The sequence below is a fragment of the Dipteris shenzhenensis genome, chromosome 28 (assembly GCF_047967505.1).
Source record: "Dipteris shenzhenensis isolate YYH24624 ecotype China chromosome 28, Dip_SZ_1.0, whole genome shotgun sequence".
Lineage (NCBI taxonomy): Eukaryota > Viridiplantae > Streptophyta > Polypodiopsida > Gleicheniales > Dipteridaceae > Dipteris > Dipteris shenzhenensis.
The window spans coordinates 49,690,695-49,798,214 of NC_141623.1; the positions used below are offsets into that span (position 1 = coordinate 49,690,695).

The 107,520-nt window shown below is 45.5% G+C and overlaps 1 protein-coding gene across 1 annotated transcript; it reads left to right on the forward strand.

Annotated features, from left to right (window-relative positions):
* Positions 1-22,946: 22,946 nt before the first annotated feature.
* LOC147883677 (Mo25 family protein) lies at positions 22,947-102,048 on the forward strand. The gene is made up of 11 exons (XM_087399858.1): positions 22,947-23,225; positions 23,807-23,968; positions 24,337-24,455; positions 26,305-26,379; positions 26,899-26,992; positions 57,047-57,106; positions 83,018-83,086; positions 99,512-99,610; positions 99,727-99,771; positions 100,064-100,166; positions 101,566-102,048. The coding sequence occupies exons 1-11, from the start codon at positions 23,106-23,108 to the stop codon at positions 101,640-101,642; spliced, it is 1,023 nt and encodes a 340-aa protein (XP_087255984.1). The 5' UTR covers positions 22,947-23,105; the 3' UTR covers positions 101,643-102,048.
* Positions 102,049-107,520: the final 5,472 nt, after the last annotated feature.

Consider the following 107,520-nt stretch of genomic DNA (forward strand, 5'->3'; position numbering starts at 1 on the left):
CGAGCCACTTTTCACACCATCCGAGGGTTAGTCAGTCTCCAAATTTTGGAAATTAACCTTCAAACTTTGGAAATAGAAGGTTTTAAAACTTGCAACTTATAAGGCAAATGTACTCCTTAAATCCTTAAAATTTTCAAAAAAAAAGGCCTTTAAATTTTCTAACTCAAGGTTTTTGCATATGTTAAGGAAATGGTCTTTGTGAAAACACTCGTTGGGTCAATCATATTTCCCTTTTTTTAACTATACGCGTGCTTCATTTCTCCCACCTCATCTATACCCAATCATTACGTCTTATCCATCAATGTCACTTCTTTACAGCATATCCTACTTGCTTTATGTACATTGGAACTCTTAGAGCCTAATGGAGCCCCATCCCTGCCTTATGATTGCTATTCTATGCCATTTAATGAAAGGGGGATTTTGCTTTAACTAAAAATAGTCTCATGAGATTGATGGGGTGTACAATCTTGCTCGGGCAATGCTTTCACTATATCTAAACACCGATATATATCGGATACTATACTCTATTCTATCATACGTTAAGCTAATATCACTTTTTATGGTACCACGACAAAATAGTTTTATGTATAGCATTGGTGTTTCAACTCACATGGTTCTCCAAAATTTCACAACATGTTTTCAAAGTGCCATAATTTTCTATAATGTCAAAATTAAGAAATCATCATACTTTCTCCCAAACGACAGAAATCAATATGTTATCAAGGTGGTACAACCAAAGCATATAACCATACAACGTGCATTCAAAAGGAGAGCATTTTAATCTATTAAGTTGACATCTATCACTAAATTAAAGTTCAAAATTGAATAAGAAGACAGGAATATAAGAAGTACGTTTTTGTTATTACCCCTTGAATGGACATACGAAAGTTATGTGTAGTAAAATCCTTGGTATGTGAGTCCATTAAGAAGTTTGATAGAGGAAAATGGCTACTCTTAAATCCCTACCATTTACTGGTGCTAAGGGGGGTTTTTTAATACCCCTGGGCCCTTGGATATGCAGATTCTATAGGGACAGATTCTATAGCGATTTTCATTTGTTATTAAATCCCACAATAGTTTTGTTTACTTACTTGTGGAACATTATGCTTTGGCATGGATTATCATGATAATATTTGTACTATAAGAAATACCTAAAGCATAGATGATAAAAGAATTATGCATATACATATTATTAATTAGAACTTGTATAGATTCAAGAAAATATACAATATTTTGGCACATGTCACATATGCAACTATCACACGTACAAGGCATGAAAGGAGTATCCCACTCAAATATCATAAAATATGGGTTTCACTATAGCCTTTAGTTGGTTCATCTTTGGAATGGGTGATTCTAATAATTGCAACAATGGCTACTGTACAAACATTGACAATAGCGTAATAGTTATATAATTTTTGTATGTCTTCACACTCTTAAGATGTATCTCTTAAGAAGCATGGACAAATCATGCTACAAATGAAGATCCATCCATTGGAAATGGCTTGAAGTATTATGCAATACTAATAATAGAATCATAGCGATATCTCTCACTACGAGAGTACCACTTATGTTTATCATTGAATTTTTTAACAAAACAAAAAATTCTAGTCATCTAGTGAGGTTCCTATTCTGTGCTACCTTTTAAACTTGTGAGAACGAATAACATGTGGACTATGTTGTACTTCAACACATGAATTGATATGACTTTTAAGTTCTCTTTCTACATAAACCCCTTCTTTCATACATTACAAAAGTGTTCTTTTGGGAAAATGCTCTCAAAATTCTAAGAGTATTCTATACGTACAAAAAATACTTTCCCCATCACTTCATTGACTTTAAGATGTTCTAATATCATGAAAGGCCCTCTTAATGCTTAGGGCATTAGGGAAGGGACAACACATGTCTTTAATGACTAGAAATATAATGTCCCCTTGAGATCTTCACTTTATCCTCTCATTACCTTTAACAACATGCCTTGTTTTCTTTAGCACAAGCGTACTAAGATTGCATGGCTACGATCTCTTATCTTAAACATTTAATCAGCATCTACTTGTCGCATTGTCCCTCCTTGCTTCATTGATGTGCCTAGAGGAATATATTCAACTCAGGTTGTTTATGGCCACTCACATTTAAGCATGCACTTTTCTCTTTTGTAATACAATTGCATGGTGGATCTATAGGATTATGCATTTTAACTATGAGTAAATATGCTTACGTTCTTTGTTATTTTTAATGTAGATTCATGTTGAAAATCATTAATGTATGTAGCTAGATATGTTCATCACTTGTACATATAAAAAATCTATTGCTCTAACTCTATACCAAGCTCAATTATCTTTCTTGGTATTTGTGTAATGCTACAACCTTGTGATAACTATGATGTGCTTTTTATTATAGAATTATCTTTTTGTGAGCTTCGTTTTATTAACAAGTTAACTACTATGTGCTTCAACCCCGAGGGATCCACTATGTGAAAACCCGATATAGCACGTGCATCCAAGGTTGACCAATATAAATACTCTTATCTTATTATCCTTTACAAACTTTTATTATTGTTCTAGAACCCAATTCTAAATTATCTTTTATAAGCATAATTATGTAAAAAATGTGTAAATTACATAATTGAAAGTACTCTTCTAATGTTTGCAAATGTTATCTTACATATTCCTTAGTAGACCCTTCAACTACTCATTCATGGAATTGTTTTAATTCACTTTGCATGCCTTATTCATTAATGGATCATTTAATAGCTATTTTCTTAATCAATTCTTAATATTATCAAATTTCTTTTATTTTTTACCAACATATAGTTATTGGTTTGGATTCTATGTCATCATTCCTCATAGTTTAATGAACATTTTTCAAGTGCTTGAAAAGTTTCATGTGAGTTAGATGTCATTTGTATGGGTGGTTGGGTGGTCATGCATATTTCTTATTTTATCCATGCATTATGTGTAAGTGAAGGGAAATATGCATACAGTAGGCCTCTAGCACATGCAATCAAAATGTTGGATGGGTATGATATTTTGTAGAGAATATATAATTTGCTACACGGGGGGGGGGGGGGCCTTCCACCCATCAATTGATGCCTCGAACATAAGAAAGCTTGTAAAGTTACATGCATGATTCGAAGCATATATGAAAGTATCGGATGAACATGATACTTTGCAAATGCATTAACCTGAGTATGTTTCACATTATTGAAAATTCATGTGTATTTGTATATGATACTCTGTAGAGGCATTAATTTGAGTATGTTTCACATGTTTGAAAAGTTTCATGTGATTTGTATGTTATTTGTATGGGTATTCGTGTATATTTCCTTATTTTTTCCCATGTGTGATCTGCAAGTGTAAAGAAATATGCATCAATGGGTTTCTAGCATATGTCAAGCTATCAAATGGGTATGATACTTTGCGAAGACTTTTGTGAGAGTAATTTGCATGCACTTGTAAAGATTCATGTGGGTCAAATATTGTTTGTATGGATGAGCATGCATATTTGCTTATTTTTCCTCAGTCAAGCACATACTACTACAACATGTCGTTCTATTTTTTATGCTTATACCCCAATGGGCCTTAGAATGTTTTTACCACTACAATTGGCAACCTGTCAATAGGATTTACAGGCGTAGAGTCCATCAATATGGGCATCAGTATCGATGGGGTTTCGACAATTAGGGACCGACACCCATATCGATGCTCATAGCAACATTCTAGATATCGATGGACATACTAACGCCCATACCAAGTTTGGAATTCCCTGACAAAATTCAAAAAGTACTTTGTGATAGGAACCAAAATCATTTTGACCTGCAAGTTTGATCATTTTAAAGATAAAAAAATCATTTTGACCTACAAGTTTGGCCATACTCATATATTTATGATGAACTTAATATACAAATCAACAGAATGCAAGCATAAAAGTGAAAGGTCCAAGGATAAGAAGCCCTCTTAATGGTAAAAGACTAACATAGTAGCATTTACATCAAAGACATCAAAGGTTGTGTCCTCTCAGTCCATCATGCCAAATAATTCTATGGCCAACTCACATATATCATCAGGGTCTATACTACCTAAGACTTGATCCTCTAATTCACCCTCTTAAATAATATTAGGTGATACATGATCCCCATCTTCTTCCCCAATGTTGTGATCATTGCCTTCCTCTATTAGGAATATATCATTATTTCCAACTTCTTCCCCTATATCATGATCTTCATCTTCTTCCCTAGATCCATCAACATCAACTGGATCCATTTGAATCTCCATATCCACATCCCTATCTTCAAAAGCCAGTTTACTTTAAGGAGTAGCTTGGACCACATACCACCATCTTGGATCAGAATGATCAAGATGAAAGACCACCTCTGTTCAAGATGGAAATGCCATTAATTATATTCAAGGATTTGGGAGGGAATTAAAATGGGCATTTTAAATCGGTGAATCAAAACATTTTAAACTTTTTTTGATCCGCCCTGAAACGATTTAAACCAACCTTGCCATGTTTTTTTACAGGGACCAGTTGCAACTAGTTACCATGTGGTAAAACCACTTATCGTGTGATACAAAGGCAGGTATACTGCCTGGTGTTTATCTATACTATGCGGTGATGTATATACTGCATGGTCTATTTCATGTATTGCGTAGGTTTTTTGTACATATCGAGCAGTATTGTGAACATACCGTGCAGTGTAATTTCTTATATATACTTTGGGCCGACCTCGTACTGTTTGCATTCCCAAGAATCTAGCTCTGCTTGGAGTCTCGAAAAAAACAAAGAAGGACAAGGAAAAAGGGATAAAGAAAGCTTCCAAATTAATTTGTGAGTTTTTATATCCTTTCAAAATGTGTCCAATGTCGGTGGTGGGCTCGCTTAGGCCAGCTGATATCTACCCAGACTAGGATGCAAAATGGATAAATGCAAAGCTCTCAGTTTATGGTTTATCGTTTGTGATTTAAAAGGATTATTTTTTAAAGAATGTTTTTTTTTTGAAGTTATTTTCACAAAAATATAAGAAAGAATGTTATTTTTCGTAGACATTAGCTTTTGGCTCTTTCCCATGGCTTTCGTAGGAAGAGCACGGTATTCTCAGTTTGTAGGGTTCCGATGCTTTTTGTCACCTACAAATACATCGGGGTTGTTGTTTGTAGTATACGTGTAGCTTAGGACCTCGAGTCATATTCCGATGAGAGAAATAGGCTTAAGTGTGGTAAGCAAACATAGTGCATGCATGTATGAAAAGAACGTGCATCATCATGGTTAAGGTAATGAAGTCTTTCACCTTCATTGGGGGTTGCAAGGTTTAGGAGGAGTTTAAGGGTTAGAGGGAGGTTCAGGGTTTAGAAGGAGGTTCCAAGGTTTAGAAAGAGGTTTCAGAGTTTAGAAGAGGTTCCAGAGTTTAGAAGAGGTTCCAGAGTTTAGAATAGGTTCTAGGGTTAGAAGGAGGATCCAAGGTTCAGGGTAGAGTACATGGTGGAGAACTCGTCTCCCTCGTAGTTCATAGAGGTTAAGGGTTTAGGGGGAGCATAGGAGTGGGAGAGGAAGAAGATGTAAGAGCATGGGGGGGAAGGAGATAGAGAAGAGGGAGGAAGAGGAGGGAGGAGGAGGAGGGAGGAGGAGGAGGAGGAGGAGGGGGGGAGGAGGAGAGGGAGAAGATGAGTTGCAAGGTTGGGGGAGAGGGGAGGAGGAGTTGCAAGGTTAGGACATGCTTTTGGATGTGGAGTCCAAGGAAGAATGGACACTTGAGACAATTGCTTGAAATACCAAAGTAGAACTCAACACAATGCCCCAAAGAGTGTGGGCTTCATTCCATTATGGGGTATTTATACAAGTTGGAGAGCTTCTCTCTCTGCATGTAGGAAGTGTAAGACATTCTCTTTCTACATGTAGAACTTGCATATAGAAGTTGCATGTAGGAGTTGCAAGTTGCATGTAGGAGTTGCATGTAGAACTCACATGTTGGATGTTGCATGTTGGAGTTGCATGTAGAACATGCATGTAGGAATCATATGTAGGACTTGCATGTAGGAGTTGCAAGTAGAAGTTGCAAGTAGAACATGCATGTAGGAATTGCATGTAGGACTTGCATGTAGGAGTTGCATGTAGAACTCGCATGTAGGAATCGCATGTAGAACATGCATGTAGGAGTTGCAAGTAGAACTTGCATGTTGAGGATTCCTAAGAGCGATTATTCCTAGCCTTATGCAAGTACAAGTGGAGATTTGCAGCTACTCTACACACACATTTTGTACTACCTAAGTCCATGTTGGCATAGAGACAACATACTCCCGGATCCATTTTATTACCCATCCTCGGGTTATGGCTTAATGTGAGCACATAGCTGGGTTGCCATGCATGTAATCAAGTGGCCGTGGAACTTGTTTCCTACTATAAAGCCTTGGCACCATACAATTTTTGCTCAGTTTCTAGGTAGCCTGTATCCACCATTTGTTCGGACAGAGATATGGGGCATGCTTCTAAGAAGATGACTCTTTGATAGAGTCAGCTTGTAATTTGAGCATCAATCCGTTCATTGGGATTGAAACTGAGTGGAGGCAAATGGCTATCAAGGTAACATGGGACCTCCAAAATGTATTCCAATGTTTTGCATAAGATAGCACTTAGGCGAAGGAAGCGATTAATGTTGCCGTGCATTATTTGCTCATGCTACTGCTGAAGTGCTTGGATCATTGTGCCTTGGATATTCCATTCTACACTAGAGGATGGTGCGATCTTCATCCAAAGTGTGTATGTTGGCTTCCCATCTTTGACGTCGTGGAATTGCATAGAACTTGGGATGGGTTCTGAGACATGGAGGTGCATGTAGGTACTCTTTCAAGAAGATTACATCAAAGAGCTTGGTACAGCGCCAATCAGGTTGTGGATCCAACTTGCTTATCCAATCTTCACTAATTTGACACTAACGAAGGTTGGCAGGGAAGTTGTCCAGGGTCCATCCACCTCAAGTTTTCATATCATGATATTTGCTCTAAAATTCCTTGACGGGGTTACTAGGAAGTGGTATCTCATCAAAATCATACCCATCATTGGAACTTGGCATGGGAGTACGAATTGGATTATCCAGATCCTGATATTCAAAATCACATACTGTGTCATTTTCTGTTGATGGTAGCACAAGTAGTGTCAGAGGTGATGATGGGGCAAGGAGAGAATCTGGAGACATAAGGGAGAAATATGGAAGATTGTTAGTTGTGGAAGGGGGAGCAGAGGGGAGGGGGGGAAGAACTGGGCAAATGGTTTGAGCAGTTTGGTAATTCTCGAGGGTAGGATTAGCAAGGGAAGGGAAGAAGCTAGGTGTGAGGGGCTCATAAGTTTGTGACTGTTGGGTTTGTTGAAAATGGTAAGAGGCATGAGCAAAGAGACGATGAAGGGAATAGATGTTAGGATGGAGCTCAGGGAAGGTTAAGAGCAGGTAGCAGCAAGGGTAAATGAGGTTATGAGGTTGGCAGAGAGAGTGGTTAGATATGGGAAGTTGAATGTGAGATATGTCCTATCATCTTCCGACACTTCTTTTTGCTAGTGTGATGGGATCATCAACTACATGGGTGGGATGTCGGTTACATCATGCCTTGCAAATAATAGTGATGGCCTTTGTAGCAATGGCAACAAACCAGCAATAACCCTGAGGGGAGGACTACCCATGAGGCATACATATGAAAGCATCTATCCTGAGTGCTATAAACCTGGCATGTATAGACAGGCAGAAGATATTTTTCTCATCTTCGGACAAGTTGGAAAATTATGTGCAAAGTTTTGGTCCCTATGGAACGTTCCCATTTGATTGTTGGATGAGCGGATATGATCTGATTTGGAGTTGCTTCCATTGGATAAGCACTCATGCGTTGAGGTGATCTTCCACTTGTAGAGCAACCACAAGCTCTCGGTACACCACCATTGTGCATTGTAGTGGGGCTTCATTGGTGGTGTCTTCCATTACCTCATTGTTGTGCACTAGCCATTGGAGTTCAAGCTTGGAGATGATTATCTTTTGGGATTGCATCTCATCCATTTTTTCTTTGTATTTATGGTAGATGGGTCCATGTATATGCCTCCTTAAGCTTTCTGATTTGCAAGGTAACCTTCGCTTGTTGAGGAATGTCTTTAGTGTTATTGGACCATTGGTCCAAGACATGTGCTTGTGAAGTGCTGGCCTCTTGAGCGGTAGCAAGTTGGTCCTTTAAGATTATGCATCCCTTGTAAGCTCTTCAATGCTGAACGTGCGTATTGCCAAAGACTGTTGCATGTCTTCAAGCTTGTCTTGGCAATCTTGGAGCTCTTCTTCTTTGTGAATTAGAGTGAGTCGAGCTTGTGCCAGTGCCTCCATTTGCTAAGCATGTGCGGAGGTCAAGGAGTTATAGTAGGTCTGTATGATTGCCGTGCTTGTAGTGCTGCTGTCAACTATGTTTGGCTTTGGTGGAGGTTAGAGGTCACATCCCTCACCGCCTTCTCTTGAGCTTGGAGAGCTTGGTTCATGCGCACTTCTTCTACCTCCTTCTCATCTATTTGTGCCCTAAGTGCCTTGACCTCTATGGCGATTGTCTAGAATTGGTCTTCAATTTTTGTTGCTGTCTGTCTATCCAATTCGCTTGCATATTCTTCCTTGGCCAAACTAGTGAATAGTTTGGATATTTGGATCATTTGGCTAGCTTGATGTTGGAGAATGAGAGACGGTGATGAGGACTAGCGATATTGCTAATACAAGTGGTGCCCATGTAGCCATCCTGATGATTATGTAGTACTTGTGGGGGGTTGTTCCAATGGTATTTCAGTCACTTGGGTACAATAGTCATACTATTGATCTGGCACTAGCTCCCCTCGTGGCTCATGGATTGGCATTATATCAATGGGCGGTGCTGGTGCTGATGTAGGCTCAGGCTCTGGTGCCGATCTTGCCTTAGGCTTTGGTTGCTGCTGTTGTTGGAGAGATATTGGTTGCAGTTGTGCACCGAGCTGTAGCATCTTGTGGGGCAATTCCTCAATTTCGACCACCAGAATAGACATTTCTTCTAAGGTATCTGCATTTGCCAATGTGTCACCCTTAGAATACAAGGTTAGCAGTGAAGAAGAGCTAGCTAGGAAGCTTGAAAGCCGTGCAAACTCTAAGAATCAGATGGCTAGTCAAAATTAGTGCAAAGGGAGCTAAGGAGTGTCATCGACAAAACCACCAGCCACCAGTCTTGACAATCAAACATAGTGAAAACCACTTGAACTACAAGGATAGGTGAGGATCAAGGGCCCTGGACTCCCCAACAGGAAGAGAGAACTCAATCAAGGAGAGAGAAATCAATCAAGGAGAGAGAACTCAACAGGAAGAGAGAACTCAATCAAGGAGAGAGAAGGAGATCTTCCAAAAACAACCATCACTCCTTGCTTCACTAATAAAGAACAGACAATACTCAAGATGACCAAATGAGTAAAGGATAGGGTAGTCGATAAAAGAGAGTGGCATGGTAGCTGAAGTAATAATCCTTGGCAAAAAACATCAAACACTCCTAACTCCCTCTAGACTGCAATACTTGAAAATCTCATCGAAAAGAGCTATAGAGCACGTAAACCCAATTGAAATGAAAATTTAAAAAATAAAGCAAGGGAGAACATCCATTACACCACTCTAAGGAAAACAAGCTACAACCAAAAAGCATCAAATGTATCTTCTTAGGCTATTGGATGAGAAGAGCACCTATAAGTTATATGACCGAGAGGCAAAGAAGATCATAGTAGCGAGCCGCGATGTGTTGTTCAAGGAGCAGCCACATGTAGTGGAGGCAGAGAAGAGCTCTTCCACTTTATCATCAAGCGAAGAGGTAATTCACTATGGACCTCTATCCCAGGAGCTATAAAGGAGGAGGATATATCAGAAGATGAAGGTATAAGTCACCAACCTGTTGTTACACCACCGGAAAAGCCATTGTCGTGATGGGTAAGGCGGCTCTACAACCATGATAACCAAATGCCTATGTCTGTTGAGCAGCATGCAGATGGACCAAGGCAGTCTCAGAGAATCGAGGAGCAAAGAAGCACTTCTGCCCACATAGTCAATATGGCCTTGATGGCTGAGATCATTGCAGAAGTTAAGAAACCTGCGAGTTTGGAGGAAGCACTTGTAGACCGAGATTGGAAAAATGCTATGCAAGTAGAATATGACAACATCATGAAGAATGAAACTTGCGAGCTGGTAGATTGACCACCTAACAGAAGGGTTATTGGCACTAAGTGGGTTTGGAAGGTAAAGTACAAGGCCGATGGGACTTTGGAAAAGTACAAAGCTAGATTGGTTGCACAAGGATTTTCGCAGGTTGAAGGGTTTGATTTTCAAGAATCTTTCGCTCCAACTACCAGAATGACCACTATTCGCACAATACTATCGGTGGCTACTCATAAAAAGTAGCCAATTTATCAAATGGATGTTAAATCAACATTCTTGAATGGTGACCTCAAGGAGGAGGTGTACGTGGCCCAGCCACCACGGTTTGAGGCCCCCCATTCTAAGAACAAGGTATGTAAGCTGAAGAAGGCTCTGTACAGAGGCTGAAACAGGCTCCAAGAGATGGTACCAATGGATAGACAAATTCTTTCATAAATTAAACTTCAAAAGATGTGCCTCAAATGCTAACTTGTATGTGTACAGGAAAGGTGGAAAATCTGCTATTATTGTTCTATACGTGGATAATCTCCTTATTATAGGTGACTATGAAGACATGATCTAGTAGACTAGAAAGGCGTTGAGCACAGAGTTTGAGATGACAGACTTAGGCTTGATACACTACTGTTTGGGGGTGGAAGTCAAGCAAGATCTTCATCTTTGAGCAAAAATATGCAAGGGAGATCTTGAAGGCATTTGGTATGTCCGAGTGCAAGGAGATAGCTACACCTATGGAGGTAAATGTGAGGTTGTCTATGGAGGATGCCTCACCACCAGCATACGGAGGTACAGGAAGTTGGTCGGCAGTCTCATCTATATGTGCAACACCAGACCGGACATCAGTTTTGATGTTGGCATTTTGAGCAGGTTCTCTAATAAGCCCTGGGAGAATCATTGGAATGCAAGGATGCAGGTGCTTAGGTATGTGAAGGGCACTCTTGATTATGGCATCACCTATGGTACAGGCACTTCCTTGGCTGGTCATTGTGACTCAGATTGGGCTAGAGATGTTGATTCCAGGAAATCAGTTTCTGGATATTGTTTTTCTCTAGGTTCAGATATCTTCTCTTGGATCAGTAAGAAACAACCAACACTGGCATTGTCTTCTACCGAGGCTGAGTATAAGGCAGCATGTTTTACTACATGTGAAGCAGTGTGGTTGAGGAGGATCTTATGGCACATGGGAGTGCAAGAGGATAAGGCAATTGTGCTGAGGTGCGACAATCAAAGTTGCATGGCCATCGCTAAAAATCCAATGTTTCATGCGCGCACAAAACATATAGAGATTCAGTATCACTATGTGCATGATTTGATCGAGGACGGGATAGTGGAATTGGTCTACTATCCAACAGAGCAAAATGGAGTAGATATCTTCACCAAGGCACTCGGGAAGGATCAGCTTCAGGGTCATCTTCAGAGACTCGGCATTGGGCCGAGAAGGTAGTTCACCTACTATGGGTGGACATTGGGGGGGGTGTTAGATATGCTCAATGCCCCACCCTCTTGGTAACCAGTGGTCCAAGGTGCTCAAATTGTAAGGCCCCCATATGAGGAGAAGCCATATGTGAGCCCGGGACACTGAATGGATCCTGAAAATGAGACCATTGATGGTAGAAAGGTGATTGTGTGGGAGCCCCTTATTCTTGCTGGGGCCTGTGGGGGGTCCCAGTGGGGCCAGCGGCCCCCTTAGTGGGGATTCGGGGGCGAGATCCCCCGAGGCGATGGTATAGGAAATATTCCTTGAATATTCCATGGATGACTAGTCGATTCCACCGACTAGGTTGACTGGTCAGTTCCACCGACTACGTTGATCCGACTATCACCCTCACAGCTATAAAGAGGCGACCTCCCCAGTCCATTGTACTAGATCAGATCTTTCAGCAGAGATCTTCCAGCTAGTAGCTCTTCACCTAGTATTTGTCTAGATTGCTATATAAGCTCCACTGTGGGAGCGCACAGGTGGACGGAGCCATCATCTATACTACATCAGTATTGAAGGAAAATTTTGTTCATCATCTCCATTTTGCTATGTACTCTCTATTCTTTGTTTAGTTTCTGTTCTGTTGCGCCATCTAATTTAATAGAGAAGCTTTTCAATGCAAAATAAAAATGGTTTATTAAGTTAGGGATGTTATCTATTTGATCTAAATTGTGGGATCATGTAAACGGCAATTTATGTGGACCCACTTCTACTAGACATGAACACAAAATGGATTCTTGCAAACTCCAAATGGTGCTATGACATCATCCTTTTTCTCATATCAAAAGTACAATTTGGTCCAGGCTATCCACTTCCAAGAGAATCTTGGACAAATTAAAGGCCACATATGATCATGTTAACATCACAACTCAAGTCAATGTCCATTGATAGATGTTGAAACTCCAAATCTAGGAGAATAAATGCAAAGACCATGCTTGATCTCACAATTATGCCGATATTGCCATATCACCTTTGTAATAGGGCCCCTAAGTGAGAAGAAACTGGCTATAAATTAATTTGTTGATATTGGGGGGGGGGGGACCGGGGTTGATTAACCTAAGCACAACAGGAAATATTAAGGTGCAGGGTGTTGGAGAAGTGACTAGAATTCACCATTCCATAGTCTTTTGCCACCACACAACGGGTACAAGAGGGGGAGTGGGGGGGGGAAGAGGAATGCAAAGAGGGGAAGGGACAGGGGGAGACAAAGGGAGAGAGGGGGACAGAGAGGTAGAGGGGAGAGAGAGGAAGAAAGAGACAGAGAGAGGGGGGGAAGGAGACGGAGACAAAGGGAGAGGGAGAGGGGAGGGTTGAGTGGAAGGAGAGGTAGGAGAGGGAGAGGGTAGGGCTGAGTGGAAGGAGAGGCGGGAGAGGGGAGGTGTGAGCAGAGGGAGAGGGAGAGGGAGAGGGAGAGGGAGAGGAGAGGAGAGGAGCAGAGGGAGAGGAAGTCGTGGAGAGGGAAAGGAAGCGATTATTTGCAACAAAACCTTAGTAGCATGCATTTGTCACAACATAGAGTAGTTTGGCTCAACTTAATCTGCTAGTTCTCATTGGCAAAAAGATTCTATGTGCAGAAACACAAAATGATAGTTGGAGAAAATGATATGCTCTGATATCAACCAACCTCCCTTGAACAACGTACAATGGATGCTATTGCCTAAATTACCTTCATCCTAGCCCTATCCTAGCATGCATTTGTGATGCTATTGCCTAAATTACCTTCATCCTAGCATGCTACACCTTTGTAATAGGTGTGTGATGCTATTGCCTAAATTACCTTCATTCTAGCATGCATTTGTCACAACATAGAGTAGTTTGGCTCAACTTAATATGTCAATTCTAATTGGCAAAAAGATTATATGTACAAAAACACAAAACAACAGTTGGAAAACATGATATGCTTTGATATTAACCAGCCTCCCTTGAACGATGCACAATAGAAACTCATTATCAAATTGAGGGATGACTTGTAGGATGCAAGCTTCTCAAATTATCATCTTACCTTGATGAGTTATCAACTACAATAAAAGAATGACATGATGCACACGAATTCAAATTATACAAAAAGGCTTCTTGATTACACATAGCTACCAGGGGGCTTCAATCCTTTCTACTTCTATTGGGCTTGTTACAATAGCAATTTGGCTATGACAATGAAGAGATGGGGTGGATTTTGTGTGCCTCAAATGAGGACTTAAATGGGACCCTTGTACTCTATCATCTTGCAGCTCACATCTACTACAAATCACCTCGCTAGAGATGCTTTTCTTCACCATGTCCATCCAATTATGACTTCTAAGGAGACGGATTCATTGGAATTGCAATTCAGAGATAAAGAGTTGAAAGGGGCATTGACTAAATTGGGACGTTCTAAATCCCCAGGTTGGGATGGCCTCATAGTGGAATTTTTTGCTAAATTTTGGGATCAACTAAGCCCTATTCCTTTAAACATGATCAATGATGCTTGGCGTTCTCGTTCTTTATTAGCACTTCCTCCTTAGAGGTAACACTTCCTCTTTATTAGCACTTCCTCCTTAGAGGTAGTGGAGGATTAAAACTCCTTTTGTAAATTTCCAAGTGTAAATTTTTTAAAAATTATTTAAGTTGTGTTTCAAATTTCCATTTATGGAGATCATCCTATAAAAGTTGCCATTTTTAGTTTAAAAAGTTGCTTTCTCTTTTGCATCCAAAAGTACTTACTTTACCACTACACTAGGAGGCAGTGCCTAAGTGCACTTGCGCACTCTCATTTAGGTGGTTGGAGAGGTCTATAAGGTTGTGGGAAGGTTTGCGTTGTGGTTTGTTCGTTGTAAGGTTCGGTGGCTCTCCTTTGTTGGTATTTTTTGGCCTACCATATGTTCTACTTTGAGATGCCAAAAATAATTTCGAGCAAATTCTTGATGTGTTTTTTTTGCAAATTCCTTGATTGGTTGGTGTGTTGGCTTTAGAGCATTTCTTTCAAATTTGGGTCTGTTTTTTTGGACTTGCATTTATTCCAATTGTTTTTAAATATTTGTTTCCTTCCTCTTCCATTTCTCTCTCTCTCTCTCACTTTAGGAAGGCCCATTCAATACGATTCACCTTTTTCTCCCTTCCCCCTTGTGTGTGTGGGGGGGGGGATTTATCTTGTTACCAATGTTTGGCATTGCAAGCATTTTGCATTCACATCATAACTTCTTTTTATTTTACATTGATGCCTAGAGTTCTGCGACGAGAAACGCTCGCGGAACTTGCAAATCCTTGAAAAACATAGCAACACTCTTCGAAAATACGCACAAACTCTCAAAACTCACAAATGGAAGAGACAGAACAAGCGTGTTGGGTACAATCTCCCCCCATAGGAGTGGTGCTCTCCTTCCACCTCCTATGTATTTATGTATATTCCCCAAAAAGCTTCCGAGCAAAAATCATACAAAAGCCTCTGTGCTTTCCTCCATGCACCCTTTTACAAAAAGCCCCCACCTTCTAGAATAGCTGGCTTTTTCTAAAAATAAAGCTTTTTCTAACTTTAGTTTATACACTTAGCTAAGCCACTAATATTCCAAAATTCAAATATGGACATCAACTTTTGTAAAAAAATTAGGCATAAGCCTTATTCATCCCCGCATCACTGGAGTTGTGCCTACGCACCCAAAATATGGCGGATCATGCTTGCCAGACGCCATCGCCCGATCAATTACTCTTCCCCTGGATTCACACGATCAATAGTAATGAAATATTTCAAGCATAAGATAACCTCGAAATTAATCACCACAATCAATCAACCTTTCAGTATTATAGCAACGCGAAATCAATAAATCACAGATGAATGGTGCACACATGCAACACATACCATCTCATGGTGCACCTGATGCTACACATGAATAAAATCGTACAGATGGTGCACACATGCTACACATACTATCATCGCGTAAGTGGTGCACACAATGCTACACACTCATACAGCTGTAGCCGCTATATCCAGCGAGCACACATGCATCATCTGCACGACAAAAATGTTGGATCTCACTAAACTAAATACTGAAGGATTCAATTAATGGGATAATTCCAATTCTCGTAACATCCCTCTTGCTTGAAATCACAATTGCCCTCAATTGCGTGACAAAAAAGTAGTCAATAAATTAAGGTATTGGCGAAAATATCGCTTGGGCATCCACTTAGCATCCTCAATGGGGTGGTTCTTAAATGTAAGAAGATAAGTAGGATACGAGTTTCCACATCGCGTTTGAGTGATTTGTTGATCAATGATCTGGTATGGCTCTAAGAGCTGGGTCTCTCCTTGAAGCAACGGTGCATCGTCTAAAATAGGTCGAACTAGTGGGTCTCCATGGAAAGGTTTTAGGACGTGCACATGAAAAGAATTATGAATTTTCCAATCGGGTGGTAATTCGAGCCAATAGGCATTGTCATTAATGTGCTCCAAAACTTTAAAGGGACCATAGGATTTAGGGGCAAACTTAACTACATGGTGTGTCTCAATACTCTTAAGTCTGTGCTTCTCAATATGTAACATGACTAGGTCACCTTCAACAAATACAACTTTCTTTCTACCCTTGTTAGCACGTGCAGTATACACAACTTGAGCATGCTCGATATTCTTTTTGACAGTAGCCAAAATGCTAGAGAAATCTTCGATAAATCAATCAGCAGTCTCTACCTGGTGCTTAAGGCGGGTCAATGGAGTAGGAATGGTCTTTCCATAGATAATTTGGAATGGAGATTTGCCAGTAGCAGAGTGCTTAGTGTTGTTGTAGGCAAATTGTAATATGTGTATAAATTTGTCCCATTTGCCTGGCTGACTAGACACGTAAGCATGTAACATGTCACAAATAGTATTTTGTGTGACCTCATTTGGCCATTAGACTCGAAATGAAAAGCAGTGGAAAAATCTAACTTGGTACCAAGATTGTTAAAAAGTGCGGTCCAGAAGTTACTACAAAATTTACTATCCCAATCTGACATGATTACTTTTGGAAGGCCATGCTGTATAAAGATGTGCTTGATGAACAAATGAGCAACCTGAACTGCAGTCAAGGTCTTTTTACAAGGAATAAAGTAAGCCTGCTTGCTAAATCTATCAATGATAGTCCAAATCATATCAAAACCTGAGCTAGTCGTAGGAAATCCAGTAATAAAATCCATAGAACTCTGCTCCCATGGGCCATCAGGAATTGGTAAAGGCATAAGTAAACCTTGATATTTGACCTTGTAGCTCTTGACTTTTTGACAAATAAGACATTGTGCAACAAAAGTTGCAACATCAACTTTAAGCTTAGGCCAAAAAAAATCTTGAATTACAGTCTAATACGTAGCAGGGATGCCTCTATGTCCCATGTAGGGTGGTTGATGTACCTCTTCTAGTACCAAGCGTCGAAATGGTGCAGTGACACACAAGCGCTTTTTGTAGAATAGATAGTCATTATGAATGGAATACGAGGCCATAGGGGTACTATTAGCTTGCTTAATCTTATGCCAAAATTTTAAAAAGTCTCAATCAGTAGGATAGTCTGCCTTCATAGGCTCGAAATGGTCTCCCTCGATGACTGAGATATTATTTATGCTAGGTCGATGGCTCAATGCATTGGCAACTACATTGTCTTTGCCTGGTTGATATTGGATCATCGGTTTAAAGATGTCAATAAAGCCTAATGTGCCGATCTGAGATCATCGGCTGAGTAAGAAGACTCTGGTAATCAGTCTTAATGAGTAACTCGGAACCCATAAGATAGTGTTTCCAGAGTTTAAGGGCATGCACCATGGCGGCTAATTCTTTATCATACATGGAATAGTTTAGCTCTGCTGGTTTTAATTTACGTGACTCGAATGCAATTGGATGGTTATCTTGCATGAGCACAGTCCCAAAACCTTGTCCACTAGCATCAGTAACCATGATAAAGAAGGGTCTCATAAAGTCCGGCATGGTCAAAATTGGTGTGTGCGTCATTGCACCCTTAAGTCATTGAAAAGCTAAAGTGCGCTGCTCACCCCAAGAGAAAGCACGAGTCTTTCGCAGTAGTTCGGTCAATGGATGTGCCTTGTGTGCAAAATTTCTAACAAATCTGCGATAGAAACTACACATACCTAGAAAAGATCATAACTCATGGATATCTTTAGGCTGTGGCCTGTTTACTATCACTTCTACCTTCTTGGGATCTACTCGAACGCCTTCAGTTGAAACAATGTGTCCAAGATATTCAATTTCAGGCTGGAAAAAAGAACTTTTCTTCGGGTTGGCATACAGTTGGTTTTCACGTAAGAGAGAGAAAACAAGATCCAAGTGTTTCTCATGTTCCTCTCGACTCTTGCTATAAATCATGATATCATCAAAGGAAACTACCACAAAGTCTTGATAGGGTAGGAAGATACGATTCATCATCCGACTAAATGTGGCAAGTGCATTGGTCAATCCAAAAGGCATAACAAGAAATTCATAGTGACCAGTTTGGGTTCTAAAAGCAATCTTGAAAATATCGGGCTCGATCACTCTCACTTGATGATATCCTGACTTAAGATCGATCTTACTAAAGATTGTGGATCCTTTCAACTTGTTGAGTAGATCATCAACTCTCGGAATGGGGTATCAATTTTTCACTGTGATTTTATTTAGGGCACGATAATCGATGCACATTCGGAAAGTTTCATTTTTCTTCTTGACAAGAAGAACGGGTGCCCCAAATGGTGAGCTACTAGGTCGAATTAGGCCTCTAGCCAAAAGATCTTCTATTTGCGATTGAATCTCTTGCTGCTCAGTAGGATTGTGTCTATATGGTGATTTACATGATGGTGCGCTACCTGGAATAAGGTCAATCTTATGATCCTCAGGTCTAGATTGAGGTAGGCCAAGGGGTAAGTCTTCCATAAAGCAGTCGTCATAGGTAGCTAGAAAAGGATCTAAAGGCTCTTGCTTAGTTTTCTTAGTCTAAGGACTAGCCTCAATCTTATTGACCATAACAAGATATGTCTTCTCACATTTGCGCAAAGCTCTTTTAGCTTGGGTATGTGACAATATAGGCCAAGAGGGAAGATTCTTGTTGCATTCTAGAGTCATAGTTTCAGTGCCTTGAGTCATAGTAATGGTGCGTTCAAGATAATCAGGTTTGGCATTATGATCGACGTGCCTGGGCATCCCTAGAACGAGATCTTGCTCACGCAAAGGAGCGACTAAGAAATCACGGCTCTCAACTAATGGCCCTAAAGTCACCTCAAGATCCTTAACCATTTGCAAATAATTATAATTCGATCCTTGAAAAGCTGATTTGACTTTATATTTTGTTTTGATGGTTGCGAGCCCTAACTTTTCAACTAAATGTTGCGAAAGGAAATCATGGGTGCTTCCATCATCAAATAAGACACTATGTTCTTTTTCGTGTAATAGTGCAGTCATATGTAACAAAGAAGTATGAAAATAAGATGCACTTTTACCTGAATAACACTTACCTGAACGGGTGTAGTCGGCATCTTCAGTGTCGTTGTCCTCATCCTCGCCCTCTTGCTTGAAAGATTTATCATGGGATCCATCATCAATGTAGTTGATCCGTGCGGAGTTGTTGCGCTAACTATTACCGTTGGTACGTCCATTGGTTTTCCCTCCATTGCCTCTATTGTTGTTGGTAGCATTCTTTGCTTGGGTACCTGTCTTGTGTGTAGCAAGTGGATTCTTTGGACATTCATAAGAGTAGTGTCCCTTCTCTTTGCATTCGTAACATGTGACAAGTTCTTTGGTTCTTCGATTAATACGTGACTTAGCAGGTTTCCAATTAGACTTACCATCATATCTACCAACTTTACCTCTTACACCCTCCTGCTTGAAGTATGAAGTATGCTTCTTTGCTCGAGGGGTGCGAGTAGCAAAGCTTCTTCCCTGCTTTCTTTCTGACTCTAATGCCAAATCCATAGCATCAGAAGCTGTAGATGGTCGAAGCATACGTACATCAGCACGAATAGTAGGGCATAAACCCTCGACAAAGGTATGACATTGCTCCTTTTGGGACACTTTCTCAATAGTTTACAATTGAAGTAGAGAGGAAAGATATTTCTTAGTGTATGTGTCCACACTCTCATTATCCAACTGCCTCAATCTTCGCCATTGCCTGCGAGTATCCTCTTTAAACTGTGTAGGTAGGAAGCGCTTCTTGATTTTATCTTTGAATGCTTCCCATGCCTTTGGAACATGAGTGCTTTCGGCAACCACACTCCACCATAATTGTGCACTGCTTGTCATGTGACTCGCAGCAAGTTTTACCTTCTCGATCGCTTCATACCGTTTTCCCAAAAAGTATTGATTGAAAAAACTAATCCATGCAAGTAGAGCTTGTCCATCTCTTTTACCATCATATTTTGAAAAAGAAAAAGTTTTGCGATTAATCTTACCAGACTTCTTCTTATCATGAAGCTTGAGTGCTTTCAAGATGGCCTTTCCCACGTTGTCTTCATCGGTGGACTCATGTGAAGGAGTAGTGTCATGATGTCATCGTAGTGAAGTCTTCACATGTTGCTTCTTCTTCCTTTGATGTCTCGCCTTGCTTCTTCCACGCTCACTATCACTGGTGTCTAATGATTTGTTGCTTTCACTTTTTGCATCATCTCTGTCCTTCATATGCTTCTTTGTGACTTCAGTCATCTCTTTTAACACTTGATTTGCATGTTCTTCGTTGGCTTTATACGTGTCACACATGTTGCGCATGTACTCAAGTTCCTATTGAAGGTCCCATGCATGATGTTTCCATGCATCCAGTGAATCTAATGCATGCATAGGTTCTTCCTCATTAATCAATATAGGTGAATTCCAAGTTGTCGTCACTTGGCGTAGAGCATCTTCAATCTCTTGACATTGTTGCTTCTTATGCTGATAGCGTTCTCGCCATTCTTCCTCAGTAAGTGTCATCGGTGTTAAACTTCTTCTTGACCGATGGTGATCGTTTTCCACATCCTCATCATGATGTAGATGTTCAGGATAACCTATCTCTGATGGAATACGCCTTCCAGACATAGTTAAGTATGTGCATGGTACAAAGAAGAAATCACTATAAAAGGAAATACACACAAATACAAGACTTATCTCAATTCGGTTTCCAAGCTTTGAAAGTGGCTATTTGTCGAATAATACCTCTGTGGGCTCTCGAACTCACACGATTCCAACAAGTGAATCCACGTTGCAAGTTACAAAGCAAAGCTCCCGTCCGATAGCACTTGTAGACTGCCTCCTGCTCTTGTGAACACTTGCTTTTGAGATTCTCCTCTTTCAAAATCCGTTGGGTTGCTCCCTTGTTTGCACTTTTGGCTTGAAGGATATCTTTATGACTAGGAACTTCAAAGAATAGAGTGACAAAGTGACTTGATCTAGTGGATAGTCACCAATTGTTAAGGGGACTTGAGCTAGAACAGTACCAGGATGGGGGACCTCCCGAGAAGTTTTAAGAGCAATCTCCCAAGGCTTCCTTGCGCGCAGCCAAGGGTGCCTTCAGTGCCAGGTATGCCAAGGACTATGCCTTGGTCGCCACCTTTGTCGTACACTTGGAGGAGCTAAGGCGCGCATGTGTATTCACAAGCTTCGGTCTGTCTACGTACAACTGACTTCTTTTGCTGTGACTTTTTTTTCACCGCACGTTTTCCTACCTACGAGCCGTTCTGCGCTGTTCGCTTCTGTTGCTTTGAACTTCGTTGCGCTCTTGTGCGCAGTGTCCGCAATTTGATCCGTACTGTGGTTTCTTATTCGAGGATGCGGGTTGTGTGTGCTTCCCGTGCTATGGACGATGAACCCTGGCTCTGATACCACTGCGACGAAAAACGCTCGCGGAACCTGCAAATCCTTGAAAAACACAGCAACACTCTTCGAAAATACACACATACTCTTGAAACTCATAAATGGAAGAGACAGAACAAGCGTGCTGGGTACAATCTCCCCCCATAGGAGTGGTGCTCTCCGTCCACCTCCTATGTATTTATGTATATTCCCCAAAAAGCTTCTAAGCAAAAATCATACAAAAGTCTCTGTGCTTTCCTCCATGCACCCTTTTACAAAAAGCCCCCACCTTCTAGAATAGCTGGCTTTTTCTAACTTTAGTTTATACACTTAGCCAAGCCACTAATATTCCAAAATTCAAATATGTACATAAGCTTTTGTAATATAAAAAATTAGGCATAAGCCTTATTCATCCCCACATCACTGGAGTTGCGCCTACGCGCCCAAAATATGGTGGATCATGCTTGCCAGATGCCATCACCCAATCAAATACTCTTCCCCTGGATTCACACGATCAATAGTAATGAAATATTTCAAGCATAAGATAACCTTGGAATTAATCACCACAATCAATCAACCTTTCAGTATTATAGCAACGCGAAATCAATAAATCACAGATGAATGGTGCACACATGCGACACATACCATCTCATGGTGCACCTGATGCTACACATGAATAAAATCGTACGGATGGTGCACGCATGCTACACATACCGTTATTGCGTAAGTGGTGCACACAATGCTACACACTCATATAGCCGCAGCTGTATATCCAGCCATGTAGGAGCACACATGCATCACTACGGAACAGCGAGCACACATGCATCAGCTGCGCAACAACAATGCTGGATCTCACTAAACTAAATACTGAAGGATTAAATTAATGGGATAATTCAAATTCTCGTAACAAGTTTGTACGTCTAGCTTATTGCTTTGATCCACTTGATCTTGTGGGTGCCTACATTGCATTTGTGATGGTGGGTGCCTTTTGTGTTTGGTCACTTCATTGTCAATGTCTTATTTTAAGTTTGGTTATATAAGGTAGTCCCCATTGGTTGCCCACTACATCCTTTCCCAATGGGAAGTTAGGCCCTGAAAGCAGGGTTTAACCATCTAACATACCATCTATGGAAAACGACAACTTCACAGTGCGTATAGTGCAAAGCACCCCTCCTCGAGGAAGGTCCATCATGTATAGAGGATGGCGCAAGTGATGAGAGTAGACATGATGTGAATGCGGCATGTTGTTCCAGGAGGGAGACGGCGAGAGATGGTGATGTTTCTAGACTCTGTAGGCATATCCACGTTAGGTGAAGATGTGAAGTCGAGAGTGCAGGTAGAGAGAATGTGATGGGGGGACCACAAAGTAGTAGTGATCGTGGTAAGGTTGTCCACGTCGGATGAGGGCAAGGGACACGTGGCGGGGTAAGAGTGGGCAGAAGGGGAGACAAGGGGAGGGGTCGGGCGGAAGATTCTGCCAGCAGGCGCCACGTCATCATCATGTTCAATACAGTCACTGGAATGGACTTTCAGTGGCTTTTTCTGTTCATCATCATTATCATCTCCGCTTTCCCTGTTCTCTTCGATTGAGCTCGTCCCATCAGCCTCGCCATCGCTGATTCTTGCTGCTCTGCTCTTCTCATCATCCCCTTTCTGGCTTTGATCCGCTCTCACACCTTTTCTGCCAGCCAGTTTCCTCCTTAGCTCTGTTCCCGATGAAGGGGATATTCAAATCGAAGCCCCGCACTCCCGCAGAGATCGTTCGCTCCGCGCGGGAGCTTCTTTCCTATGTCGAAGCTTCCTCCGTCTCTCGTGACCCCAAAAGGGAAGAGAAGGTAAGGTAAATTTAGCTTTTTGTACGCTTTTCCATCGTCGGCCGTACGCATGCACGTCAGAATTGTGGTTCTTATGCACCGGATCGTATGTAACAACATGATGGTCACCGTTTGTATTACATCTTACTTACGGGGGTTCCCACTTGTTTGCGCCGGTTAGCCGCTGCGAACTAGGCACGAATGGGAGATTTTTGTAATTTGAGTTCCTCTTCTTGATCCTCTTCAGAATTCACTATTTCGATTTGGCAGGGCCTTTTCAATTATTTCATATGATTCTGTGGTCTGCTTTTTGAAAAATTTGTTCAATTGTCAGTAAATTCCGACAGTGGGCAATGTTCCCTTACGAAGTATTAGCATTGATCCTCCGCAAAATGCAATCTTTTACTATTCTACACTCGTAGTGTGTTTCATGCTTATGCCTTCTCATTGTTAAGTCCCTTTCCCTGCACCATATTTATCAATTCCCAATTGGATTCTTTGTCATGTACCAAAGCTTTTCCGCTGGAGCAGTGTTGTTAGGGATCCCTTTGATTCATATTTGGGGCGCTGATGGAAGTTGTGTGTTTCGAGTGTCGTCCCAGATGGCAGAGTTGGGGAGAAGTATCAGGGATATGAAGGTTATACTGTATGGCAACAATGAGAGTGAACCTGTTCCCGAGGCGTGTGCACAGTTAACTCAGGAGTTCTTCCGTGATAACACAATGAGACTTCTTGTTGTGTGTCTGCCAAAGCTTGATCTGGAGGTAAGAGGGTTTGCCGAGTATCCCAGGTGATCGTTCACTGTACTTTGTGTTGCTTAGAGTAAACTGTTGTTCCCTTTCTGGTCTATTTGGGCCCGGATTCTGAATAGTCTCCTTTCCTTTCTCATCGTGACAAGCTGTCAGGCACTCCTTGTTGCAGCTCTTCTCAGTAGTCCCCTTTTCTTTCTCATCGTTAGAAGCTGACCACGTTCTTGTCAGCCTTTCTTTAGGGTCGGTGTGCTTTTGATGCTTCAGTCATTCGTTTTCTATTTTCTCTGTGACAACTTTTCAGGTCATACTTGTAGCAGCTCATGTTCTGTTTGTTCAGGAGTTTGGACTATGTTTGATGTAACATGTGATCTGTTCTGCAGGCAAGAAAAGATACTACTCAGGTTGTTGCAAATTTACAACGTCAGCAAGTTCATTCACGCTTGATTGCTAGCGATTACCTGGAAGCAAATAAAGATCTGCTGGATATTCTTGTGACAGGGTCTGTAAAACACCATTTCAATGCGTTTTGTATGCGATTCAGTGAATTGAAATTGAATTCTTTGAAAACGCCTGGCAGACCACCATACGTGAGAACATTGTCTGAAAACTGGTAGAACTGACTATGCTGTGCTAGAAAGCTAAAATTGGCAAAGATTGAACGGGTGCTTGGAAACACACTGCACTTAACTTTATAACTGAAGGACAGGAAGTCTACTTATCCTGGAGATTTTTCAGATGTATTTGGAGGTTTTACGCACGCAAAATTTGGAAGTTTTATGACCTTAATTGTTTTAAAAACCAGGTCAGAGTTTGACAAGTTACCTGACAATAAACCAAGGTTTTGTGTGAACATTGGTTGGGTTTCAACCAGAGTAGCGGCAAAGAGGGTGAATAACCAATCTTTTGTATGAAACAAGGCTTATGTGAGTTCAAGGTGGTGCCATCAGGATTAAGTAATGCATGGAGCACCTTTGGGATATTGATGAACTTGATATTGCAAACAGTTTGTCCAAGGAAGGAGATGTGCAGGATAGCTATTTTGAGGCTAGATCTTGAGATTGGGACAAAGTGAGAGGCAGTAGAATGGAATGTTACTTCTGGGGATCACACCCATTTTGCAGGAAATTGACTCGAACATGCCATGCCCTGCGATTGAAACCATCTGGATACTCGTGTGTACCAGTGCTGCTCGTCCCTACGCTGCGAGTTGCATAGATGTGTGAGAGGTCCCTCCATGGTGGTCTCCGCTGGACTTGCATCTGTCCAGCAAAATTGTCTGACTCAGTTCAGATCCATAATGACGTGGAATGAGGCACTATGAAGAGAAATCGGTGGTAGAGATTGATTTCGTTTCTTAGCTAGATCAAATTTGAATAAACCTCATGATTTTGTGCAAGGTTCTATTAGATTGTCTAATTTTAGGTCGATATTGGCTAGTACACATCATACAAATAACAATAGAAATATCCTTAATAAATTAAGACGCCTTAGAAGTAAACATCTTGGCGGCCCGCAACCTCTCCAGCCACCCAAGTACTATATTCTATCTACAATATTCATAGTAGTAGCATGCTTTAAGTAGGTCAGGAAGCAGACTTATCGTACTGCTTTCATATATTGTCAAGAGCTTACTGGGAATCTTGTTGTATTGTTTCCGCTGTCTTGTGATGATCTGGAGTTAAAGCTTGGCATTCTCACAGAATCAGTGTTTCCTCCGAATCCAGTTATAAGAATTCCCTCATTCCCCAAGTCCTTACATGCATTCCAGTATCGTTCTTTCAAATTCGAAACTTCAGTATTTGTATTATGAAACTACCACATCCTTCGCTTCAAAGGTGAAGCAGATATGGATCTTTTCTAGTGTCTTGATGACTTTAATTGTGTCCAGAACATATTCAGGTGTTTAGAGTTGTTTAAGGTAAAGACAGCTAGCTTACTTCAATGTAAGAAAGAGTTGTTGCAATTGTGTTGAACCTTAATGTGCCCGTGTTTTTTGTAAGCGTAATGAAAAGTATGTTTTTATTTGGGGGTTTTTGGGAGGACCATCTTGGTTTATTGAGTTGCAGTTTAAGACTGCCTAAAGTCATTTGAAGTTTCTATGAACCTGAAAGCAGTCATATTGTTTTCTGTGAGCCTGAAACCAGTCAAATTGTGTCTGACGTTTATATAAGAGAAATATTAGAAAACTGTCATATATTGTCTGACATTTTTGTGAACCTGAAGCCAGTCAAATCGTGTCTGACATTTATATGAGAGAGATATTTTATTGAATCAGTGGAGCTATTTTGAAGGCGAGGAAGTGCATCATCTGTTTCTGAATTTAAGGAAATATTGTTTTGTGATGGCAGCTATGAGGACACGGACATGGCACTGCACTATGGTACAATGCTTCGAGAGTGCATAAGACATCAAAGTGCTGCAAGGTGAATCTTTGGATTGTAGTATATATTGCTTTCATACTCTTTGAAACGTTCAAACATGCTTTGCTACAACATACATTGATCTTTGTCTTGCACAATGGTGACAGTGGGTTTCGACACACTCTGACATGCTAGGAAGCTAATGTTGTACCACTTTATGGTTGCTTGCTTTTGATTTTCTGTGTTCTTTTTTTTGGGGGTTTGGGGGGGGGGGGACGTATCAAAGGGTAGATCACAAATTCCATCAATTTGTGGTGACAAATACCCCTTCTGGAAGAGTGGTAATTACTTGGGTTTATGTCGTACCGAAGAATATGTTGGAAGTGCTGTGTATTTCTATCTTACAATGTCATCTATGTGCATAATATGGAGTATAACTTTGTATGGTCACACTGTTAAAAGCCTCTTCTGAAGAGGCAAATTCCTGCATAACGGTTTAAATTGTTATTAAGATGTTGCAACTTGATTCTCCTAGTGTCCATGCTAAGGCTTAGTGTCCAAGATCTACTTCTATGGTTGCAGGTATGTTCTGGAATCAGATAATTTAAGGAAGTTTTTTGGCTACATGGAGCTTCCAAACTTCGATGTTCAGTCTGATGCAGCAGCAACGTTCAAGGTGAGTACCATTTAAGCTGTTAACTATTCATGATTATATACTTGCAGGCTTGCATCCTCTTGTTTCATTTTGCATATGTATGATCCAAAGGTCTAACCATGTTCTTTTTTGTAAAAGATCTTACACATCACCTGCACAATTTTTGGTTATGTTTATTATTCGAATGTGTGATAGATGTGATGTGTATTTCCTGTATTAGGGGCATCCGGCATTCAAGGTGAGTAACATCTAAGCTGACAAAAGGTCTCTAACATTTTCTTCTCTAAAAGTTCGATATTGTTTGTTCAAGATTATGACTGAATTTGGGATGAACTGGAGTGTACCTTTCTGTCCTACTAAGGGCATACTACTGAAACCGGCCTTCAGTTAACTAAAGAGCAGTAAACTGTAACTAACTTTGCATACACTTAATTCACAGCCACATTGCAACATTTCCAGCCACTTCCATTAGTTAAATTCCACTTAGAAACAACTTTGAAAACACTGAAAGGGAGGCTAGAGTGCCCCTATCAGGAACCAAACATCAAGGACACCGATTGGTCCCAAACACTTTGGCGCATTTATTTAATTCTTCAGGCAATGGCAATTGTGTAATTACAATAAGGGCTCACCCTTGCACTCTGCTACACTAGTAGTCCACTGCCCAAGCCAATACTTGGCATTAGAATGCATCCACTTCCTAGGTGTCACTAGAACCCAACTGTCAAGGCATAGCTAGGGCATTCCATACTGACCGTGCCCCACTGAAAGTGGCAATGCATTCCTCAAGTCCCAGAAAGTGTTCAAATAGCCTCAAGGCATAAGAACTGCAATACACTGTCCCTCTAGCACCTTTCCAGGCACACCCTCTGTGGCTGGGTGTCTGTTTACAACCTAAATGGCCTAGAGAGGGCCCAAAAGCAATAACAACTTCAAAAATGACAAATGCAATCCAAAAGGAAGTCAGAATATCCATACCCGCTGTCCATGGAAGAGGGGCAAGCTCTTTTCCTGCATGTATCCTCTGCCTAGGCCCTCAGGGGTGTAGAAATGACTCCCAGCCAATGGAAAAGAGAGAAAAAGAGAGAGAGAGAGATTCTGGGAGCTGAGAACAGAAAGGAGAGCAAAGCTCACGGGTGTAGAGGCCAGAAACAAGAGAAAAAGGCTAGAACATCAGCAACTGGGCCTCAGGAGGTGCACCCACAGCCCGTACAGCTTCCAGAAGAAACCTTGGGGTGCGTGCCAGCTGGAACAATTCACAGCAAGTTTTGGAGCACTGGGGGATGCAGGAAACCCTAATCGCAGCAGCTTGTCAGCCCTCTGATGGCTGAAATACTAATCGCAACAAGTTCTCTCTTTCTAGACAGCTCACACGTGCAAATAGAAGAGGAATCTTATGCTAAAATCATCGCATCACAGTGGGAGGGCATGGAGGAATAGAAAGAATGATTCACATCAGGAGAAGGCGAGAGGGAGAGAGAGAAGAAGATAGTACATCTCCTTAGGGCCCAGAAATAAGGGCTGGGCCCTCCCCCCGAAGGTCTTTATTGCAGTAGAAATAAGCTTTGTACAATTGGCTCGTGAAGAGCATTATAACTCTTGAATGAATCTAGAAGCTTTGAGGCCCTTTCTTTTATAGACTTGGCCTAAAAAAAGCTAGACCTACTTTAAACTGAGCTTTCCTGCTTTTGCCTGCTTTGGGGTAGCTTTTAAGTCCTTTTTAGAACCCTGTGGGGCCTTCTTTAATCCCGCCATCTTTCCTGGCGCTTTTTGCCTTGTAGGACTTGCTTTTTTGCCAGTTGCTCCATCATTTTTGAGCCTTTAGCATCTTCCAAGTCCTATACAAATACCAACACTTTAACCCATTAAAGGCTAGCGAAATACATGCATTCCTAGTCCTTGGACTAATCCTAGTCCCTTGTGGGCGTCCCACAGTTCTCTTTTACCCAATGCAAAGCAAAAGTAAGACAGTTAAACTTATTCTTAGTTAACGAAAGGCAACATTTTTGACCAAAGTCAACTCTAATAAAGATTATACTTTATTTCTTGAGAGTAGTACCAAATGGTGACAAGGGCTATCCGTTGAGGTGTCAAAACCCACTTAGGCAACGCACTGTCTGGCCTTGGGGTATCCATTTGCAGCCAAGATCAACCTCCCATCGGAGCGCTACCTCCGATACTATGACGATTGTATTGATTTACTCTAGTTGATCTTGGCTCCTGACGTCGTGCAATACACCTCTAGGAGGTGTCTCACCCTCTCTAGGCTGGCAGCGGCGCCCTCCATATAAAGGGCCGTGTCATCGGCAAACTTTGAGTCCACGAGCTCATCATCTTGTTGCATTAGTAGGTGTATCCCCCACTAGGCCGGACAGTGGGGTCGGCCTTTGGGGAGGAAATATCCAATGCCTTTGCCACAAACGAGAACAAGAAAGGGCCAAGGGGTAACCTTTCCTTATTGAGCATAGGAGAGAAAATGGCTCCCCCATGACACCTAAAATCAACACTTGGTTGGAGCGACATGCCCACTTGGTGGCTTCTCAGAAAGTGAAGATGATGTTTGAGATGCTGCTCTGTTGGACAAAACTTGTCTGTGTCATGAATGATGCCTGGGAGCTGCGGGTGCAAATTTCAAGCTCAAGCCCTTGTCCAAGGTTTTGTACGAGGTGTCTAAGGGAGTGATTGGGGTTGCCATTGAGGGATTAGACAGCTGTCATGAGTTGAAAATCTCTTGAAAGGCCAAGCGTGGTGGGGTGGCTTCCTATTGCTAGCCAAGCCTTGTGATTGTGTCAGCAGCAGCCGCAACGGTCTGATTATGAGATAGGAGTTGCAACAAGGCACTATTAGGTGTTTTGTAGATGTTTTGATTCGGGAGCATATGTTCTTAGCAACGAACCTTAGGAAACATGGATGTGTCACGTGTGCTCCTAGGTTGAGGTCTCGAGGTTTGGTCCTTGGTGGTAGGCCATTGCAACGGAGACTGTGTTTCTTTTGGGCAAGCCTTGGTCGGGACAAGGAGAGTTGATACGGTGCCGATCAGTGTGGATGGCCATCCAACTACGAGATGACGGTATTGGGATCCTCAATATTTATGCACCAGCATGTTGCCGAGAGAGGGGCCCTTCTAGTGACAACTCATAGAACAATGTGGACTCTTGGATTGCTAGAGGTGATTCAACAATCTAGAGTTTGAGGAGTACAAGCAAGGAGGTGCTTTGTTCCTAGTCATGCCAACGATAGAGTGAGGCACTTGGGAGCAGCTTATTTTCACCATTCGGGGTCGTGAATCTTGGTGGGAGCCAGAGCTCATCCGGCTTCTAAGAAACCTTTCTGTCTACGTTGGCTAGTGATCCCATGATTGTTTGGAGATTTTCAACAGGTTCTATGTTAGGGATTGGGCTGTATAGAGGAGTGTCCAAAGGCATCGTGATGAGGCATGATGACCCCCCCATTGTCCTACACTTGGAGAAGCCACAAAGGGCTTCCCTAGTGAGGAGTGAGGATTCAAGACAAGCTCTATGAGGAGGAGGAGGTCCATCATGCTGTAGCTCCGATTAACCTTGTAGAGCATACCCCCGCAAGATGGGTGGGCTCTTCGGGCAGCAGAGGACTCGACATGGAAGAAGTATGTCTCAGATAAATTTGGCCCCCAAAAAGGACTACCATATATCCCAATTGTCAAACAAGAGAGGCTTGGTCCTAGTGTCTTGAGTATGAGAAAGAAAGAAAGAAATTTTATTAGAGTCTTCGGAAGACCGATGGGTCTATGAAACTGAAAGAAAACCTGATACAAGTCATAGTAAGGATGGAGCTATGAAACGAGCATCATCACCCATGCTGAATCCTAAGTCTAATCATACATAATCAAATCAAATACATCTGGATGTAACAATGAAAAGAAAAGGACTGGAGCGGAGCGGAATCCTCCGTATGTCATGTCGCCTTAGCTGGTGCATAGCCAGTGATGGGACGCTGGTGCCCGTCAAGGGGTGCTCTACGTCTCGGTCTCCTGGACGAGAGGCTCGACGCAAGACTAGAGCCACCGTGACTCCCGTGGGACGTATCCCAGGTCTAAACAATGATGGGAGGTCTCCGAGAGTGATCTGTGTGTCCCCTTGATGTCTCGTGTGTCGTGCTGTGGTCGTTGGGTCAGGGTCTCTGTCACGTCTGCGGCTAGAGACTGGACGATCAATGTCACTCGATGGGAAGAACTCTGTGATCCTGCTCTAAGAGGTGTCTGATGATGTGGCCAAGCCCTGTCGCCTAAGTAAGTACTCTTTGTATCGGACCTTCTCGTGAATGAAGGCCGCGAGGCATCTCTGATCTGGGTAGGCAAGGAATTTGGAAAGGAGCCCGGAGCTGTCTCTGAAGAGGCAGTGGTAGCGACCTCGGATCTTGTAGTACACTGGGCACCCAAAAATAAAATGCTCCTCCCACTTGACCTCTCGACAGTCGCGCAATACGCATAAGCGATGCTCCCTAGGAATCCCCTCTGCTCTGCCACTCTCTATGCGGAGGTGGTGTGATGATACCCGAAATTGTTCGATGGAGATCCGTAGTGAGTGAGACATATGAAGCTCAGCGTATCCCGGTGGTGTGATGAATCCCTCCTCCGAAATACGAAGACAATAATATCTGTAGAAACTCAGCTTCACTGGAAGCTCCCTCGGCTCCAACCAGGTCCTAAAGGTGTGTAGCTGCAGGAGATCCTCACGAATGACCTAGTTGGTGTGTGGCCCGATCGGGATGGTGGGTGGGAGTACCGGAGGGGCATCTAAACTGTACTGAAAAGGAGGTATCCTATCGATGTGGAACCCCAGTCTCACAAACCATCTGTGAGTCCGTGCATACCAACATCGCTCGTCTCCCTCTGCTGCCAACCTCCATGAGCCAACCATGGCAACCTCTGTCTCCCTGATGTGCAGTCCCTATATGATCTAACCCGGTGTAGATATATAATGGTTTGAAAGGCTGCATCTAGCTGGAGTGGAGAAGCACCAAACTCGGCCTGAATGATGTGATGTGGTACAGATGGTTTCCCTCGGATCATTCGTGAGAGCATGAGGATTTGTAGGCGCTCCACCCATGTCCACTCTATCTCTGACATGTCAGGCCCCCAACAAGGGCTGCCATACATACCGGCTGGTCTGACCAAGGAGTCGAAGAGAAGAGCCTTGGTCCGAGGGTCATGGAAGTGGGAGTGGAAGCATTGTCTCTCTAGTCGAGCCAGTGAGGCGTATCCCCTGCTCAATCTGCCTGCATCGCTGGTCCCATCGTGAAGATCGGGTCGGAGAAGATGACCCCAAAGTAAGTGTATGAGAATACGATCGCAACTGGTGACCCACCGAAAGTAAAAGTAATGTGCTTCCGTTGCATGTTTGCTCGAGAGGTGTTAAAGATCATGACCTTGGTCTTGCCAAGGTTGACCTCCAAATCATGGGATAAACAAAAAGCCTGCAGTGCATCCAGGTGTCGCTGGAGCCCCTCGGGTGTGGACGACAAGAGTGCCGCGTCATCTGCATAAAGAAGAATCCTGATGATGATCTCAGCAAGTGAGCAACCGGTCCCTGCAAACACCCCCATGAAAGTCTCAAGCTCATCGATGTAGAGGCCAAACAGGGTCGGTGATAAGGGACAACCCTGTTTGACTCCTATGGTACTCAAGATCTCATCTGTCCAACCTGTGCCTGTCTGAACTCGGCCTGAGACTCTCATACAGTGCCATGACTGCCCAGATGATCTCCTGATCAAATCCCAGTGTCTGTAGGCGTGTGATGAGACGAGCTCGAGGTATATGGTCTCGCCTGAAACCGGCCTGACCCTCTGCTTTGAGCCCTCTCATCTCTGTGAACAAGCTGACCGACGCATCCAATACAGTTGCATAGATTTTGGACATCACATGTCCAATCTTGATAGTCCTGTAGTTACTCGGGTCCATGGGATCCCTTGCCTTGTGGATGGGGGTGATGGTGTTGAGTGTCCAGGTGCGGGGGAAGCCAAGGCAAACAGCGTCATTGAATAGCTTTGCTAGGATCGGGGCTAACGTGTCGATCCCAATGAGATCATGCATCTTGCCGAGATTAAGGAGCGTGTGTCCATATGGTGTAACAGGCCCGTGTTGATCCGATAAGGTCCTGGTCATACGTGCTCAGCATGATAGTCGTCTCGAAATGCCCGACGCGTGCTCGTCCTGGCGTTGAAGTCCCCAACAAGGAGAACTTTCCCGCGGGCTGAAATGTCTGGGATATCCTGAGGTAAGGGTGCATATGATGTCTCACCCTCCTCTCGTGCCACTCTGGCGAAGTGGGATGTGTTTGGCGGGAAGTAGCATATTGCTAGGAAAAGGTCACGGGTGTTTGTACGTCGGATCCGGATCCACATGAATCGAGAGTGTGCGTCCTTCCTCTCAATGGAGATGGCTCCAGCGAGGGAAGACCTGTTCAATACTGCGACCCCGCCTGATCCTCGAACTCCTCTTGTATCCCTTGAAGGCTGACTCCCATGTGTAGCGACTGACTATCGGTAGTGGACGCTCTGGGTTGGTGTGTCTCCGTGTAAAAGACTCCGAGAAGTTCCCTAGGTCCGACCATAAGGTACCATTACAGTTCCAAATGGTGCAATCTAGGGTCTCAGAAATGTGAGTCTCATAGGTCCCATCTCCCTAAGGGGTACGTGTGGGAGCCCGACGGGTGCCAGTCAACAACCTACCAACTCGGAGCACGGCCCATTTTCCCTCCTTGCGGGCAACATCCCTCTGCTGCAAAAGAACTCGTCACTCCTCAGTCTGCAGTGGAGTCAAATCCTCGTCCATGGACAGGGTGGGATGCTCTCGTAGAGTGGCTCGATGTCGGAGTGTCGCTAGTCGAGCATGTGAGTCTTTGAAGCGAATGACTAGGGGCTGCTCTCGGTTGGGATCTCTCCGAACACGCCATGCTCCCTCTATGCCATGGTCGGGGACCCCCATGGTAGTGGTCACAAAGGTGATCGCCTGCTCCATGGGCGTCGTAGTGGTGCTGGTGCTGTCTTGCGTGATCCCTCGTATCCGGACGTGACTGAAGGTGGTAGTGCTAGGAGGTGCTACCAGAGATGGACCTTGTTGGATAAATTGATGTTTAGGGGACACACTTATGGACATGGTCATGTGGTGTGTGTGTGCCAGTGTGCTAGTACTTGTGTAGGACATGGTGTGAGTGCTAGTGAGCACCATGGTAGGTGTGTCAGGTGACTCATCAGTTAGGTGTCACCCATCTAGGTGTGATTGAGATAAGTTAGGGACTTTGGTGGCCAGTTTGATGGAGGACTTGGGAGTGTTACTGATGGAGACAATCTGGGAGATAATCATGGATCTAGAGCCACCTACTCAGGGGGGGCAAATCTCTTCCACTCAAAAGCCCTCTGAATAATGCACCATACCTCGGGGCGTAGCAGGCTACCATGGATAGCTTTATCCTCTTCTATGGCACTTGCAACAGGAGGAGATCAGAGGTGCTGGTATGCACGTACAGAGAGATGGTTTGAGCGACTGGGACTCCACATGGATAGACTACCTCCCTTCCAGTATAGCATGGATGCTCCGTTCTCTCCCCTCTTATCACACGAGGTAAACCAGGTTATCCATGAGGATCTACTATAGCTACACACTTTTCGGACCCGGTTGGAACCGAGTGAACTCCGAGTGAAGCTTAGCTTCTACAGAGATCACTTCTTACATATCACAGCGGAGGGTTTCATTGACCCACCTGGATACACACAGATTCACCTACCCCACTCGATGAGGATCTCTCTTGGGCAGTTCCGGGTCTCTTCACACAGACTTCGCATCGAGAGCGGCAGATTAGAGCGACTACCCAGGGAGCGGCGCATATGCACACTATGTGACATACAGGAGGTTGAGACAGAGGAGCATTTCATCTTCAGGTGTCCTGTGTACTATGAGATCCGAGGACGTTTCCACTGCCTCTTCAGAGATAGTTATGGGATTTTAGCCCATTTCCTCTCCTACCCAGACCAGCGGTGTTTGGCAGGTTTCATTCATGAGGCACTTAGACACCACGAGGGGATACTTCGAGCACGGAGACAGGAGCAGACTTCTTCCTCGGTTGATCCCTCTCAGAGCTCTATCACGGAGTTCTTTCAGCTAGATCACATGGACCCCAACGAGACGAGGCCTCGACATGACCATGACCCGGAGCCTGTGACCTGACAGCTTAGACAGAGGGTCCACACACAGATCACACTTGGAGACATCCCCTCCTTGTTTAGAGTTGGAGCCCGACCAACGGGGGTCACAGTAGCCTTGGTTAGACGTAGAGCTACGACCAAGAGACGTGCCAGGACCGCACCTCTGAGTGGCCGACATCACTCTATTGCCGACTTCATGCCTCCACTGCCTCATCCATCTTGATATCTTGCTGTTGCTGGGGATGATGATGATATTGATGATGATGCTGAGATTGATATATAGTCGACCACCGACATGACTATGTTGTACTTAGGACTTAGTACTGCGATTCTGCATTTTTGGCATTTTGCATTTTGCATTATTATGGACGCTCGTTTAGTAGCTCCACTACCACAGCTCGTTGTATCAGGATTTTCACAGTCTCATAGACCCATCGGTCTTCCGAAGACTTTAATAAACTTTCTTTCTTTCTCCAATTTCAGCCTCTACTCTCTGATTTCTCAGTTTGGGGAAATTTGGGGGGTAATGGTCAAAGTTTGACTATTTCCTACAATTGACCATCCAAAAGTTTGCTCATATATGTGTTTTAGCTCCCTAAACTCTGATTTCCAGAAATGCATTGAGTATCTACCTCGCATTTGATGTTATGATTGTTTTGGTTTGATTCTCCAAACTCCTAAAAAAGATAATCAAATCTTGTAAGAGTTTAGACACTACTTTTTATTGAAAGTAAGACCTACTCATTATGGATCCCTTAAAGGTGAAGGGGGAATAGCCCAAGTACAAGGTCATCAAGAAGACACCACTGAAGCGGGTGTGGGAGAAACCCACTAGTTATTATTATGCTAAGCAATTAGGTTTCTCTGAATTTATGGCAAGCAATCTACACACGTATGGAGAAGGAGATTTCTTCTGTCCTAAAGAAGAGCAAGAAGATGTCATGAAAGACAAGGTCTTATGGGAAAAGGATCCAAGCAACAAGAAGTATGAAGTCTACTGTGATGATATGATTGTCATCAATAAGGGAGATTTCATCCAGGGGGCCTATCACCTAGTTTTATATTGTGTGATTGAGTCAATAAGGTGCTTTGCCATGGATAGTCCATCCTAAAATGATATGTTATTTCCATCATGTTTGCTTGCTTTGAGTCATATGTCCTATGGTGACACCTAAAGACACATGTACTGGTTGGACTCTCTTATTGTAAACCGAGGTAACTTGATTTGGAGTGAGATCATGGTGGAGCTAGGGTGTCCACATGAGTCTACTGCCGATGCAACTGGAGTGAGAACAAGGTCAGGAGCATGAAAACCATGTAGTATCCCATTGTCTACTGCCAGGGTAGAAGGTCATCAATTTAAGGGGGGGTATGTTGGATAAAGTGATGTTTAGGGGACACTTATGGACATGGCCATGTGGTGTGTGTGTGCCAGTGTGCTAGTGCTTGTGTAGGACATGGTGTGAGTGCTAGTGAGCACCATGGTAGGTGTGTCAGGTGACTCATCAATTAGGTGTCACCCATCTAGGTGTGTTTGAGATAAGTTAGGGACTTGGTGGCCAGTTTGATGGAGGACTTGGGGGTGTTACTGATGGAGACAATCAGGGAGATAATCATGGATCTAGAGCCACCTACTCAGGGGCATTACACTATATGTAACTCTACTCATGAATGAAATCATACTTGCTATTGCTCCCATTTGCTCACTTGCTCTTGCTCATGCTACCTTTCTAACAGACTTGTGTGCCAGGATGGTGTGCATAAGCGGAACGGGACTTGGTGGAGCAGGAGCCACTCGATGAAAAGCGAGTAAAAGATTCCAGAGGACTACGACCAGGGAGTTATTGGAGCATCGTCATCGACGTGTTGGCATGGAGCCAAGGTGTGTCGGTGAGAGGGGGTGTTGGAAAGGTCACCTCTCCATCTGTAAGCCCCCATCTGAGGAGAGCATGAGGGAGGGAGACCTAGGGCATTTGCCCAGAGGGAAAAGCCTGGAGAGGGGGTTGCCACATGGGCAACACCTCACATCAAAGAAAAGAGAGGTAGAAAGGCTGCCACATGGGCAGCATATCCATGGACTTACTTGGCCAAGAGTGGAGCCTCTGGTGGAGTAATCCTGTACGAGGTGGCCACATGGCTGGAGCTGACAGGTCGCAGCAGTTCTGGGCTGGTTTGGGGCTGTTTGGAGCTCTGCTGCTCCAGACAGAGGCGGACAGAAGCGAGCAGGTACATCTGCAATACGACAGCAAGGCAAGGGCTATGGCCAGGGTCGGGGCCTGCATCAGACCCTGGAAACAGGCCGTACAGAGACACAAGCAGAGGTGGCACATGGTGCAGCATGGCAGGGCAAAAGGCGTCTGCATAGGGCAGGCTTTGGGCCTGCATATAGGCCTTATAGGCAGCCAACCAGGCAGACCACAAGTCGGCTGGTTAGGGCTGCAGGTTGGCCACTGAAGTAAGGGCTTTTGTCCCGGTTTTGAGAGCCCTTAAGGGCGGGACCTGCAGTAGACTGGTCGGCCAGAATGAGGCTGACTGGTCGGTATTTTGGCAGTCCCTTGGGGGCCTATAAAGGGAGGGCCTTAGTGCCCTCATAACTCATCTTCTGGAGCAGCCTTCACACAAGCAGCAAGGAGCAGACTTCCACCCATCTTGGAGCTTATACCCTGGAGGACCAAGAGACCTAGAGAAGCTGCAGACTAAGCTAGAAGGGTTGCCCACCTAGGCTGATGTAGGCCATCTTCTCCCGGTCGTATTGATGCCCTCTGGGCCCTAGTACGTGCCATGTAGCTTTAGTTATTGGCACTTAGGTCACCTAGTACTTTGAGTGTCTTATGACACCTAGTACTAGTGGTACCACTAGGACACTAGGTCCTAGGGTTCTCTTTTATAGTACTTTGTACTTTCATTTTCATTCTACTAGTTGATGTGATGGCTTCCACTTCTTGCTCCACTCTTGTGCATCCTTTTGCTTCCGTGAGCCTACAGTGGTATCAGAGCACTTCCTTCCCGGACCTGCTCTCTACTCCTAGCTTCCTGCTTCTAGCTCCAGCTCCCACACTTCAGCTCCATCATCAAGCTCAGCTACCAGACGTCCCGCACAGCTCCGACGCGACCCCGTGACCTGCTGTCCGTCCGTACGATTCCGTACAATCTGTAATGTCGTATAGATTCCCGTACGGTGCGGTGCGTCAACTGACCAAATTTGTTTCTCTCCTGTCCGTATGATTGCGTACGTCTGTCTGTACAGCATGTCAGAACCTGTCCGTACAATTGTACGGATTTTCGTACTTTTTTCCGCACTTCGGCGTCTGTACAGTTCCGTACATTCCGTACATTCCATACCGTCCGGGAGCAGACATTGCAGCAGATCTGTAAATTTTTTGGTGACATTTGGGGCTTTTGCATTTGGGCTACGATTTTCTAGGTAAATTGCAGATTTGCAAACAATTTGGGGCTTTCCTGAATTTGCCATTTTTGGCTCAGTTTTACTCTACAAATTGGGGCTTTTGGGTCTATTGCAGGTAGATTGCACAATACTTTCAGATTTGCAGTGAATTTGGCAAGAAATTACAGGCCATTTGATCATATGTGCAAATTACAGCTTATTTTGGGATTTTTTTAAGATTTGGACAGCAAGTCCTATTTTTTCGCAATTGCTAGCCTTGAGGCTATCTTTTGGGTCACTTTGTCAGTGTTTATGCAAATGCACATTCCTGTATTGCTTTATCATGCAAGAGAATCATTATTCCACACATCCGGTCATGTAGGACAGCAAAGGATGCTTGGGACAAATTGGCTTCTCTTTATCAGATTCGCAATGAGGCACGTGTTGCATATTTAAGAAGGCAATTGCAAGAAGTCAGCATGAATGAAGGTGACTCTATGGATGCATACATGACAAAGGTCAAGGACCTCATGGAACAACTTGCCAATATTGATGAGGTGGTGCCAAATTCTCTGCTTGTCAGTACCACCTTGAATGGGCTGCTAGATACATATCAAGGGTTTGCTACAACCCTTCGACTAGTGGCCATGGGTAATCCAAACCACTACTCCTTTGATCAGTTCGTCACTTTGTTTTTGCAGGAAGAGCAAAGTCGTGCTAATAGGCAAGCTACTATTCTTGATCATGCATTTGCTTCAAAGCAGACAAGAAAAAGTAAGGCTTCCAAGCCTATGGGCAAGCCTAAATATGCGCCTAACAGTGGCAATTCCTCCAATGCATCTCAAAATACAGCAGATAAGTCAACGAAGAAAAGATGCAACTATTGTCGCAAGCCAGGGCATGAAATTTCAGAATGCAGGAAGCACATTGCTTCGGAGAAAAAGAAAGCAGGATTGATAGTCAATGCCTCACATGCAATTGAATCCCATGAGCCAGCAAATGCCTCACAGGCACATGCTCTCTAGGATGATTGGGCATGGGCTGTCCATTGCTCCTTTGATCCCTCCAAAGTTGATGCATTCTTTACTGCTAATGATGCTCAGTCTTGGTATTTTGATAGTGGTGCTTCCAAGCACGTCACATCTTGCAAAGAGTTGTTTCATTCCTTATCTAATGCACCTCGAGGGGGGACTGTCACATGTGCTAATAATGCTTCCTATGTTGTAAAAGGAATTGGAGATGTGCAGCTTACATCCATTTCAAGCCATCCTGTCACTTTGACAAATGTTCTTTTTGTGCCTAGAATTAAAGTCAACTTGATTTCAATTTCAGCAATTGCCACTTCAGGTTTTAGAGTGATTTTTGATGGATACAAATGCTTAGTATATGATCTTCGTGATGACAATGCCATAGTTCTCACTGGCACTTTGCAAAAGGGGCTTTATCACCTTGATCATCACTCAGCTGTACTTTCTATTGAAGCATTTGCTATTTCAGATTCACAGCTTGCTGAAACTCATCTTTGGCATGAGAGAATGGGTCATCTCAATTATAGAGCTCTTGCCAAGTTACACTTGCTGAAACTCATCTTTGGCATGAGAGAATGGGTCATCTCAATTATAGAGCTCTTGCCAAGTTACATTCACAGGGCATGGCAAATGATGTACCTCAAACTCACATAGTTTCCAAACATGTGTGTGAGGGTTGTCTTTTGGGTAAGATGCATCGGTTTCCTTTTCGAAAGAATTGACCAAAATTGTCACAAAGGAAATCGTAGCTAGTGCATAGTGATGTCTGTGGCCGAATGAGGACAAATGCCATTGGAGGGTACAAATATTTCATGACTCTAATTGATGACTTCACAAGATATTTGTATATGCTTTAAAAGCCAAATCTGTGTAGGCCATGGTATGTGCCTTGTAGGCATAAATATAGGCACTTGTAGTATTAGTGCCTTTTAGGCCACATAGGACACTTATGTGACACCTAGGACACTTAGTCTAGGTACTTGTACCTTGTACTCCTTTTTTTTCATTATCCTAGTTGACGTGGCGGCAGACTGTATCGATTCTTTGTACCTTGCTCTCTCTCGCATTCTATTCATCGATCCTACAGTCGTATGAGAGCCACGTTTGACTTGTCTCCTGCTCCTGGACTTGCACCAGCTCCTCTCAACCTACCTGCTCCTCCATTCGTACAGATTGTACGGACGCCCGTACACACATCCTGCACAAACAATGTACATGCGCCGTACTTTCGTACTTCGTCGTACTGCATTTCGTACCTGTGCCGCCGTACAGACGTACACTCAGTTCCGTACCTGAACCACAGTACATCTATGTACTTGCGTTTTGTACAACCATTGTACAGCTCCGTACTTGCGTCGTCGTACAATTATACAATGCACTCTGCATTCGTACACCCGTACACTATACTTGCATATGTGCGTCGTACTTGCATCCATACATTGTACTAGATCCATATGATTGTATGTACACAGCACATTGGACTTGCTCCGTACATCCGTACAACTGCACCGTACATGTTCCGCACAGAACAGTTGTCCGTACAGCTCGTACTTGTCCCGAGAGTTCCGTACAAGTTTGGCACGTGTGAAGTCTTTTGCAGGACATTGGCAAATTTGGGGCTTTCAATACCTTTCATCTCCTCTAGTTGCAACTTCTTGCAAGAACACTAGAGATTCAGGGTTTGGTCTGCAATTTCTTTTTGATTGCAGTACATTGAGCCACATTTGCAGGACATTGAGTCAGATTTTCAGACTTTGAGTCACTTCTGCAGGACATTGAGTCAGATTATCATACATTGGGTCACATTTGCAAAAATCTCAGCAAAATTTGGGGCTTTTTTGCATTTGGCCTATTTACCCTCATTAAATTTGGGGCTTTTGCCAGATTTGCTGTTTTTGCAGTGAACATTGCCTGCCACAGTCACATTTGGGTCAGATCTGCATTTGCCCTTTGTTTTGGGTTGGAAATTTGCAGATATTTGCTGTCATTTTTGGACAGCCAGCTTTTGCAGTGATAGCCTTGAGGCTTTTTGGGTTTTTTGGTCTCTTTCAGGGTATCACATTTGCTATGGCTGGGAACAATCAAGATCTATTTGGTGTTCTTCGTGAAGATGATAAGTTGGATGGCACCAACTATCTGATGTGGTCTTATCTCATGAAAGATATTCTTGTTGCAAAGCATTTGTGGAATATTGTTTGTGGGGTTGATCCGAGGTCAGCCAATGCTACAGTGGTTGCCTCTATTGCTGGTCCCTCTGCAGGGGGTACTCCTCCTGATGCCTCATCTTCTAGCACTCCTGCTACTACTCTTCCAACTCAGGAATAGTCAAGATGGGATGCAAGAGATGCAAATGCACTTTCATGCATTGCTTTATCATGCAAGAGAATCATTATTCCACACATCCGGTTTTGCAGGACAGCAAAGGATGCTTGGGATAAATTGGCTTCTCTCTATCAGATTCGCAATGCCTCTCATGCTATTGAATCCCATGAGCCAGAAGATGCTTCACATGCACATGCTCTTCAGGATGATTGGGCATGGGTTGTCCGTTGCTCATTTGATCCCTCCAAAGCTGATGCATTCTTTACTGCTAATGATGCTCAGTCTTGGTACTTTGATAGTGGTGCTTCCAAGCATGTCACATCTTGTAGATAGTTGTTTCACTCTTTAGCTGATGCACCTCGAGGGGGGACTGCCACATGTGCTAATAATGCTTCATATGCTGTAAAAGGAATTGGAGATGTGCAGCTCCCATCCATTTCAAACCATCTTGTCACTCTGACAAATGTTTTTTTTGTGCCTGGAATTGAAGTCAACTTGATTTCGATTTCAGCAATTGCTACTTCAGGTTTCAGAGTGATTTTTGATGGCTACAGATGCCTAGTTTATGATCTTCGTGATGACAATGCTATATTTCTCAGTGGCACTTTGCAAAAGGGACTTTATCACCTTGATCACCACTCAGCTGCACGTTCTATTGAAGCATTTGCAATTTCAAATTCACAGCTTGCTGAAACTCATCTTTGGCATGAGAGAATGGGTCATCTCAATTATATAGAGCTCTTGCAAAGCTACATTCACAGCAGATGGCAAATGATGTACCTCAAACTCACATAGTTTCCAAACATGTGTGTGAGGGTTGTCTTTTGGGTAAGATGCATCGGTTTTCTTTTCAAAAGAATTGTCCAAAACTCTCACAAACGAAATTGCAGCTAGTGCACAGTGATGTCTGTGGCCCAATGAGGACAAATGCCATTGGAGGGTACAAATATTTCATGACTCTCATTGATGATTTCACAAGATATTGCTGGATATATCCTTTAAAAGACAAATCTGAAGTTTTCTCATGCTTTCAGAGGTGGCTGAATATGGTTGAGAATGAATTAGGATGCAAGCTTGTCACCCTCAACATAGATAGGGGGGGAGAGTATATGTCAAAGGAGTTTGATGCGTTTCTCTCTTCACGGGGCATTATTCACTCCTGTACTACTCCTTACACTCCTCAACAAAATCCTGTTTCTGAAAGGAAAAACAGGTCCACAATGGAGATGGCCAGATGCATGCTTAAGGCCAAGTCTTTGCCCATTAAATTTTGGCTTGATGCAGTGATGTGTGCCAACTATGTGCTGAATAGATCACCTACAAGGGCATTGAAGACTGTTACACCTTATGAAGCATGGAAAGGCAGGAAGCCTTCACTTTCACACATGAGAGTTTTTGGGTCTCTTGCATATGTTCATGTACCATCTCAGCTGAGACATAAGCTTGATGACAAGGCAATCGAATGCATATTTATTGGTTACAGCCAGGAGAGCAGAGGGTATCGGTTATACCAACCAAATACTGGGAAGATTATTGTCAGTATTGATGTAATCTTTGCTGAACATTCAGCTTCTCCTCTTGTGGACTGCAAAGCTAAGCTAGATGTTGACATGTTTGATGCCTTTGAATCTTGGTTACCTCTGCCATCTTCAGAAGAGGACTTTGGCCAGCAACATGAGCCTCCTGCAGGCCCTCCACCAAGCAATAATCAGCCACTACCTCATGCTGTTTTGCAGGTTTCTCTTCCGGCACAAAATGATCCCACTATTCATGATGCAGTCATTGAAGAAAGAGCTGTCAATAGACAGCAAAGGCAAGTTCCCAGATGGCTTCTTGATACATTGAGGGACCACAAACAAGATCAGCCTTTTGCTGCCCGGACAAGATCAGGGAATAGACAGCATAGTCACTTTCTTGAGTTTGCACTCCTTGCTACAGCTTGCAATGAAGAGCCTTTGTGCCATAAAGATGCTTTTGACAGCAAAGAGTGGATGGATGCAATGAGAGCTGAGTTACATTCCATTGCTAAAAATGACACATGGGAATTAGTAGATCTCCCTCCCGGCAAGCATGCCATCGGTACCCGGTGGGTCTACAAATTAAAAAGGAAATCTGATGGCAGCATAGATCAATACAAAGCCCATCTTGTTGCAAAAGGGTATGCCCAACAACAAGGCATTGACTTTGAGGAGACATTTGCTCCGACATCCAGGATTACTACCATTAGATGTGTCATTGCCATTGCAGCCCATCATCATTGGCAAGTGCACCAACTTGACATCAAGACTGCTTTTCTTCATGGGGATCTGCAGGAAGAAGTATATGTCACACAACCTCCTGGCTTTGAGGTTGCTAATTCTGAAAATAAGGTACGCCGGCTTAGAAAAGCCCTTTATGGTTTGAAGCAGGCACCCATAGCATGGTATGCCAAAATTCATGCACACTTACTATCCCTTGGTTTTCAGAATAGTCCCACAGAACCCACTCTTTATGTCCGTGGGAGTGGATCTGATTTTTTAGTGCTGATTTTATATGTGGATGATATGCTCATCACGGGCCTAGATACTCAGCAAATTGCAGCTTTCAAGGCTGATTTGCAGCAGATTTTTGACATGTCAGACATGGGACAGCTCCATTATTATTTGGGCATTCAGTTTGCTCGGTATCATGATGTCTCAGTCCAAGTATATTGGACAGCTTCTTGATCGTTTTCAGTTTGAGGATTGCAAGCCAATCTCTACTCCAATGGACCCTGGCTTCAAATTCTCAGCTCATGATGGGAGCCCACCATGTGATATCACTCTTTATCAGCAGGCTGTTGGATGCCTTATTTATTTATGTCACACCAGACATGACTTACAGTATGCAATATCTCAGCTCAGCAGATTCATGCACATGCCCAGTTCACAGCATTGGCAGGCAGTGAAGAGAGTCTTCAGATATCTAAGAGGCACTCGGGATTTAGCCCTCTTCTGTGGTGATCAGGGTTCACTTACCATGCATGCTTACACGGATAGTGACTGGGCAGGATGTTCCGACACCAGAGTGTCACATACTGGCAATTGTTTTTTGCTTAGCAATTCATGTATCTCTTGGGTCAGCAAGAAGCAACCAACAGTTGCCACATCTAGTTGTGAGGCTGAGTACAGGGCAGCTTTCACCGCTACAGTAGAGTGTGTTTGGCTTCGACAATTACTTACAGATCTTGGTATTCGCCAGACATCCTCCACTATTGTCTACACAGACAGCCAGAGTGCTTTGGCCATTGCACGTAACCTAGTGTTTCATGCGCGTACCAAGCATATTGAAGTTCACTATCAATATGTTCGAGAGCGGTTCTCAGCAAGAGACATAGAGTTGTCCTATCTTCCCACAGAGGACAACATAGCAGATATGTTTATAAAGGCACTTCCTCGTCCCAAGTTCGAAGTCTTCCGACAGGGTTTACACTTGGTTCCATTTGTTACATGATCTGACATCCCTTGTGCATTCATAGGTGGCTATATCCTTTTGGATGAACATGCGCCACCATGACAAAAAAATACCAGGTATTCTGAGACGTTTCCAGAATACTTCAGCCCATACCATGGAGGGGGGTTTGTAGGCCATCTCCTGGTGGTTCTAGTGACGCCCTATAGGCCATGGTATGTGCCTTGTAGGCATAAATATAGGCACTTGTAGTGTTAGTGCCTTTTAGGCCACATAGGACACTTAGTCCTATGTGACACCTAGGACACTTAGTCCTAGGTCTAGGTACTTGTACCTTGTACTCCTTTTTTTTCATTATCCTAGTTGACGTGACGGCAGACTCTATCGACTCTTTGTACCTTGCTCTCTCTCTCTTTCTATTCATCGATCCTACAATCTGAAGTGTGGGGGAGAGTATATGTCAAAGGAGTTTGATGCATTTTTGTCTTCATGGGGCATTGTTCACTCATGCACTACTTACTCCTTACTCTCCTCAGCATAATCCTGTTCTTGAAAGGAAGAACAGGTCCACTATGGAGATGGCCAGATGCATGCTTAAGGCCAAGTCCTTGCCCAATAAAATTTGCCTTGATGCAGTGATGTGTGCCAACTATGTGCTGAATAGATCACCTACAAGGGCATTGAGGACTGTTACACCTTATGAAGCATGGAAAGGCAAGAAGCCTTCGCTTTCACACATGAGAGTTTTTGGGTCTCTTGCATATGTTCATGTACCATCTCAGCTGAGACATAAGCTTGATGACAAGGCAATCAAATGCATATTTATTGGTTACAGCCAGGAGAGTAGAGGGTATCGGTTGTATCAACCAATTACTGGGAAGATACAGTAGAGATGTAATCTTTGCTGAACATTCGGCTTCTCCTCTTGTGGACTGCAAAGCTAAGCCAAAAGTTGACATGTTTGATGCCTTTGACTCTTGGTTACCTCTGCTTCCCTCAGAGGGGGACTTTGACCAGCAACATGAGCCTCCTGCAGGCCCTCCAACAAGCAATGATCAGCCAGCACCCCATGCTGATTTGCAGGTTCCTCTTCTAGCACAAAATGATCCCACTATTCATGATGCAGTGATTGAAGAAAGAGTTGTCAATAGACAGCAAAGGCAAGTTCCCGGATGGCTTCTTGACACATTGAGGGACAGCAAACAAGATCAACCTCTTGCTGCCCGGACAAGATCAGGGAATAGAGAGATGCATGGTCACTTTCTTGAGTTTGCACTCCTTGCTACAGCTTGCAATGAAGAGCCTTTGTGCCATAAAGATGCTTTTGACAGCAAAGAGTGGATGGATGCAATGAGAGCTGAGCTACAATCTATCGCAAAAAATGACACATGGGAATTAGTAGATTTCCCTCCCGGCAAGCATGCCATTGGTACTTGGTGGATCTACAAATTAAAAAGGAAATCTGATGGCAGCATAGATCGGCACAAAGCCTGTCTTGTTGCAAAAGGGTATGCCCAACAACAAGGCATTGACTTTGAGGAGACCTTTGCTCCCACTTCCAAGATTACTACTATTAGATGTGTCATTGCCATTGCAGCCCATCACCATTGGCAAGTGCACCAGCTTGACATCAAGATTGCCTTTCTTCATGGGGATCTGCATGAAGAAGTTTGTGTGATACAACCTCCTGGCTTTGAGGTTGTTGGCTCTGAAAACAAGGTATGTTGGCTGAGAAAAGCCCTTTATGGTTTGAAGCAGGCACCCTGGGCATGGTATGCTAAAATTCATGCACACTTACTGTCCCTTGGTTTTCAGAATAGCCCCACAGAGCGCACTCTTTATGTCCGTGGGAGCGGATCTGATTTTTTAGTGCTGATTTTATATGTGGATGACATGCTGATCACGGGCCCTGATACTCAGCATATTGCAGCTTTCAAGGCTGATTTGCAGCAAGCTTTTGAAACGTCAGACATGGGACAGCTGCACTATTATTTGGGCATTCAGTTTGCTCATGTCGAGGGGGGTATCATGATGTCATAGTATTGGACAGCTCCTTGATTGTTTTTAGTTTGAGGATTGCAAGCCAATCTCTACTCCAGTGGACCTTTGCTTCAAATTTTCAGCTCATGATGGGAGCCCACCATGTGATATCACTCTTTACCAGCAGGCTGTTGGATGAGAGTCTTCAGATATCTAAGAGGCACTCAGGATTTAGCCCTCTTCTATGGTGATCAGGGTTCACTTACCATGCATGCTTACATGGAAAGTGATTGGGCAGGTTGTTCTGACACCAAAGTGTCACATACTGGCAATTGTTTTTTGCTTGGCAGTTCATGTATCTCTTGGCTCAGCAAGAAGCAACCAAGTGTTGCCACATCCAACTGTGAGGCTGAGTACAGCAGGGCAGCCTTCACCGCTACAATAGAGTGTGTTTGGCTTCTACAGTCTCTTACAGATTTGTTTGGCTTCGACAGTTACTTACAGATCTTGGTATTCATTAGACATCCTCCACTATGGTCTACACTGATAGCCAGAGTGCTTTGGCCATTGCGCGTAATCCAGTGTTTCATGTGCGTACCAACATTGAAGTTCACTATCATTATGTTTCAGAGCGGTTGTTAGCTGGAGACATAGAGTTGTCCTACCTTCCCACAAAGGACAACATAGCAGATATGTTTACAAAGGCACTTCCTTGTCCCAAGTTTGAAGTCTTTTGACAGGCTTTACACTTGGTTCCCTTGATTACATGATCTGGCATACCTTGTACATTCATAGGTGGCTATATCCTTTTGGATAAACATGTGCCACCATGATCAGAAAATACAAGATATTCTGAGACGTTTCTAGAATACTTCAGCCCATACCATGGAGGGGGGTTTGTAGGCCATCTTCTCCCGGTCGTATTGATGCTCGGGCCCTGGTATGTGTCATGTAGCTTTAGTTATTGGCACTTAGGTCACCTAGTACTTTTAGTCATAGTTACCAGGGAACAGCGTTCCGTCTTCCTGGAATGTGGGAACGCCGTTCACAGGAGGAGCACCCACCGGGATTCCACTGGGAACGCCAAGAAACGTTCCCAGTTTTGGGAATGTCAGGAAATGCAGCTAGAATGGCCAGGGAACGGCCGGAACGTCTAGGGTTTGGCATTCCTAGTTTAGGGTTGCGCAGGAACATATATAGCCGCCGACGGGGGGTTTTCCCACTCTCTACCCTCGCTAACCTACCCGCGCACACCCCTCACAATCACCTTTACTAACCTACATGATTATGAAATAACAATGGGTTGAAAATGTTTTGTTTTGCCGTAGGTTGATTAATTACGTACTGTATTTTATTTTGTTTTCCTCATAGTAGTGCAAAAAGGGGGCTTGCATGTTGGGTTAGTAAACGGATTGTATCTCAATTTTATGGATCAGAATCCTGACAGTTCAATTGGGAAGAGGAGCTTTGAGCATTGGAAGCCTTGGTACGTCAGGAAACTTAAAGACATGAATGTTTTTTGTTGCCAATTTGCCAAACACACATAGGCTTTAATGTGTGCAGGTAAGCTATGAATGACTACTCCCTCTCGTTCCACTCAGCCCTCTCCTCCCACTCCCTTCTACTCTCTCTCCTTCCACTCCCTTCCACTCAACCCCCTATCCTTCCACTCCCTTCAACTCAGCCCCTATCCTTCTACTCCCTTGAACCTTCTCCACTCAGCCCCCTTCCCTTCCACTCCCTTCTCCACCCCTTTCCACTCAGCCACTCAGCCCCCTATCCTTCCTATCCTTCCACTTAGGCCCCTGTCCTTCCACTCAGCCTCCTCTCCTTCTAGTCTCTTCTCCACTCAGCTCCCTCCCCTTCCACTCCCTTCTCCACCCCCTTCCACTCAGCCACTCAGCTACTCAGCCCCCTCTCCTTCCTCCCCTTCTACTCCTTTTTATGTGATTTGATGACGTGTCTATGATGTGGCATTCCCGTTCCCGTTCCCACGTTCCCCCTTCCCGAAATGTTCCCGTTCTGCCCCCCCGTTCGCAAAACGTTCTTGTTCCCTGGTAACTATGCTTTTAGTGTCTTATGACACCTAGTACTAGTGGTACCAGGTCCTAGGGTTCTCTTTTATAGTACTTTGTACTTTCATTTTCATTCTACTAGTTGATGTGACGGCTTTCACTTCTTGCTCCACTCGTGTGCATCCTTTTACTTCCGTGAGCCTACAGCTAATCTATAGGTAGCAAGGTGGAGAGGGTCATTCTGGACAGAGAGTCTACTATGCTCGAGCTTAGTGTTCTAGAGATATCCAGTAGATAGTAGAAGTACCTTGTGGTAAGATCAAAGGACCACGCTCTGGTGGTACTTTGGATCTCTCTCCTTTGTATTGTGTGTTGGAAAGTAGAGGACAGAATCACTCTCTCCTCTCCCTCCCGATCGCGGCTCAAACAACACTTAAAGAGAGAGAGATAGAGACAAAACTCAGATATATTCTTCCACAGATGTGTGCTTACAAAAGCTCAGAGATGAGCAGAGAAGACATAAAGGCTTCTGTCAACAAAAGCAGAGTGTTCTCTCCTCCCCTAGCACGCTTGCCGGTGCAAGGCTTATCAATGCTGATGATGAGAAATGAGGGGGGATTTTTATAAGCGGGTCAGGTCTTGTCAAAAGTGGCCGACCAAGGAGTCAGCTCCTAGATCTAGGCACTGACTTGTAGGCCCCCCAACCGACAAGTTGGGTCGGCCATTCTTTGGCTGATCTGGCCGGCTTGGGTCAGGTTTTTTTAAAGGCCCATGTGCCCAGCACATGGGCTGCTGCTGCAGTCCCCAATGCTGCCCGCCTGTTGCTCCAAGAGGCGCCTAGGATGCCGCGCCATCATCTTCCTGTTGCGCGGGTTTCAGACCAGGTAGGTGGATGTCGATGTGCTTCGTCCGTGCGTGAAACACGGGGTTGTTGGCGATTTCTATGCAACTCTTGTTATAGCACATAATCACCGTCGCATCTTCTTGGGCCACGTTTATGTCCTCCAAGATCCATCTGAGCCAAAATACTTTGCATGCCGCTGTACAAGCAGCCCTGTACTCTATCTCTGTAGATGAAAGAGCGACAATAGGTTGTTTCTTACTCAGCCATGACACGGCTCTTGATGAAAGTAAGAAACAATATTGAGAAGTCGATCTCCAGGTATCACTATCACCTGCCCAATCACTATCGCAGAAACCTCCCAACTCAATGCCTCTCATATAAGTGATGCCATAGGTGGAGGTACCTTTCAAGTACCTCAGCACCCTCATACCTGCAGGGTGCGCCCCAATGGGCCTTCTTGGGTGTGGCGGAGAACTGACAGAGCAATCCAACTGAGAAGGAAATATCAGGTCTAGTATTGGTGAGGTAAAGCAAACTCCCCACCATGCGTCGATACAGTGATGAATCGACTGGCTGAGATGGATCATGCACACTCAGCTTTAGACCAGCTTCCATGGGAGTCACTGCTGCTTTTCAATCTTCCATCTGAAAGCGTTTGAGCAGCTCCTTGCAATATTTCTTCTGTGAGATAAAGATATAGCTCTTTCCCTGCTTCACCTCAATCCCAAGAAAGTAATGAAGTATGTCTAAGTCAGTCATCTTGAACTCCTCCATGAGAAGTCTGTTGACCTGAGCAATCTTCTTCGTATGATCCCCTGTAATGATGAGATCATCCACATATAGGATCAATACCAGCCGCAAATCCCCCTCTGTGTCGAGATAAAGATTTGCTTCTGATGGACTCCACTGAAGCCCGATCTTCTGAAAGAAAACGTCTATCCGTTGGTACCAAGCTCTTGGGGCTTGTTTCAGCCCGTATAAGGCTTTTTTCAGTTTGCAGACTTTCGATGGGGATCCTGGAATCTGAAATCGTGGTGGCTGTGCCAGATATACCTCCTCCTTCAGGGTTCCATTCAAAATTGCAGACTTGATGTTTATCTGAAAAATAGGCCAACTGTGATGAGCAGCCAAGGCAATGACTGTCTGAATGGTCACCATCTTGGATGTGGGGGCGAAGGTCTCTTCGAAGTCAGGTCCTTCTGACTGTGCATAGCCTTTTACCACCAATCTCGCTTTGTACTTGTCCAAGCTCCCATCTGACTTGAACTTAAGCTTGTACACCCATTTAGTCCCACTTACCTTCAGCTTGGTTGGTTGGGGCACTAAATCCCAGGTGTCATTTTTCAAAATGGCATCCATCTCTGCCTGCATTGGATGGCGACCTTGGGTGGGGGTAATGACGGAAGTTCAGGAACCTCTTCTGTAGGCTGTGGCTCTGACTCTTCAAAGATCACCTCCTTGTTGATAAGGATCTATTGGTCGCTGTTTTGTTTGTTATGGAGATTAGGACACTCTGTTTGCAACTTTCTTTTCTTGTTGTTAAGCTTTAGGCGAATATTGTGCTTGTTAATAGATAGTTATGGTTAGGAAAGTTTCTCTGTCTTCCTGAGGTCACAACCCGACATTCCTTGGCTTCTGCGACTTTGCATATATGGATATTCCCATTCTCTTGTGTGATCTGTGTATTTCGGTATTCTCTGTGCTCTATGACTCTACATGCACAGATATTCAAATCTTGTTCGGCGTTTGATAATTTCTACGCTTTGCGACTCTGTGTGGAGACATTCGGATCCTATTCGGTGGTTTCTATCTTGTTTGGTGCTTTTCGTATATCGGGCTGATCCAAACTTTCCAAATTGAAGTTTTACTTCTTTTCTGGGTTGAAAAGACGATAGGCCTTGGATTCTTCACTGTATCCCACAAAGATACATCTTCGGCTATGGGAATCAAGCTTCGTCCGCTCATCTTTATGCACATGAACAAATGCATTAGAACCGAAAATCTGTAAATGAGATATTGTTGGTTTCTAACCATAGTAAGCTTCATATGGAGTCTTGTCATTAACAGCCTTGGTCTTGGTTCTGTTAAGGATGTGAATGTTGGAGATAAGTGCACACTAAGTGTACTATTTCCTAGTCTAAGTCTAAGTCTAGTCTTTATGTCTTGAGTGTGTGCCATGTGGCACTTCTACATTTATCCCATAAGCACTCTTGCTCATGGTCTTGTACTTTGGCCCATATATTCAATGGGTCACATCATTCTAATCTATCAGTCTAGCTTGTGTCTTGTCTACACTCTTCTCAAGTCTTTCAGTCTTGTTATTTCATTTCCAGTTTCTAGTTCTAGTTCTTGCTTCTATATTCCCACATGGTATCAGAGCTGGGTTGATCCCTCTTCTTCCTCTTCTCTCCCCTCAGTCTGCCTTTTCTCAGATCTCTCTCCCGCTGCAGATCTGCGCTCCCTCTTCACATTTTCCCCTCTTTCTGCCCCGCCATTGCGCTCCAGATCTACGCGACAGATCTGCGTGTTTCTGCTCCAGATCTGCGCCAGATCTGCGCATCATTTCTGCCAGATCTGAGCTCCAGATCTGTGCAAACCTGCTGTCAAGTCTGCACCCGCTCCTGCTGTTGCTCCTGACAGATCAGCGCCGTCCGTACAGGCGTCCGTACGCCGCTGACCGTACGCCGCCTGTACTTCGACGTCGTCCGTACGTACCTGGTACCAGTGCTGTACCTGCACCCGTTGTCCCAGTTCAGGTGGCTTCTACTGCTGCAGATCTGCCTGCCATTTCTGCCCTGATTTCGTGAGCTGAAGGAGCTGCCCACGACTTTCTGAAGCTGCTGCCCGTACCTTTTCTGTTCGAAATAAAGGAGGAGCTGAAGCTTTTTTATCTCTGCCCAACCTGCATTCAGTTCTGCATTCAGTTCTTGCTAAGGTACTGTACATTGTCTCTTTCAGTTTGCTGAGCAGTCTTTGTTAATCCTCATATCTGCAAACTGCTGGTTCCTCCTGCTTCGATGGGCTGTCACGTGTCTCTGTGACGGTCCTGTGCTTCCTCTCAGCAACTCCGTTCTACTGAGATATGTGAGCTGTAGTGAGATGTCTTTTGATCCCGAGCTTCTTGCAGAATCCATTGAACTCGGTAGAAGTGAACTCTCCCCCTCTGTCTGTGCGGCGGAAGGCTTTGATTACCTGCCCGCTCTCCTTCTCTACCTGGGCCATCCAGTCTTTGAATTTCTCATAAGCCTGAGGCTTCTTGGCTTGGAAGAATACCCACATCATGCGACTGAAATCATCCAAAATAAAGGAGAATACCATTAACTTGCGAATGAATTTGTTGACATTGGGCCGCAGATGTCGGAATGAACCAACTCGAGCGGCTTCTTGGCCTGTGATGAGGCCTCTCGTGGGAACTTGTCCCTGTGTTGCTTGCCCTCCAAGCAAGCGTTGCAAACACGATCATTGCCTGCAATTGGTGGAAGTCCATCCACCTTGGCGAGAGTGCCATAGTTGATGTGACCGAATCGCTCATGCCGCCATGGTCCCTATGCACCAACACAGCATTGAGCTGATATAGCCCATGCTTGACTCCTTGAGCCACCACCTTTGCATTTGCCTTGGATGTGATAGTGAATAAGACCGACATGTTGTGCCTGTCCATCTGACTGACAGACAATAGGTTCTTGCACAAATTTGGTACATACAGTACACTGGAAATCAGCTCCTCGTGCAAGCGTGATGAATGGAATACTACCAACACCCTTCATAGGGAATGTCCGGTTATCCCCCACAGTGACCTTGGAATCGAGATGCGTACCTTTCATGGATTTGAACTACTCCTTGTTGGATATGTGTTTTGAAGCTCCTTTGTCCACATACCAGTCTTCCTTTGCTTCATTGACTGCATAGGTGGAGTAGTACTCAGTGATGATAAAGAGAGCGCTGGTCGTGACGTTTGCCGATTCGGTCTTTGGCTCCACCTTGGATTTGGACTCTTCCTTTGGCTTGAGGTCTGCCTTCTTCTTGTGGCACTCCTTAGCAGAATGACCAAGCTTCTCACAGTAGAAGCACTTCATCTGCCTCTTTTTCTCTGTAGCCTCGTTCTTGTTGTTGTTCTTGGAGTCTTTGAACTTACCTTTGCTGGGCTTGTCCCTTGCCACGAGAGTCTTCTCGTCCGATTGAGTAAATAACTTTTTCGGAGCCTCTTCTGCAGTATTAAAGAGCCAAGCTCTTCGAAGGGGAGAGGCTTGGTCCTGTGTCATGTAGTGACCGTAGTCACGAAACTCTTGAAACTGCGAGGTAGCTTGTGTAACGTCAGCAACGCTAGATGACTTGAGTCTACCTTCTGACCAACTGCAGCGAGCTGGTCCCTTACCACCTTGACTTTTGTCAGATGGTCATGAACATTGTCCCCCTCATTCATATCTAGATTGTATAGTTGATGTTGAAGAAGCAAGATACGAGATGTGTTGTATGTTTCATATAGATCCTTCAGAATAGCTGACGCCTCTACAAACGTCTCGGCCATCTGGATGTGCGGAAGAACAAAGTCTGCCGTGGTCCCTATGATTATTGCTAGGGAGTGGGCATCTCTATCTTCCCAACTTTCAAGCTCCTCTCCATCTACTGGAATGAGAATCTTCCCCTTGTTGTCCAACAGATCTTCCGGCTTTGCCTCCACTCTCGTTGTCAACTTCCACAACTTCCGAGCCACTAAATGACTCCGGATTTTCATCTTCCAGATTGGGTAGTTCGACCTATCTAGTTTCCCCGACTCTAGGAGGAAGGAAGAGAAGGGCTTGAAGAGGCAACAGTTGAATCTTCAAACTGAAAAATGAATTTGCAGTAGAGAACTTGACCACGCAGCAAACATGAGTGTTGATTGAAGCTGCCTTCTTGTTGAGGAATTCTGTCTAGAGATGGAAACCTTGCTCTGATACCATGTTGGAAAGTAGAGGACAGAATCACTCACTCCTCTCCCTCCCGATCGGAGCTCAAACAACACTCAAAGAGATAGAGAGAGAGAGAGACAAAACTCAGATATATTCTTCCACAAATGTGGGCTTACAAAAGCTTAGAGATGAGCAGAGAAGACAACAAGGCTGCTGTCAACAAAAGCTGAGTGTTCTCCTCCCCTAGCACGCTTGCTAGTGCAAGGCTTGTTAGTGTAGGTGATGAGAAATGAGGGGGGAGTGGGGGGCTTTTTATAGGAGGGCCAGGCCCTCTCAAAAGTGGCTGACCAGGGAGTCCGCTCCCTGATCTAGGCACCGATTGACCTGTAGGGCCCCCAACCGACCAGCTGGGTCGGCCATTCTTTGGATGATCTGGCCGGCTTGGGCCAGGCCTATATAAGGGCCCATATGCCCAGCACATGGGCTGCTGCTGCAGTCCCCAATGCTGCCTGCCCGCTGCTCCAGGAGGCGCCTAGGATGCTGCGCCATCATCTTCCTGCTACGCGGGTTCCAGGCCAGGTAGGTGCACTGCTTTTCCTTCCCCTACCCCCTAGAGTCTCTTGCCCTCTTGTCCCCTCAAATCGGGGGCTCACAAGTGGGGCAGTGACTTTCTAACATTGTGTCCATAACTTTGGATGGAATTATATTCTTTTGGTGGTTTCTATATTTGGCTGGATCATTGTCTATTTACTAGTCTGTACATCTATTTGATGCACATAAGTGTAAGAAGTTTGTGATTCCCCTCCCCACACACATTGTGTGAGCTCCTGGGCTATTCTATCAATCTTCCGCTGTGCGTTTGTTGGTTGATTTCTAACATGCTCTGGCCTCCTCAATGACCGCTTTCAAAGTGAAAATGTGGTCATTGTTGCATGGTCTGCTCGGAAGCCCACCTTCCCAACAGCTCTAAAACCCTCTAATGATTGTGTGGTTTTCCTAATCCATAAGCCTGCCTTATGGATCAGGACGATTGTGTTGAGGGTCCATGTGTGAGGGCAATTTTTGCAAACTGCTCTGTCAAATAGCTTTGTAAGATCGGGGCTAGGGTACCGAGTCCATGTGCAATGTACTTAGTGCATAGCCCCTCATGATCATGGGCTCGGTCATTGTGTAGCTTGAGGGTTGCGTGTTTGATATCACCAGTGGTGAAGAGGAACAAGAGGGAGGGCAGGGTAGCTGTGAGAGATCTGGTGTCGGCTGTTGAGGGATGTATGTATGCCAGATGATAGAGTGAGCTAGGGGGATGGGGACCTCCACTTAAGATACTTCCGCTAGAAGTCCTTGGAGTTACTGCTAAACAAAACGCTTAGTAATTACAAGGAGCCAGACTATTGCAATTGGACCCTTACGTTTTCTGTTTCGCCAAGATTTTATGCTGATTATTGTCTAAAATGTTTGGAATTTAACGTGGCACTGGGCTAACTTGCATATTCTGAAGAAAGAGTCAATGTTTCAGTATTTTTTCTAATCAGAATTTGTATTTCATAGATGGTATTTGGATATAGTGCTGTCCTCATCAGACGGTACTATGGTTCGAAAGAGGTCAGCCGCTGGCTTCATGACCTGAAAAAACTTCTCAGAAACTGTGTACATTTATGCTGAAAGCATCTTTTTCTTTGAGTAGAAATTTCAATCTATAATGGCATTGTTTGAGGCATTTGACATTTGGGAGTAGAGAAAATTTGTGTCTGCATGGCTTTGCTGTGAGCTTGGCAATGTAAAATCACACCTGTTATCCTTGCTTGGATTTTACCCTGATAAAGTTCAATAAATTCAGTGTCGTGGAACCTCCGCATCCCTTGAATGTTAATGTGCTTTATATTTGAACCTGCGGTATGGATTTCCAGTCATTGATTTGTGTTCACGACTTGCAGGACTTGGTTACTGTTGTCAGACATTTTTCTCTGGTTGCTGATGGTGAATAATTATTGATCCTCAGGAGCTTTTGACGAGACACAAATCGACTGTATCAGAGTTCTTGACGAGAAATTATGACTGGGTGAGCTTCTACATTTTGCCAACAAAGTTGTGGATGTATCGTCCTTACTTTGGCTTCTGGTTCTTTGCAAGCCTCTCTTCCTTTAATAGCTACCCCTTACTTTGGCTTCTGGCTCTTTGAAAGTAAATGCATCTCTGCTTAGGAACATGTCTGTACAAAGGGCTAACTACTGGATCATCCCACTTAATCATTTCTTGATATGTTTTTTTAATTATAAATTTACTGTCTGGGTATACTTGGTTTTTTATGTCTTTGTGTTTGATAAAGTTGCACAACTTCATAAAAGTGGTTCAATCATACTCTTGGGAGCATATGTGATACAGGTATAAGGCTGGGGTAGTAGCCAGCTTGCAGAGAAATAATGCTATACAAGGAAGAAATGCTATACATAATACTACAAGGAATAAATGCTACACTGCAGGCCATTTGTAATAATTGTGGCAAATTATATTTTTGCTCAATATATAGGTACGCTAAATTTTTTTGTATCCTTATGCAATCCTCAGGACCTATGAGTCAGAATATCATACTTGGAGGGATATTTTTCTTGTGCTCTGGAAGATTTCATGGAAATATTGTCATAGAGTTATAACAGCTGATAGAATAGGTATAACTTCTCAAAGCCTTGCCACTTTGTAGTCTTGTCCAGATGTATCACATGGTTTGTTCATCAGCACTGCACGTGTGTGATCTGGTGATACGCATATGCTTGCCTCTGAGAGAGTGCAATGGACTCAATTACTCTCCCAGTTTGGTCGTGTTGATCTCTAGAAAGAGACAGGGCCTCTGATTTTGGGTTATACTTTTCAGCATAATGTGCAGTCTGCTTATCGAGCTCCTTTAGATAGTTGATATCTGTTTAATGCACATCAGTATGGTGCCTTCACTTGCAATATGTGGGCTAATATGCTTTCCCACATTCGGATCATACTCCTCTTTGGTTGCAGCTGTCCTTTCATGATACGTACAATGACAGATTGCTGGATAAAAGGCTGCTTCTTGTAAACAACAGGTATTTGCAGCATGAGGCATACAAAAGTATGATGCAGGATGCTATAGCTCCTGTTTGGGCACATTGTCGCATTGATGTTGATGCAGCATGTCACCCATGACTATGGCAAGAATTACATGCATAATCTCAGAGAGGATGTTCCCAAGGCTGAAAGTATCTGCCAGCATTTGACATAAATTAGTCATTTCCGAGACTTATCTCAAGCCGAGGCTGTTTGCCTATGTCGGGCTACATACTTCCTTCAATGCAATGATCGTAGAAAGGTTGAGGAATGGGAAACTAGCGCTAGCCTTCATTGGTAAGGGCTGCTCCTTTAAGGAGTTCTTCAAAGGCTTGCATCATAAGAGGCACATTATTATATATGGTCAGCCATGCATGGGAAACTCAACAGATGTCAGCCATTTGGAAGAAAGGATTGATTAAACTATTCCCCAAAAAGCATTTGTGTGAGTCCTTTGCAGATTGGAGACCCATACTCTCGTGCCTATCATCTATAAGCTGTTTTCTAAGATGGTAGTGGCTCATATTAAGGGTTATCTACATGAGGGATTGCATCCTACTCAGTATGGTTTTATTCCCCGTAGACACATTATAGACAATATTGCCAATGCCTATGTGGGGATTGAATAAGTATACTGAGGATGTTCTCTTATTGCAGGAGGATATTGCTAAAGATTTTGATATGGTTCAATGGGATTTCATCTCACAAACCATGAAATCTCTGGGATTTGGGAAAAAAAGTGCAGCATCTTATCTATTGGCTATATCAAGATAGTAAAGTTGTGCTATTTTGGGGGGTGATATTACGGATCAATAGACTCTTTTCTGTTCAGTACGGCAGGGCTGCCCTCTCAGTGCTCTGTTTTATGCCATAGCTACTCATCCTATGCTTTGCTACTAAAATGTAGCTATAGGTGCTTTGCATGGTTTGGAGATACATGACAGAAAACCGCTAATTGCACATGCATATGCTGATGACTCCTTTTTCTTTCCCCATAATACAGAAGGGGGTCCTTTCTTGTCTCATGCATGCCTTATCCTTATAGGAACGGCAGCTGGTTTACACGTGAATTTTCAGAAATCTAAGCTTCTTCCTCTCCATGTGAAAGATTTGCATCATATTTCATGGCTTGGGGACATTGTTTTGCCAACACAGCTACTACGTCATCTTGGTTACCATCTGGGGTGGACAATCACTTGTCGTCAGCAAAATGGATTGGGTGCTTGATAAGTTGAAGAAATTGGAATATTGGAAATTGGCTACCTGGCCTTTGCATGTCAGCTTTTGCATAGTCATTTTGATTGTCTACATCCAGTTTTATTTGCCCTTGATGATGTTTGCCAAACATGATATCTCCTCCTTCATATCTAATATCATAGAGCTGTTTTGGCGGTCTCGTCATCCTCGTAAACCCCTTAGGCTTCTCTCGATTGATCATCTATACTATCTATGCTGCAACATTTGATTTTACACTTGTCTTTTGTAGCCTTTGGTCACTGGCAACCCACCAAATGGGATTTTCTTCTTGGTCGCATTGAACGCATTAATGGAATGGCAGGGATACTCTTGCAAGAAATTCTACTGAGAGTCTTCACTGGTCTAAGGTGTTCACACCTCCGATGGCTTTGCAGGAATCCACCATTCTTATTTTCTTTCGTCCAAGGATATACGCGTGGTGGCTGATGTACTTGATGCTGCTGGTATGGTTATATCTTTTCTTGCAGCCGTCAGATAGTATGCTTTGGGACAACATTATAGGCCTTTATGGCACTCATTGTCATGCATGCTCCATGACTTTCAGCCGGTACCTCGTCTTGAGATTTTGACCTCCTCAAGGACTGGGTCTTTTAACCACATGATTGTGCTTGGCATTCCTTGCAACTGTTTGATGTCCCGGTTGCATCCTTGTATAAGATTTTGCTGCCTTCCCCTTGGGTTTCTAGTCATGCAAATCACATTTGGTTTATGACACGCACTTCTCGATGGTGTTGGCGGAAAAGGTTGCGGTATATTTGGGGTTGCAAACTTCTCTTTGGCAATAGTTTTTCTTGTGGTGAGTCCTGCTTTGTGTTCTACCATTTGGACAGATCTTAGCTTGTTGACATATTGCTCCTGCCACTTGTCGGAGATGTCTGTCCTTGGGGGAGTCCATGCCTCATCTATTCTGGCATTGCCCTGAATCTTGTGATTTTTTGCTTTTGTTACGACGTCTTTAGGACCGCTAGTTTGCTTCCTATCATGCAACGGTATGATCTTTTCTTCATTTGGGTTCATTATTGAAGGATTGCAACCATCGGGTTTTTGGTGATCCATCCTTGGCTAAATATCATTTCTTCTTGGCATCACTACGGCAATTTTTCTTTGACTGCCTAATGTGTAGGGTCTTGACTATCCTGCATTCTTGTCATATAATAAAACAATTGTGTGTGTGTGTGTGTGTGTGTGAGAGAGAGAGAGAGAGAGAGAGAGAGAGAGAGTTTATTAAAGTCTTCGGGAGACCGTGAAGGTCTATGAGACTAAAGATAACTGATACAATGAGCATAACGGTGGTCTCAAAACGGGCCAACCAACCGTTTCTACAAAAAAGAGGTTATGAAGGACTATGTGTCTAGTCCTGATACAAAAAATATGTGTCTACCTCCAGAGGATACAAAGAAGAAGAAGGGGGGGGGCACCAAAAATGGGACAGAGGGGGGAGATACAGTATACATGTGCAGGTGGTGATCGTCAGAGACCAATCATAGAGGGGCCGTCAAATGGGAAGTCGGAAAAAACCGTGCGATAGATGATTGGCCTCTGACGTCACGCGGCCTAGTCGAGCTCGGTCGTCGGGGGCGGCGGGTGGCCCTGTGGATGAGGGCAACGGTAACCCCAGTGGGGCGGGCCGAGAGCAGAGACGAGATGTCATGGACCTGGATGTGTGTCTGTCCGCTGACGCAGCTGTCGTGACTCTGGCTCTCGCTCACGTCCGCGTCGTCGGCTAGACTGAGAAGAGGTATCCTGTGACTGAAAGAAGTCAGTGATAGGCCGCTGGGTGTCCTCACATTGTGTGTGCTGCTCGTGTCGTCGTGCTAGGAGAGAAGTATCTCGGTGGCGGGTCATCTCATGTAAGAAAGCGGCTAGGCACCGCTGATCCGGGAATTGTAGCATGTGTGGGAGGGAGCCGAATCCGTTGCGGAAGAGGTAGTGGTATCGGCCTCGAATGGCATAATATTAACGTCTTTAGGAGGCCTCACGCGCCTATGAGACAAAGTACAGTATCAAAGTGACACATGCTCATACATGCCGCTATAGGCTGAGGCAAAGGGCTTGCTAAGGCCCTTTGTTGAGTGGTATACTAAACTAAACTTAGAGAGAGAGAGAGAGAGAGAGAGAGAGAGAGAGAGAGAGAGAGAGATGTATTAACGTCTGTAGGAGGCCTCGCGGGCCTATGAGAAAGTAACTCCTACAAGCTGCTATGGGCTGAAGCAAAGGGCTCACTAAGGCCCTTGCTGAAAGCTAAAGTGCTAAACTAGTGAGCAAAATATCAGAGTAGCATAATAGCAAAACAATATCAAGTGCTCAGAGCTAACGCTTCTAGTACACGCCTAGGCTCCATATATCTAGGTACCCTTGTGGCTCTTTGATGGGATGTGAGGAGCTCTCGTATATCTGTCTGTCGAGTTGTCTCTCGAGGCGACGGAGGCCGTAGTCTCCTCAACCTCTGTATCCGATGGGCTACGTCAAGGGTGACACCTCGTCTCTGGCGGTCTCCTCTGAGAAGAGCTGAAACAGACCGGATCTCAATTGTGCGTGCCCTGGTTACTCTCCATGCCGCATGTGGAGAGTGTGCCTCTCGTCTAGCAGCCTCATGTCAGTGATCTCACTGCTTATCCATGATGCTCTCATCTCATCAAGCTCCTCTCCCTCTGCCTCCCCCTTAGAACTGACTCAACTGCATAGAAGTTTGTAACACGCGTTTTTGCTCGGTTGATCTTGGTGACATGTGGCATCGCCTCTTGTTGCTCTCTGGTTTGTCGCATCGGTATGTCTTTGTGTCATTTAGATAGAGCCCAACACAAACCTGTTCGGGAAAATGGATTAGCTTTGTAAGAGGACCAAAGCCATGCCTCTCTTGAAATAGTCAGTGGTATCGCCCTTGGATCTCATAGTAAACTGGGCAAACACATAGAAAGTGCTCCTATGTCTTGACCTCCGCCATCGGGCATAGTCTACAGATCCTCTGCTCTCTGGATATGCCTGCAACTTTCCTTGCCTCAATTCTCAGTTGATGTGACGAGACTTGCAACGATCTGATCAGTGCATGTGAGACTCTCCTATCCTCGAGATATTGAGGTCTGATGATGAGACCATACTCCGAGACTCTCAGGAAGTGGTCATGGTAGAACTGGATCTTGGTGGGGAACTCTCCCCCCCAAGCCCTAGACGTATGAAGTTGGAGGAGGTCCAGCCAGATGATACGGTTGATCTGATCTCATGGGATCATCTCGGGTGGTGCATCCATGCTGTACTGAAAGGGGGGGAAGTCTGTCCATCTGATTGCCATGTCTATCAAACCATGTGATACGCATGTGTACCATGATGTATCAACACTGCTCTCCGCTAGTTGCTGGAGGACACCAAAGGTAGCCTCGGTAATCTCCATTGGGGTAGGGCTCTGTGGAGGAATATCACCGTCATGGCGAACTTTGCCTGAGAGAAAGAAAGAAAGAAAGAAAGTTTATTAAAGTCTTCGGAAGACCGATGGGTCTATGAGACTATGAAAATCCTGATACAACAAGCTGTGGTAGTGGAGCTACTAAACGAGCATCCATACCAATGCAAAATGCAAAAATGCAGAATGGCAGTACTAAGTCCTAAGTGTAACATAGTCATGTCGATGGTCGACTATATATCAATCTCAGCATCATCATCAATATCATCATCATCATCGGCAGTAGCAAGATATCAAGATGGATGAGGTAGTCGAGGCATGAAGTCGGCAATAGAGTGTTGTCGGCCAGTCAGAGGTGCGGTCTTGGCACGTCTTTTCGTCGTAGCTCTGCGTGTGACCAGGGCTACTGTGACCCCCGTTGGTCAGGCTCCAACTCTAGACAAGGAGGGGATGTGCTTGGTTTGGAGAAGATAACCCCAAGATAAGTGTATGATGAAACTATCTCAATAGGTGACCCCTCAAATGTGAACTGCTCGTGACGCATGATGGCTCGAGATGTATTAAAGATCATGACCTTGGTTTTACTCAGGTTGACCTTCAAACCATGAGACACAAAAGGACTGTAGTGCGTTTAGGTGTCTTTGGAGCCGAGAGAGAGAGAGAGAGAGAGAGAGAGAGAGAGAGTTTATTAAAGTCTTCGGAAGACCGATGGGTCTATGAGACTGCAAAAAACCTTAATACAATGAGCTGTGGTAGTGGAGCTACTAAATGAGCATCCACACCAATGCAGAATGCAATAAAATGCAAAATGGCAGTACTAACAAGACATCAGGATGAGTCATGTTTTTTCTTTTTGGAGTTAGCTCCTGCGAGCTTCCCCCTCCCCCTCCGTACCTCTACCTCCCCTAGCCCCTCCTCCTCGCCTCGACCTCTCCCGCCCCTACCTCTCCGCCCTCACCTCCCCTCACCCGCTACTGCCGCCGCGCCCTCCCTCACCACCCCCGCCTCACCTCCGCCTCACCCTCGCCCTCCGACCTCACCCCCCCCCTCGCACCTCCGCTCACCCCCTCGCACCTCCGTCTTACCCCCCCCCTCACCGCAGCCTCTGCACCCTCACCCCTTACACCCCGCCTCACCCCCGCCTCGCTCCGCCCCCCCTCGCTACGCTCACCCACTCACCCCCCCTCGCCGCTCCGTCCCCCCTCTCCCCTTGCCTTCCGCTCCACCCCGCCCCGCCGCCATTCCGCTCACCCCTCGCCTCCCGTTTCGTCCCTCACCCCTCGCCTTCCGCCCCCGCCCCCTCTCGCCTCTCCGCCCTTCCGCTCCCCCCCCCCGCCTTCCCCTCCTGCCTTCCGCCCCCGCCCCCCCCGCCCCTTCGCTCCACCCCGCCCCTCCGTCCCACCCCTTCCCCCCGCCCCCCGTCCGTCCTCGCGCCCCACTCCGCCTCTCCCTCGCCCCCGCTTCCGTTCCCGCCTCCCCTCCTCACCCACTCTCCGCCCCCACTCCTCCACCCCGCGCCACCTCCGCTTCCGTCCTCCCATCCCGCTTCCTCCGCCCTCCGCCCTCCATCCTTCCCGCCACACCCAGGCCCCACCCTCCCGCATCTACCCCCCCTTTTTTGGGTGGCAGCCTCTTCCTCATCGGAAGCCTCGCAGTTTGTCTTGGCGGTATGGCGGCTCCTTGCCCGGAACCGGAGGCCCAGACGGACCCTCCCTCTCCAGATGCCTACCGCGTCATCCTGACAGAGCAACAATCATCTCGGGTTCAGGAGGTTGCCAATGACTTTGCCCTTACCTCTGTTTATGGCAGAGTCATTGGACATTCCCCCTCCAGATCAGCCATCAGGGACTGGCTCCAGTCCACTCTCATGCTAGAGGACGGCCATATTGAGGAGGTGGCCCTTATGGGAAGGGGCATCTTCTGGCTCAAACTCTCCAATGCGAAAGCTGCAAGCAACCTGATTGTTGGCTCCCCCACGTCTGTGGATGGAAAGATTATCATGATAGTCCCGTGGTACCGTGGATTCAGCGCAGCGGATTTTGATGCTCGGTTCCATATACCTCGCTATCCAGTGACACTAGTTTTTTCAGGTCTTGCTGCTGAGCTGCGGCCGATTGTTAGGGATCTGGGCTCCCACTTTGGCTGGGTTATGCACGATACTTTCGCCGATGCGGTGACTACGGCAGGAGCCCCCCGAGTCCGTGTGGCTGTGGCGGATCCTGTGACTCTCCCGGCAGTGATCGAGATCGTGACAGATGCCGGCAGCATCACCCAGAGCATGGTAGTCACCGGACAGCCAGGACAGTGTCTAAGGTGTCACGGCTTTGGGTACCTGGTGGCTGTTTGTCCACGCTTCGCCAGCTCTTCTCGGCCTCCCCCGCCCCCTCCCTCTCCGCCCCCTCCCCTCCTCCGGGCAGCCACGCCAGGAGGAGCAGAGGCAGCCGAAGCCTGGACTAGAGTTAGCTGGCGGCTGGACTGAGGTTAGAAGGAAAAGAGGAAAGAACAAGAAGATTTCTGATAAAGGCAAGGAGGCAGAGGTTACCCAACCTGCAGCTGCACCTCAGAGACCCGACAGGCAGCCGCCCCAGGGACTTGGGAGAGCATCTTCTTCGACGGTAGCCCGCCCTCCACAGCCTCAGGTCCCCCTCTCTTCCCCTCCCCAGCCTCTTCCCACTCAGTCCCAGCCCATCCCCCAACTGCACCCCTTATCTCCCGACCCGCAGCTTCAGCCCCCTCCTCGTCTTCCTCAGTCCTCGCCCCCTCCTTCTCAGTCCCAGTTCCAGATGCATCCCCATCCCTCCCCCCCCGGCCTCTTTCAGCTCTCTCGCAGAGCTAGCTGCACCGACGGTTCCTCAGCCGAGGGCAGCCCCCGCTCCCCCTCCTCCTCCTCCTCCGCTAGTCGCCCCTGAGGAGACCGAGTTGCCTTTTCCCCAGCCTCCTCCCCCTCCCCTTCCGCTGGCAGGACACCCTGAGTCTACACCACCATCGGAGCAGGCTTCTCTGTCCGCTAGCCCCTCAGTGGCAGACTCTGACGGGCCTCAGCTTCAGGAGAGAGAGCTCCCCCGCGACTTTTACAGATCTGGCCCCTGGGACTACTTGGATGTGGTTGACCTCGGGACCTTCCCAGCTTGCCTCGACATCAGTATCTTCCTGCTCCGCAAAGGGGCGGATGGGAAGATAGCCGCCTTGGCCCCTAGGGATGGCCCTAGCTTTGCTTTCACGTTCCTTAGCGACGGCACCGAGACCTGGGCAGACGACTCGGTCTGGGAGGCTCTCAGGGAGCAAATGCATGCTCAGGTTTGCTCCTGGATAGGCCCGTCCGGTGGGCAGCTTCTCGAGACTCAGTGGTCCGAGGGTGATGTGCGCTTGCGGTGGCGTTGCGCCGCCAAACGCTTCAGACTGATTGTGATCCTCAGGCCCCCTTGTCTTGGCCCCTCCCCCAAGATGTCAGAGCCTGGACTCCTCAGAAACTCCGTGCCTTCTACGGGATGTCCACCTCAGAGATCTCGAGCTGGCTCGAGAAAGCTTTCGTTCATGGTACCAAAGGTCTCTCGCCTTTGCTGAAGGTGTTGAAGGACGGGCAGGACGACCCCGCTTCCCCCTCCAAACCTTCCCATAAGCGTCAGCGCCTCCACTCCGATATGTCAGCTTCTTCTTCGACTTCCTCCGCGAGCAGACAGTTGTTCGCAGCCTCCCAGTCCTCACCATGAGCCTACACCTCGTATCCTGGAATGTGAACGGGTTTCACTCTTCTGGCACCCGTGGTCATAGGAAGCTCATTTTGAGACAGGAACTTCAGCCAGCAGTGATTGGTCGTTTGGATGTTCTCCTGCTCCAGGAGCACAAGCTTTCTGCGGCTCACTCCCGTAGATGCGGGAAGATTCTCCCTGGACGCTCTCACACTTATTGGGAGCCCGCGATCGGCGCACTGGGGAGGAGTGGTGGTGTCTGTACTTCCGTGGGCGAGCAGCTAGCCCAGGGAGTTTTCGGTCATGGCACGTTGATACCAGGCCGTGCCCTTTGGGTAGGCCTGGAACTGGAGGGCTCCAGAGTTGGAATCCTCAACATTTATGCTCCCACAGATCTCCGTTGTAGAGCCACCTTCTGGAGGACACTTACAGGGATTCTCCCAGACATGGATTCCTGGATTGTTGGAGGTGACTTCAACAATCTGGAGACCTTGGAGGACCAGCAGGGCAGAGGACCGGAGTTTACAGGTATGTCTCAGGCAGAGCAGTCCGCTTGGGACTCTTTTATCTTTGCGACAGGAGGAAGGGACAGTTGGCGAGACCCGTCCTTCCGGCGTTGGCACGGGAGCTTGGACTTCTCGTGGGGCTTCCGCAGGGAAGGAGGCAGACTCCTGGAGAGGCTGGATAGATTTTATGTTAGTGATTGGGCCATCAGCAGAGGCGGTCAGGCGGGTATAGTTCCAGGGACGACACTTTCCGACCATGCGCCTGTGCTCTTATCATTAGACTCGGCAGCTCAGGCCCTTCCCCCCCGCTCATGCCGGATTTCCGACTCCATCTTCTCGAGGGAGGACGTGCGCAGCAGTATTTGCAGTCTTTGGGACAAAGACTGGGGCGAGTGCGTGGATCTGGTTGATTCGGTGGCGCAGGCTTTGCAGGAGTCCAGCCAGATCTGCCAGCTCGCAGCCCTACAGGTTCGACAGGATTGGTGGGGTAGAGAGAGAGCTCTTCGGAGGGACCTCGCCTCCATTCAGCGACTCCTGCAGGCATCCCCGGGCTCGGAGGAGCTTCGGATCCAGGCCCTTCGAGCCAGAGCCCTTCTTGAGGAGACACTCCAGCGTCGCTCAGAGTTTTTCTATCACGCCTCTCTCTCCTTCTGGGCTCGGAAGGGTGACCGGATGTGCAGGGAGTTCTTCAGGACGCATGGCCAGAGAGCTGCAGGAGATCAGCTTCGGAGTCTCAGGACAGCGGAGGGACACATCGTTACGGATCCGGGAGAGGTCTTGGGGTTGGCCACCGACTTCTACAGGACCCTTTTCCAGCAGGAGCCGCTTGCCCCTCGTACTCGACGTGCCCGTGAGGAGGTGTGGAGGCACATTCCACCCCTGGTCCAGCCTAGCATGCAGGTGACGTTGTTGGCACCGTTCACCACGGATGAGATGCTGGAGGCCTTGATGGCCATCGATGGACAGAAATGCCCAGGTGAGGATGGGCTATCCCGGGCTTTCTTCACCTCCTTCTGGGACCGGATCCATCAGCCCCTCCTAGCAGCTCTTCAGAGGATTTTCAGCAGCAGTTATTTGCCAGAGAGCCTCTCCTCGGGACTGATTTGCCTCATCCCGAAGGGAGGAGATAGACAGGAGATCCGTCAGTGGCGCCCGATCACTCTCCTTACCATTGCCTACAAAATCCTCGCCAAGATGATCAGTGCTAGAGTTCGGCCTCTACTCCCAGACCTCATTCATGACACTCAGACAGGCTTTGTCCAGGATCGCAGTATCCTGGATAATGTCTTCACCTTTTCAGAGGCGGCGGAGTGGGCTCAGCACAGCGGATCACACCTTGCCATCCTACTTCTCGACTTTGAGAAGGCCTACGATCGAGTGGACTGGTGCTTTCTGGAGGGGACTCTGGAGCGGCTAGGTTTCCCAGCAGGTTGGATTCAGGGTATTTCAGATTTGTACAGGACAGCTTCTAGCAGAGTCATCATTGGAGGCAGGATGGGTGAGCGTTTTAGCTTGGAGAGATCAGTGCGTCAGGGCTGCCCCCTTGCTCCTTACCTGTTTCTCTTCTTCGCTGAGGCTATGACTTACTATCTTCGGGTGAGGTCTATAGGGATCAGGGGTGTTCGCCTTCCACTCCGGGAGGACACGGAGCTCTTGGACTCGGAGTACGCGGATGACACAGCCCTGTTTGTCCAGCACGGTGAGGATGGCCCTGGAGGTCTTCTGTTCGGTTGCTGGAGAGGGTGAGGATGGCCCTGGAGGTCTTCTGTTCGGCTGCTGGTGTGAAAATCAACTGGAACAAATCAGTTGGTTTTCTCACAGACCCCGGGGCGTGTTCTCAGTGGGGGAGGTTTTTGGGTTTCAGGTGGATCCCACGGGGACAAACAGCTAGATACCTTGGTTTTCAGGTCGGCATGGACATCGCGCCAGCTCAGCAGTTTCTCCCGGTGCTAGATTCCATCCGACGGAAGCTGGCTTTCTGGAGCACTGCTAAGCTTTCCCTTGCAGGTCGTGCCCTGGTGCTCAACCAGGTCCTCCTAGCCACGGCTTGGTATGTGGCTTCCTGTTGGTGTTTCTCGAGATCCAGCGTGGCACAGCTTAGGAGCCTGGTTCGGAACTTCCTTTGGTCCAGGGAGGATGGCCTCAGAGATGCCAGAGCCAGGGTTGCTTGGCAGACAGTCATTCTTCCGCAGGCTGAGGGTGGCCTGGGGGTCATCGATCCAGAGCTTCAGAGTCAGGCCTTTTTAGGCAAGCTAGTCATCCGCGGTTTGACCCCGGGGGGCAAACGTGGAAGATGCTACTTCAGCAGGGGTTCGGTTCTTGTGTCTGCGCCGAGGTGGAGAGTGGCTCCCGTCCCTCAGGTGGATCTTCACTTCCGCCCCGCTTACTCAGCCCCGTTCCCCACTCGTTCGTAGCCTCCTCATGGTTTGGAGGCGGCTCCGCCTCAGTCTCATTCAGTCCCCTCCTAGCTGTCAGGAGGAGATCGATTGCCAACCGCTTATCTGGAATGATCAGGTCAGAGATGCCGAGGGCCTTCAGTTAGGGGAGAGATCACATATCAGGTGGGATGGTTGGATGAGGGGGCCAGCCCGGTCCCTTCGAGTTTGGAGGGACACGTACAGACATTTGGAGACGGCTGATCTCGCAGACGCAGCTGGAGGTGCACGTGGAGCCGAGGCGAGACGCACGGAGATCGACGGCGCGATCCCAGTTGATTGGTTGGTTCCACCTGAGCCTCAGATCCTCATGCCTAGTGACGACCGTTGGTTGGGACAGTTCACCCCCCGTGGCATCCCACTGGTGGTCGCAGGACGTATGGACGACTCCTCTATTTCCTTCTTCGCGGTTATGGGGGATGGACGACTCATGAGAGAGGATGCGCTCATCGACCCCCTCCTCCCATGGCAGAGGGTTCGGGTCGTAGGCCTCTTGGGGAAGGGCTGGCATACCGATCCTAGCATTGAGCAGGATCAGATGCAGCTTTGGCGACTCTGGCTCTGGGAGGAGCGGGCCTTGTCAGAGCTTGATTGGGACCCAGGAGAGTGGAGTTGGCCAGAGATTGTGACAGGACAGGGGCCGACCTCCTTCTTTGCCTACAGCACGACTTTGGGCAGGCGAGTTCTTGGGAGGATGCAGAGCCGCCCCCCCACCCAGCGGCCCAGTTGGTATGCACAGGGTATTTCTAGGTTCTTTTTGCAGACCTTCTGGAAGGCCTTGTGGGAGAGCTGGCGGCCGCGGAAGATCTCCTACTTGCTGTGGCTTCTTGCCCACAAAGGTCTTCCAGTGGGGAGCTGGTTGCGGCAGATAGGCCAGGACGGACGCTGTTAGATCTGCCATGAGGATGAGGAGTCACCAAAACACTGCTTGTGGAGCTGCACTCGTGCCCAAGAAGTGTGGAGATGGACTTTCGGGATTCTTACTCGCGTAGCACCGGAGCTAGGTTTGATCACTTGGGGCGCGTTCTGTTGGTGCAGCATCGCACCTGGTCTTCATCACTTTTTCGAGGCATGCCAGTAGGACCCCACTTTCCTTATCACACAGGGGACGTGGGGGCCGCTCGAGGGTATCCCGCAGCACCTAGCAGAGGTTGATACAGGAGTTCAGGAGAGACAGCCAGTCTGGGAGATTATTAGCAGCATCGCAGGGTGGCACATTTGGACCTCGCGTTGCGCGCAGATCCTCGGTTGCACCTCCTTATCGACTGCCCATATCATGACTGATATTTGGAGCGAGATTATTCATACCCTCAGAGGCCAGTGGGACCAGATTCAGGGAGATTCCCGGGCCGGTCGGGGGAAGTGGAGACGCTTCCTCCGGGCTTGGGACACACAGGGCCTCTTCTTCGAGCAGACTTCGCAGGGCCTTCGGTGGCGCTACTCACCACCCCGATGGCTGTTCATTCACACTCGCCTTATCCCTCCGTGAGAGAGTGATTTATTTTTGTTACCTTTTAGGGCTGTGTCCGATTTGTGAACGCAGCCCGTTAGCTACAAGCTGACCTTTTGTATCTTGCTTTCGAAGTAATATAATTAGCACTGGGTGCAGTCCTGGTACGTCTCTTGGTTGTAGCTTTGAGTCTAACCAAGGCCACTGTGACTCCCGTCGATTGGGCTCTGACCCTAAACAAGGAGGGGATGTCCCCAAGTGTGATCTGTGAGGCAACCCTCTGTTTGAGCTGTCGGGTCACAGGCTTCGGGTCACGGTCATCCGCAAGTTAGCTCGCCTTTGTTATTAGACTTCAATTTAGAGTTCCAATGTACAACATATGAGCACTTTTGAATCCAACAATGTGCACAGGACGATGACAGAGTTTCGCGATTAAAAGGCAGCTACAAGCACCTGATGCAGGGATACTAATGCAAGGGATATATTCACAATTTGCCACAGTTTACTTTCTCTTTTGCTCTAGTTTCTTGCTTGTAGTAGGGAATTCCCTTGTTTTGTTTCTCCGAACAGTTCTTGCTTTGTTTCTCCGAACAGTTCTTGCTTCACCCACATGTTTTTTTAAAAAATGGTGTGTTTGCTTTATTTTGTAGGGAATTTGATCAAAACCGCAATCTCTTGCTTTGAGGTCGTCTCACTTTCTTGAGCTCCAAGTAAGGAGCTTCTATTTTCCTGTCTTCTTTTTTCATTTTTATGCTACAATGGCCATTTGCTAGCGTCTTAATGACTAGCAAATGTGATGGGTAGAGAAAACCCTTACGCCTCATGGGGTTCTATATGATCTGTTTGAAAGAACTCTGTGATAGAGCTCTGAGAGGTATCAGTCAAGGGAGAAATCTGCTCCTATCTCCGTGCTCGGAGTATCCTATCTCAGTGTCTGAGCATCTCATGAATGAAACTAGCCAAACATCGTTGGTTTGGGTAGGAGAGGACACGAGCCAACATCCCATAACTCTCTCTGAAGAGGCAGTAGAAACGCCCTCGGATCTCATAGTAAACAGGACACCTGAAGATGAAATGCCCCTCTGTCTCAACCTCCTGCATGTCACACAGTGTGCATATGCGCCTCTCCCTAGGTAACCGATCTGCTCGGCCGCTCTCGATACGAAGTCTGTGTGAAGAGACCCGGAACTGCCCAAGGGAGATCCTCAGCGAGTGGGGTAGGTGAATTTGCGTGTATCCTGGTGGATCAATGAAACCCTCTGCTGTGATATGTAAGAAGTGATCTCTGTAGAAGCCTAGCTTCACTGGAAGATCACTCGGGCCCAACCAAGTCCAGAATGTGTGTAGCTGTAGTAGATCCTCACGGATAAGCTGGTTGACCTCGTGTGATAGGAGGGGAGAGAAAGGAGCATCCATGCTGTATTGGAAAGGGGGTAGTCTGTCCATGTGGAGCCCTAGTCGTGCAAACCATCTCTCTGTGCATGCATACCAACACCTTTGATCTCCCCCTGCTGCAAGTGCCATAGAAGAGGACAGTGCTAGCCATGGTATCTTGCTACGCCCGGATGTGTCCCATACTCCCTGACTCAGTACAGATATGTAATGACCTGAAATGCATCATCTAGCTGTAATGGGGGTGACTCAAACTCTGCCCAAATGATCTGGTGAGGGACAGATGGCTTACCACGGATCATCCGTGAAAACATGAGAACCTGTAGCCGCTCCACCCTGGCCCACTCTGTATCCGACAAATCTGGCCCCCAGCATGGGCTGCCATACATCCCTGCAAGGCGGACCAAGGAGTCAAAAAGCAACCCTTTGGTTTGTGGATCCTGAAAATGAGAGTGGAAGCACTATCTCTAAAGTAGCCCATGAAGCATATCCTCTGCTCAAGCGCACTTGCATCGCGGGTCTCATGGTGAAGGTGGGTTCGGAAAAGACGACCCCTAGATAAGTGTTTGATGAAACTACCTCAACAAGGGACCCCTCAAATGTGTAATGTTCATCGCACATGACGACTCGGGATGTATTGAAGATCATAACCTTGGTTTTACCCAAGTTGACCTTCAAATCATGAGACTCACAAAAGGACTGTAGTGCGTTAAGGTGTCTCTGGAGCCCCTCTGCTGAGGAAGACAAGAGAGCCACGTCATTTGCATAAAGTAATATCCGGATCAGCGTGCCCGTGAGAGAGCAACCTACCCCACCCTGTGTCTGCAATAGTGTCTCGAGCTCGTCGATGTAGAGGCCAAACAAGGTAGGTGATAATGGGCACCCTTGTTTGACCCCGATAGTGCTCATGATCTCGTATGTCCATCCAGATCCTGTTCGGACTCTGCCTGAAACTCGCTCATAAAGTGCCATGACAACCCAAATGATCTCCTGGTCGTAACCTAGATCCTGTAGGCGTAGTATGAGACGGGCTCTCGGAACGGTGTCAAATGCTTTGCGGAAGTCCACAAAGTAACAATAAACCCTTTGCTTCCGTGCCCTCGCCTCCTCGATGATGCATTTGAGCGCGAGAATGTGGTCCATGGCCCATGATCCCGCCTGAAATCGGCGGCCTATCCCGCTGCTGTGAGTCCTCGACACTCCGCAAATCTGCTGATCTGAGAATCAAGTACTGATGCATAAATCTTGGACATGACATGTCGAATCATAATGGTTTTGTAGTTCTCCGGGTTCATGGGATCCCCTGCCTTGTGGATGGGTGAGATAGTGTTGATGGTCCAGGTGCATGGAAACCCCAAGCAAACGGCTTCATTAAATAGCTTGGCTAAGATTGGGGCTAGGAGGTTAATGCAATGAACTTAGTGCATAGTCCCTCATGATCCTTCGCTCGGCCATTATGAAGTTTCATTATGACATCCTTTACCTCCCCTTTAGTGAAGAGGGTGCAGGTTGTGGGGCGTGGCATATGTGATAGGTTAGGGGCTGGCTGATTTGGGATATCATAGAGCGTGCGTGTATAATCAGACTACACCTGAGTGTCAGTGAGTGGTGGGGGGGACTGTCCCTCTAGAAATCTCCGCCAGAAGTCCTTAGAGTTATTACTAAACAGAATGTTCAGTAGCTCCTCCTCGTTCCGACGCACAAACTCAAGTTTCTTCCTACGTACCAGACGGCGGTACTCGTGTAGCGTCGTCGATTCGCTCGGAAGGTTGTTTTTTGTTTCGAATCTGAGCTGACCGCGTAAAGCCTTACACTCATCATCGTACCAACTATTATAGGGTACGGTCCCAGGAGGTGGTGTTCGGGTGGTGTGGGGAAAGGCGTGAAGAGTAGCCTCATGTAGTGAGCGAGTGACTAGGGCAGCACGGTCTTCTAGTAAGGGTATAAAGTCAATGTATGCAAGAAGAATGTACAGACGACTAGAGTAAGTAGGTGAGTGATTGCGATCAAAGCGTATATCATGGTAAGTGGAGTAAGAGCTCAACGGGGTAGAAAGTGCTGTGCGGCGGGGGGTAGAAATGCTAAAGAAAAGATAGGTATGGTTAGCCCCTGGAGGGAGAGGTGCTACGGTAAAGTCAGTGATGTGAGATGTGAAGGCAAGGGATCCCATGATGTAGTCCACAACACTGAAGCCTCCCCCATGTGGAAAGCAAGTGAAGCCACCTGATGCGGGCCATCTGTCAAGACCATTATAGATAATGAGATCATGCATCCTGTCGAGGTCTAACAGGGCCTGCCCATAGGATGTGAGCGGTCCTCGTTTGTCAGCCGAAACTCATAGTATACCTGCCTCCTCAAGGTCAATGTCTGGTAGTAGAGTGGAATCATCCCTTAAGTCGAGGAGTGGTACCTGACGAGCGCCTGTTCTCGCGTTGAAGTCCCCAACTAGGAGGACTTCCCCACGGCTAGAGAAGTCAATGATGGACTGATAAAGAGTAGTAAATGGGGATGTCTCATCCTCCCCTCGAATATCTCTGGCAAATCGGGAGGTCTTGGGGGGGGAAGTAGCAAACTGCGATAAACAAATTCCGGCTATCCATGTGTCGCATCCGAATCCAGAGAAACCTGGAGTGTGGATCTCTCTGCTCCACTGAGATGGTCCCCAAAAGTGTGGATCTGTAAAGGACTGCGACTCCTCCTGATCCTCGAACCCCTCCTGTATCCCTCGTCTCATCTCTGTATGCAGACTCCCATGTATACCGGCTGACTGTTGGTAGTGGGCGCTCTGGACTCCGATGTGTCTCTATGTAAAAGACTATGTCGTGACCTGTATAGGATTCCGAGAAGTTCCTTGGTTTTGACCATAAGGTACCATTACAGTTCCAGATGGTACAAGATAGGGTCTCGGATGTCTGAGTCTCATAGGCCCCGCCTCCCTATGCGGGACGAGAGGTGGGTGCCCGATGGGGGCCTGTAAGGAGTCGTCCATCTCGTACTACTGCCCACTTCCCCTCTTTGCGGGCCTGATCCCGCTACTGCAACAGGAAACGCCTCTCCTCAACCCGTAGTGGAGTGAGGTCCTCGTCCATGGAGATCGCTGGCTGGTCTCGTAAGGCTGACCTACGACGTAAAGCCGAAAGTCGTGCCTGTGCGTCATGGAACCGGATGATAAGGGTCTGCTCTCGATTGGGGTCCCTCCCAACCCGCCATGCTCTCTTAATGCAGTGCTCAATCACCCCTAGGGTAGTGGTCACGAAGACCTGCGCATTTGCCATTGGGGTAGCCTCAGTGCGGCGAATCCCACATACTTTGATGTTGAGAGGCTTGCTGGCTCTCTGTTGCTGCTCCAGGAGGGTAGTCGAAATGGTTACCCTTGCAGGTTCGTGTTTGGCTACGTCGACCCATCTGGACGTCTCCTTGATGGCAGATTGCATGCTCGCAATTTGTGCCTCCATGACTGGGGTGCTCCCTGGAACTGTACGTACAACAGTGACCTCCTGTCGGAGCTGTGAGATCTCCTATCTATTAATGTCCACGGGAGACCAACAGGTCTATGGGACAGCAAAAAACCATTTAGTACATCTGCTTTAGGGAGGGCACATGGCAGCTCCCAGGGAGTGCAAAAGCAACGCCAATTATTTAGAATACCTACATCATAGTCTGAAAAAGTAATCAGCCATACATCAGTTTAAGACTGAGAGTCTTTTGGTTTGGATTTAAACTCTTTGATTAGTGCTATGCCTTAACGATAAACTGCCCATTTTCCATCCTTCCTAGCAGCCCTAACTTTAGCTAATTCCGTTGCCTTGTTCTTTAATTGAGCTCGTGTAAGTTCCTCAGCTATCCATATCTTGGTCCCTTTCAACTTGTAAGATCGTCAAAGAAGCTTGATCCGTAAATCTCAGGACTAGTGTAAGAATAGCATGTCCTTTGGAGTGCCGGATATTAGTTGCCCCGTCATCATCATCATCATTATCATCATCAACCTTCCATCCAATATTAGGCATGGCTGCTTTGACATGTGCTAAAGTCTCATTGCAAGAGTCATCATCTTTGAACCATCCTTCAGGGAGCCCCCCCACTCTAATCTTTAATGCATTATCACATCTGGCTTCGTGTTCTTTGATCTCTTCTTGGATATCAGTCTTATTTGCCTTTGTGTCAAACTCCTCAATCACTTCTTTCTTGATTGGTTGTACTTTAGTATGGACCATATCTTTGACTGTAGAGACTAGTTGAGGAGTAGGAGGAGAATTCTTACATGAGTCCACAACCTCAGCAATTACTGCCTGCTTGCCAGGTCCCTCTAGAACTTGAAGTCGAGCTTTTACTTCTGCCAGCTCAAGCCTTAACTCTCTGACTGCTTGCTGCAAATAATACATCTGTTCATGCTGTCCAATGATAGGTCGTTTGGACCCTTCTCGCTGGTAATTGTGTGCATACGGAGAGGGTGTCATGGCTGCAACTGTAGAGTACCGAGTCTTGATAGTTGACGTTGATGGAGTTGAGGGGGATTTGGAGGACTCCCTAGCTGAACCTAACCCCCGAGTTGGGCTGGGAGTTTAGCCCAACTCAGGGTTAGAAACCCTAGGAGCTTGCTGCGAGAAAGTACAGGCAGGTACGATGGACTGATACGGGATGTACAGAAAGGGTACTGAGAACTGTACGGGGCTGTACGACAAGTTGTACGGGGGTTCGGGACTGTACGGAGAGTGTACGACGAGCTGTACAAAGGGGTTACATAGCTGTACCACGGGCTGTATGGAGGGGTTATGATGAGCTGTACGGAGGAGAGAGAGAGAGAGGTAGAAGTAGAAGTAGAAGTAGAGTCTATTAAAGAGAGAGAGAGAGAGAGAGAGAGAGAAGTAGAAGTAGAAGTAGAAGTAGAGTCTATTAACGTCCTTGGGGGGCCAAAAATGACCCATGGGACCCATCTCAATACAGTGTAAAATAGAGTCTCCTCAAAGAGAGGGGTCAGGAGTCTATGAGTTCCTGACGCTAGGTAAAAAGACGAGTAACAAAAGATCCCAATGTTGCTGGAGAGGCAGTAGAGAGAATTGATGTCAGTTGAGCGGAGTCCTCCAATATCTGCTGGTAGTCCTCCCTGATATGTGCATATCGGGGGCATTGTAGAGCCACATGTGCCTCTGTCTCAACTGTCTGCATGACACAAAGGGTACAGACTCGAGCATGTCTAGGCTGATGCATCCAAGCTCCCTTCTCAATTGCAAATGTATGAGATCTGGTACGAAACCTGGCTATGTTTCTGCGATATAGAAGGGGGATATGTGCTAATATAAGGCTGAGCATGAGTCTCTATGGACATGTACGTAGACCAACATGTGGGATTTGTGTTGTCTTCGTAATATTCCAGCTTTACCTTCTTTTCACTTGTTAGCTAGTGAGTTTGCAAAGTGCTCAGTAAAGACAGTTGAAACTCTTGCATGGTGACCTTTTCAGGCGGCATGGTCTAATATGCTTCCACTTTCCATCTGCTGAACCATTTTCTTATGTCAGTTGCCCATCCTGTACAGATGATCTTACTTTTGTGGTTCTTTTGAAGCTTTGTGCTGGCATTCCATGCTTTATGAGGCAGCCTATCAGGTTGCATTTGCTGCACCTCTATTAGGTATGGCATAACTTTGATCAGTGCATGAAATTCAATCGGCCTCCTTCCCGTTTCCAACAGAAGTACTGAGTATGAAGTAGTGGGTTTGACACCAAGGTGTTGCCGTAAGAAAGCCTTTTGCATTTTCTCAATATCATTCGATGTAGAGGCTGAAATACTGCCTCCCCATACTTCCACTCCTTATAATACTGTCTGTACTACATATCCATCAAACAATACATTTCGAATTTTCCAGTTCCTGGCGTCAGTGTGCCTGCAGTCATTCTCAAACTAGTAGTACTTCCCCTAGCCAGTGTCCATCCTTCTGTGTATACATTGCCACCATCTGTGATCTGCCAGGATATCAACCCCTAAGTATTTGAAGGTGCTGACATACTCAATAATCTGTCCATAAAAGGTGATCTCAGGGGGATGTTCTGGCTGATTGGTACAGATTGCCATCATCTTTGTTTTTCCGACATTCACTTGCAGCCCACTTTCCCTACAGAAAGTCTTGAGCACTTGTAAAAGTTTGTGCATAGAGAGAGAAAGAGAGAGAGAGAGAGAGAGAGAGAGAGAGAGAGAGGGAGGGAGATTTACATGTTCGCGCACCTATGAGACAAACTAGTAACTCATACAAGCCACAATGGGTTGAGGACTTGGGTCCTTGATGATGCTAATAAAAAAGCTCAAAATATCAAAAAAGTCAAAACTACTGCTCCAAATACGTAGGTGCCATTGTGGCTCTCCTTTGAGATGCAAGGGTATCTTGTATATGTGTCTGTTGGGGCATGTCTCGTTGTGGCGGGGGACGTGGTCTCCATGATATCTGTATCCGGCTTGGACAATCCTCTCGAGGAGTGGGGCTGGGATCTCTGTCGTGTGTGCTTGGTCAACCTTTGCATCATGCGTGGTCTCTCTCCACTGCTCCGCTCTTTCTACTGATCTATACTGCCCTCATGTCAGCTATCTTCTCCTCCTTTACTCCATGATGTCTTGGGGCTGACTCAAATGCATAAAAATCTATGACGTGTCGTTGTGCTCGATCTATCTCTGTCTCTTGTGGCACTGTCATTTCTTGTTGTCTGATTTGCCGTAGTAGGGTCTCTCTATATCGCCACATCTCCATCAGATAGAGAGCAATGCAAAATTTGGTCATGTAAGTGGATCAGTTGAGAGAGTGGCCCAAATCCATGTCTCTCCTAAAAGAGACAGTGGTACGGTCCTCGGAACGCATAGTAGACTGAGCAGGTACATAGTAGACAGAAACTCAGTACGAAGACTTTGTATAAATGGATGCTCAAGTATGTGTGGGTGTGTGGATTTGTATGTGTGAGAGCATACTTTTATACTATGGTCTACACCCACTGTTGGGCGCTGATGACGTTAGTGGGGATGTCATAGTAGCTAGTCCCTGCTATGCGTGATGGAGTTTATGGTTTTCAATCTTATGAGTGACTCTCGTGAGATTGAAACTGCACTATGTTGTGTTTTTAGAGGATGAGTTTGGGAATGTTCCTGGATTCATCTAGGTATATGTTTATGCCGTATTAGCAGACATGCAAATTTCACCTTGTGAAGTTTTCGTCCAAGTTGCGGCCTGCTGGTATTGCGATAATTCTTTCTATCTTAAATGGTGCGTTGCCCTATCAGCTAGATTTAGATTTAGATACTCGTTTGGGAGAGACTAAAATGAAACTGTTTAGACTTCACAAGCAGGTATAGCTTGAATGAAGAGATTTGGACTACTTTTTGATTAGCCTTCTCCTTTAGTGCTAGCCTTCGTCATGGCTGAGTTTGCCCTTCACCTCCGGAGTGCCGATAGAAACTTTGTATAAATGGATGCTCAAGTATGTGTGGGTGTGTGGATTTGTATGTGTGAGAGCATACTTTTATACTATGGTCTACACCCACTCTTGGGCGTTGATGATGTCAGTGGGGATGTCATAGTAGCTAGTCCCTGCTATGCGTGATGGAGTTTATGGTTTTCAATCTTATGAGTGACTCTCGTGAGATTGAAACTGCACTATGTTGTGTTTTTAGAGGATGAGTTTGGGAATGTTCCTGGATTCATCTAGGTATATGAGCAGGTACATAGGAAATGCTCCTCTATCTTCACCTCCACCAATGTGCATAACTTGTACATCTGCTGCTCTTTGGGCATGCTTGTGGCTCTCCTTGCCTCGATCCTTAGCTGATGGGGCGAGACCCGCATCTGTGCGATGGCAATCCTCAATGCGCGTGATAGTCACTCCATTCTACTCTTAATTAGTCGTCATGGTAGAACTAGATCTTCATGGGGAACTCGTTCTCCCCCCGAGTTCGTGATGTATGAAAGGGAGTCAGGGGACCATATGCAATGAACACTTTGCCCACCCACACATGTGCGCAAACCGCATCCTATTGAAAAGAAAATTGAGTTCATACCAGCAATCTCTATCTCATCAAGATATTCCACTTAGGCCAACATGTCTATATCGATGTCAAAAGTGGGATGATGTAGAAAATTGACCTTTGAGAGAATATGTATAAACAACTGATCAAGTTACTCATCCTTCAGTTTACTCTTGTCCCTATGACTATTCATCAAAGGTACGAGGCGACAGTCCAATTTCAAGATGAATCGTAGGAGATAGATTAGAAGGATGTAGTGTTAGAATCCATGGTCAAAGAAGGGAGGGAAACACAATCACATGATGATGCAATGAATTGGATGTGAAAGACTTGATGTAATGGGGAAGCCTCACACCCTACGAGGTCATTGGAGGAATATCTCCTAACCTCACAATGTCACACAATAGTATCTAATCTAGACTAGACTTGGTCCACTTGCACAAGTGGCCCAAGGACTCTTCACACCGAAATAACTTAAGGGCAATCTCACTCTAGGACTCTAGGATACTCACACTTGTTGGGTGTTGGAAGCAATGGAAGCTCAAAAATGGAAGCACAATGGAGAAAATGAGATTGTGTAATAGATCGCTGCAAAACTGAAGTGTGTAGGCTCAAGGGAGAGCCAACATAACAAAACCCTAGGGCTAACTGCCCTAACTGGACTAAGTGTCCTAATTGACCTAGCTGGTACATAAACTAACTGTACCAATAGTCCTAACTGACTATAACTAGGCCTACAAGGCTCATACCAAGGTATAAGTGGCATCTATGGATAGCCCATGAGATAGCCTACAACACTAAGACTCCGATTTCCAACAAACCCCCCTTCAGATCTAGGGTGAGTGGCTTTGGAAGACAAACATGATGGTGACATCCAGACTGTGCATCCCATGCAACTCAGAGGCTAAAGTCTGAGCATGATACAGAGCCTCCAAGAATATGAAAGGCCTTGTTGGAGTTTTTTGATGGATTGCCATACCTCATCCATTGTAGTTGCATTCTTCCTTAGGAGGGTGATGGAGTTGCCATTGTAGTTGTATTACTGTGAACAGAACCCAATTTCATCTGGGACAAGGTAGAATTTCCAGCATCTTCATGGTGAGACATAAAATCAATCTATACCTTGATATGTGGAATATTTCCTGTATGTATTTGTGATTCCAAAGATGCAGGAATCAAAACATCACAAGGGAGCTCCAATAACTTTGATGAATCTTTCATCTGTTCGAACAGCCTTCAATAATCAGTATTTTGTTTGATTCACGGCTGCAGTAACACTTCTTTTTACAAATAACATTCAACCTGCATGCGTGAGCTTTTATCAATGATCTAGTTCAAAGCACAACGATAATGCAAATTTGTAAGGGTCTTGTTCAAGTTACATGGGCAAGCAAGGCTACTCACAATATAATATGGTACATCACACCACAGTTACCATTGTTTAACACAAAGCTTTTTATGCAACTTTAGACTTTTAGGAACTATTATGTATGTTTTACATCATACAACATGCAAGTTAACATTACAATTCCTTTTCTGCCATTCGATAGTTGTGTAGTTTTATGTTAGCTAAAACAAAAAGGCCCTTGGTCAGAATGTGCATAATGTGCATGGTCGTTCCATTGGACCTAGTTGGGAAATGAGTTTTAAAGAAGATTTTTTCATGATTCTTCTTAAGATTTTTTTAACACACGCCATTTTTGGCTATCCAACCATGATATCAGTGGACTCCCCTAAAATGGATGCATAATAGTAGTAATTTTCCGTTATCTTATTTTCTTAAAAAAAGGATATAGTGAAACACTTGCATTTAAGGCATTTTACTGGCTAAAATGTTTGGCATTTCAGGAATGCTGAAACACAAGTCCTCTTATAAATAGCACACAATTTCCTTTCGAATAGTTATCATCCTCATGATGATTTGCTCAATTTTCTCTTTAGTATGGATGAATATTGTGCTTCTAACTTGTTTTTAAAGTCACATAATTCCAGAGAAGGGTGCTAAAACTTTGACCTCTTCGATCCCTGAATACTTATTGCCGGACTCGTCCCTGGAGGATTGTTTATTTTGGATGGCAAACTTCCATTTTGTAAACTTGATGAGATGGCATTAATTAGGCTCCCCTTAAAAGTCGTATGAGACCTGAGACATTAGCCAAGAATATGACAACTATTCACTTTTGTTTACCTTTGCGATGAACAAATACTTTTCTCATTTGCTGGTTTATTTGTTAGAAGAGGTCACCGCCCCACCTATGTGCCCCCATATGAGGAGGACTAGGGTGCAATAAACCAGGGTAGATATGGCTAGTTGCTGGGGGAGAGGCTGCTGTGGGCAGCAAGGTTGTACGGCTACTACAGCTTCATTCTTGTCTAGCACGAAAATGACTTGAACTACAGATTAGTTTTGACAACCATATTGATGCTGCTCCGTGGATATTCGGGTTACCACTCGTGTACTGTCTCGTTGCTTTTGCAGCAGTAGGTATTTTTTGGCCTTACAAGCCTCCCTTAGGACTGGATTAGATAAATACAATGGTTGGGATGTTGGCTTGTTACCACATTAGCAAAGTAAAACCTATTTAATGTCATATTTTGCTGCTCTATGTAATGTCATATTTTGCCTTGACTACACATTAGCAAAGTAAAACCTTTTGTGTTCCTGTATGAGATTGTAATTGAAGGACTTGGACCTGTATGTTTTGTTCAGTTCCTATGGTTTTGTTGAAGTTATTCATAGTTTCCATCTTTGTTGTATTGATTGTGGCAGTTTTTTGCGGAGTATAATAGCAAATTACTGGAGTCCCCCAACTATATCACTAGGCGACAAGCGGTCAAAGTAATTGTGGTTACCCTTGTTCTCTCTTTATTTTTATCTGCCGAAGAGATATCAGTGGTCTGTAGAGGATCTCCTTGTTGGACACTGTTTACAGCATGCACACCAAAATGGTTTGACCTGGAGTTTTTGTCAAGTCTCACTTATCTAGGAGTTGTTTCAGTACAACAATCATGTTTTTTTTTTGTTTTTTTCAATCTCTAGTGATCACAGTATCAGACTTCAGTGCGCTTTGGTATGATTGTCTGACATTGGTACCAGCAAGGTTTTAGATGTTCTCAATAACTTGTAACTATTGTCTTATTTCTTACATTTTTGAGGATTGACCAATATCAACTTGGTCTATAAGCAATGCTTAACTATTAAAAGGGAAAAGGGAAAGTAGACTTTCTTCTGAATTTCTAAACAAGGAAAATGATTCATGGAATCCTGAATTTGGGGGATGAACGTACAATCTACCCTACAATGTAACACAGAACAAAACTTGTTATTCATCTACATTGTGATGGAACTCATTACTCATCTACACTGTGTCCATGACAATGAACACAAGCTGAATGGAAAGTACTGTCTCTGGATAATGAAATTGATACAAGTTCTGTGCCTGATATAGAATAGGATTCCATGGCCTTAGAGGTTGCTAGGTCTGCAATGGATGCTTACTACCTCACCCTTTGGGAAGCTCCATGTCTTTGCTCACTTCTCGAATCACTAAATATGACCATAAGCCATTGTATATCCCCATAATCTCTCTCTCAATAAGAAAGTTAGCATTCAAGATAAGCCAAACTATTACATGTAATTTTATCGTAGACAATCAATAGAGAGGTGGAGAAAACAGTAAAAGCATGGGTATAATGTAAGGGACAATCACTTTTGTTCTTCATGCAAAGGAATAAGGCTGCAAGGAAAATTTCTGCATTGTGCACATTTTTGAATTTCAAATTGCATGTATGTTCCAATGACACAAATGTCATTGAACTGGCTGAAGTTGATTGCAAACGAGCTACCTTCGGTGGACACCAAGGCCCTGAATGTTCCTGCTAAGAATCCTCATTGATGGAGAAAGAAGGCTGAAACAACTTTCCCATGTGTTGGAAATGGAAGCGAGAGAATGCGAGAGAATGGAGCTGAAGCAAGCTGGAATGAAATTTTTGCAACTCAAATGAACCACAAAGCTAGGGTAGTTGTAGAGACAAAATCCTAGGATGGGCCCTCACTAGGGTCAAAAGATGTGTGGTGACTAACTCAGCCACAAACTCAACCTCTAATGAGGTTAGGGATAAAAAAACCTTAATAAAGGGAAAAACCGCCCGTAGCCCCTTGTTTCATAGCATTGGCAACTGCCGCTACATGCATGGGGACATCAGCTTGGTCTTCTGCCCTACACAGCAGAATGTGACAAATCTCTTCACCAAAGCATTACCACATCCAGAAGTTTGAAGCTTTTGGCTAAGCTTTAAACTTACATCCATTTGGTGATTGATGTTTACCTTGTACATTGTACTTTGTCACTGCAAGGGGGGTGTTAGAAATATTTATATTCCTAAGGTAGGCTCCTTGACATAATGATAATGAATTTCAAAGTGTTTCATATAACATGAAACATAGGATTCTGTGCCATTGCAATGGCACCCTGACTGTCAGTCACAATTCAAGTAGGCATCCTCTAATGATGCATGAAGATCACCAACAACTGCCTCGGCCAAATACACTCGACTGTGGTTGTGAAGGCTACCATGTACTCAGCCTCAAATGATGAGGTAGCCATAGTAGATTGTCTCTTGCTTAACAAGAAATGCATGGGTGTCCAAGAAAGGAACAATTACCACTAGTGGACTGTCGAGTATCAAAATCACCAGCCCAATCCGAATTGCTGTAAGCATGTAACCATTGGGAAAGAGCAAACCAAAGGCCTGGCTGCCATGCAAATATTGAAACACACGCTTCACAGCCTGCCAATGTGAAGGCTTTGGACTGTGCATAAACCTGCTCAACACTCAAAAGGTTCACTAGCATCATGAATGGATAGCTTAAGCCCTGGCTCCATAGGAGTAGAGATGGGCTTGCAATGCTGAAATCTGAACTGTTCTAGGAGCTTACCAATATACCGGGACAACCCAATACCTCTATCATCTTGTATAAACTGGATGCAACAAATAGTAGTGAAGCAACCCCAAATCTGACACTTCAAATGTTTGCTGTAATTCAGCCTTAAAATCTTAAATGTTTGCAGCATTATTACCAGTGAGCAGTGTGTCATTGACATTGAGAACAATGATGAACAAATCCCCCCCTTCCTTCCTAACGTAGAGGGTTCTCTCATGTGGACTATTTTGCATTCCTTGGCTAGTCAAAAAGGCATCTATCTTTGCACACCAAGCTCGAGGAGATTTTTTCAAACCATACAAGGTGTTTCTCAGCTTGCATACTTTGGCTTTCTAGGTTTAACAAATCGAATGGGCTAAGAAACATAGACCTCCTCCTAAAGGTCCCCATTCAAAAATGCATCTTCCATCCATGAAATGCAACCAATGCAACCATACACCTAACGGTGGTCATACGAGAAGTAGATGCAAAGGTTTCATCATAATCTATGCCTTTCTACTGGGCATAGCCCTTTGCCTCGAGATGAGCTTTGTACTTCCATATGGAACCATCTGATTTTCTTTTGAGCTTGTACACCCACTTTGTGCCAATTGCCTTCTTGCCGGCAAGCAAGTCCACCAACTCATTTGCCTCAAGTATGTTGTTGACCCCATAGACTCACAGTAATGGGCATCCTCAGTCTCTCTAGTGCCACTCCGTAGGAAGTGGTCTGGAGAGCTTGCTGTCCTCAAGTGTGTGGAGCAGCCAACGAGGTACTGATCTTGCTTACTGCTTTGCTGTACTTTCACGTGCTACTACATCATCAATCTCTTTCTGAGAAACAGGTTCAGCCATAGGCTGAATTGAGGCATCATCCATGCAAATTTTGATTTTCTGCTGCATTATCAGGTGCAGCATCAAAGGAAATGGGCAGCAGCCTGTCGGAGGGTTCAGAAGGATCCTGATTTCTGTCAAAACCAGTAAAGGGCAGATCTGCATTTTCAGCAAATATGACATCCCAACTAGTGATAACCTTCTTGGTCACGAGATTCGGTACCCTTGCTTTCACTGGTGTAGGCACTTTGCTGCCTTGTCATCAAGTTTGCTACGCAATTCTTAAGGCACTTGTGCATATGCTACAAAACCAAATGTACGAAAATAGCCCACATCGGGCTTACAACCAAACCATGCTTAAGGTGTCATGACCTTAAGTGCCTTCGTGGGACACCTGTTCAAAATACGATTCGAGCACATAATAGTTTGTATCCGAAATTTGTGTGGCAGTCTTTTTGCTTTTAGCATGCATCTCCCCATCTCCGAAAGTGATTGTTTTTTCCTTTCAGCCTTCCCATTCTGTTGAGGGGTATACCTCACCGTAAACTAATGTTTAATTCCCTTCTCAGCAAAACATTGATGCAATGCCTTGGATATATATTCCCAAACTTATGCTTGAGAGCAAAGACCCAGGTAAAACAGGTGAAGTCATCTATGAATGCAACATAATAAAGATGACCTCCAAGAGACGGAGTGTGCATGGGTCTGCAAACATCACTATGGATGAGCTGTAATTTACATATAGCGCAGATTGCACCATCCTTGGGAAAGGAAAATACATCCCTTACATTTTTTGTTTGGAGGGGTCTCCAAATGAGGCAAGGCATCAAACCATATTAAGCTTCTACAATAGCATAAGGTTGCCACAATTTACATGCTCAAACCTGGCATGCCATAACTCTGCATCCTGCATGGCAGAGGTAGAAGCCACAAAAGTTAAACATGCTCTTTTCTCATATGAATCAAGTTGGAATAAACCATGACATGAGGTACTCGTGAAATCCAAGGCATAATCTATGGATCATACATCTGCCATACTCAAAGATGACCTGGTAACCTCTTCGAGGGAAAGAAGAGACAGAAAGTAAACTCTTCTTAATCCCAAGGACATACAAAACATCGTGGATGCAAAGATCGTAACCATTCAGGACTGTGACTGAGAGCTCTCCAATTCTTCTTAATCCTAAGGACATACAAAACATCGTGGATGCAAAGATCGGAACCATTTAGGACTGTGAGTGAGAGTTCTCCAATTCCTTTAATTGGATAAGAAGAATTGTTGGCACAATAAACTGACTTGCAACCGGTGCACTGGATAACTTATCAAGGAAGGATCTATGTGAGGTAATATGGTGGAAAGAACGGCTATCACAGTACCATGTTTGAGCTGTCTCATTCATGCTGAAAATGCATGACTAACGAGAAACTTTATAGCTGCAAGTAAAGAAGGGTCAGTCATGCTCAACAAAATGAGCCGAAGTATCATCGGAACCTACATTATGAGCTTAGTGTGAAACTGCCATACTAGACTCTTTCTTCTTCTCTTTGGCAAGCCTCTTGGGGCATGCAATAATGGCACTTGCCTTTCTTGAAAGGCTGTGTGCATCCTTTTTAGTGCTCCCACCTGCTTTAGGGCATGCAATAATGGCACTTGCCTTTCTTGAAAGGCTGACTTGGCCGAACTTTCTTTTTGTCCTTACCCTTGGCTGAAAAAGCATGCTTCCCACTACGAGAATGTGAAGCCATACTTTTGTGCGTCTGCTCGTTCTGCAAAAAGAGTGCTAGCAACTCTTGAAAAGTGAGGCAATTCTGATTTCCTTGCATCAAAAGATTGAGCGAGGTATGGCAAGTTGCGGCCTGCTGGTATTGTGATAATTCTTTCTATCTTAAATGGTACGTTGCCCTATCAGCTAGATTTAGATTTAGATGCTCGTTGGGGAGAGACTAAAATGAAAATGTTTAGACTTCACAAGCAGTTATAGCTTGAATGAAGAGATTTTGGACTACCTTTTAGTTAGCCTTCTCCTTTAGTGCTAGCCTTCATCATGGCTGAGTTTGCCCTTCACCTCCGGAGTGCCGACAGAAACTCAGTATGAAGACTTTGTATAAATGGATGCTCAAGTATGTGTGGGTGTGTGGATTTGTATGTGTGAGAGCATATTTTTATACTATGGTCTACTCCCACTGTTGGGCGCTGATGACGCGAGTGGGGATGTCATAGTAGCTAGTCCTTGCTATGCATGATGGAGTTTATGGTTTTCAACCTTGTGAGTGACTATCATGAGATTGAAATTGCACTATGTTGTGTTTTTAGAGGATGAGTTTGGGAATGTTTCTGGATTCATCTAGGTATATGAAAAGAAAGATAAGAATCTGGCAAAGATATAAAGTAATGGAAATGAGCTATGAGTCTAGAATGACTTCATTGATATTCATGATTTTCTCACGCAAATCTTGAATCCTTGTGACATGATCCTGCATAGAGTCACCCTCACCCATGTGCAAGCTATCAAGCTCTCTACGCAAAAATGAGATTCTACCTCATTATGGTCAACATCCTTTCCTTGAGCTTGTGCCTACTTCACCTCACCATCAATGCACCGAAACATACATTTCACGTACTGGAATGAAGGAAAAAATTGGTAAGCAATCCATGGGCACCCAATCCAGAGCAGAGGCATACTGCTTACCATATATATATAGGCTCTTTGATTTGCTTTTCTCTTCATGAGAAATTGATGTGGAAAGCTTGAGTCATTCAATCTCTTGGTACAACATTCCTCACCTTCTCTATCTTGTGATAAACCTCAAGCTGTAGAGTATAAGATTCTTTCACAAGCAGTCCAACAGGACTTGATATGGGGGATAACTTTAAGTGATAAACCTCAAGTTGTAGAGTATAAGATTCTTTCACAAGTTGATAGACCTCAAGTGATATGAACCTTTTAAGTAATAAACCTCAAGCTGTAGAGTATAAGATTCTTTCACAAGTAGTCCAGCAGGACTTGATATGAGGGATAATGAATCTCTTTAGATTCAGTGAGATCCAAGTTACCGCTTGGGCATCCCACCTCTTTTGCTCAGTAGTGATACCTGCAGGTGCTTGTGCTTGATCAACTGGAGAAGATTGCCGTTGCCCTCCCCCTCTCCCCTCCCCCTCCCCCCCTCCTCCTTTTCGTGTGCCCCCACCGCAACCCCCTCCTCCTTGTGGAGGAGTGCCTGGCCCAATCTTGAAAGGATGGGCTTCATCACTTGTGACATAGTCCCATAAATTCTTGGCAACCAAAAGACTCCACATCATAAAACTATAGAGAGAATAGTTGGTGCCATCCAACCTATCCTCTTGGGCAAGCATTTGAAAGACATCATTCGAATTTTGATGTGCCATTTGAGCAAACAAAAAGAGGCAAACATATCTCAGCAAAGTTCTTGTGCTGTGAACACTCTGCTCAAGCAAAATAAATTGCTGCCAAAGCCTGTACTAGGTGATGCACCTCAGTGCTGGGATATGCAGTGCAATCTTAGAATTCTCTCTCCAAAGTCAGCTAGTGCTTGGCTCAACAAGGCATAAACAAATGGCATAAACCCAACTGAAAATCACCTTTGGTTCGAACTTAACAACCAATTACAAAGCCCAATGTCCTCTGAAGGATGTAAACATGTGACGGGTGAAGATGGGAGCCGGCCTGATGCATGATGAAGTAATGGTGGCAGTGGCTTTTGGTTGTATGGTTCAACCAATAGTCGTGGGTTCGGGCCTAGAAATAGTGAATATATATAAAATGAGCCACCAACAGAGTTGATTAGCAGGTTCGAAATGGTTCTCAATGCAATAGAAGCTCCCTCAAATGCTGATTTTATCAATATTTTGCAAAAAATGGACTGAAAATGCACCCACAAGTGAAAAATATGGGCTGTCCTTGCACAATACCACCTGAAACAGGTTCTCCAAAAGTCTGAAAATTGACGGTACAGCTTCCAAATAGAAATAAAATGAGCAGAGTTGATCAGCAGGTTGAAAATGTTTCTCAACGCAATGAAGCTCCCTCAAATGCTGATTTCATCACTATTTTGCAAAAAATGGACTGAATGCACCCACAAGTGCAAATATGGGCTGTCCTTGCACGATACACTTGAAATAGGTTCAAAACAGCAAGGGAATTCTCCAAAAGCCCCAAAACAGTACTGAAACTGAGGCTACATCTTCCAAACAGAAAAACACCTCGAAATGTGTACCCAGCCCTCCAAATGTAGGTGCCTAGTGCAAAAACGGCTGCTGTGACTAAAACCAGTGGGAAAACCCACAAAAAACAGGTCGACCTGCTTCAAAACAGCTCCAGAGGTGCACAAACAGGTTGCCTAGCTATAAATGTGCTGGATTGCACCAAGAGCGCAAAAATAGGTCGAAGCAGTAGAAAAAGATGCAAGCTAGGTCCAAAACGGCCTCCAAATCAGCCTATTTGAACCAGAATGCGGCACCCTGCCTCCTGGTGGCTGCACTGAGTTGCTCAGCTCTAGAAGTGCTCCACGGAGGCATAGAGATGGTGTGGGAACGAGAGGGAACCTGCTCTTATACCAAATGTTTGAAATAGAAATGAGAGGTGAGAATAAGGGGCTGGTGCTCAAACTTCTCTCTGCATCTAGGCGGAGCACAGATGAGACCCCTTGCCAGTCTCTGCCATACCTTGTGAAAACTCCTCATCAGGGGGGAGCCCTTCCTCATAAGGGGGGCCTCTAAGAAGATCTATCGATGTGAAGGTTGCCAATGTTCCCTATGTTGGGATATCTCAAGGTGTATGCCTCAGGCACACCTTGGTTTCTATGTGTGAGTGCTAGAGGCACAGTTAGGTGCCCACAAGCACAGTTAGGTGGTGGAGAGCCACATAGGATGATTGAGAGAATCTAGGAGCAGATTGAGGAGATGATTGTGGAGCTTTGAAGTCATCAGTGATGTCAGTGAGCACATATGAGGTGCCTACTTAAGGACCTCACTCTTCTTCATTCTACAATGCAAGTAATGCAAGTATTCTGAGTTTGTGTCCACTCTTTCCTTTCCTTTCAGATTTCCAACATGGTATCAGAGCCCTTTGATCCTCCTTGAGCCCATTTCTGCCACATCATCATCTTCTTCTTCACCATCTCTCCCTCTTCTTCCCAAACTTTGCTTAAGCTTGTTCTCCTCCGGTTCTCAGCCATTTCCCACGTCCTTCCTGCTGGAGATCCATCTCAAAAGGGCGAACTTCTGGCTGAGAGGAATTGAAGAAAGGCGCGCCCGTTTCGTCGCCATTACACGAAAGTCGTCGACTGTCTCTTCTGCGTTTTCTCCCAGCTCACTTCATCTTTCTCTAATTCCTTTCAGGGGGAGTTAGTCCATACCTAGAGCTATCCTGTGCTGAAATATGAGCAGCAATGGCTGCATATTCAAGGAGAAAACAGTGAAAAACTAGTCGTTTTTGAAGGGGAAAGATATGGCGACCTGACGCGTTTTTTCGCCTCTACTTCCCAGAGGACCTTCTGTGGTATATCAGCTCTCTTTTGCCTCAGAAACCCCCTTTTCCTTTGCTCTGAAGAGTAAGCTACAAGCCCTCCAAGTTCAGTCTTTTGGTTTTGACAGTTTTGACAAGCTTTTGAAGATGATGCTACATAAAATGCTACTCTAGCATTTCTGGTTTTTTGAATCTTTCAATAACTTCAGTACAAGTGTGGCTTCAGTTTTGTTTTGAATTACTAGACCTGGTTTTGATTGAAAAGTATTTATTTCACCCACTTCTATGAAGCATGTAAGAAGAAGCATCATTGATTGAATATTGGTCACTAGTCTTTGCTACATCTAGTGCTCATATTTTGGAAGTCTTTCAGTTATTTTTGCCTTGTAAGAGAGATAGACACTGCCCAATATTTAGGTTAGACCCTCTCATGGCTACCCTATTTAATCTAGAGAAGTTCAATGGAAAGGGCTTCCACACATGGCAGATGAAGGTGAAATTTGCATTGATGAGGGAGAACTTATGGGGACTTGTCAAACCTACTCCTACCGCTTCTTCTACGGCCTCCAATGCTGGAGAATCCTCAACTCCGACACGACCGGCAAGGGATCCAGCTAGAGAAGAAAAAGCATACGGTATCATTGCTCTTGCTTTAGGAGATGATTATATTCACCATATCTCTGACTTGGAGTCTCCTTCGGAAGCTTGGCAGAAGCTTGACATGATTTTTGGTGCTAGCTCTCACATCTCTAAACTATCACTTAAAATCTCTTTCTTTGAATTGAAGATGGCTAGTGGTACTACTTTAGCAGCTCATGTCAACTATATGCGGAGTCTTATGAGTCAATTAGCTTCTATCAACTCTCCTATTACTCCAGATGATGCTATGGCAGTGTTACTTAAGAGTATGCCTGAAAATTATGATCACATAGTTACCACTCTGAAAAATCTTCCTAATCCTAATCTTGAAGGTATTATCTCTGCCCTCCAAGAAGAAGAAAGGCATATGGAGCTCAGGAAAGGCAATGACACTGCTTATGCTGTAAAATTCCAGAAGGGCAAGTATACTCCTTGCAATCACTGTGGAAAGACAAATCACCTTTCAAAGGACTGCTTCAAAATTAATCCATGCAAGCACTGTGGCAAGAACAACCATAATGAGAAGTTTTGCAGAGACAAAGCAAAGACAGAAAATGCAAATCTACTTTCAATTAATGAGCCTCCACAAGATGAGGCATCCTTTGAAGATTATGCATTTTAAAACATCTCTATGTATGCTCCAGATCTCTCTTTTTATGTCAAGGTACTCAGCCTGGATAGTCCTCCAAAATGAATGAAATAAACTATTTTGTTTTGTAAACACTTCTGGTCACCTTATGATGTAGGCCATGTGTATGTTTTGCTCCATGGTACCTCCTGCAGACATTGTGTGCATGTACATGCAGGGGAGATAACCATTGGAAGGTCTTTTTTGTATCCCTTTTTGTTTACCTTATACCCAAGGGAACCCTTGCTAGCATGAGAACCTAGCCATAGATTTATCCTTGACCACCATGAGATGGCATGAGAAACTATGAGACTAGATGTATCCTTGACATAGCCTGAGGCATTCCCTTGAGGGGGGGTTTGTTGGGATATCTCAAGGTGTATGCCTCAGGCACACCTAGGTTTCTATGTGTGAGTGCTAGAGGCACAGTTAGGTGCCCACAAGCACAGTTAGGTGGTGAAGAGCCACATAGGATGATTGAGAGAATCTAGGAGCAGATTGAGGAGATGATTGTGGAGCTTTGAAGTCATCAGTGATGTCAGTGAGCATGTATGAGGTGCCTACTTAAGGACCTCACTCTTCTTCATTCTACAATGCAAGTAATGCAAGTATTCTGAGTTTGTGTCCACTCTTTCCTTTCCTTTCAGATTTCCAACACCCTAGTGCGTCGGGTGTTCCTCAGAAGCCCTCGCTGTAAGAGGAGCTTCCAAGGCTCTGTACCTGGGGTGAGGCCACGAACCACCAACTTGCCTAGAAGGGCCCTGCTCTGCATCTCCCAAGCCTCCCAGTCCCCGCGGCATGATCACTGTCTGCCAAGCTACTCGGGCCCTAGTGTTCCTCGTGCCATTTGAACCTGCCCAAAAGAAGTTTCATACCAACCGTCGGAGCTGCCCAATGCAACCTGTGTGAAAGCACCAGCAGGAGGCGATATACCAGGCCGTGCCAAGAAGGACTTGGTTTTCCACTAAGGCACGACATGCTAAGGAGAGTTTGGCTGAGCTCCAATAGAGAAGCTTGCATCGAACACTCTCAAGGACCGGGGCAATCTGCTGCTCTGCTGTAATGTCAATACCCACCCGGCATCCGCGGTATCTCGTTGTCTGGCCCCGCGGTATCCATCTGAAGCCAAGGTCACTTCCCTACTCCCGGATCTTCTATGTCTCCTCAAAGCCTGTGAAGAAATCTATAGATTTCGTCCAATTGATCCGTGCTCCCAAGGCCTCACAATAAATAGCTGGGGCGTCCCTTACTCTTTCCAGACTCGCTGTGGTGCCCTCAACATACAAGGCCGTGTCGTCTGCAAACTCCAAGTCAAGTAGCTTCTCCTCCTATCTGATTGGGAGCTTCAACCCTGTGAGAGCCGCCACCTGTGATCTCAAATAGTAGGTCAAAGCCTCCATCACAAACAAGAAGAGGAAGGGAGCAAGTGGGCAGCTTTGGCGGACTGAGCGAGAGAGAGGAAAGGCCTCGCCTGTGTGTCCTCTGATAAGCATCGGCTAGAGCTCCTTGCATATAGCGCTGAAACTTCTCTGACCCATCTGTCTGAGAAACCCAGTCTCCTCATAGTTCCCTCCAAGAAAGACCACTCCACCCTGTCGTAGGCCTTCTCAAAGTCCAAGAGAAGGATGGCTAACAGCTGTGAGTCCTCTCTGGACCAATCCACTGCCTCCCAGAACGTGAAGATGTTGTCCAGGATGCTACGCTCCTAGACAAACCCAGTCTGTGTGTCATGGATGATGTCGATCAAGGCCCAGTGGTCTAAAAGAATTGCTTCATCATCTAATCCCCCTGTTGCGCCCATCTGGCTCGGGAGGAATGATAGGAGAACTCAGACCGTCGCACCTCTGTGTCCTAGAGCTCGAGACGAGCGCTCTCGAATTTGTCACTAAGCCACTGAGACACTGGGTCCTGCTCCCTGAGACTCTTGATGGAGGCGAGGTCTCTTCTTAAAGCCCGCTCTCGCTCCTAAAGGGTACTCCTTTGTCGAAGGGTGTGAGCCTGCAGCTCCTCACTGCTCCTTTGAATCGCATCGGCCACCCACGTAGCCCAGCCCTCACACGGTGCCGTCTCTGACTGCTCCCAAATCCCTGCCATGATGTGCTGAATCTTCTCGTCCTGCAGGAGGTCCTCTGTAATGCGGACCCCCTTCTGGGAGAGACCGCGGCGGGGCTGCTCCAAGTGAAGTTCCACTAGAGAGTGGTCTGACATCGTGGTACCTGTCAGAATCTCGATAGATCGGCCTCTGTGTAGTGCTCAGTCCCCAACATAGAAACGGTCTAGTCTCTCTAGCAATCCATTGTGTCTCCTCTATCCAAAGGAGAAGAGAAGGCTGCGAGGTGTCTTGCTAAAATCTGGCTCTCTCCACGGGTCTCTGCTACTGATCATCAAAATGAACCGCTCCCAGGTGCTACACTCTACTGCTGGTATCTCAGGAAAAGAGGCTCCGCCCTGCTTGTCTTCCCCAAACTCCTCCAATAATCCAGGAGTCTACATCCGGAAGACACTCCGGAAGACACTCTGACAGCCTCCTCCAAAAGGCCGGGCAGTGCTGTCTGCATGCTGAGGCATACATGTTCAAGATCCCGATCTTGGACTCTCCCGTCTGAACTCTTATCCAAACTGCCCGTCTTGGAATGAGCTCGCTCTAATCGTAGACCTTTGGGACCAAAGTCTGTGAGATTGAGATGCAGACCCCTCCACTCCGTCCTACCGTAGGGAACCACTCATCTGGACCTCTCCTTAGGAGAAGGTGACTCCTATCACCAAACCACACACCGGCTCCTCGCGCGTGAAGCTCAAGTGAAAGTGCATCTCCGCACCATGGGCGTACCAAAGGTCTAGTCCATGTGGCCCCATCCACTCATCCATCATGAGTGTAATGTGATTTTCCAAAATAGCATCGAACACCTCCGGGGACCATTTCTCCACCCCTGTGGAGGCAAACGGAAATCTCCAAACGGGGTGTGTCGGAGATCCCACTGCACTGATCAAACTCCCCTTTTGGGGCTGAAGGACCATGAGTGTTATCTCCAATGGTAGAGGATAAGAGTCCGGAATCTCCAGATAGTTTCAGGGTCCTAACCTCCAGAAGTCCCGCGGTAAGGGACGCCCAGGCTGGAGGTTAGGGGCCGCTGTCTGGGAAGACGAGCCTTGTCCCTTAGGATCCCTCCTTGAACGGACTTGCTATTGCGATGAGGAGGCAGAAGGGGGCGTCATCGTTCCCTTGCCAGCTGGTAGGGGTGTCGAAGTGGAAGAACCTGTTGCTGAAGTGGAGAGGGGGACAGCAGAAGAGGGACGTGGGGGATAGAGGGAGGGGGGCGGGTGGTAAGGGTGACTATAGGAGGGGGGGCTGAGGGGGGAGGAAGGAGGCAGGGGGAACCTTGGAGGGGGAGGGGGAAGTGAAGAAGAAGAGGGGGAAGGGTCTTGGGAGGGGAGAGGGAGGAGGAGGGACAAGGACCACAGGGCCCCCCTATTGGTCAGGCTCGTCGGGGCTCTGGATCGGCTCCTCTGCGGCCCCCATCGGGTTATTGTCTGCGGCTTCCGCCATGGCCGCATCTGGAGCACCTGGGGCTCGCTGCTGCTGCAAGGGTGGAATCGGAGGTTGAACCTCCGAAGCTGGAGGACTGTCTAGATGGACGGTGGCCCCTACTGCTGGAGGAGGTGGCTCCTGCTATTCCTCCTTTGGGGCCTCTCGGTCAATCCTGTCCCTCTCTCTGCGATTGGCTCTCTGCCTGCAGCACTTGTGGGCCTGCTTGCTTGGGATCTTTTTCTTTTTAACTTGAGTCCAGTCCCCTTCTGAGGGGGTAATCCAAGGGGTCTGAGACTCCTGTTGCTCCTGCCTAAGAGGGCACTGGGCCCGGGCCTGCTGACTCTGTCTACTCTGCGGAGGGGGGGGGGAGGCACATGAGGGAGGCCACGGGGGCAATCTTTGGCGAGGTGACCGATCTGTTTGCACCAAAGACACTGGTGTGGTAACCTAGAAATTCCCACCCTCTGGCGAAGTGTGCCCCCTTCAAGGGTCTCGAGAAGGATCAATTCTGGGAGGGACTCTGGGCTCTCAGCCACCAGTCTGATCTTGGGAACTCCATCATCTGCTAAGACTGAGGCGTCTGACTCTGGCAGGGACTCGTGCACTGTGCCTAACGCTCGACCATGGGAAGGGAGGATGGCTCGATACTCCTTGGGGAGCCCTGGGAAGCGAAGTGTAACCGAGAAACGTGGAACATGGTGTGTCTTATCCATGTCCTCCATTGTGAACCCATGATACCAAGAAAAGAGGTAAACAAGATGTGGGCCGAGGAGGATGGGGCTCTGCTCCACAAGTGTCGAGGCAGTGTCGGGGAAGCTCAGCTGGATGAGAAAAACGCCTCGTCCATAGATGGGGACCTCCTAGATGTGGTCTCCTTCTAATGCCAAGCTCGCCTGGATCCACTCTCGCATCTGTCTCCATGTAGGCGTGAGGCCCACAATTTTGCCCACAAGCGCCTTGTCCTGGAGGGACTGAACTGCTTGCTGTACTTGTTGCTTGTCAGCTGGTGAAAAAAGAACCTTAACAGCCAGACCAAGCGTCACCACCAAGGTTTTCTTTCGCCTTAAAAAGCGCAAATGCTTCCGCTGCAGGGAGGAAGAAGAAAAGGGAGAAAAACGTCTGAGGCGGAGATGAGGTGGAGTGAGGGGGGGTAAGGACGGAAGAAAAAGGAGGGAGGCAAGGAGGGAGGAAGGTGGACACGGAGGGGGGGGACGAGAAGGCGAGGGCAAGAGGAGGCGGGAGAAGGAAGCCCGGGGGGGGGGGGAGAGAGAAGGCGGCGGAGAAGGTGGAGGGGGGAGGAGGTAGGGGCGGCAGGAGGTGGTAGGAGGCGGTGGGGGGAGGTGGTAGAGGCTGCGGAAGGAGGCGAGGAGGGGCAGCGTGGGGGTGGAAGAAACAGCAGGGAGGGGGAGCGGGGAGGGAAGCGGAGAGGGAAGGCGCGGGGGGGGGCAGCGCGGGGAGATGAGGCGGGGAGGGTAGGCGAGGGGAGATGGGGAAGCGGAGAGGGAAGGTGGAGGAGGAGGGGAAGCGGAGAGGAAAGGCGGGGGGGGTGCAGCACGGGGAGATGAGGCGGGGGGAGGCAGGGAGGGTAGGCGAGGGGAGATGGGGAGGGGGGGGCAGAGAGGTAGTGGTGGAGGTAGAGGGAAGAGGCGGCGAGGGGGAGCGATGGTGGAGGAGGTGGAAGGGGCCGCGGGAAGGAGGAGATGTCGGGAGGGGGGCAGTGGGAGCAGCCAGGTTCAGCCCTGTTTCCTATTGGGTCTACTAATGAGTATGCCCTAGGACTTAGGGCACCTTGGGCTTGTTTATATAGGCCAATGTCCTTGATGGGTTTACAACAAGGGGTACTTCCCTAGATTATTGCAGCTGTCTTATGGCAAAATGGCCCTACAAGCAAGGTACAATTTTTGCCTCGAGGGCCTGTGATATGCCTTGGCTTTGGATGAGACCGTATGCTTTGGAGTGCTTGGCATACCATGCCTGGGATTAGTTTTCTTTAAGTAGGGACAAATCTTTTATTCCAGGAAAACTGTCTTGACAGAATTTCGAGATAAGCATTTGTTTTCCTTTGATGCATAACTTGAAAGGTGTACTTGCCTCCATCATCGTTCAGGCATGCACTTTAAGCAAGATACAGTTGTTTCCTTCGTGTGTGAGGGCGTGGATGAGACCATATGCTTTGAATTGGCTCAGTATACCATGCCTGGGGATGCTTTTCTTTAAGCAGGGACAAATCTTTCATTCCAGGAGAACTGTCTTGACAGAACTTGTTGATATGCTTATTTCTTTTTGAGATAAGCATTTGTTTTCCTTTGATGCATAACTTATAGGGTTTGCCTCCATCAATGTTCTGCATGCAAATGTCTATCTGTTAACGCAAGTTCTTCTCTCTTTCTGATGGAGTATTCCACCAATAGCAACACCTTGTCTATGTCCACACCATGATGGCTAGGTAGCAAACCAGCTGCAAGTGAGCATCACCCCTCATGCATCATGCAGACCTTCTCCAGAATTTCCAATCAGCCCATTTGGAACTGCAGACTCTACCTTCCTTTCTCATAACAGGTAGTAAGCTTTGTCACGATGAGCATATTCTCTTTTCTGTGGTCTCAGCCACCCTTTTAAGTTTGATTTGGCTTTATCTAAAGTGGTATTTTAACTCATGGCTGGGAAATTCTTGATTCATTTTTCTCTGTTATAGTGAGGGTTGGGTCAGCTAATGGTTTTCATAGTCTTCTCTTTTTAGCTCAGCTGAATGGCAGAGGCAAATTGATTTTTATTGTATTTACCAATTTTGACAATTTAGAAGTACCCCACCCCCCCCCACAACCGGAAAAAATAAAGATAAAAATCAGTTACAAATTATGCTAAGCTTTTCAGCAACATGAAATCACTTGGTATATGTATTTGTAATGGTTTGATCTTTGGAACTGACAATCTAGTGCTAGCTTGACTGCGCATCTTTTTCTGCATTCTTTAACCCTAAAAAAGCCTACTGTCATCAATCATAGGGGTAGGGGTGAGAAAAAGGGGAAAGGGGGGGGGGATTATTAAAAGTTTGTACAATGTACCCTGTTATATGTGATCATTGACCTGAGGAAGAATGTCTGAAGTGTGAACTGTTTCTTGTGCTAAACTGACTCACTAGTTGTGAGGCATGCATGTCTTCAAGTTATTTAAATTCATTGCCTTACGAATTAAATAAAATTTTGTTGTAATTCAATATGCAGCTACTTGGAGACATGTTATTGGATAGGTCAAACTCAGGAGTCATGATGCGATATGTCAGCTCCAAGGATAATCTAAGGATTCTAATGAATCTCCTCAGAGTCAGTAAACTACGCCCCCAAGGCAGTGCTCAGAAAGAGTTTTCTTCATTTATTTCATCCCTTTAAGTTGATGTGTTAGGTTATTAGAGTGACTAAACTTGCTTGATTCTTAGCAGGAGCCTAGCAAGAATATTCAGGTTGAAGCATTCCATGTTTTCAAGGTGATTTTTTTAAAAAAATTTCCGAATGCATTCCATTAGAGATCCTCTTCCTTCATTGCTATAGTTTGTGTTTTGGCCGGAAACTTCTGGCTGGCAAGGATTTTACATGGTGGTTTCCTTCCGCCTGTCATACATCATGTGTTGTGAGGCAAAAAGTGTCCGCTTTGTTTGTGTTAGATACTGCAGGGCAATTTGTTTTCAAAAAAGCAGTGTGTTTCAATGGTGTGTCTATTGGGTTGTCAGCAGCATATTGTCAAGCCACTGCATCTTATAATGCTTTTGTATTGAACAGATTTTTGTTGCAAATGCAAATAAGCCACCTGATATTGTGAGTATACTGCTAGCAAATCGGAATAAACTGCTCCGATTCTTCAGTGACTTCAAGACTGAGAAAGGTACTTGCTCTATGTCCTTTGCCTAATTCTTAATTGTAACTGTTAGATCTGGAAGAGTTACATAAATAGCTGGATTGGATATTCACTAGCAATTCCGTAGTTTTTTGTGAGTGGGGAAAGAAGGGGAAGAGAGAGGGGCAGACGAAGAAGAGAAGTGGTGGGCTGGCAGGGCGGGTGGCAGGACGGGACTGGAAAGCCAAGCGGGAAGGAGGCGGGGGTGGAAAAGGGAGGGAAGAGCAGAGGGGCAGAAGAAGAAGAAGACAAGTACGGGTGGGGGGGATCAAGGGAAGGTGAGGACCGGATGGAAGGCAAGAGGAGGCAAAGAGTGGAAGGGGGAAGAGATGGCGAGGCCGAGGGTGACTGGCGCTAGCTGGAGCAGGGAGGCATCTAATGAGAATGTCCTCCTATGGGACACGTAGCATCCAACGGTGGTTCCACATATAGGCAATGGATTCCTTACCCAAAGGAGAAAGGGGTCTCAAGATAGGTATTAGAGCATACAGGTTTTATTTGTGCATGGCAGCATAATGTTGATTGACAGAATAGTGGTGGAGCTTCAGCTTATGAGGAAGAGGTTGCATAGTAGAGCTAGTTGGTTCACTATCTTAGCATGTTAGGTTATATCTCAATACCTAGGATGAGTTGGCCTGCTAGCTGTGCACATTTAGTGTCCATCTATTGGTAGGTGAATCTGTCAGGAGATGGTCAGCAATTGCTCGTAGGGTTATAAAGACCTCAAGGCGGAATCAAGGCATAGGCAGGAGGCACCATGAGCTCAATTGAGCATGAAAAGATACCAATTGAAGAAGAGCTGCTTTTTTGTGCACGCCTTTACTGTTTAGGGCGGCCTTCAATTCAGAGCTAGTAGGATAGTTATGTTTCGACAGGGGCGGTTAATATCAGGAGGCCTGTCTCAACTATGCCTTTGGAAATGTTTGGGCTAATTTAAATCAGTCATGCCTTAACTGGTGAATGAGGCCTTCTTGAGTAATTTATTCCTCAATCACTGATTCCATTGATGTGGGTTCACTCAAGCAGTCAGAAACTTTTCTCAAAGTTTCCCATGGACATAAATAGATATGCTCTGCCAGTTCATGGATTTGTGCTTTTTTTCTTGGTTGGAGAGTTTTTGTTCTACGTCTTTTTGTAAGGTAAAAGCGGATGCAGAGGATTTATCTTTCTACGTCCATGGTTTTACACTTTTTGTTGGGTTGGAGAACTTTTCTTCCTGTAACTTTTGACTAGTTTAAAAGGGGATGCATAGACTTTTATTGGAGGTAAAGAATTCATGTAGTTTTGGCCTGGAGCTTATGCTTTTCCCTGTTGTCTGAAATTGGATGTACTGGAATAACGGTGCAAATTGGCCATCTAATTGTGATGATGCTTTGGATTGTTTCAGAGGATGAACAGTTTGATCAAGACAAGGCACAGGTTCTAAAAGAGATTTCTGGTCTGGAACCAAAGGAAAAATCGTAAATCAGTGGTGAAAATTTTGAGATTTGGGTGAGGATTGTATTACCTGAGCTTTGTATGTAATTTTGCCTATTATTGCAGCCTCTTTTTGTACAATGGTTAATAATCGTCTTTTATCTAAAGAGAGACAGGCATATTTCAGAAAGGGAGTCTTCTGGTGCTGATAATGAATGGAGTCAAAGTTTGCAGGGTGCTTACTGTTAAGTCCTTTTATCTCACTATATAGCCATGCTGCTTCCCAATCCCTTATTCAATTTTAAGCTTTAGGCATTCTTCTTGATTAATGTTAATAAGGCTTCAAACTGTGACTCAGCAAGGGAGTTCGCAATGCTGAGTGTCTTTTGGAGATTGTAGGCAGATTGATGTGACAAGTATGGTCTTCAAATTATAGCAGTACAAATTGCCATTATCAGGCCATCGCAGTAGAGTTAAACTGTACTTTTTCCAAAATGCTGCTGGCAGGTTTTCGTCTTTAGAAAAGAATCATATGGCTCACCTGCTTGGGAATTGTTTCCTTTTTTTTGTTCCCTTAGGAAAAGGCTTGAAATTGTAATGTGTACCTATACTCCTCTTCTTAAATGTGCCAATGACTGAGGGAGAGGCAAGGTGTTTGAAGATCATATTTTGATCCACATAAGACAATCTAAGCTTGCACACAGTATTGTGGCAGTGTTGAATATTTGATGCTTTTCACTTTAAGACTCAGCCACAAACAAAAAGAGAAAGGGAGCTAGAGGGCAGGGGCATTCATCTCTGTATAGTCAATGCCATATATCTACCAGAGCCCACGAGCCTATATGTGTGTGCGTGTGTGTATATTTATATATAACACACACACACACACACACACACACTTTTTTTTAAAAGTGAAATGTTATATCTGTGTGTGGGAAACCTCAAAAGAGGTAAAAACCCACCAGTAAGTATAAGAAAAAAATTTACAAGTAAAGCCAGCAAAAGTCATGAGGCAGTCAAGTAAAAAGTTACATATCAAGCTGGAGGAGGATCAAACACAGCATCCTCCAGCTTCAAATTATTGCTTTGTAAAAATTGATGCAGTGATGAAACCACACCATCAATAAAAACCAGCTGTTTTTTGCCTTTGTGATTCTTCTTGGTATATGCTGGTACTAAAAATTTTTGAATCACAGGGTCGAAAACCTATTGTAACATGGGATGAAAAGAATCCGATAAAAAAGGCACTTCTGTATCCCGAACAGAAGAAGACTTTGGCACAGGCATCACAGGCAAAGGAGCTAGATCAACATCCGTATCCTCTGACGAAAGAGCTGCATCTGTTAAAGCAGGACTCGGCATTTCAGCTTCACTTCGAGGATCAACTTGAGAAAGAGCATGTGCAGCATCCTGTATGATTCCCTCTGCAAGGGGCACAGCTATATCTAGAGGAGGAGGAGGAGGCTGATGATGCTTAACGAGAGTCGATCCTGAACTTCTTTAACAAGAGAAAGATTAACCTGTCATTTTTCTACCTTCCTCTTGTAATGCTTCGGAACAGTAAAGTAGTCTTATCTAGTAAAGCCTTAGCAGAAACTGGAGAAGAAGGAAGAGTAAACTTTATAGTTGAAGGAGTAGGAGGAGTGGTCATGGAAGTCGAAGGGCAAGCACGTGCAAAATGACCAACCTGCTAGCATCGATAACACGTTGTAGGAAAAGAGGTAAAATGTAGCTTGATGCGCATCGGATGAGCAAATCCCAAATCAAGATCTAGAGTAGAGGACACGGTTGTATCATATCCCATAAAATTCAAAGGCGAACATTCTGAGTAGCCTGCAAGAACTCTTATCTTGGAACATGTAGAGGTCTTTCCAAAAAAGCTGCAAGAGTAGGAAGATGTTGAAGAAGAGGCAGAGGCAATGCTTTGAGGGTAATCTAGACCGGACAGTGAGTCAGAAGAGAGGCAGACGGATCAAAAAGCGGATCCCAAGGCATCACATAAGCAAAGAAACCAGCTCCATGAATACTAGCACGACTAATAAGTCGCTCCATCACATCGGTCGAAGAGTAGTGGGCATAATAAAAACCTTTGCCCAGAAAGACAAAGAAGGAAAGGTAATCCTGACCCATTGCAACTTCAGCCCAACGACGAAGTTGAGCTGTAGATAAAATCCTATCCATAAAGTAGAGACAGACTCCAAGCTGCTGAGCCTATCGAAGACCGGATACCAGAAGGGCAGAGTCCAAAGAACAAACAAGCGGTGAACTCGATGAAGGAACCTCTGTGACAGAAGCAAAACACATATGGCGGCGAAGGTTCAGTGGAAGGGAAGACGAAGGACTCATCCGCGATATCCAACTTTGCCGATTTAACCAAGGTGGAAGGAGACAAACCACCACGCTTCCGTCGAAAGAAGACACGTGCAGGAGGGGCAGAGATAGAAGGGAAGATTGAAGCAGAGAAAATGAAGACATCAGGAAAAGACTGTACAAAACTCGGTGTGAGAAGAGCAAAAGGTTGCAGAGACAGGGGAAGACAAATTTGGTACGAAATCTGGTTGTTCAGACATGGGAGCAGGTACAGAAGAAGGAAAACGAACGAGTAAAGGAACGTGTACGGAGGAGGGAGCTTGTACGGACGATCGTACAGCTTGTACGGCTTACGCAGGGGAAAAGAGGCAAGTAAGAAAGGTATGGATTGGGGTGGGTTGTGCAGAGGTTGCTGTGTAGAGGGTATAGGTAGTAGCGGGGTTGATAGATGCAACTCCTACATGCAAGTTCTACATGCAACTCCTACATGCAACATGCAGCTTCTATATGCACATCCTAGATGCAAGTTCTACAGCCCACAATCTTTGGGGCATTGTGTTGAGTTTTACTTTGGTATTCCAAACAATTGTCTCCAAGTGTCCATGCTCTCTTGTAGTCCACATCCAAAAGCATGTCCTAACCTTGCAACTCCTCCTTCCCTCTCCTCCAACCTTGCAACCCCTCCTCTCCCTCTCCTCCTTCCACCTCATCCCTCCTCCATTCTCCTCCCTCTCCTCCTCCCTCCTACATTCTCCTCCCTCTCCTCCTCCCTCCTCCTCCCTTCTTCTCTCTCCTCCTCCCTTCTCCTTCGTCTTCTCCTCCCTCCTCCTCTCTCCTCCTCCCCCATGCTATTACATGTAAGTTTCTCTCCTACTCCTATGCTCCCCCTAAACCCTTGGTCCATGATTTATGAGGGAGACGAGCTCTCCACCATTACTCTACCTTGAACCTTGGATCCTCCTTCTAACCGCTGTTAAACTTCTTCTAAACTCTAGAACCTCTTCTAAACCCTGTACCCCTTCTAAACCTTGAACCTCCCTCTAACCCTTAAACTCTTTCTAAGCCTTTTAACCCCCAATGAAGGTGAAATCCCTCACTACCCCAACCATGATGATGCACGTTCCTTTCACACATGGATGCACTATGTTTGCTTGCCACATGTAAGCCTACGTCTCTCACCAAAATACGACCCAAGGTCCTAAGCTACACTTATACTACAACCAACAACACCAATATATCTGTAGGTGACAAAAAGCCTTGGAACCCTGCATACTGAGAACACCCTACTCTTCCTATAGAAGTCGTGAGAAAGAGAGTTTACTCTCCTTACCCTTGAGTAATATGTTCGTGATAGTTTGTGGTAGTTTGCTCTTTACACATACTTGCATATATTTACTCATTACTTGAGAAACTAGTCTCCTTGACAGCGGCACCAAATGTTGGTTTTTTTTCACAACTTTCGTAGGAAGAGCAAGGTATTTCCAGTATGCAGGGTTTTGAGGCTTTTTGTCACCTACACATATATCGATGTCATTGTTTGTAGTATAAGTGTAGCTCAAGACCTTGGGTCATGTTTCGGTGAGAGATGTAGGCTTAAGTGTGGTAAGCAAACATAGTGCATGCATGTGTGAAAGGAACGTGTATCATCATGATAAGGGCAATGAAGGTTTTCGCCTGAAGGAGCCATGGGACATCTTAAATTTAGGATAAGAAGGTTTGATTTTTTTGCGAAAAGGTATTGTCACATGCTATTGAGGGTGCTTACCCACCTAGCTCACATGGAAGATGCCTCCACACACACCATGCATGTGGGAGGATGCATTTATTAAGAGAGCCCCTTCCTTTGGTTATAAAAGGAAGGGCTATTCCTTGATGCAACACACTCACTCTTGTATAGCCACTATTCTTGTACTTTGATTTCTCATCCTTCCTTAATTTCAATAAAGTATTCTCCTTCTTTTTTGATGTCTCCATCTCTTCACTCCCTCTTGCCATGTATATTCCCCTCCTTCCCCTTTCTCTAGCTTTTTGTGCCACAGCTCCCTTATTCATCTTGCTCTCACCCCTCCCCACTTGTCCTCATATATCATCCCTTTCTCTTTCCCATGGCTATAGTGTCTCCATGCTTTGCGCCTATTGGCTTGTGGTGGTTTTTTTTCCCCATAACAACACACATAGGCTAGATGCACACCGATGCATATTTTCCATCATTCATGTAGGATGCATGGTAAAACACAAGGAAATAGGATTTCCAAACGATGAAAATAATATATGATGGGTACAATACTTTTCATAGACCTTAAAATTAATTAGTTTAAGGCTTGTGTAAAGTATCGTACCCATCAAAGATACACACATTAGGCTAGAAGAACACCTATGCATATTTTTCATCACTCATGCATGATGCATGGTGAAAAACAAGAAATAGGATTTTCAAACCATGAAAATGATGTCCAAGTGATATGTCACTTTGGAAAGGACATAAAAATTACTTACGTTAAGACCTATGCAAAGTATCATACCCATTGGAGATATGCACATAGGCCAAATGCACACCGATCCATATTTTTCATCACTCATACATGATGCATGGTGAAAAATAAGAAAATAGGCTTTCCAAACCATGGAAATGATATACAATGGGTATGATACTTTGAAAAGGCCTTCCCTTCACGGAGTTGTCACTAAGAGCGTCTGCAACATCTATGAGAAAGTTGGCAATTTTTCTAAATAGCCAACCAATGGCAAAACAATCTGACTCTGGTGCCCATGCATGCTTGGGATTTGGCCGTGTAGTTGTACTGGCATATAATTCCGGAGCTAACCATGGAAATACCTTAGGAGGAGCAAAAGATGGGTCTTGCAGATATCGAGTTTTGGTCAAGTGGAGGCTTCTTCCCCAATTGATAATCCCAACTCGGACAGACTTGTCATCTCTAGCATGTAGTTGGTTGCTTGCAGATCAGTGTGCGCATATCTTTTTTTGTGAACTGCTTTCAAACCACTAGCCATAGCAGCAGCAATGGACAATCCATGGTGACAGAACAACCTTACTCGCAGCCTATTGAGTGGAGAGTTCCAGTGAAAGCGAGGTTCTTCTTTGGGATGTGTGGTCTTAACCCATCTTACATATGTCCCGCAACGATGTGGGAGACACATCAACATATTGTGCACACTTCCACCATTGAAAAACGGAGTGATGACCCAGGCTCTCAGGTGTGTGAGTACCCCAATAATTGACAGATAGCTTTATGGACAGCTATCATCGCTAGCTCATTCTTTAGTGCCAGATGAGCATGGGCATCGTCTCTATTACTCTTCTTGCCAGCATACCATGATGTTGGCCTAAGACCTGGGACACCCACAACCTGTATCCTGAATACCTTCCCTTCTCCTCCCTTTCCCATCGGTTCGTGCAAGGTCAATGCTTGCAATGGAAAGTGTACTATGTGGGAGCACATGTCAGCAAGTGCAATACATAGTTCTGTTTTTGCTCTCCCTTTAGCTTGGGTTGGGTCGGCATTTGCTTCTGGACCACTAGCTATCTACCGCACAATATAGGTATATTACCATGCGGTATCTCATGGAGCCCTAAAAATAACCATGCGGGGTAAAT

Bases quoted from the DNA above. Each gene is read 5' to 3' on its own strand.
- LOC147883677 (XM_087399858.1), top strand. From the start codon at position 23,106: ATGAAGGGGATATTCAAATCGAAGCCCCGCACTCCCGCAGAGATCGTT. The intron at 23,226-23,806 runs GTAAGGTAAATT...GTGTCGTCCCAG, and splicing joins ACCCCAAAAGGGAAGAGAAG to ATGGCAGAGTTGGGGAGAAG. The intron at 23,969-24,336 runs GTAAGAGGGTTT...TCTGTTCTGCAG, and splicing joins TGCCAAAGCTTGATCTGGAG to GCAAGAAAAGATACTACTCA.